This window comes from Dipodomys spectabilis, unplaced genomic scaffold (assembly GCF_019054845.1).
Source record: "Dipodomys spectabilis isolate Male_0828 unplaced genomic scaffold, ASM1905484v1 ptg000145l, whole genome shotgun sequence".
NCBI lineage: Eukaryota > Metazoa > Chordata > Mammalia > Rodentia > Heteromyidae > Dipodomys > Dipodomys spectabilis.
Genome location: NW_024870822.1, coordinates 5245953 through 5389486, shown reverse-complemented (window position 1 = coordinate 5389486; position 143534 = coordinate 5245953). Strand labels below are relative to the sequence as shown.

Sequence of the window (143534 nt, the reverse complement as noted above, 5' to 3'; positions counted from 1 at the left end):
AGTGAGATCTCATCCAATTTGCACCTCGAAGCCATTTCAGGATCAACTTCTTGACCTATATACATGAGTTTTCTAAGTGGTCTAAGAATTAGAGACAGGTACTCAAAGCAAGAAGGCATGGAAAAGGGGCTGGGAAGGTGGCTCAGTGGTAGAGCACTTGCCTTGCATGCATGAGGCCCTGGGTTCGATTCCTCAGTACCACATAAGCAAAAAGAAAAAGTCAGAAGTGGTGCTGTGGCTCAAGTGGTAGAGCGCTAGCCTTGAGTTGAAGAGCTGAGGGACAGCGCCCAGGCCCAGAGTTCAGGCACCACGACTGGACCCAAAAAAAAAAAGAAAGAAAAGAAAAGAAGGCATGGAATAGAGAAGACAAGAGAAGATAGTGGAAAGATGGGTAAGTTTTGAAGATAATTTACTATTTAGGGAAAAATGGATTGTATGGGGGTTTACAATTACTGAACTTCTTTATACTTATGTCAGAGCTCAAGATGGTTTTTATTTTAAATTATAGGTGAGCTGTGAGGGCACCAACATCTTTATCCTCTGGGACCTGAAGAGGTTTCATTGTGGCTCTGAATCAATGTCATGACTACTGTGATCACGCTTGAAAAGGAAACCCCACTGTGTAATTCAGCCTTCCATTACTGTAACAAAATATCTCAAATCGTCAGCCTAAAAAGAAGAAAGGTTTATTTTTGGCTTGTGGTTTCAGAGGGCTGTTCATAATCAACTGGCTGCCTTTGCTTTGGGCCTCTGTGGAGGCAGTGTAGCCCAGTGGGGTCCAAAGCTGCTCACTTCATCATGAAAGGCGTGGGGAGCCAAAACCCAAGATCCCACAATGCTCTTCAAGGACATGCTCCCAATGACTTCACATTTCCCCTTAAAACTTTCTACCTCCCCATGGCACCAAGCTGGAGACTAAATCTCTGATACTCAGGTTTTGCTGGGGACATTACAGATTCAAACTAAGATGGATTCCATCTTGCCAGAGCTAATACACCACCCACAGATCATTTAGAAGTGACACCAGGGCCCAGCTTCATCAACCCTTGAAGACAGCCACCCTCTTCAACTGCCAAGGACACACAGTAGCCACCAGTGCAGCTCAGGAACCCTAGAAAGAAGTAAACAAAAGCCCTCTGCCATTTGGCCAAGATAAGGTAAGAGGGAGGTGGCTAGAGGTGTCCCACAGGTCCCCCATGCTCAATTCAGTCCTGATGACTCCCCTCCAGCCTGAGCTGAGACCATTCCTCTGAGCAATCAGCTCCCCTGGTGACCCTGTAAAATATATGAGTAGGATGCATTTAAAGATGTGACCCCATGGCATGGCCTGTGCTGTTAGCATGGGACCCATTCCCAGTACCGCATGTGAGCCGGTAGAAAAGCAGATATGAGTTGAGAAGACTGTATGAGACTGTCCATCCATCTAAGGACTTAGGGAAGAGTGTGGCAGTGAACTGTGTCTGTGCTGAGATTGAGAGAAAACCTGCCTTTCCACTTCAGAGACCAAAATTGCTCAATGTGCCATTTGCCCACACAAATGTTCTCTGGGGTAGGAAGAGCAAGATGGGAACAATGTAATAGCTTGAAGCCACTGAACAAAAACATGAGCCTGGCATGCAGACCTCCAGCTGTGGAGTGGGTCAGCCAATGTCCTAGCTACATGCTTCAGTAGGATGAGTCCATCTTCCTCATGAAAATAGGAATACGCTGCTGTGTGCAGAGTGCTGCTCAGGGAGCTCCTCACAGACATTCATCACTCCTGAACTGTGGTTGAGCGTGTTGGCCGCCATGATCATGGTGTATGGCCAAGGCCTGGGAGAACCTCCAGCAATGTTTCCACACATACACACACACACACCCCACATACACACACCATACATACATTGGCCCTTCCTGGTGCTCAGACTTCAAGATACCTTTTCAGTGTTTAACTAGCCCTGTTGGAATGGTTGCATTAAGCATCTTTATCCTATTCCTAAAGACTCTACAATGACAGTCGTTTAAGTGTTCCTAATTGTTACTGGAGCTGGATGGGGTGGGTACAGTGGATAATTCACATCTGCACAGTACTCTTGTTCCCATGCAGTGGGTCAAACCACGTGACAATTGAATATGAAATTTGAATAATTAAAATGAAATGCACTTTGAAATTCAATTCTACAGTTGTACAGATCAAGCTTCAATAGACGGAGGTAACAAATGGTTACTATAATTAAACATCATCTACACAGTACGTTTCTGCCACTGAGGAAAGTTTTATTGGACAGTGTTCATAGGCCATCCCATCATTAGCAGACAATAAAAATAGCAGACAATAAGTAGCTAGCTAATAGTCCATACAGACAAATAAATGCATCATGAAAAATAGGGACTAGGTAGGTGAATGTAATAATGCTATATCCTCTTCCAATTCATATATTGAAACTTAGCTCTTATGTTTATGGAACTTGGAAATGGAGCCTAGAGATGTAGGGTAAAGCTCCTGAGATCTGATTATAAGAAGAGAAAGATCCATTACTACTCTCTCTTGGTAAGGACATAGTGAAAAAGTAGCCATTTGCTCAAAACAGGAAGAGAGTCCTGACCAGGAATCAAATTTACTGACGCCTTGATCTTAGATTTTCATCCTCCAAAAGTAAACACCTGTTGTTCAGACCTCTAGTCTATGGTTTGCTTGTTTGTTTGTTTTTGTCTGAGACCTGGACATAAACTCAGTATTTGATGCTTTGGCTCATTGGCTGACACTCTACTTCCTGAGCCAAACATCCAATCCCAATGGCAGTTTTTAATAGTAGCCTGAACAAATACCAATAAGAGTCAAGGAGTTCAGTCCAGAGATTTTGATTCATGTGAACTAGATTGTTTACCTTGAAATCGTTTCTGAAAAGAGTACATTTTCCTGCAGGGGAAAAGAATGTGCCTATCAGCAGGCAACTACCTGCAACTACTTGCCGTCTCTGGGAAGAGGCCAGGTGCTGCACATGTGTTCAGTTTTACAAGGTATGCCTTTGGTGGCTGCAGTAATTCTCCCTCCCCACAGGGTTTCCCATTGGATTTTCTATTGGTAAGAATTAAGTGAAGTAAGCCAGACCCAAAGAAACATAGGTCCCATGGTTTTCCTTATCTGCAATAACTAGTATATGTCTAGGACAAGCAGAAGAGGTCAAAAGCTCTGTACATATGACCATATAACCTGATGCTAAGTGAAATGAACCCCAAGATAGGGACACAAGAGATTTTATATTTCTTGTTGTTCTTTTTAATATATTTATAATGTACTATGGGATTTTTTTGTTGCTTTTTTCTTTTGTTTGTTTTGGTGGGGTTTTTTTTTTGTTTCTTTGTTCTTCCCCTATGGTACACCCCCTGTTGTCACTGTATTTGATTCTAGTACCCTGCATCTTGTATATACATTTTTCTTTTTCTTGGGGGGGGGGGCTCCGGTCGTGGGGCCTGAACTCTGGGCCTGGGCGCTGTCCCTCAGCAATTCAGCTCAAGGCTAGCACTCTACCATTGAGCCACAGCGCCACTTCCGACTTTTTTCTTTTTGCTTATGTGGTGCTGAGGAATCAAACCCAGGGCCTCAGGCATGCAAGGCAAGTGCTCTACCACTGAGCCACCTTCCCAGCCCCGTATATATACATTTTTCTAATTTGGGGAGGGGAAGAGAAATAACAAAATGCTGAAATAAGTACACAGGCTGACCCATTGTAACAATGAGATGTACAAGACACTATGTTGAAAACAAACTTGACAACTTTGCAGGGCAGGGAGTGGGGGAGAAATTAGAGAGGTGGGAAGGAAAGGGATGCTAGGGGGAAAACAAAGGGAGGGTTATAATGCTCAATAGGAAATGGACTCATTACCTTGCTCATGTAACTTTAACCCCTCTGTACAGTATCTTTACAATAAAACAAGATATATTTTATCTAAAAAAGAATGACTAATGGCAGCCATGAAGAGGACCAGATAGGGGAGGAGCAATTTCATTGCACTTCTGAATCTATGCTGCCACCTAGCGGATCCCACCATGAGAAAAATATGTGTTGGTATTAGAGACTAGAAAACCCAGAGGCAAAGATAATAGAGAACATAAACAGCACCTGAGCATCAGGTCACAAGCTGAGAGGTTGACACACATTATCTCAGTTAATTGGCAACAAGCCCTGGCAGGGACTCAAAGAAGCTAAGAACCTGCTTTGCTAAAAGAACAAAGAAATAAAGAACATGGGCTTTATTCATATGCACTCTTCAAAGTTACTGAATGTACTGGATTTAGATAAACTCGGATGAAAGTAATAGTCTTGGGTACATTTGGGGATTGATGAATGCAAGTGCTAACATCTATTGAGAACTTGCTTTGAGTTAGGTATTATTCTAGCTGCTTCTTACACAATATATAACTTGCCTAAATCTCATAGCAAGAGGAATAAAGAGGAGTACTATTTTCTTTTCTTTTTTTGAGACTGGATTTTTGAACTCAAAGGTTTGCATTTGTTAAGCAGGTGCTCTGCCACCTGAACCATGTCCCCAGTTTTTGCTTTTTTTGAAAGTAATGGCTTATATTTTTGCCCAGGCAAAACTGGATTTACATGTAAGTCCTCTTTTTTTTTTGGTCGGTCCTGGGGCCTGAACTCTGGGCCTGGGTGCTGTCCCTCAGCTCTTCAGCTGTCGACTAGCGCTCTACCTCTTGAGCCTCAGCCCCACTTCCGGCTTTTTTTTTTCTGCTTATGTGGTGCTGAGGAATCGAACCTAGGGCCTCATGCATGCAAGGCAAGCGCTCTACCACTGAGCCACCTTCCCAGGCTACCAGACAGCTTGGTATGGTCCTCTGATTAAACATGCTCAGGGTCAGTGCCCAGACTCTCTGAGTTCAAACCCCACAACTGGCACAGAAAAAACAAAGTTTTAAAGCTGTGATCTGATCCCTCTTCTTCCTGTTCCCAGAAGCCAGACCCCTTGGGTGCCACGCCCCGCCTGGTTTCATTAGCAGATGGGGTGATACAGATGATGTGGTTAAATTAGTAGGAGGTCTCCCCATCTCAGAGGAAACTTACTTTACGCTCAGGACTAACAGCTACACAAACATTTGGCTGTGTGTTCATCAGTGGTTGGTCTTGCTCAAAATATTTACCACTGGAGGGCAAAGGACTCTGGCCTCCATGGCCAGACTTGTTCCTACTCACCTTCTGCTCAACTTCCCCACGGAAGTTGATTGAATGGAGTCCAGGACATTCCTTGACTCTGCTTTTTTGTTTGTTTGTTGGTACCAGGTTTGCCTCATTGTAAAAGTCAGTAACTATGTGGTTTCTTTTTTCTTCCTTAGTCCATGTAATAAGAGGAGCATGAATGCCCGGCACCAGTGGCTCATGCCTGTAATCCTAGCTACTCCAGAGGCTGAGATCTGCAGATCACAGTTCAAAGCCAGCCTGGGCAGGAAAGGTCATGAGACATATCCAATTAACCACCAGAAAACAGGAAGTGGCGCCGCTGTAACTCAAGTGGTAGAGCACGTGCCTTGAGCCGAAGAGCTGAGGGATAACGCCCAGGTGGAGTTCAAGTCCCGTGACCAACAAATTTTAAAAAAAGAGGATCATGCTCCCTTGGGTAAGCTGCCCAGCTTCTCTCCTTCCTAACCCTTCACATGTGTTACCACGCTAGAGAAGCAACCTGCTTGGCTTATATCTTCAACACAACTTGGAATGCTTGTAAGCAACTATCCATTCAGCCAGTACTATTTAGCTGGTGGAATTCCAGCAAATATTTAACAACCAATTATGGTTGGGAGGGAATAACCACCCAGACCTGTACTTACACAAATTTCCATGGTGTAAATATTCTCATTGTAGTCAATGTCAAAATAACATTATGACATCACTTGAAAGAAACGCATATTAGTATATATATATATATATATTTTTTTTTTTTTGGTCAGTCGTGGGGCTTGAACTCTGGACCTGGGCGCTGTCCCTCAGCTCTTCAGCTCAAGGCGAGCCCTCTACCACTTGAGCTTCAGCGCCACTTCCAGTTTTCTGGTGGTTTATTGGAGATAGGAGTCTCACGGTCTCTCCTGCCCAGGCTGGCTTTGAACCGCGATCCTCAGATCTCAGCCTCCTGAGTAGCTAGGATTACAGGCGTGAGCCACCAGCACCCAGCTTTAGTATATCTTTATATAATATTTCCAACCTCAAAAGCATAAATAACAGTAAAATTATATGACAAAATAATTGAAGAGTGAATTGTAACTATTGCCTGTTTTAAATATAGGTTAATTATAAGTTGATATGGCTTAATTTTTAATAATGGCTCGATTTTAAAAGGGCTTATCAAGTTTCTGAAAACTGGACAAATGGCTCTCATGGGCCATACAAGCTGGCCGCCATGCTATCTGCTATTCCTGGCACCTGACATCGCTTCCTCCAAAATCGTTAGTGCTATCATCCTTTCTTTTTGGGGACAAAAATCTCTCCTCCATTTTATTCTAGAGAATTGAACACTCAGAAGACTGTGGTGCAGCTCCAGGAAAGTGCTATACATAAGGCCCAGGGTTCCATTCTCAGCACTGTCCAAAGGAATAAAAAAGAAACTGACAATCCTGTCAGCTCCAACCCAATCCACACTGACCACACTGTCGGTCAAAGCTGGGCCAAGCCACAGGCAGGTGGCAGGGCTGACTGTGGGCATTCCTGGAGCATAAGAACAAAATAAAATAAATAATAATAATAATAATACTTACCAGGCACTGGTGGTTCACAGCTGCTGTAATACCAGCTGTTCCAGTGGCTGAGATCTGAGACTCGTAGTTTGAAACCAGCCTGGGCAGGAAAAGTCTGTGACATTCCTATCGCCAATTAGCTACCCCAAAATAGCCAGCAGTGGAGCTGCTGGTAAGACATTAGCCTTGTGCAAAAAAGCTCATGTAGGGCTGGGAAGGTAGCTCCGTGGTAGAGTGCATGAGGCCCTGGGTTCGATTCCTCAGCACCACATAAGCAGAAAAAGAAAAAAGCCGGAAGTGGCGCTGTGGCTCAAGTGGTAGAGCGCTAGCCTTGAGCTGAAGAGCCAAGGGACATTGCCCAGGCCCAGAGTTCAGGCCCCATGACTGGATCCAAAAAAAAAAAAAAGCTCAGAGAGCACCCAGGCACTGAGTTCAAGTCCCAGAACTAGACAGACATGCACACACTTGTGTGTGCACTCACACACAAACATCATCATCATCATATCATCATCATCATCATCATCATCATCATCATCATACTTTCAACCTAATTCTCAATATCATTTCAATCTCATTGAGAAAGCTATGGAAAACAAAATAGCAAACCCAAATTCTCACCCTATCACTGTTCACATTTACTCCTGGCCTCCCTCTCCTCCTCTTCTGGTCTCTGGGCAGATGCTCCCTCTCTGCAGGATCACTGCTCCTGGCATGGTCCTTGTCTAGGGCCCTGTCCACAGAGCCCTCTGTATTCCTGCTCCCTCCCTCCCACCTGTAGGTATTGGTTTACAGCGGTTCTTCTGCTGGTTTCATACACCATGCCCCCACCTCTTTGTTCATTTGGTTGGTATAAGACACCATATCTGGGTGACTTCTAAACCTTTGCAGCCACAGTTCTGAAGTCTGAGAAGTCTAAGATCAAGGTGCTGGCAGATTCCATGTCTTCCTGGTTGATGGTAGCACTCTCCACCTGTGTCCTCCATGGTAGGTGGAACCAAGGGTGTCGTGAGGCCTCCTTTATAAGGACACTAATCCTAATTCACTAGCATCCAATCCTCAAGACCTAACCACCTCCCAAAGTCCTCACCTCTTAATATCAACAAGAGGATTAAGTTTCAATTTAGGAATTTGGAGACACACAACCATCCAGTGGATTGGGTAGTCTCTGTATTAAAATGTTCAAACTAAGCTGAGCACTAGTGGCTCATGCCTGTAATCCTAACAACTCAGGAGGCTGAGATCTGAGGATCACAGTTCAAAGCCAGCCTGGTCAGGAAAGTCCGATAAACCACCAGAAAACTGGAAGTGGCGCTGTGGCTCAAGTGGTAGAGTGCTTGCCTTGAGCTGAAAAGCTGAGGGGCAGTTCCCAGGCCCAGAGTTCAAGCCCCATAACTGACTAAATAAATAAAATAATGTTCAAGCTACCCAGTTTGGTTGTGGTGATGCCTCCTGCAGGAACCCCACTGACCTCCCACCATATTCCATACACGGCTCTGTCCAGGTGGCTCACAGAGGCTCAGCAATCCTAGAAGCCAGGCTCTGGAGTCAGCCCTGAGTCTAAATTATGCCTCTCCTCTCCACCCCAGAGGCTACTATACTTCAGTAGCATTGCTTTTACCTCTTAATGCCTCACTTTTGTTCATCTGTAAAATAAAGATAGCAGTCTCTAGTTTACAAAATGATTATGAGGATTAAAAATGACCTTGTCCATGTAAGAAAGTTTAGTACATGTGATACCTAGAAATTGCCGGCAAGTTTAGGTGGTTGTCATTCCATGTCTAAAGTATATTATATACAATTATTAATGATTGTCGCATGCGGAACAATAGCTCTCTAAAACATACATCTTATTCCAAGTTTCATATTGATTGAATGTTCCTTATTGTGACAGTGTGGTGTGGTTTTTTTTTTCCTTTTCTAGATTTTTCTCTGTAGTAGTTAACCCAGACAACAGCTCCAGGTCACAGGGGAGTTGGTAACTGAGACATGCATCTACTTATCCTCTCTAGTCTGCAGAAAGTGGGGCCAAGGCCAGCAAATGGGAGCAAAAGTCTCACAGTAGCTGCCAAGTGTGGCTGTCTAAGGAGGACTGACTCCATGCTGTCATGGCGGATCGGAAGTGGGAAGCTCTGCTCACTGCAAGTGTTCTTGCCACTGTGTGTGGGGGGGGGCCTGGGAGAAGGGCCAGGTTTCCCATGCTTGTGGCCTTCTCTGTCATTTATCACTCCAAGAAGATGATTGGGAGAGATGAATGCATCCTAATTCTTAGAAGAAATGTCAGATGTCTTTTTTCCTTTCCTGGAGCTTCTGTATCTGTGTGCAGCATGCCAAGAGTAAGATCTACCTAGCTCACAAGGAGGAACTGACGCATCAACTGCCTCTTCATGCCCAGCACTTGTGGGCATGAGTGTGTCTGGGTGAGGCTCCTAGTCCTTCTGTGAGAGAAACCGGAAACTAAGTCCCCATGAGTAGAAATCTCTGTCTCTGTCTGAGCTCTGGGTTGAGTTTTCCTAGCATTTGTCCTCATTAAGATTCTCCAGCGCCTGCCCAGCCTGAAGTTCTCTGGGAAAACGAAGCTTTCTAGTAGAAGTTATCCTATGGCCCAAATCTGGCAGCTTTTAGGGTAGGGGGTGGGAAAGGCTGCTAGAACAGAACAGAGTGGGCCAGCTTTGGGAGACACCATGGTCTTTGCTTGCCCAGCTTAGTGTTCTGGAAACATCTGAATGTGTTGCTATGCTTAAGACACTAGGAACTTTCACCTGATCCTCTGCCCACACTCCTGCCTCAGCAGTGACTGGCTTCAACTGGGTTTCCACTGTTCCCGTAGTCAGCCAGAGCTCTGCAGTCTCCATGGGACTCCCTGACCTCAGCTCTATGCTTTCCAGACAAGCTTTGTAGGCATGTGCCTTTGCGTTTCCAAGCTAGAGGTTGCTGTGCAAATTATCCTGCAGGTATACATGTCATTTCCAGCATCCCCACTTCCCAGCATCTGCAACCCCATACCACAAATGTAACTTCCTGTTACTACAGACTGGTCTGGGAACGTCAAAGGTGCTCTGGGAAGTGGTCCTTTCTCTTTTCCTGAGGTTTTGACACATGAGGACCCAATGCTCCTCCCTCCAGACAAAGCAGAGTTCTCTGGGCCTGGGCACTGTCCCTCAGCTCTTCAGCTCAAGGCTTGTGCTCTACCACTTGAGCCACAGCGCCACTTCTGGCTTTTTTCTTTTTGCTTATGTGGTGCTGAGGAATCGAACCCAGGGCCTCATGCATGCAAGGCAAGCACTCTACCACTGAGCCACCTTCCCAGCCCTGGAAGAAATAAATTTCTGTTCTTTATAAAATCTCTCAGTCTGGACTATTCTAATAGAAGAGCACAAAAAGGACAAAGACCCACCTCTCTCACAGACCTGAGGATGCCATTCTGGCAGTTTCTACTCTCTCCCACATCATCACTTTATCTGGATACTGCTAACTTGCAATTATTTCTCCCATCTTAAAACCAGTTACCACTGGGCACCTGGTTGCTCATGCCTGTAATCCTAGCTACTCAGAAGGCTGAGATCTGAGGATTGCAGTTCAAAGCCAGCCCCAGCAGGAAGGTCCACAAGACTCTTATCTCCAATTAACCACCAGAAAACCAAAAGTGGTGCTGTGCCTCAAGTGGTAGAGCACTAGCCTTGAACTAAAGCGCTGAGGGACAGTGCTCAGGCCCAGAGTTCAAGCCCATGACTGATCAAAAACAAAAACAAAGCACAACACACACACACAAAAATGTTACCTCCCACTTCCTTTCTACTACGTCCGTCATCTCTAATTTATCCCCTCCCCTCCCAAGACTTCTCCACCCAGGCCTTTGCCCTACCACTCATCCCAAACTGCTCTTGAAAAGATCATTAGTGCTGACTGCATTTTGCTAAGTCTAAGAGTGCACTGTCCTTCCTAGCCTTCTCAGCACTGTTTTTCAGAGTATACTGCTCCCTCCTCTGGATACTTTTTCTCCACTTGGCAGGTGATCACCTATTTGTTCCTGGTCACTCTCCTTTTTTGGTAACTATTCAACCTCTTCAGTTTGAGTGCCTCAAAGCTTAATACAGAATAATTATCCCTGGATAATCCCTGGATTATGCCTGGAACCTAAAGTATTTCAGATTTTGGAGATTTCTTTTAGATTTTGGAAACTTGTATATATGTAATGAGATATCTTAGGAATGGGACCCAGCTTTAAACATGACATTCGTGTTTTTTGTTGGTCGTGGGGTTTGAACTTTGGTTCTGGGCATACTGTCCCTGAGCTCTTCAGCTCAAGGCAAGCACTCTACCACTTGAGTCACAGCACCCCTTCTGGTTTTCTGGTGGTTAACTGGAGATGAGTCTCATGGGCTTTCCTGTCCGGGCTGGCTTTGAACTGTGATCCTCAGGTCTCAGCCTCCTGAGTAGCTAGGATTACAGGCGTGAGCCACCAGCGTCTGGCTCATCTATGTTTTGTTTTCACACAATGGCCTGAAGGTGATTTTATCCATTAAATTTTTTTGCACGAAACTAAATTTCATGGTGTAGAATAATTTTCTGCATGTGGTGTCAGTGCTAAAATAGTTTTGCATGTGGTTTTGCATGTGGCCCTTTGGATCTGCCTGTCCTTGTTCTTTCTCCCAATGCTCACTCCATCTTGATCTTTTTTATTTTTTCTTTTGAGCTGGTATTGGGATTTGAACTCAAGGCCTGTGCCTCACTTTTTGTTTTTTAGTTTGGGTGTTGTTTTGTTTTTTTCTCCTTGGGACTAGTTCTTTTACTACTTTAGCCACACTTCTACTTCTGAGTTTTTGCTGGTTAATTAGAGGTAAGTGTCTTGGGTTTGTTTGCCCAAGCTGGCTTTGAACCTCAATCCTTAGGTCTTATTTTATTTATTTATTTTTTTGGGGTCCGGTTGTGGGGCCTGAACTCTGGGCCTGGGCGCTGTCCCTCAGCTCTTCAGCTCAAGGCTAGCGCTCTACCACTTGAGCCACAGCACCATTTCCGGCTTTTTTCTTTTTGCTTATGTGGTGCTGAGGAATCGAACCCAGGGCCTCAAGCATGCAAGGCAAGCGCTCTACCACTGAGCCACCTTCCCAGCCCCAGGTCTTATTTTACTACATAGCTGAATTACAAGTGTGAGCCACCAGCACTTGGCTTTGATCTCGTTTTTAAAATACATTGGCATGTTAGTCACTCCCTAACATATACTTCCAGTCCAAGCCTTGTCCTGAAATACAGGCTAGCATAGCCTGTACCTACATAGTCTTTTCACCAGGATGTCAACAGACAACAACACTTTGCCCAGACTACACTGATCTTCTAAAACCTGTCCCCCTGTGGTCTCATCTCAGGCCCAATCCTGTGTTTCTGTTTCCCGACTGCTTCTCACTGCCGCTAGCACAGTCTTCTCAGCTGGGTTGTTAATGACAACCCCCCCTGCACGCCTACAGTCTGCTCACACCACCACAGCAAGGCGGCAGCAGTACTCTAAGTCACGTTGTATCATGCTTTAGCTGAATGTACTCTCAGGACTCCCCATCCCACTTGGAGCAAAATCTACCAATGTCCTTCCCAGTGTAGGATCCTACATGGAAGAGGGTCCCTCTACATTCACCTCTAGCACTCTCCACGCCTTCAAAAAATGCTGGCATGCTCCCTCCTTAAAGACTCGCACCCATCCTTTGCCTAGAACATTCTCCTATGGCTATGACCTTCCATCATGTCTAAACATTTTAAAACACTACCTTCAGCTGGGTGTGGTGACTCACACTTGTAATATCAGCTACTCGGGAGGTGGAAAGCAGGAGGATCCTGGTTAGAAGCCAGCAGGGGTTGGTGAATTCACAAGACTCTATCTCAGTCAATGAACCTGGTGTGGTGGTATACACATACCAGGTAGGAGAAGGAGGCTGGCTTTGGGTGAGAAGTGAGATCCTATGTTAAAAAAATACCCTAAGGAAGTGGCACTGTGGCTCAAGTGGTAGAGTGCTCGCCTTGAGCTGAATAGTGCAGGAACAGCGCCCAAACCCAGAGTTCAAGCCCCATGACCTACAAAAAAAAATTCTGCAAATGTTTAAGCCGGGCGCTGGTGGCTCACGCCTGTAATCCTAGCTACTCAGGAGGCTGAGATCTGAGGATCGCGGTTCAAAGCCAGCCAGGGCAGGAGAGACCGTGAGACTCCTATCTCCAATAAACCACCAGAAAACCGGAAGTGGCGCTGTAGCTCAAGTGGTAGAGCGCTCGCCTTGAGCTGAAGAGCTGAGGGACAGCGCCCAGGCCCAGAGTTCAAGCCCCACGACCGACAATAAAAAAAAAAAAAACCCTAAAACCGTAGAAGAGGTATGCCTCATGTGGTAGAGCAACTGCCTAGCAAGCATAAGGTCCTAGGCTAAACCCCAACAATGAAAAAAGTAAAATAAAATGCTATCTCTTCAAACAACTCTACTTGAAATTCTACTCAGCCTTCTTCTGACCCGCCTGGCTCTCTGTAGCTACTCTTTCCCCACCACTGAGCATGATGCCATAATACCCCTTACAATATGATACTGTCGTATGACTTACTTATTTATCTATTCTCCATTTCAAGAAGCTGGAATGGAGCTCAGAAACATAATAAGCACTCAATGAATACTTCTTGAATACTGTATAAATCTTAGAGAAGGATCACAGCTTTATATGAGAATATTAGACAGTTTAGGGAGTCCAAAAGTACTTTTTAAAAACATTAAAACATCAAGGACTTCCAAAGACTACACATATTTTGGGGAGAAAAACCTCAAACTCTAGTTTTAGTTCTAGTTCTCAAAGAACCTATCTAGCAGAGACATGGCAACAAACCAAATATACATTGTCCTTGATTTTTCCTAACTCCTCCTACACATCACTCATTCCCGATAGTGTGATCTGATCGTAGCAGTGTTGGGAGCCCCTTCTGTTGTCTCAGGAGAGACTGATTGCTAGCCAGGCCACAGCTTCTACAACCTGTGATGGGGCTTCCCCAGGTCTTCTCCCAGAGGAGAAACTATGAGATTTACCATGCAAGTGAACACTGTACGTGGGATACGAGCTGGGAGTAACAAATAGAGCAGAAATACAGAACAGAAAATAATCATCTTTGAAATGACAACAAATGGGACACAATATCTAAGCACTAACACCTAAGGGGGTGGCTGCCCAGCTCTGCAGAGCAGCTCCTCAGGAGAGAGAGGCTGACTTCTTTGCAGGTTGCCTGGTCTTCAGTCCTTGTAACTTTTCATCTTTGAGCGCCTTCAGGAATTTATCTGCAGTAGAGAAAAACCAACTTAGCTATAGCACAGAGAAGGACTTTTTCTCAACCTTCTGGTAATTGCGCTTCCTACATAAGCCTAAAATCCCCTAATAGCTGAAACATATCTAGGTGGAACAGTCTAGAAACTGTTTCTCTTCCAGGGCTATAAAATAGGTATGTTACAGGGTATCTGATGGATTGCAGTGCATTCCTACTGCACATAGGTTACTTCAAACATCTCCTCCCTGTGTGTTTGGGGGGGGGAGTCTGAGGGGGGTGTAGAGTGAAGAGCTTAACCTGCTGTATACAAGAGTTGAAATGATCTTTCTAGAACAATCTCCCTCCTTCAGTGGTTAAACTGAAAGGCTTAGCAGGGAAAGGTTATGGGAACACATAGCCTACTGACTAATATGTAATAAACACGCTCTTCTTGGAATGTGGCTGTATTGAACCCCCTTACACTCCAGTAGGGAGGTACTAGTTCACACACGAGAGGTCCCTGCCACATCAGAATACTTGGTCTTCCCCATGTTAGACCTCAGATCAGAGATGGCAGAGGAGTCCAGAACTCTGACCACAGGGTAAGACTACCCTCCATCACCAGGAAATGGAGTGTCCCAAGACCAGACAATAAAGAGCCTTGGGCCTTCCAGGTTGGGCAATTCCCAACTTCTCCCTCTCCTAAATGGGTGGAGTTAGTTCCAGGTGTGGAGGCTCAGAGCCTACCCAAAGGGTTCAGGATTATAGAGTTTGGGGCCACATGGTTCATGGCGGTCAGCTGTGTGGTGAAGGGGATGGGGGGGTCAGTTGAGATGCATGACTGGGCAGGTCTGGGCTCTGGGGGGGAGGGATAGATTTTGGACCTGCGGTTCCCAGGACTAGAGTCGGATCATTAGGCCACAATCTGGTTCCCCGGCCTGAAGCCAAGGAGGGAGCTAAGGTTGGGTTCAGGTTGGTCCCGACGAGGGTCACGCACAGCGCTGGGAGTCGAAGCCATCCCCAGTGATGGTGAGCAGCTCCAGCTCCTTGATCCGGATCTCCAGCTCACACAGCTCCTCGGGGTGGGAGGCAGAGGCGAGCCGGGGCGTGGTGGGGCCGGGGGCCAAGGTCGAGGCAGCCCCCTCGGGCCCTGGCGAGTAGAAGAAGCGCAGAGGCTCGTAGGGGATGGAGGCCAGGCCGGAGGGCCAGGGCGGACAGGGACGCTCGCTGGGGGGCCCCAGGCCGGGCGGCAGCGAGGGCGTCGAGGCTGGGGGCCCGAGGGGGAGGGATCGCCCCCCGGCCGCCCCGCCCGCCGGCGCCCCGCCCGCCTTCAGAGGCACGAAGAGCTTCTTCCAGATGTTAAAGTCGCTCAGCGGCGACGAGGAGATGCCCCGATCGTAGAGGGACGGGAAATAGAGGGGTGGAGCCGGCCGCTGGCTCATCGTGGGGCTCTGGCTGCCGCGCCGCCCCTTCGGCATCTTTTGAATGGGAGGCTGCGTGGGAGGAACCCCGCGCCGACAGAGCGCGCCTCGGCCCCGCGTCGTCGCCGGGGTCGCGAAGTTCCACGGGCCACGCCCCGACGGAGCGCGGCCCCACCCTCCGCTCCAGCCCCACCCTAGACAGGCGGGACTCTCAAGTCCGAGGCCACGCCCCAGAACGTGCCCCGCCCCGCCGCAGGGAAAGCCACGCCCTCAGGCCTCCAGCCCTTGGTTTCCGCGAATGCCCAACACAAACTCGCTTCGCGGTAGCCCCGCCCCCACGCCGGCCCCACCCCCCACGCCGGCCCCGCCCCGCCCCCGGCTCCTCCCACTATCTTCCAATTCCTTTGTCTAACGTTTTGGTGTGCGTGAGTGTTGGTGCTAGTACTTGAACTCAGGGCTTGAGCGCAGACCCTGAGCTTTTCCTTTTCTTTCTTTCTTTTTTTTTTTTTTGCTCAAGGCTAGCCACACAGCTCCACTTTTGGCGTTTTGGTGGTTAACTGGAGATAAGAGTCTCATGGGTTTTCCTGCCAAGGCTGGCTTTGAACCCCTCACCTCAGGGCTCAGGCTTTTTGAGTAGCTAGAATTACAGCCCTGAGCCACCGACTCGTGGCTCCTATATGTTTATCCCAAAGAAGGAAGCAGGGAGCTGGCCAAGACTGCAAAACAAAACTTTTTTTCAGCCCTCCTGTCCTTTATTGAGGAAAGAAAAACATTCCCAACCACCTGCCTCAGAACCCTTTTCCTTCCTAATCATCTGGCCACTCCTCATCAGAGGAAAACATGCTCTACAGTGGGAGGCAAAAGCAAAGAAGGTTGGTTGGGAATGGCTATTAGAGCCCACCTGTGCTCTTCCAAACATAGCTGTGTTTATGCTAGATTCTGGAATAGAGGAACCTGGTCTGCATTTGTAATGGCCCTGAAACTAAGAATGTTTTCAGTGAAATCTGAAACTGTTTGTCTTCCAAACACATAAATTGTTAGGGCAACAAACTAACCACCAAAAGGAAATCCTCCAGGACCCACCTCAAACAGCACACTCTGAGTCACCTGGAGGTACCACCAAGGTATTTATTTAAGTGTAGCTTGTGGTTATTAGTCAGAGAAGGAAGGGAAGGACAAGGAAATATTCTCTGAGAGTCTCACTGGGATGAGTAAACACAGATGAATGGGGGCCAGTCAAGATCAGTCAGTACCAGCATCACAAATGAATGTTATGTCTGTACCCCCGTGCAGGTGAGGATTAGTGAAGTTTCCTTTTAAATATTTCCTTTTAAATGTAGGAACTCTTCACTTAGTGTCCTTGTGTTTGATTCATCACAGAATAAGTATTTCTGGATGTCACTAAAGCACCCATCCCAGAACACTACACAGACACAGTTACCTACAGGAAAAGGGGGTTATTTGCCAGCCGAAGCTGACAAGGCCATCTCCCTACAGGACGGGGAGAAATGGCACCTCTTGCTATTCAGGGGCATCCTTATAACACCAGTGCTAAAGGCAGGAGGTACTCTGCATGCCCAGTTAAGTCTGGGTGGAGAGTATGCACACCTATTCTGGGAGAAACCTGTGACCTGTGGAAACCCCTTGGGAGAGTTCTCTTTTCTGTGTGGAAGGCAGGGTGGAGTTCAGGTCTGGGTAGAGGATGTTCCGATAATGCAGCTGAGGGCTACAGATGGTAAGAAAACTTGGTGTAGCTTTATTATGTAAACAAAGCAGAGAGACAAAAAGCAGATAAATGGACAAGCAGGAGGGCAGGCAGGGGCACACTCTGTTAGAGTGTGGGTGCTCTCACAAGGAGATAGAGACACATATAAAGCTACTTGGGCTGTTGGGGTACTGATAGGGCAAAGGCAGGGGGCCTGGCTTCAAACTTATGTAAATATAGGTGCACCCTCCCCCCTCCTCTCCCATGTCCTAGTGCTCAGCCAGCCCGCTGTCATGGCCTCTGCTCTTCCAGGCCTCTTCCTGGCAGGGTGCTGGCACTCAGCGAAAGTTATTTGTGCCACAATAAGGACAAAGCTATTTTAAGAAACCCAAAACAGTCTTTTCTTTATTACTCATCTGAATGAGCTGTTGTGCTGATCTTGGTGTAGGGCCTCTGGTATTCCAACTTCTGTATACTTCTGTTTACGATAGATACCCACTATTCCAAGAAAGCTTCCAAAGCATGCAGTCCAGCCCATATTCTGATTTACCTGGATGGATGGATCTTTGTGTCATTACAGAGTAGTAATTTAAAAGTAAAAATAAATCAATTTAAATTAAGCAATAGCCTGAGAGGTAGTTTATAGGGTGTACAGAGCCTAGAAGAGAGTGGGGTGGGTGGAAGCTCTGTCAACCAGCACCAACTAGTTGACCTTGAACTGATCTTATAGCTGAACTTACTATTACAGTTATTATCCTGGTTACATCACTTACAGGATAGGTCTGTTTGATATTCCGTTCACAAGCAACGGAATTAGCACAGGGATATTCCCAAGGCTGAGATGACTCATGGATTTGAATACTTGAGAACAAGGTTCAGATGACAGAGGCCAGGGCAACTCCATGGATTCAGCAATAGGAAGAATCAACTTCTTGTTTTATATGGCTTCAAAGTGGTAGACTGTTGGCTGTCTCAATGATTATTCACCACCTTCACCCAGAGCTGAGGGAAAGATTGACCCTTTCCTCTTTTAACTAGAGTGGCCCCGAGATACAGTTCCATAGGGAAAGAACAGAAGATAATTGGAAGTTTTCTAGTAGGAGAGACAAAAGCAAGTGATGTTTTTCTCCTATTGTCTTTCTTTTCTCCTTCTTCTTCCCTACCTCCTTCCTCTTTTTCCCTTCCTTCTTTTCTCCCCCACCCCACTCTCATTTCTTTCAGTATTGAGGACAGCAAGAGCTCGTGTTTCAGCCACACCCCTACTCCACCTTGCCTTTTCCAGCCTCAAACTTAAAAAGCAATTTGGGAACTTCTGTGGTCACTTCGAAGTGTTCGTTAGGTAAAAACCAAGTATTTCAGTGTTTCAACCCAGACATTGCTGGATTGTGGAACCAATGCTAGCAGTTGCTTATCTCTGGCTTTATGCAAGAAAATCAGACTTTCTGGTAAGTTGTCAGTTATTTGCAGCTGAATACCTTCTGGAGAGACTCATAGTTTCACTCAACATTTTTTTACATTCTTGCATAAATTGACTCCCAGGAGAGACTGTATGTCCATCCTTTTTTTTTTTTCCTTTGGCTGGGGTAAAGGGTGGGCTATACTTACTAGTTTTCCAAGACTAAACTTAAAAGGGTGGATATAATTCCCAAAAGAATGGTTCTGTTTAGCAGGTACAGGCCTAGTGGCTAAAATCCAAATGTCCATTTTAGTAGGTGCTGTCACTACAACTGATAAAGGAGAGGCTCTTTAGCATCCTAAATGCCTCCTACCGCTGGAGGAGGAGAGTATAGTTTGCAGTCCTTCTCATTTAGTGGTTGTCAGGGTCAGGGAATTTCTTAAGAAACAGAAACTCTGCTGAGCACTAGTGGCTCATATCTATGATCCCAACTACTCAGGAGGCTGGGACGTGAGTTTGGAGATTTGAAGCTAGCCAAGGCAGAAAAGTCCCAAGAGATGCTATCTCCAACTAACCAGCAAAATTCAGGACTAGAAATGTGGCTTAATGGTAGAGCTTTGAATGAAAAAGCAGGGCAGATGGGGTTATAAAGGTAGAATTGACCAAATCCAGGGGCATTGCTGTCTAGATCCCATAGTCTCATATTCAAGTAAACGGGGTCTCATCTGTAATCTGGAAATGGTAGGCTTATGTATAGACAGTCTGTTCACATTTGCAAATTGAGAAAATTAAGTGATCTGGTTTATGTAACTATAATGTTTAGAGTTGTGCCAGGCATATAAGCTCCCAAGTTGTGACCACTCACACTACTCATGAGGCCAAAAGTCCAAAATATGGAGGAAAACAGGGTTGGGAAAGCCCTTATCAGGGCTCACACAACTGTTCAATCATGGCTGGCTGTGAGAATATACATGAATATACTTTAGAGCTCAGTAAGACCAAGAAGAAGGTAGAAAACAGCATCCTACCCTGGGTTTCACATACTTATCCATCATGACCACCCCTGGGGACCACACAGAGGCAGGCACACACAGAAGAAAGATTATTATAAGGTTTATTAGAGGGGCTATATCTCCCCCTGGAGAGAGAACATAATGACATCTGCCCCTATCCAGGTGGGTAGCTCTGGGGCTAGTCTCGTGCTCAGGTAGGTCGGGGAGGGGGGACGGAGAGAAAAAGTGGCCAGCTATATAGTGGGAACTCTAGGGCAGGGAGGAGCTGGGGTCCGGGTGGAACTGAGAACCAGAGGTGGGGATAATGCCCACCCTCAGAGGAAATTCAATGGGGTTGCACTCCTCAGAACCACTATGAAGTTTCTGTGAAACTGAAATATTACCAGCTCTCCACTTACCTGGCCTTTGCAGATTGACTCTGGATCCACGTACCCAACTCACAGTCTATGGCATATATCACGACCACTTTTTTCAGAAACAAACGTTCAGGTCATCAAACTAGCCCTGGCGGATCTGGTCAGCAGCTCTCTCCTCACTTGGTGCCAACCAGATTCTGTTTAAAGAACTTCCTTTCAGCTGGTGGCTCACATCTCTAATCCTACTTATTCAGGAGGCTGAGATCTGAGGATTATGACTCAAAGTCTACCCGGGTAGTCTTTATCTCCAATTAACCACCAAAAAGCCAGAAATGGAGCTATGGCTCAAGTGGTAGAGCACTAGCCTTGAGTATTGAAAGAAGCTCAGGGTCAGCACCCAGGCCCCCAGTTCAAGCACCAGAAAACAAACAAATAAAAAACATCAACAAGCACCCAACTCTCAACTCAGGAAAAATCTGTGAGATTCTTACCTCCAACCACCTAAAAGCCAGAAGTGGACCTGGGGTTCAAGTGGTAGAGTATGGAGTGAAAAAGCTAAGGGACAGTGTCCCAACCCCTTGCGTTCAAGCTCCAATACTGACACCCAAAAACTACATAAAACACCACTCTCCTCAGTGAACTCTGGCCAAGTAGAGCCATGGCCCAAGATGGCAGCCAGCCAGTCTCACACTGAACTGCATCTCTAATTCATTTTTTTTGGTCCACTGAGTCAACATCAGCTCCTTTGCTTAGCCAACAGCTGTGGGGATGGTCAGGATTTCCCTAGGCAGAAACAAGATCCTTTTGATGAGAGTTACTCCTAGTAACATGTCTTAGAAGAAAGAGGAAAGAGAACATAGGCCATCAAGGCAACCCTGGTGGTGACCAGGGTATCTCTATTGTCTATGCCTTTAGTAAAGGCATTATACAGGAAAGTCACTTCTGAAGATTTCTTCTTTCAGTTACTACCATTAAATGTGTGTGTGGCTGGGCACTGGTGGCTCACACCTATAATCTTAGCTACTCAGGAGGCTGAGATCTGAGGATCAAGGTTCAAAGCCAGCCCAGTCAGGAAAGTCCCTGAGACTCTCATCTCCACTAGAAAAACAGAAGTAGCACTGTGGCTCAAGTGGTAGAGCACTAGCCTTGAACTGAAGAACTGAGGGACAGTGCCTAGGCCCAGAGTTCAAGCCCCACAACCGACCAAAAAAAAAAAAAAAGTATGTATGTGTGTGTGCTGTTATCCTTCCAGAACAATGACCACACTCATCCATTTCATTACATTTTATTTTCAGAAAAGCAAATTACTGCATTGTCATCTAAGAGATTACATATGCATTTGGTTTGTACAGCAGATTATATCAGAGATCTTTAGGGTATTTGTTTAGCTTGGTACTGTGGTATATGCCTGTAATCCTAAGACTCGGGGGCTTGAGGCAGGATGGTGAGCTACAGGAAAGCCTGGGCTACATAGTCAGATCCTGTCTCAAAAAATCAAAATTCCCTCCCTCATATGCAAAAACCATTATCATTATACTGTTAAATACTGATATGATCATAAGAATACAAATGTTTAAGTCTTGAAGATTATTTACCAGGAGACACAGGGAAAAGGAAAAACTTCCTTTTTGAGGAAACAGAGCTGTCAAAAACTTCAACATTTGTGACTGATAGTAACCCCTATACGTCTATTTTATATAATCTATGCTGAATCAGCCAGAAGTCAGTAAACTAAATACCATCAGGCAAAATATGTTCACATATCTGTTGCTAGTAATGATAACATTTGGAAGTCTTGAATAGCAGCCCATATGATTTGTTGCGTTTTGTGCTGGTACCAGGAGTCTTGAACTTGGGCTTCTTGCGCTTGCTTTTTTTTTTTGCTTGTGGCTGGCACTCTACCATTTGAGCCATGCTTTCAGTCCAGCATTTTGTTCATTAATTGAAGACTTCCCCCAGGCTGGCTTCAAACTGGGATCCTCCTGAGTAGCTGGGATTATAAGCATGAGCCATCAGTGCCTGGGCTTCTATAAACACTTATTCTAGAACCACACAAGGGAATTCCTCCTAATACATTTGAAGTAAGTGCACTTAATACTCCCTGTCCCTTTGCGTAGAATGTTTATTCTTTATGTGTGGTAATCTCTTTTTCAAGAAAATCAAAAAGAGGGAGTATAACTTTAATACACCATTAGTTTAGGCAATTAATTTTTTTTAAGTGAAAGACAGCAAAGCCCATACAAAATTTGGAGACATGGGAACATTCAAATTTCAGCCATGGGTAACTCTCTAGAGACAGATCTTGTATTTCTATGCACTGCCATTTAGATAGGATATCATCATTCCCTACCCATACTCTGGCGGAGACAAAGCAAGGGATTCCAATTGCTCTGTATTAAACATCTTATTGCGTAGGCTAGGGGTGTGGTTTAGCACATTCATGTTCCTGGGTCTAGTCCTCAGTCTACAGCTTTTGGACATCCCATACCTAGAAATTTTGGCATGCTTGCATGCCAAAAAGTTTGCTTCATTTTTGTTTGTGCTGATATGTGGGCTTGAACTCAAAGCCTAGGCACTCTTAGGTTTTTCACTCAAGGCTGACACTCTACTACTTGAGCCACAACTCTACTTCTGGCTTTTTGATGGTTATTTAGGGATAAGAAGCTCACAGACTTTCCTGCCCAGGCTGGCTCTGAACTGCAATCTTCAGAATTTTAGCTTCCTGAGTAGCTAGGATTACAGGCATAAGCTGCTGGCACATGGCTGATGAAAGAATTTTATGTGACAGAGGATGTTGGAAAGAATATCCATTGCCTCCCCATTCTCCCTAATACTGATTATACTATTTAACTACATTCAGGAATCAGGGAACAAGTAGAGGATGAAGAGAAGTAATCTCTTCAGGTTACTCCTCTATCTTCACTCCTATCCTGAATGCAGGACAGGGTCTTTCAAGTCTCTCAGATCCTTTTCTCTTATCAAAGGTGTTCAAGATAGTTCTATTCTTTCTCAACAACATCCACTGGAAAAACAATAAAGGCTTTGGTGTGCAGCAGCAGCAGTAAGAAAATGGGAAGATAGAAAGGGGAGGAGCTTAGGAAATTCCCGCTCTGCTGTTTCATTAGAGACAAAGGTTCCACATTGCTGCCAGAAATGGGATTGCCAGCAATACCAGCTTCCCTGATAAGGTGGCTGCTACTCCAGCAGATTTGAGTTTGAGGTTACAAAGGTCTTCCTGGCAGCAGCTGTACTGGATCTCAGACTCTCCTATTCGGTTGGAAATGAAGTCAAAAGTACAATCCCTCAATGCCCAACAGTGGCGATAGATGCGGGGCCCTGTGGAGAGACACACAAGGGGTAAGAAATCACATGGGGAAAGTTCTGTGCCTCCATGGCCTTTTCATTCTACCTCTTAGAACTTATCCTGTGGAAGGAGAAAGGTCTAGGCAAGAAGAGTCATCCAGGTGATCATGAAAAGATGTGATGACATACCTCTAAATGAAACTTTCCCATAAGACCAAAGTTTCATTAGAGCCAGGAGAGTGTGTGTGTGTGTGTGTGTGTGTGTGTGTGTGTGCGTGCGTGTGTGCACGTGCGTGTGTGTGTGAGAGACAGATCTTCTTTACTCACTTAGTATCCTTTCCAGCTATCTTCCCAGACACCCCTTTCTCGTTTATCACCCATCACCCATCACCCATCATCATCATCATCATCATCATCATCATCATCATCATCATCTTAGATACAGATTGCATAAATGAGAAAAAACATGCAATAGTTTGGCTTTTTGAGCTTAGTATATCTTGTTCAATATGATCTCCAATTTGGCTAATTAATTAATTAATTAATAGGCACTGTCTCTTAGCTTTTTTACTAAAGGCTAACATTCTAGTACTTGAGCTACAGTTTCCTTTCCCATTTTTCAGTAGTTAGTTGCAGATAAAAAAAATCTCAATGGACTTTCATGCCTGGGCTAGACTTTGAACCAGGATCCTCAGATCTCAGCCTCCTGAGTAGCTAGGATTAGAAGTGTGAGCCACTGGTGCCCAGCTCCACATGGTTTTGAAAGACGTGGTTCAAGTCTACCTACATCAACAGTCTGTGACTGCCTTCATGCTTTCCCTAAATGTGGCCCTCATTCACAATACCATCACAGAATGGCTACTTTGTCACTGCCATCAAAGGCTCCTTTCAAGATTCTTAAGTATATTTAGCATAGTTTATACTACGGGAAGGACAGTAAATGATCACTGAGTTAGCAATGAACACCTCCCTTTCTTCTAGACTTCATGTAACACTGTCATACTCATTCTCTCTTCTAACTGACCCTAAGGGATCACAGAGGTTAAGCATTCCCATTCTACATAAAGCGGAGGGAAAATGTGTCTCAAGTGATTTCCCCTTGTGCATCTGAATCAAGTGCTCTGCACTCTGCCTCTTCCAGGCTAACCTGATTCAGAGCTAGAGGAGGATTTAGATGTTCTGTTAATATCAGCTGTAAGGCCAGAATACCCGAAGTCACCCCTTGATATCCACAGAGGACTGTCTTCAGGACCTGTGGACACCCAAATCTAAGGAAGCCTATATCCCTTAGGTCCCTTAAATGCTATGGCATTTGTTTGCAACCTATATACATTCTCCTGTATCAACAGTTGTTAGGCTGAAGCCCACAGATAAGGAGGCCTAATAACTGTCATCAAAGTGGCTGTGCCATCTTACATAACTAGGAGTAATAAGTGACAGTTCCTGTTGTGTCACATCTTCACCAGCAGCTAATGTCAGTGTTCTGGATTTTAGTCATCTTGAAAGGGCTGCTTTATGGTTGTTTACCTTAACTTTTTTTAAAAGCTTAACAATTCAGATATGTAACCACAAAATGTGAGAGCTAGAAAGACGATCTAGACTTAGGTCTAGTACCCAGCATACACATTTCAGGGGTAATGCATGGGTGAGAAGACCTGACTGATGGTAGAACTGATGTCAGAACGTCTCACTGCTACTCTGATCCTCACTCATTCAACAGCTCCATCTCCACGATTGGAAATTATACTCTGCACTGAGTCGTCTCAGAGAGACAGATGAGCAAGAACAACAACAAAAGCCAGGTACCAGTGGCTCACATCTGTAATCCTAGCTACTCAGGAGGCTGAGAGCTGAGGATCGTGGTTTGAAGTGTGCTTGGGCAGAAAAGTCCCCATGAGACTCATCTCCAATGAACTACCAGAAAACTGGAAGTACAGCTGTGGCTTAAAGTGGTAGAGTGCTAGCCTTGAGTAAAAGAACTCAAGGACAGTAGCCAGGCAGGTCCTGACTTTAAGCCCCCAACTCTCTCACACACACAAAAACAAAACAAAACTATCTGTGTCTACCAACTCATACACACAATCAGTGATCAAATATTTGTGGAGAAAATTAGTATGTCCTGCTGAGCAGCATTAATGTACTTTCTTCATTTGCAGTGAGTTAACAAATGGTTCTTGGTGGAGGGAAGGGACTGTCCCCTGCAGAATCAAGAACTTTACATGTAGAGCTTGGAATTTTAGCTGCATTCCAGAAGTTCATAGCAAAATTACCAGATATTCCTGGTTTTTAAACATATTCTAATGGGGCCTTATACATATGAAAGGATTTCTCTGTTCCAGGGAAATGAATCCTCTTTCTTTCAGGTTTTTTCTGAACCTGTGGGTTTCCCCCAAGTCTTGATGAGTTTATCTGACATTTTCACAATTCCTTGATACTGGTACTGGGAAGAATCTGTGGTAGGGAGGATAAGAATGAAAACAACCTTAAGAGGCTTTTCATTTTTATCTCTTAGAAATGTAAGCCAAGGGCTGGGAAGGTGGCTTAGTGGTAGTGTGCTTACCTAGCATGCATGAAGCCCCTGGGTTTGATTCCTCAGTACCACATAAACAGAAAAGGCCAGAAATGGCTCTGGGGCTCAAGTGATAAGAGTACTAGTCTTGAGCAAAAGAAGCTCAATAACAGTACCCAGGCCTTGAGTTCAAGCCTCAGGCCCCTCGACTGGCAAAAAAAGAAAAAAGTAATGACCAAAAATGTAGGCCTGGGAGTTGTTTTTTTTTTTGGGGGGGGGGGGGGGGTCTGGTAGTGGGGCCTGAACTCTGGGCCTGGGCGCTGTCCCTCAGCTCTTCAGCTCAAGGCTAGCGCTCTACCACTTGAGCCACAGCTCCACTTCTGGCTTTTTTCTTTTTTGCTTATGTGGTGCTGAGGAATCGAACCCAGGGCCTCGAGCATGCAAGGCAAGCGCTCTACCACTGAGCCACCTTCCCAGCCCCAGGCCTGGGAGTTTTATCTTTATACACAAGACCACCCTTAAGAAACTGGCTTGTCTTACTGGTATTACACATCTATTCAAACTAGTAAAACTGTTGCTGGTTTTTCCTTCCTCTACTATGTGCTAACCTCTATTTTAATAGCAATTATGGAAATGGAGATTGTATTGTATTTTAGGGAATTTGAAAAATGTAGTGTATACCAGCACACCCCAATGCCCACTTCTGAACATTCTGCTCTCTGAGGCCACCTTAACTGGGCACCTGTGGTTGCCCAGGATTCCCCTTCCCCTTTAGCCTTGTCTTCTGAGCTTGAGGCCCTTCAGGACTTTAGAAGTACTAGATGCCTCATGGAATGAGACCAAGATAAAAGTCATTTGAGATAGCCACACAGGTCACTGTCAGAATTTTTTTTATACATGTCCTTTATCTTTACATCCCTAGCCCTCCAGTTCAGGCCCTGGCACACAGAAGGCGCTAAGAAATTTGGGAGACAGAACAGTGTCACTGTTAAAAACACAAGTTATGCAATCAGATAGCTTTCCATGTTCAAATCCTGAATGAATGACCTGACTAGGATCTATTGTTTAATCAGAGCCTCTAACTTCTTTTTGTTTTTTTGTTTGTTTGTTTGGGGTCATATAGGAATAAAAGACCACTGGGAGGTAGGTGAGAAGGACTACATGGTTTTTTTTTTTTTGGTCCAGTCCTGGGGCCTGAACTCTGGGCCTGGGCGCTGTCCCTCAGCTCTTCAGCTCAAGGCTAGCGCTCTACCACTTGAGCCACAGCGCCACCTTCAGCTTTTTTCTTTTTGCTTATGTGGTGCTGAGGAATCAAACCCAGGGCCTCAGGCATGCAAGACAAACACTCTACCACTGAGGTACCTTCCCAGCCCCAGGACTAGATTTTTTTTTAATGTACAGAAATGGGCTGAAGGGCTGGCTCAAGTGGTGAAGCATCTGCCTTGCTACCACAAGGCTCTGAGACCAAACTTGAGTATCACACACATACACATACCCTAAAAAAATATGGAATGTGTCCAATATGCAGCTGGAACTTACAAATGGTAGCTATTACTTGCATACAAGTTGAACAAGAATTAGAAAGGCCCACATTTCTGAGGTTCTCATCCCTGGTAGCATGTAGGAGGACAGGGGTCAGGGATGCTCTTACCAGATTGTGCAAAGAGACATGCGTCAAGGTTAGATGGACAGGTCATGTTTATGTTGCAGTCTGAAACTGGGCTTGGACAGTTGTAGCAGCGGAGGCTAAAACCTAGAATCAGGAAGAAAGCTTATCAGAATGTGTTAAGCATCAACAAAATGAAAAAAAGAACCTATTGTACCATAAACTGACTTAATCCTAGGTGGGGAGAACAGAGCTCACTACCTCTAGAAGCACGGTCAGCTCTCTTCTTTCCTGGCTGCCTGATGGTCAGTCACCCTTACCATGACATAGTAACCATCCCCACTAGGAAGTTCATAGCCAACCAATTACTTCTGAGGAAAGAAGTGAACACCCATGGCATCCAGCCTGGGCAAAGAGAAACTTGGGGTGGGGGTGGGGGTAGAGGAAACAAAACTAGCCACATGTTCAAGATCTCACAGAATGCCATCTTTGTCTTTGAAATCAGAACACACAAGATTATCTGGCTTTGGGATGATTTATGATCCTTGGATTTTGCAAAGAAAAATGAACTCACACCCAGGAGAAGAAAAAACCCCCACAAAAACAGCAAAAGAAATGCTGAAGAAAAGACTGCAGAAAAGAATGGAGGGGGTTTAGGGCCAAGCAGTGGCTCATGTTGGTGATGGCAGAGACAAGGAATAAAGACTTTACCCATAATGACTGCAATGACTTTATCTACAGTGATTGTGTGAGGTTTTCATTCACATTTCTAAAGGATCTGAGTGTTAATGTTATTATTATTATTTTGGCTTGGTGCCAGTATGGGGACTTGAACTAGGGGCCTTGAACTCTTGCTTGCTTGTTCTTTTCACTCAACGTTGGTGCTTTGCTACGAGCCACACTTCTGCTTCTGGTGCTTTGCTAGCTAATTGTGGAGATAAGAATCTTTTGGATTTATCTTCCCAGGCTGGCTCAATTCTCAGATCTCAGCCTCCTGAGCATCTAGGATTACAAGTGTGAACCACCAAGTGGTTCCAAGTGTAGGTTTTGGAGCCTGAAGTCTGGTAGAAAGAAAGGCCTCAGGTCTGAACATAGGTGCCAGGCTCCTTGTTGTACCTTCATCCTGTCTTTCTAGGTACAAAATTCAAACCAGCAGAAGACCTATTGATTTGGGAAGGTTGTAGATTAGCCCCTTGAAACATCAATATAACTCCCTGCCCACATTGTTTTCAGTTGGCAAGGGAGATGCCTGGAGAGATGAAGTGACCTGGAGAGTGAAGTAGATCCAGCTTTATATAAAGGGATAGAGCCAGGGCCAGCCCCAGCCTGTGGGCAGGGATTCTGTCAGGCAGATCTGCTTGTTCACCCATGGGTCAGCATTAGCCATCCCTGAGCAGGAGGGGAGCACAAGAAAAGGAGCAAGTACCCCTTTTCTCTCCAGTCCCTTCCATGTGCCAGGTCTGTGTACATACTTATGAAGAAAAAGAAAGAATGGGGGAAGTGGAGGTTGTCCTAGGCTACTTGAGGGTCAGTTTTTGAAAAAAAAAGCACTCATTAAGAGTGATTGGAATCAAGGCCCATGTTTAGAACTTCTGTAGAGCAGAAATAATCCATAGCTAACACATTTATTTAGTGTTCCAGTGTACTAACTGAGTACCCAGGTACTAACTAAGCTATTCATAGAATTTTTTTTAACTTGGATTTGAACTTACTTCTATACCAACTGAGCCATGCTCCAGCCCTTTAAGCCTTACTTTTCAAATAGGATTCTGTGGGGTTTTTTGCCTCCATTTATTGAAGTGGGCTCTTGTTAACTTTTTGCCCAGCTGGCCTCAAGTCATGATCTTGTCAATTTCTGCCTCCTGAGTAGCCAGGATTACAAATGTGAATCACTACATACTGGCCTCTTTGTAGAATTGTGTGGTGGGGTCAAGGAACTCAATCCCCATTTTGCAGGAGAAAATGAGAATGTTAACTAGCATGTCCATGGACATATTGCTACTATATGATGGAGGTGAAACTCACACCCAGACTGTTAGTTCTAAAACTCAGGTTTGGTTTAACCAAGATAGCTTTTTAACTGCCTTGAATGGGGAAGAGAAGGAAACAGTACAGATTGTGGGTGTAAACTGAAGTCAAAGACAAGGAATGCGTTCGTGGATGATGATATTCTGGCTCCTAAGTGGGGTGGAGTACCTGAACCACCAGTTCCTGGGTGTCCTTTCTCAGGTTCAAGGAAGAAACTGTAAGTGTTAAATGTCATTTTCTGCCTATGAGATGTTTCTGCCTAGGGCACACTGGCCTGTCATGGAAATCCCCCCAGAGGCCCCTCAGAGTTCTAGGTAGCAGCAAAGGAGGTCTCTTACGTGCACACACAGGTCCATGCTTCACATCTCAATTCTCTGGGACCCAAGTGCCCCTCCCCAGGCCTTTCACAGAGTAGCAGACTTCCAGAAACAAGAAGTGATGAGTTTTGCAATTACAGGAATATGCAGTGGAGAATGGAGAAAACACAGGCGGACAACACTACAGCCTACTCTGACTAGAATGCACAGAAGGTAGGCAAGGAGTCATGATTTAGTATTATTTTTTCTTTTCAAAAAGACAAAGAGGCCAGGTGCCAATGGCTCATGCCTATAATCCTAGCTACTTGGGGGCTGAGATCTGAGAGCTAAGAATGGTAACTGGAAGTCAATTTAGGCATACAAATCCAGGAGACTCTTATCTCTAATTAAACATCAAAAAGATGGAGATGTGATTCAAACGGTAGAGCACTAGTGGTGATTAAAAAAAAAAAAGTCAGAGAGAGAGAGAGAGAGAAAGAATGGGGGGAGGGAGGAGAGTTCAAGTGTGCTCTTGTGGGGCTTGAACTCTGGGCCTGAGCACTGTTCCTGAGCTCTTCAGCTCAAGGCTAGCATTCCACCACTTGAGCCACAGTGCTATTTCCTGTTTTTGCTGTTTATGTGGTGCTGAGGAATTGAACTCAGGGCCTCATGCATGCAAGGCAAGCACTCTACCACTGAGCCACCTTCCCAATCCTGCTCATTGTATTTCTAATTCTTTCCTGCTTGCTTCTCTACCATCCCCCATTCAAACAAATAAAATTAAATAAGTCAGTAGCAACCAGGATGCTGTAACCACATCACAAAAGCAGAATAAATCTGGAAGCAAAGCAAGTGACCAAGACTTAGACAACTTCCTGTAGAAACCTGAGGAACGGTGCCCAGAAAAATGTGGGCATGGGAGGGGTGGCCCACGGGAAGGGTGGCCTGAAGCAGAGATGAAACACAGGAAGACTGGCGCCAAGCTGGGCTCACATTTTGGCATTCCATTTCTGGACACTCTTTTAGAAGTTATTTAATTTTTTTGTGACCTTAGTCTTGTGATCTGTACTGATTCCATTAGATTGGCACAGTGATTCATAAGCAAGCGCACGTAAAATGTTTACTTTCAGTGTTATAAGCCTTAGTGTCTTTAGCTGCTACTGCCTCTTCTATGAGCATCACCGCACAGGAGAAGCTACTGGGCAGAAGGACAGAGCTCAGAAGACTGAGTGCAGCGCACCTGTCTAAGGGTAGTATCCACTGGATTCCCCAAGCTATAATGGGTATGATTGGGCCATACCCAAGCTCCTGCCCTGTGCATAGAGCAGCCCTGTAATTCAAGATGACCTCAAGGTGTCCCACTGAGGACACAGAAATGTTACACAACCCTGGGCCTAGAACACACTGGAAGCAAAAGAACCAAAGCAAGGACTAAAAAAGGGACTGGGGCAGAAACTGAAGCCAGTGGCAACAGCTTAGTCTCCCAGGTCCCTAAAAGAAAGGAAGCGAATGGCCAAGGCAACTTAGGTAATCACACCCCTGTCTAGACACTCTGGACCACATACCTGAGTGTGAAAGGACTGCCAGGATGAGCAGGAAGCTGAGCAGGCCAAATCCTCCTGTACTTCTCATTGTGTCTGGCCACAAAGCCTGGAAGGAAGGGACAAGAAGAGCTGTCATGGAACAATAATGTGCTTGCTAGTTATGTACAAAATTGAGAGCAGGAGATCAAGAGGGCCTTTGGGAAACTTGGACAGGGGGCTAACACACACAAAACAAACAGGAAATTTCCAGAAGAGAGTACACTCAGTATGTCTGTGCTAGTCTCTTCCTCCTGCCTGAAGGCCTACTTACTGAAGAAACACACATCTTTGTAAGGTAGACAAATGAAGCTCACTAGATTTAGCCAGCTTCAGCCAGGGTAGCCACGTACCATTGAATAAACCCAGTTCCTACTTTCTTCCCCATGTGGGCTGTGTAGCCCAATGCAGATGAGCTTTGGCACCATTCCCAGCACAACATAGGCAGTCGATAAAATATATTCCACCCCACCAAAATCTTCAGTACTTTAATTTTTTTTCTTTTGGGTCCGGTCGTGGGGCCTGAACTCTGGGTCTGGGCGCTGTCCCTCAGCTCTTCAGCTCAAGGCTAGCACTCTACCACTTGAGCCACAGCGCCACTTCCGGCTTTTTTTTTCTGCTTATGTGGGGCTGAGGAATCGAACCCAGGGCCTCAGGCATGCAAGGCAAGTGCTCTACCACTGAGCCACCTTCCCAGCCCACAATCTTCAGTATTTTAAACTGCTGGTTGTATTTCTAATTCTTTCCTGCTTCCTGCTCTACCCATGCCCTATCCAAAAAATAAAATAAACCAGTAGCAGAGAAAATTAAGAGGAAATTTTCAATTAAAATTAATCAATTAAAATTAATTCAAGAGCACCTCCTGCTCTTCTGTTCTCTCTTCTGGGGCTCCCGCCCCAGGCCAGGCCACTAAGTGAAGGGGACCACAGGGGACCTCAGGAAAGCACCAACACAGGCACTCATAACAAGTGCCACAGGGACATGCCTTACTCACTTTAGGGAAGGAAAGGGAGATTTGTGGGTAATTTCAATGATTAGTCTCATTATACAAATGACTAATGTGGGCTGGGAAGGTGGCTCAGTGGTAGAGTGCTTGCCTTGCATGCATGAGGCCCTGGGTTCGATTCCTTAGCACCACGTAAGCAAAAAGAAAAAAGCCGGAAGTAGCACTGTGGCTCAAGTGGTAGAGCGCTAGCCTTGAGCTGAAGAGCTGAGGGACAGCGCCCAGGCCCAGAGTTCAGGCCCCACGACCAGACCCTCCCCCCCCCCCCAAAAAAAAGACTAATGTGCAGTAATAGGTAGCAGGCAAGAAGAAAGCTATAGGCCGAAACCCTCCTTTCAGCCAATAGCATGGGAGGTTTTGGTTCAAACCTATAAAGTCTCCCATCCCCGCCCTCCACTCCTGTGCCTATCTTGAAATATGGAAGTGAGAGCTTTGGGGAGCCCACAGGCCAGCACTCAGGACTGACAGACAGTACTGGGGCTGGAGATCAAGTGAGCTAAGTGTCCTCCTCTAGGCTGGGCGTCCAGAGTTCCCTGAGACTACAGGGCCATCTCCCAAATCCGAGAAGTCAAGAGAAATATTGAGGCCTGGGAGAAGTGTGGCCATCCCTTATAAGCAGAGCACATCCAGTTTTCTCCTAGCTTCCTGCTTGATCTCCATGCTAGGATTCTGGGTAGAGAAGATGATCTGTAAAGCCGGGCGCTGGTGGCTCACGCCTGTAATCCTAACTACTCAGGAGGCTGAGATCTGAGGATCGCGGTTCAAAGCCAGCCCGGGCAGGAAAGACCGTGAGACTCCTATCTCCAATAAACCACCAGAAAACCGGAAGTGGCGCTATAGCTCAAGTGGTAGAGCGCTCGCCTTGAGTTGAAGAGCTGAGGGACAGCGCCCAGGCCCAGAGTTCAAGCCCCACGACTGACAAAAAAAAAAAAAAAAGAAAAGAGAAGATGATCTGTAGACTCAGGTTAGGGCTCAAGACCACGATGAAAAGGAGCAAGAACAGGAGGGTGATGACCTGCAGTCTCCCCAAATAACCAGATAGGGTGCTCAGAAACTTTCTGAAAGTTAACAAAAACTTCTGTGCTGGACATAGTAGTTCATGTTTGTAATTCCAGACACTTGGAAGAAAGAGATAGAGACAATCACAGTTTGAGATCAGCCTGGAAAAAAGTTAGTAAGAACTTATTGTAACAACAACAAGAAAAAAAGCTGGATGTGCTGGCTAATGCGTTTTCCCAAATACACAGAAGAATAAATAGGAGGTTTGCCATCCATCTGGCTCAGGGGAGAAAGACATGAAACATGAGACTCTACATGAAAAATAACTGAAGCCAAAAAGGCTGTGGGTATGGCTCAGGGGTAGCTCCTGAATAACAAATATGTGACCCCGAATTCAAGCTCCAATACTGCCCCCTCCAACACAAAACTATTCTGTCTGGCATTGCCATCAAAGTAGAAGGAAATCAGCTTCCTGACTCTTGCTGGGCATTCAAAAGGAGACTTCCCATAGGATAGTCCTGGATGTAAACAACACTGTGATAACACAGTATCTCTTACCCAGAAGGAATCTGTGATGAAGTGTTGAAGTGAACGAGAAAGAACTGGCAAAACAAATCTATGAGCTACACAGACTGCCATGCAAGGAAGGGCACCGGCATCCGAGTCTAGTGTGAAGGCCTCTGAACAAGGTCTTGAATCTTTGTGGCTCTGCTGTTTCTTTGCTAGGTGTTCCTTTGTGTTGGTATCACTGAGAAATTCTAATGCGCAAAGAAGAAACTGGGGTGGGGATGAGGGGAAGCCAGTGGGTAGCAGGAGAGAAAGTAAAATAAATCTAAGGAAGTACTCAGCTTTCTGGGTGGGAGAAGAAGCATCAAGTCTTAGCTTCAGCTAAGATTGCCTGGCAGTCGTGGAAGCTGATTCTCCATGGTAAGACTGAGATCTGAGGATGGTGATTCTGAGACAGCCTGGGCAGACAAATAGGAGATACATCTCTTACCAATCAGCAAAAAGCTGCAAGTGGAGGAATAGTTTAAATGGTACTAGCAACTGTGAGTAGATAAAGCCCAGCAAGAGTGTGAGGCCCTGAATTCAAGTCCTAGTCCCAGAAAAGAAAACAAAAAACCAACTGGGCGCTGGTGGCTCACACTTGTAATCCTAGCTACTTAGGAGGCTGAGATCTGAGGATGGTGGTTCAAAGCCAGCCTGGGCAGGAAAGTCAGTGAGACTCATCTCCAAAGAACCAACAGAAAACTGAAGTGGAGCTGTGGCTCAAAGTGGCAGAATGCTAGCCTTGAGTGAAAAGAGCTCAAGGACAGTACCCAGCCAGATTTCAAGATCCACAACTGGCCAAAAAATAAAATAAAAATACTACAGAAAGTCTAAGATAGCAGAGGAAGTTAGTAACCAGTAATGACAATGCCAAGTTTTGGATCAAAAGACTTTGTTCACCACAACTAACATGAGTTTCTCATATGGTTGATCGGTTTTTTGTTGTTGGTGTTGGTGTTTTGCAGTCATGGGGCTTGAACCCTGGGGCCTGGGCACTGTCCCTGAGCTCTTCAGCTCAAGGCTACCACTAGAGCCACAGCTCCACTTCCAGTTTTCTAGTGGTTAATTGGAGATAAGAAGTCTCTTGGACTTTCCTGCTTGGGCTAGTTTTGAACCACAATCCTCAAATCTCAGCCTCCTGAGGATTAATTACAGTCATGAGCCACTGGCGCCCAGCTTGGTTGATCAATTTTAAGAAATGAGAGGCAAGTGAGAGCGACTGATACAAGCTCCAGGCTTTATTGAGGGGTAGACCTGCTGGGCTGCTCCAAGCAGGAATGTAGACAGCAGCCAGGGAAAGATGTAGGCTGAAGTTAAACAGAATTTTAGGGGGCAGTCACATGGGTTACATTACATAGACAATGGGAATTCATAGGTAGGGTCTGTTCTGAGAAGAGAAGATGTTACATGGACTACAGGAATTGGTGGGGGGGAGGGGGATCACATTCCAAGACGAAGTATAGTGAGACTGTTGCAACTGGGCCTGGAATTTGTAGTCACACTGGGAAAACAATATAGAAACTTAACAGATTTTTGTACAGCAGGGCCTTAATTGACAAGCTGACTCAGACCTTAGATAAGGTATTTTGTAAATGCCCTCAAGAACTGTTAGCGAAATGAGCTCCCTTCCCATAGCTTACTACACTTCTTCCCCTCTCTACAGCTTAGCACGCTCCCTTCCTAGGCAACTCTAGGCCCATTTAGTAAAGGCAGTAAATAATCAGTCTCCAACCCCCTTTACCTTGGAATGGCACTTCTTTGGGGCAGCCACCAACATATAAAGCAACAAGAGCCCCTTGGAGTGACCTTCAGCAGCTGCAAGACCCCTGGATCCCTTTATCTACTATTTAAACAGCAGCCATAAATCCTAGTCTGCTGTGATGAAGCCCCTGGCCCTCACGTCCACACCAGGGTCTCCACCTCCTAGCCCCTTCTAGCCCCTCCTAAACCTCCTAGGTTGTATAGGTCACCTCAGACAATAGCTGGCGCTCCTTCTCATTTCTCCCTTGTGAGAAGGGCTCTTGTCGGCCCCCTTCCCAGCAATAAACCTTTCTTTGTTCTCTGTACTTGGATGTCTGCGTGGTTTTCTGGCAAAGTCCAAATAATCTAACAAGAATGAACAGCTATTAACCCTCCACTGTAAGGGTCTCTTAGAATAAAAAAAGCCCCTTGAAAGGGAACAAGTGGGAAAGAGGGAACAGCTGATGTTATGCAAAACAAAAGAAATGTACATATCACCCAATGTGGAAGAAATAACTGTATTGCAAAGCTCATAGAACTCATGTTATAGACCATGATAGACAATTTGCTCCATGAAAGTTAGAATGTGTTTGTGACTTTAACTAAGCATCACTATCCCACAATACTGTGAAATTTGGAAAATTATGTAATCACTTAATCACAATAAAGAATTTGAAAAAAAAAAAAAGTCCCTAGATCAAGCAAGGAAACTGAGTCAGGAAGTTAACCTCTTACTAGGAACTGAGTAATGCAATAACCTCTTACTGGAACTGAGGAATGCAATTGTAAAAGTCCCTTTTCGAAATGTTGATGTTATCATATTACTCGAACTTTGCAGCTTGCACCTGCTCACGGTTTTTGCCTTCGTAAGCGTAGCTTGTGTCCATGCTCGGGGTCACAGTGTTAGCTCCTGAGTCTACACTGCGTCCCTAGCTGGTCAGCTTCTGCAACACCTCAATAAAAAGCTGCATTGGTGGACTCATTCTCAGACCCCTCAACACAGCAAGATTTATGACTTTTTCTTCCTGATCCATTATGTTTTGCTATCCTTCCCTTAAAAAGTCTATCACAGGGCTGGGAAGGTGGCTCAGTGGTAGAGTGCTTGCCTTGCATGCATGAGGCCCTGGGTTCAATTCCTCAGCACCACATAAGCAAAAAAGAAAAAAGCTGGAAGTGGTGCTGTGGCTCAGGTGGTAGAGCACTAGCCTTGAGCTGAAGAGCTGAGGGACAGCGCCCAGGCCCAGAGTTCAGGCCCCACGCCCGGACCCCAAAAAAAAAAAAAAAAAGTCTATCACAAACCCGCGATTACTTTTCTAATCAAAATATCAGGAAAATCTGCACATTATAAATGTTTCCTTTGCAACAGTCCTGTATCATTTATCTTTTGGTTAAGTCTGTTTCAGAATTTGAAAAAAAAATTTTTTAAAAACCACCCTTGTCTAAAAACACCTTCCATGTTTTGAAAAAAATGACAAGATGGTATGTGAAATTGGAGCCACCTTTTGTACAACTACTTAATAATAACAACTTTTTTTCTGAAGATGGAAGATGTTCCACAAATGCTGACAATTCTCCACTGAAATCAGACACACCTAGAGAGTGCCAGCAACTCCTTTATCTAAACATACTAGGCCTTGTTGGTGACAACGTACATAATATTGCTGTGGTTCTCACAGATGTTAAGTTCTCACAAAGAATGTACTACTTACTAGTAATCCTCAGGATAAACAGCATCAAGTCTTTCTCCTTTGAGGATGAGCAGACTGAATAATAGGAAACAGCCCTAAGTCATTGTGCATAAGACCCATAGACTAACACCAATTAGCTTACCCGAACATACCATGGGGATGACTGAGCATATGAAGTTAGCCTTAGTCTTAGGGCAGATTCCGTTCTGGGTGACTCATTAGCTTGACTCTAAATTCCTTATTAGGAAAAAGCACTTATTCATCACAGGAGTAAAAAAATTAGCCAAGGCTATACAAGTATTACTTAAGAGCAAAAGTTAGTGACAGACAGTTCAACGACAGGAAGATAAGTTGTTGATTGTACAGTTCCATGCTAAAGAGCTAAGCAGCCATGAAGAGAAATAGGTAAGAAGGCTGTTTGCCAGCTACCAAGATAAAAGCCACTGTAAAAACAGCTATAATTCTCAGAGAGACCAACAGTTTATGTTTTCTCCTATGTGTAGAAGCTAAATCTAAAATACACCAGGACATGATAAACTGTACAAGACTCAAGCATTCATACATAGTGAGACTAGAGGAGGATGCTCAGGGGAGGAACACAAAGGCACAACCGCTATGTGGCTCTGATCATATAAAGTAATATTTATCAAATGAGCTTCAAAAAATAACCCTAGTTATTATAATCTCACACAATTATCAGCTCACACTGATAATCCTAGCTACCTAGGAGGCTGAGATCTGAGCATCCATGATTTGAAGCAAACCAGCAAAAAGCTGTGTTGGAGCCAGGCACCAGGCTCATGCTTATGTAATCCTAGCTACTCAGGAGGCTGAGATCTGAGGATCACAGTTCAAAGCCAGCCCGGGCAGGAAAAGTCCGTGAGACTCTTATCTCCAGACTCTTATCTCCAATTAACCACCAGAAAACCAGAAGTGGCGCTGTGGCAGTAGAGTGCTAGCCTTGAGCTGAAGAGTTGAGGGACAGCACTCAGGCTCAGAATTCAAGCCCCACAATTGACAAAAAAAAAAAAAAAAAGCTGTGTTGGGAAGTGGTAGAACGCCAGCCTTGAGCAAAAATGCCAAGTGAGAGTGTGAGGTACTGAGTTCGAGCCCCAGTAGTGCACATATGCACACGCACACACACACATAGAGATATATGTCCTGGGCTCAGACATGGAAATGTTTTTAATTAAGATACCACATTTCTGATTGTTTTTCTCTTACATAAGGACAGAAAAAGAATAGCTGTGGAAGCGAGGATACATGGTGAAGGAACCAGAGCTATCTGAAAAAGTGTACCTGAGACATTTAATGTTTTCAAATAGTAGGAAGGTTATATACAGAGGGAGGAGAGTTTGTTTTGTTTTTTTAATTCCTATGCAATTTCCAGAGACAGAAGAGGATCTGTGGAGCATCCTAGACTTCCTAGTCAATGCTACTAGCCATCTCCTAACTGCTCCATTACAGGCCATTTGGTGACAGCACATCTGGAAAGCTATTTCCTTGTCAAGATGACAATGCTCCCTAACAGGTGGAAATGCCCAGACAGCGGAAATGCTACAAAAAAGATTCCTGCAGATGACAAAAGAAAACTCCAAGATCACTCTCAATCACGAACCAACCTGACAAGCTTTTTATTTTTTGGAGAGCCAGTGTGATCTTACTGAGATAAATTAACAACAGCAAAAGCAAGATTTTACGAGTCAACTTTCTGAATTTTATAAACTCAGTAAACACTTTGATTTATCTACAGACAATATAATACAGCTCACAAAACAGACCTTGTGGGAACATTTTTGACAATTTTCCCTTTCCTCAAGATGTGATTAAAAAAAATGTTGACTTCCCACTTTTCCCTTCTGTGAACTGGTCCCTTGTGGTTAGGAATATTAGAACTGTCTCTCAGCCAAGTGCTTTTTCCCCAGATGGTTTTGCTTCAAAGAAGTAAAGTAACTGTCTTCTTCACCCTTCCACTCTAGCTACTAACAACTTCTTTCCCACAGCGTCAAATGTGACAACTCCACCCTACCCCGCCCTGCCTAGCCTGCCAAGCCCTATCAAGCCATGCCCCACCCTGCCCTGCCCTGCCCTGCCCTGCCCAGCTTTTCTAAATGGGCCATCTAAATACTTCCATGAAATTTGTCTTCGGAGGTAAAGAAGAGTCCTTGGGGTCAGGCTAGCTTCCCCTTACATTCACCTCTCCAATCCTTCACCCCCAAATTACTGACTCTTTACTCCAAAGGTAGGTTCTGAAAGGAAAAAAAAAAAAAAAGGAAGAGGCCAACTGTGGGAGAGAGGGGTAAAAAAAACAACTATCTTTCTGAATGTCCATACCACCACCACGCCACCAACAGAACTGGGAAAGAATCTGAAGCAATTTCCCAAACCAGCACTGTTTCTTACTATGAGATTCAGTCAGGTTGTTAGAGTCTTTTATTTTGCATGTCTGTTTTTGTGCTGGTACTGGGGCTTGATCTCAGAGCCTGGGTGCTGTTCCTGAGTGTTTTCACTGAAGGCTAAATACTACTACTTGATCCACAGTTCCACTTTCCACATTTTGGTGAATTGGCAATAATAATGTCATGGACTTCCCTGCCATGGCTGGCTGGATACCTCAATCCTCAGATCTCAGCTTCCTGAGTTGCTTGGATTACAGGCTTTGAGATACTGGCACTTGGTCCTGACTGAGTCGTTAAAGCATCTTTCTAATTTAAAAATTCCTATTTAAGTCAAGCACCAAAGCTGGATAGCTGTTTCTAAAAGACAGTACCATCCACCTAAGTAAGATGCAAGGGGAAGCTAAAAAGCTAATATTGATTTTTTTTTTTAATCAAGTTGCTGAAAACATCTTAGGTAGCAAGTATTTTGGATATTTGGGGAGAAATTGGAGTGTGAGCCTATAATCCATTGTCCTAAATAGGAAAACAAAAATATGGTTCTGTCTATCCATAACTCAATCCTCCCAAACATCAATTAAAATAGATGAATATAATCATATATAATGTTATAGTGTATATTACATAGAATGTATATATTATTGTGCTATATATAATATGTTGTAACATTTTACACATATTCTATGTAAATATAATTAATGTTCCACACACATATATAGAATGCATAAATAACTCAGGAAAACTTGATCAGAAAGCACTTAGCACATGAAATATTATTTAATAGTGGCGTTCTTGAGGAACTTCCTGGTGGGTATATTCAGCCTTGACCCCTACACCTCCCTACCATCCCAAAAGTAGTAATTTATGAGCCCACTGGAAGCAGGTACGCAGCAGGCACCAGGCTATGTAAAGGAGAAGCTGAACAATGCCTCTCAATTTCACTGGGCATCTGAGTCATCTGAAAGGCCCGAGATTCACTGGGTTACACTGGCACTGTACTTTTATTTTTTGAGACAACGTCTGGCTTTGCATCATAGGCTAGCCTGGGGAACTCATTATGTAACCCAGGCTGGCTTTGAACTCGTGATCCTCTTACCTTTGCCTCCTAAGGGTTGGGATTACATGTCAACAAGACTACTTTAGACGGGTGGAGGGGTGAAAGCATCTTTCCCAGCAGGTCTGTAAAAGAGCTGTTAGTGCTAATGAAATAATTAGGAGTATCTTCTATTTTTCAGAGTTCCGATGATTACACCACTGCAACATGTCACCAAAGGCAAGCCATTAGGCAAGTCCTTGTTTCTGTGCTAACATCTATGTAGTGAGGGTCAGATTCTATGCTAGGTGCTCCTGACATAGGAAAGAAGTTAAGCCTTAAAACAATACTATAAAGTCAATGTCTCTGTTTTCCATTAGCAGAAGAAACAGGTTGGAGAATCAGTTTACAAAGCAACTAACTGCCTTGGGCAGAACAATGCCTCTGTCTCCCACAAAGAGGGTCATACTTTATTTCAGGATCCTGTTGATACAAGCAGCCTTTCATGACAAGTGAAACAGTCTAAAATTACAGAGATTATTCTGGATTATCCATTTGGCCTTCCATATTACACTGGGTCCTTAAAAGGAAGACGGGAGAGGCAGGGACCTGAAAGGTGAGACAAACCCATATCACTATTTTTGAAGACGGGAGATTGAGCCAAGAAATAAATACAAGTGGCTTCTAGAACCTAAGAATGGTCCTTAACTGATATCTCACAAGGAAACTAGAGCGTTGTAGTGAATATTATGAAATATTGATATAGTGTGTCATTAAATATTAATATGGTAGGCTATTGAATAGAAATATAGTGAATGTATGTGTGCTATGAAATAATATTAAATGTTAAGCTGCAAAATTAGGAGTTAGAAGTATGGAATGGGTAGATAAAGACACACCCAGGAAGCTGGGTGCCGGTGGCTCACACTTGTAATCCTAGCTACTCAGGAGGCTGATATCTGAGGATTGCAGTTCAAAGGCAGCCCGGGCAGGAAAGTCCATGAAAATCTTTTTTTTTTTTTTTTTTGGGTCCAGTCGTGAGGCCTGAACTCTGGGCCTGGGCGCTGTCCCTCAGCTCTTCAGCTCGAGGCTAGCGCTCTACCACTTGAGCTACAGCACCACTTCCGGCTTTTTTTCTTTTTGCTGGTGCTGAGGAATCAAACCCAGGACCTCATGCATGCAAGGCAAGCACTCTACCACTGAGCCACCTTCCCAGCCCCCCATGAAAATCTTATCTCCAATAAACCACTAGAAAACCGAAAGTGACACTGTAGCTCAAGTGTAGAGCACTAGCCTTGAGCTGAAGAGCTGAGGGACAGTGCCCAGGCCGAGTTCAGGCCCCATGACCGACCAAAAAAAAAAAAAAAAGACACACCCAGGGAGCCTGCAGAGTAATCACCAAAGCCCTCATCGATCACCACTCAGCCAGAGGCAAGCCAACTCAGACCTTATCGATCACCAGACTGGATTCGAAACGAAGCCCTCACCAAGGCAACCCTGGTAATCAGACATAGCCAGAAATGAAGGGCCAGCCTAAAACAGCAGAGACCTGGTGAGGCGGCCTCCCAGAAGGAGACTACTCCACATCAGAACGACCCTCCGCTGCAGCCTGCCCTGGCAAGGCGGCTGCATCTCCCTCCATCGACTCCTCTCTATCTCTGGACCTCCGGACCAAGTGACAGCCACGTGAGCTTAGTCGAATCAAACATTAAGTTGGTTATTCCTATGGATGGTATTTGAAGTGCTTAAATTAAGTGAGCCTAGTAAGTCTAAGGATGTGACTATAAATGTGTGAGCTCGGTATGGGCGTGGTCCTTCAGTCACAAGGACTGTGTGCTGCCAGTGCCTGAATGAGCCTGGACTCAGAGCTTCAAAGAGAATTTTTCCAGTAGTGTTTCCATGGGATTCAAACATACCTGTGAATATAAAGTTACTGTTTGAAGCCAACGAACTTCAAGGTTAGACATATCCTTAAAAACAAAACCTTAATATCTTCATTTTATGGGAGATCAATGGAGGCACGAGAGGATGAAATTACCTGTCCAAAGGCAACAGGATGGTGGAAAAGCCACCCGGGATGTTTGGTGACATATAAATAACTTAACATAATCCAGTGTAAGCAGTGTGTGAGGGCCTGGTGTCCTAAACCCCTTTGCACCTGCTGTAGCAAGTATGCAACACAATTTAGAGCAACAGCTGCATCAGCAAGTAGAAAACCCCACCATCACAATGAAGAGCCCCTCCCAGCCACCTAAGGCCTTGGGGTCAGTGACAACCAACCCAGAACTCTCAAGAGCACACAGATCTGCCAGTTTTCCCTGCCAAAGCCTCTCTGAAACTTGTTCTAGGGATCCGAGTCCCTGGCTGTCTGAAGAAACCCTGTCCTCTAGACACTTCCACCCTAAAATCCCTCTGACCAAAGCTTTTTCTCTTTTTTCTGTATTTAAAAGTTTCTCTTTTCCAGACCACTGGGTAAAATGGGATGTTTTCCCTTGGAGCAACGTTTGCCAAAACTTCTATCCCTGGATATGTTTGGTTTTTCATATGGGATCTCATTCTTAGGCTGCCAGGCCTAAATGAGAAATGATCATCCCATTGTCTCCACATTTGTCAGTAACCTCCCGCCCTCCTTCCCCACCTCCCCCACCCCGACTCACTACCCCCGCGGCTGAGGTTTGTGTGTCTTCTCAGATCTTCTGAGCTGGAACAAACGTGGTCCCCAGTGCACATCCGGAACGCCTGAATAATTAACGGTTCTCCTCATTACCAGGTTCTCTTTACTGGAACCATGTCATCTCGCCCTGACAGCTGCTGCTGTATGAAGCAAGGCCCCTTATTTTGCTCATGAGAAAATGAGATTAAACGTTGTTACCGCTATTTAACAGTGGCGCGCCTGAACATCATGAGACAATAAAAGGCATATGTAAAAACGACATATTTAAAACGTATTTAAAAGCTGACCTTCAGACTCTAAGGAGACTAAGGCCCAAGCTGACCCAAAGAAATAAAGCTGCTCCTAATTTAGGCCCAGATCTATGCGATGATCACATGGCTCTTAACCCTTGGGGTTCTGGCGCGACGTCTTCGCCTACACCCGAGGCGTTCCCCTGGAGATCCCGGTGCGGGCAGGAGCGCGGGGCGCGAGGAGCAGGTGCCCCAGCATGGAGAACGGAAAGGCCGCAGCACACAAGCGAACGGAGCGCGCTGGCTCCGGGCCCCCGCGCAGCTGCCAGCCTGCGGCCCCGCTAGGTCCCACCCGGCCGCCCTGCTAGGCCTGTCAGGCCCGCGATGACAATAGGTTGGGGCGCCCCGGCTAGGGAAGCCTGGGGTACCCTGGAACCCCCGCGCGCGCGTCCGAAGCCGCCTCCCGCACTCGGCTCTTACCTGCGCCTACCACCGTCCGGGCCGCTGGCACTGCGTCACGGCTGCGCTGAGTCCCGCGGACTGGTTCCGCTCCCGAGGCCGCCGAGGCTCCGCCCACCGGAGGAGGGGCTCCGGCCCGGCCCGGCCCCGCCGCGCCCGAGGTCTCCCAGGGACTCGGTCCAGACCCGGTTCGGGTTCCCTCCGACTGCGCGGGAGCCAGGATCAGATTACCACCCCTCATCATCCCCAGAAGCCTCCTCTAGATTCCTTCCTTTCCAAAAGCAAAAACAGCAGGAGGTAGCAAGACTGCGGATTCCCTCCACTTTAAAGAAAAAAAAATTGTTAAAATGTTTCCTAAAGCCTATGGTACGTTCCCATGTCCGTCTGTCCAGTCCTGCGGCCCCGCGGCGGCCAGACACTTCCTTCCCATCCTCAGGTCCAGATACCCTTCGGCCATAGCTGAACCCGAGACGAACTGCTTCCGCATTTAAAGCTTTGTGGTTGGCTGGGACAGGAACTACCACCTAGAACGCTGTACTAGCAGGGCCCGATGGCTACCCAGGAGATCTGGGGATCGCGGTTCAAAGCCAGGCCAGGCAGGAAAGTCTGTGAGATTTTTTTTCTCCAGTTAACCGTCAAAAGGCCAGAAATGGGGCTGTGTAGTTCAAGTAGGGCCACACTTGAACGAAAAAGCTAAGGGGATAGTGCCCCAGTTCAAGTCCCAGTACCAGAACAGCAGCGACAACAAAAGTGGAGATGAGAATCTTGCTGAAGAAGACAACAGGGGTCTCCCCTCCCTTTTTTTTGTCGGTCGTGGGGCCTGAACTCTGGGCCTGGGCGCTGTCCCTCAGCTCTTCAGCACAAGGCTAGCGCTCTACCACTTGAGCCACAGCGCCACTCCCAGCTTTTTCTGTTTATGTGGTGCTGAGAAATTGAATCCGGGGCCGCATGCATGCGAAGCCACCTTCCCAGCCCAGGGGTCCCTTTTTTAATGCATCTTTAACCAAATGCAAGATAATATAAACCTCTCCATTCATTCCCCTCAGTCTTGCCCTAAGAACATGTGGCCACCACCTGTAGGCCTAGTAAGTACCATGTGAACCTCTCAGTGCTGATTTTCACAAGTTCACTAACAGCCCATGGCTGGGTTGGAGTTCTTCAGTTTTTCAATGGTGTCATTGTTAAAACAGCACAATTAATCCTGTGTGTTATACACTGAGTGTTTAAAAAATGTGAAGCTCCTTTCATCTGTGAGGCCTATAAATTCTTCTAGCCCTCAAATTTGCAATAAAAGCAAATGAAGGAGCTACTTTAGACTTTTCCTCCTACTTAAGTAACTTCATGTGTGCCCAGCTAAGAAGCAACCAACAAAGGCCATTCCATGGGAATCCTTTTTTTTTTTTTTAAAGTGGCACAAATACATATGTGTTGTATTTCAAAAACTTCAAATGGAAGTTATTCACTGTGTTATTAATGATCTATTGGTTTTATTAAGTATATTTCTGGAAAATATAAATAGAAAATAGTAATTTCTATTGCATGTTAAAAACCAACCAAATAACAAAAAAGCCACCAAAAGTACCAGTTGTGGAGGCTTACACTTGTAATTCCAGTACTTGGAAAGCAGATATAACAAGAATAGTGGATCAAGGCCAGCCCAGTCAACCAATAAGTGGGGCACAGCAGCATGTATACCTGATATTCCAGCTATGCAGGAGGCCATAGCTAGGAGGATAGGGGCGTGAGGCCAGCCTAGGGCAAAACCAAAACAGAACAAAAAAGCAAATATGAGACTATTTAGACCAAAACACAAACCTGAAAAACAACTAAAGTACAAAAAGAAGACGTCTGGGGACATGATTCAGGTGGCAGAGCAGCTGCTAGGCAGAGGCTCTGAGTTTGAACTTCAATTCTGCCAAAAACAAAGCAACAAAAATCATATAAACATACTGAGACAGGTTAGAACAAGCTGACAGAAACCAGAAAACATCTAAATATATAAACCAGAGTAAGCAGCTAAAAGAAATCAGATAAAAATTTTAGAAAGGAATTATTACTACTGTTTGAATTCAGGCTTTCATTCTTGTTAGGCAGACACCATCACTTAAGCCACCCCAGCATGATCTACGTATTTTATACATAAGTAAAATGCGTACCATAGTGGATACTTGTTTGGAAATTGTTCTTGTCAGAGTGACTTTTGCTTCCCCTTTTGCTTATTCATACCTAAATGATTAAGATGTTAAGACATTGAAGACCAGATGCATGGCTTACATGATAGACCACTTGCCTGGCAGGTGCAAAATTTTGGGTTTATTTCCCAGCACTAGGGAAACTACACACACACACACACACACACACACACACCACTATACATTTTTGTACTATATAATTCTAAAAATTGTATTAAAGCAGTAAAAGTTAAATGAATCCTTTTAAGAAAATATATTCATCTACCACATCCCCACCCCCACCACTGTTTTTTTGTTTTTGGCCAGTCCTCTGGCTTAAACTCTGGACTTGGGTGCTTCTACTGGGCTCCTTTTGCTCAAGGCTAGCATGCTACTACTTGAGCCACAGCTCACTTTTTGGTTTTCTGGTGGTTAATTGGAGATGAGTCACACGGACTTTGCTGCCTGGCCTGGCTTTGAACAGAAATCCTCAGATCTCAGCTTCCTGAGTAGCTAGGATTACAGGCGTGAACTACCACTGCCTGGATACTATCCCCATGTTTTATTGCTTAACACTGGCACTCTGTCATTTGAGCTATACCTCCACATTTGAGCTATACCTCCATTTCCAGTTTTTTGCTGGGTAATTGAAAGCATGAGTCTCACACTTTCCTGCCTGGGCTGGTGTTGAACAATCCTCAGTTCTCAGCCTGCTGAGTAGCTAGAATTATAGGCTTGAGCCCAACAAGAAACACTTCTTGAATGGTTTAAACCACCCAGAATGGATAGCAGATTCAGTATCCTTGTCAGGTGCAGCCTCTTAACATTATAAGCAAACTCTGCTTTGGTCATGATTATCATGTTGCTGAGGAAGATACATTTCTGAGTCATCAACTGGGGTCATAAGTAGCTTCTCTGATAGGTACCTCTCATAAATCTTTGCATCTCATTGCCTCTGATGAAGCAGAGCCTTTAAGAGCTTCCAACACTTTGTTCTAGTTCTTAAGGTCATAGATATAGTGGAATAGCTGTTTGGCAAAACCATCAGAGATTTTCCTTCCACCTTCCGAGTCCTTTTGGTTCCCAGGACATTCAATATATTGCGCCTCTCAGTGGCATATCAGTGAGTTTTGTATGTTTAGTAATTAATAGGAAAATATGAGTTTAAATCCAGCACAAGAGAAAACGATTCATTCAGGAGATACTATAAATATGAGATGTATGAGGCTGTGGCCAGCATCTATTGTGTATGTGGAAACACTGTTATGCAATGAGTAACTGACAGAAAACAGAAAAAAAGTAGGAAACCCATTTCAGAACATTCTGATGTGTCACTATATAAGAAAGGGTGTGCCTTCATGCTCTACAACAGCAGCTGCTCAGATCTGAATACTGCTCCCTTCTCCTACCGCTTTTCCTACTTGGGGAAATGGATGGTGGGACACAAGGTTAGGATGACTCTGACTGATCTACCTACTCTAGTGGTGGGCCAAAAAGTATCAACCACACTTTCTATCTGAAGAGCAAAGGCTTATTAATTTATGGGAAATAGGCAATAATACAAAATACAGGATTGAAACCCTAATTTGTTTTAAAAATGTGAGTTCTTGACGTTTGAAGGATTTCATTCCAAACCCAATTATATATTCACAAAAAATAGTGTTTCAGGAAAATATCCTTAATCCTAAAATAGACAAAGTGGACAAAAGAGAAACAAAACAAAGAATATTTACAAATTTAGAATCCATGAGACAATGTGAAGAATCTTTTGCTAATGAAAAAACACACTATATACTTTTACACACTTAAAAATGTAAATAATCTGAAAAGGTCATAGTGTGAGGATTGTTAACTTAAATTCAAGGTCATCATGTTGAAGACTTTAAATTCAAGTTGTAATGAAGAAACTTTTAGTTTAAAATGTGGTAGTTTCAGTTCACACATAAGATTGTCTAAGAAAAGACAAGCCATAGATTTTGAATTAGTCAATTATATCAAATATTAGGAATTGCTTAATAGATTACCTAATTACAAATTTTATTTCTAAGTAACTCACAACTGTAAGAAGTTTTTCCACAAAATCATCTATCCTTGTGTAGCTATATCCTTGTGTAGCTACATCTCTCCTGTGTGCCACATTTGAAATCCTTATTCAAAACAATTCCTTTGCCATTTCTATTCTTTTTTAAGTAGAAAATATTTTTTAAACAAATGTCTGTTCCTTAGCTATACTTTTTCTGACTCCTGGAAGAGAAAAAATATACTCCCATTTCTCCCATCTACCTCAAAACCATAAAGCAAACGAAAACAAATGCTATTTGCCTGCTATATACTGAGCAAATTTTCACTATTTACATTATTGAGAAATCTATTTAAGTGACTAGGGACATCCTAGGGCTTTGGTCAACAGAAGGCAGTCTAAAACAGGCGGGAGCAACGGCGCCTGCGAATGGGAACATCAAAGACCCTCCTTTGCCTCTCTTCCTCTTCCTCTTCATCTGTTTCTTCCATTTCTGGGGAATCATCCTCCTCCTCTTCCTCCTCCTCCTCCTCTTCTTCTTCTTCCATCTCTTCATATTCATCAGGACCCATTTCCTAAAGAGAAAAACAATCTTTTGATAAGAAGAATGGGGTAACATTGACCAAGATGCAGTGTACTTAAAAACCGATTTGTTGATTTGAAACCCCTTTTTGTACAACTACTAAGGGTAATTTTTTAAAAAAAATAGAAAAAAAGAATGTCCAGGAGCTTTCTTTCTTTTTTTATTAGTAATTTATCTATAACCTAGAATGCATACAACCAGACATGCCAGGTGAGTTTTCACAGCCATGAACATTGCAATTCCAAAACACACCTGCAGACACAGGTCCTAGAATGTAGTGTCCCATATGTTCAATAATGCTCAGTATGGTTGTATTGGCGAATATACTTCATTAAGACAATCTGTTATGCACACAAGGTAGCAAATAAATCACTCGAAATAAGCCAAGATAAAGGCTTACTGAATTTATCACAGTAATGTGTTAAAGAACCATTTTTTATTAATCCATACACATATGGAAAAGAGGATGTGAAAATACTAATCTGGTATGACCTCTGCTGGTAGCTTTTATGTACTATCAGAGGTCTGGATGATTTTTACTGAGCTCCTGCTATACTACTCATGGTTTTAATTCAAACATCAATAGCCTCTTCTTTTGAATAAATTATTTTATTTTTTTCAGTGGCTTAAAACAACAACAGTCATTTATTCTTTCTTGGTTCCTATGGTTGGTATTTGGGAAGCACCAATGGGGTGCCTCTAGCTTGGGGTACGGTCGGATGATCGCTGGACCTGGCCTCAGTCTCCTCGGGGGCTTCTTCACTCACACGTCTGGTACCTGGACTGGGATGATCCACACATCTGCAGACAAACATCTGGGGCTCCTGGGTGCTTCTTCCTGTCTGTGTGAGGAGTGATTTAGCATGGCAGCTTCTGGTAGTTGGATTTCTTACACAACGGATCAGAGCACCAAATGCATGTGGTCCAGAGAACTAGATTGAGGTTATTCCTAGCGCAGCCTCAGAAGCATCACTTAGCCAATTTACTAGAAGTGCATCACTAAAACTAGTCCACATGGGGAAAAGGGTAGCCTTACATTCCCTTGTTGGAGGCACCAGAAGGCAGCAGTGAGGAACACACAGTATCTGAACATCTAGAAACTGCAATTCTGCTTCACGAGTGCCTCTCTCTAACCAAACCTTGATTACTTGACTGCCAATTTTCTCTCTCGCACATTTGAAGACTTGTAGCTGCAATATCAGCCAGAATTCTGAGCGGCCAAAATCTAACTGGTTTCAGAGGAAAACTTGGTGCATGAGGCTAGCAAAAGTCTCCCCCACCAAGACTTTCTTTTTCTTTGAGTCAGGGCTATGAAGACTAGACTGTCTTAAACTTGAGTTTCTCCTGCCTTCAGCTCCCTAGTTCTGTTATTATAGGCATGTGCTACCAAGCTGAGCCTACATCAAGACTTTTACCAGTATTACATGATTCAGCACCCACTGTCCTCTGATCTCACCTCCAACTCCCTTGTTCCCCAGGGAACTGAACCAGATTCCTTAGTTTAAATGCACCAAGCACCAAGAATGTCTGGACCTCAAACTTGTTGCTCCTTTGGCTGAATAATCTTCCTGCACATTTGGCTTCCTCCAATTATTTTATGCCTCAGTTTACATGTCACCAGGGCTTTCCTCCGTCATCTGTATATTAGATGTTAGTAATATACTCCTTCTATTCCCTATTCTGTGGTTTTTCTCCATAGCACGTTACTACTTGACACATGCAGATAGTGTTTACTTATTACAGTTTGTCTCTTCCAATTAGAATGTAAATTCCAAGGCAGAAGTTTGATCTCACTAGTTGCTATAGTACTCAAATGCTGAATGAACAAATGAATGTAGGAGAAAGGAAATATGTCACAGGATTTATTATGACACAAGAATAGTAACAAAAAGGTAAACAGATATGATTTATATTTCATTATTTCTATATTTGGATTTTTTTTAACTGAGTTGATGAAGTCTTTGGATCTCAGAGAGAGATCCAAAATGCATAATGGGGAAGGCTGTAGAAATTACAATACATGATATCCACATAGTGTGATTATCAACTATGCTAATGAAGAAGACATTCCTGTTAAAGGCTACTGAGTGGCAAAAGAGTAGGTGAAAAGGGAACCAAAACAAAGATGGATGTTAAATGATTGACAGGAAGCCCTGCAGTGCTCTCACATAAGCAAAACAAAAACAAAAAAAAACCCTACACCAAGGAAAAGCACAAGACTAGCCAAAAGTGTACAGTATTTAAAACTTGCAAAGTATGAAGAATTCCTAAGCCTACTAATTCATCAGGCTGGAAGAGGACAAAAGAGAAACTAAATGATTCAACTTCCATTTCAAGAAAACAAATAGAAACAAAAAGTCAACAAATATAACCCCCATGGCCTTTTAAATGATGGTAGTAAGACTGGTAAGTCTTATTAAGTCTTAATAAGTCCTGACTTATTCTTTATTTCTATTGATTTCTCACCCTTTAGAGAAACTATTCTCTAATGATTTTATTATACATTTATAAGTGGTTAGGCAGAAACTAAAACTAAATAAGTAAACACATGGTTGAAGGAGGTATTAAGCATGTAATGGATTTATTGTAGTTTTAAAAGAAACTGATAGGTAAATATATAAAACTTCTCAGTTTTAATTTCTAGTATACTAAATACTAATGTAATCCATCTAAGCAAGAGTTTGGTTGAAGTCATCAGGGGGTTTTAGACATCCTAACGGGTCTGAGATTGAAATGCATGGGAACCATCATACTTCAGTAAAGAGAACTTTACACACATCCAACAAATATTAAAAACAAGCATCAATACAATTGAGTTGATCCAACAGTATCCAAACTGTCTGCCAAAACAAACCTCAATGTTCTTTAAACTTGGGGACAAGGAATGCTATTGGAGATAAGGAGATTTCAGTAACTGTCAATTAAAATTATGTCATTAAAAAGACATAACAATCCTAAGCACATTGGCACACAATTATAAAGCTTCAAAATACATGAGGCAAATCTGACAAAGAGATAGACACAATCATAATTTTAGTTGGAGATTTCAACAATCTTCTTTGCAGTAGTTGACAGAACAAAACAACAACAAAAGAGCAATGAATATACAGATGACATTAAAAAAAAACAACCTGTCAACCAATACACCAGTTTGACCTGTCACTTTCAGAATAGTATTTCCCCACATCACAGAATATACACTCTTTTCAAATGCACAAAGAGATTATTTAGCAAGATATATGAAGTCTTTACATAACATTGGACCATAAAACATTTAAAAGTAGTAAAGGTACAGAGTTTAAGTTCTCTAACCACAATAAAATTAGAAATCAATAACCAAAAGATAATTCAAAATTTTCAAATGTGTGGAAGTTAACACTTTTCTATAAAAGCCACAAATCAAAATTAAGTTACAAGGCAAATCTGAGTTCAAAAACAATTTTGAACTGCATATTAACTAAAACACAGCACATCAAAATTTGTGAAGTTCAACTAAAACAGTGCTTAGAGACAAAGACCTAAAATTGAGCATTAAAACTTCTACCTTAAAAAACTAGGGCAAAACCAAATAATACCCAAAGAAAGTAGAAGAGAAATAATAGACAATGGCAGAAATCAATGTGATAGAAAATATGTAGAAAAAAAAGTCAGTAAAACCAAGTTTTTCCTTTAAATGACCAACAAGAGTGATAGTAATCATGTGATGGGGAAAAAGAGAAGATACAAGTTACCAGTATTAAGAACCAAGGGTTTACAACTACAGCTCTTGTAGCCATTAAAAGGATATCAAGGGACTATTAGGAATAACTTTACGTCAATAAATTCAACATTTAGATGATATGGATAAATTCCTTGAAAGGCACAAATTACCAAAACTGAAAGAAATAGAAAATATGAATGTTAAAGAAGTAAATTCATATTTTAAATTTTTTTCCCATAAAGAAAACTCCAGTCCCAGATAGCTTCACTGCTGATTATCAACCATTTAAAGACAAAATGAAATGGAGCTCACAGAGACAACTGAGCTAGTCAAAAGTGGAAGTCTGTTACAAGGAGAAGCAAATTCCCAGTAACTGACAACAGTTTATATCATTCCTCCATGGGGAAGAAGACTAAAGCTTTGCTTCCAAATTTAGATTACAGGTCCTTTTCATCACACTGTAAGTGTAATGGCCTAAAGTTTCATCATCACCCTTTTCTTTCCAAACTGGAGGTGTGAATGTGTCATGCTAACATCAAGTGCATCTTCCCAGAATGAGCTCTAACCCACCCATGGGCCATCCCAGGAGCTGGAGAGCATTTTTTTAATGCTCAAGGCAGACAACTCTGCTGTGTTCTAGATAGACTATTTTATTCCTATTGTATACTGGAGCTTCCTAACCTAATCATTTTGTAGTCCATAATATTGAGACTAATGTTATAGGTGCTCCACAAGGTAATCCTAAAAGTGAGGTTGTAAACATATACCTGGCTTGACTTGAGGAAGGAGCCCAGAAAGAGACTTAAAAGTGTACATCCACCCATTCTGCTTCCTTCGGAGTCATCTCTAGAGGAAATTTTAGTTTGCTAAAGCTAAAAACACTGTAAAGAAATTCTTTCCTTGTAGTTTTTTTTTTTCAAGCTAGTAAGGATTTATTTTAGCAAAACAGAGTTAAAGTAAGGAAAATTTGAGGGAGAAACATTTACTGCTCCCCATGCAGAAAAAGTGGGAGTTAAAGACTCTTCTTCCTCCAGGCTTAATGAAATCAAATAAGGTAAAGGAAGGAAGGAAAGAAGGAGGGAGGGAAGGAGGGAGGGAGGGAGGGAGGGAGGGGGAAAAAAGAAAAGAAAGGAGGGAGGGAGGAAAGAAGGGAGGGAAGGAGGCAAGGAAAGGAAAGAAGAGAAGGAAGGAAAAGGAAGAGGGAAGGAGAGAAGAAAGGAAAAGGAAGGCAAAAAGAAAAGAGAAAATTGGGATGTGGCTCAAGTGGTAGAGTACGTGTCTAACGAGTTTGAGACTGAGTTAAAAAGCCCAATGTTGCTTCCCCACCCCTCCAAATTCCTGCTCTACAGTTTCTGGAAGTAAGTATCCTGTAGAAGTGGATAAAGAGGAGTACCTTCTTTCATAGAAAAAAGAATTCAGTCAGTCACCTTTAGGTTTCCTATTTTCAGATCCTGTCATGGCACTAAGGTAAGAGGCCTCCGCTTACTATGATTTCAAGACATGGTCAGTCAGGTTTACAAAGAGGCAAAACCCCCAAGAAACACCACCCCCACCCCAGTCAGCCCCCCAGTTTCAACAATGGCCTTAAGTATCATTTCATGCTGTTAGTGTCTAACAGAAAGTACATTCCTTATGGACTTCAAGGTCGCTCTGGTAACAGTACAGTTGGCACAGCTTCCCTTACTACACAGCTAGAAATTTCCACTTTTCCTGCCCTACTTATGATTCCTAAGACTATTCCAAAGAAGGTATTACAAGATAAGGCAGTTTGGGCCTCTGCCACTGCCTGGCAATTTATTTCCTGTGGCTCATGACCCTAACAATGGGAATGGAAATGAATAAAGGTGCTACTTTGCTCCTGAAGACATGCAATCTTAATCTGTTAGCAGAAAAATTTAATTTTGGCCACTCTTCTACATAGTATCTAGACAATTCAGTCCCTACTCACTGATCTAGTCTGGGAGGCAATAGATCATAGGCCAAAATATAGGCTGTGAAGCATGCTGGATAGCTTCAGAAGTCAGGGAGTAAACTGTCATCAAACACGCAGTGGTTCTGAATAAAGCCAATTCTAAGTGGTCTAGTATGGCACTTCTCATATTCTAATACATGTAATCCATGAAGCTAAAAACAGGTAACACAAGAGTTTCTCTGGTTGAAGTATGAGGAGCTTAGCTTACTTGTTAAATGTAAACTATGTCTCCCCAACATATTCATATGCCCCCAAGATACTGCCTCAGAATCACCAGGATTTTCTAGAGCAGCATTTATAAGCCCTTTGTCTGAATAAACAAAGATCTTCTGTAGAGTTTAATTCTACAGTCAGGAAAATCAGCACTAGAGGAAACTTTAACTTACCAATCGAGCTATAGACACCCTGAATGTTGGACATGCCATGTGGAATCGGGGAATGGCAACATTAAAGATCTTGTCTTTAAAGTACAGGAAATGGAAGATATAATATCCTTCCATATAGCCTGATGTTGTAGAGAATGTAGTACAACTAGTATATTCATATACCCGACCTGGGCTGATGATGGGAAATTCACCTGTAGAGAAAAAAGCAACAAGAAACTAAAGTGTAACATTCACTAGCAAGAGACTAAAACAAAAAATTGTAAAGAGATATCTGAAGTGTTCAGACCAGACAAAATGTCAGTTTCAAGGGAAAGTCCTTATACCAATGGATCAAAAGACAAGAAAGAATTACATTTTAATAAAATTCTTAAACACTGGGTCTGTAAATAAGTCCAAGAAAAGTTTATTAAGTAAACATGTAGCCCATGAATATATTCTGGAGTAGGGATTTAGCTCAGTGGTAGAGTAATTGCCTCGCATATGAACAGCCCTGGACACAATCCCCAGCACCACAAAACAAATTCTACATAGAACACGCATATAACTTTACTATGACAGAAGTTCATAGCTTATGTATATTTTCCTGAAACACATGTTTAAACTGGAAGAATCTGATGGCTCAGAAATGTAGGATAAACATAACTTACTATTAAAAAAAAAAAGCTCAATGTAATGGTAACCAAAACTGAAGTAAATAAATTCTACAGAGTAAAAAATCTGTACTATAAAATTGTAAAAACAGGGATACAGGAGGACCCATTGCAACAATGAGATGTACAAGTCGTTATGTGGAAAAACGAACTTTACAACTTTGGTGGGGGAGGATGGGGGGGGAGGGGGGTGGATACGAAGGGACGGGAAGGGGAAACAAAGCAGGAGGCTACAATGCTTGATAGGAAATGTGCTCATTATGTTGCCCACGTAATTGTAACCCCTCTGTACGGTATTTTCACAATAAAAATATATTTTAAAAAATCTGTACTATAAATTTTAACAACATCCTCCAAACTTTAAGATTACCAATATGAAATTTATTTTCTTTCTGTCCTATGTCATCTAACAGAATATACTGAGTATAACTAGTCATAAATAATAAACCAGATGCAGTGGCATCTGGTTTATAATTATAATCTCAGCTACTTGGGAGGCTGAGATTGGGAGAATGTAGTTTGAGGCAATTGCCGACAAACGGTTCAAGAGACTCTATCTTAACTAAAAAAATGCTGGGCAGGGAAGTGTTTGCCTATTATCCTAGTTATGCGGGAGGTATAAAGTGGGAGGAAGATCACAGTTCAGGCAGGCTAAGACAAGAAAAGTAAGACTCTACATGAAAAATAATTAAAACAAAAAGTGTTGGAGATATAGTTCAAATGGTAGACAGTATGCCTAATGAATAAAGTCTAAGGCCCAGAGTTTAACCCATAGTATCACTAATGAACAGAAACAGAAACAAACATATAAACAAACAAAATACTACAAGGATAGGCAAGGGATCTCAAGTGATCCACAGAAAGGAAAATCAATCTCTAAATAATTGAGTTTGCCTTAGTTTCAGAAAAGTTAATGTTATAGAGCTAAAATGATAAAACAGTAACTTCTATGCAGTACATTTATGGATGTGAAGTCTACGAAGGAAGTAAGGTATACACTTAAATCCTGGGTTACATACCAACTACTCCAGGCCCTTGAACTTCTTCTACATCTCCTTCAGCATTTGTTATTCTCCAATAGCGACTAGCCAACTGACAAGCCTTCTCAGGAAGAGCATCCTTTGACATTTCAATCCTGGAAAAAGGAGTGGAGTGGTGAAGACATAAATCTGGCCTATATCTGGTTTTGTTTTCTTGGCTTTTAGAGATACTCTATTAAGGTTAGTAATATAAAAGGATATTTCCAAAAGAAACCAAACCAAGGTTTATGTTAAGTGGTTATTTTTTCTAAGTTCTCCAAGATACTGCCTTCATTAGCTTAATTCCCCACAGAAATGCTTTCAGTCAATTTATGACCTTAACTTCCAGTGAGCATCAGCATTGGGAAGGGCAACTGGAATATCCAAAACATGGTGTTAACCATCCTTTGCTCCACAAGAAAGATCTATTTGGAAATGCTTTCTAGAATAGTACCACAAATGACTTCTAAAGAACTGAAATTCCTTCACTTGTCACAAAACTACAGAGCCTTGTCCTTTTCTCCATTAACTTCTAAAAAAGCTCAAACCCATTATTCATCCTTTTTCTAGGAATCCACTCTCTTACTTTCACTCTGAGCAAAACAGAAGCACATTGTGGATGTTTTTATTTTAAACATGCCTCCATCCTAGGCAGGATCTAAATTAAACATCAGTACAACATCTTTATCTACACTTGGGACATGTAACAGGCAACCAAATATACCAAAAAATACCAAAATCCCAAAACGCTTTCTGGTAAGTATATATTACTAAAATATTTCCATTAGATATACATGAATCATATGTATATATGAATAAATACATTTCAAACAAAATAGCCTTAATCTCTTGAAGTAATGGGCTGTCTTTATGTCACAGCACAGAATACTAAGTCTAAAATACTCATTTTTAACTCCAATGATAATGGCAATATATGACATATATGAAGTACTCAGTAAGTATTTATTAGACTTTTAAATTAAATATAGCCAGATGAAATTTAAAATGCATACTTTCATGTTTGGCAATTAGATAGCTTCAAGAACACATTATAACTAAAATAGAGCTTTGATTATTATGACTTAGTGACCCCCACTTTCCAAAATACCTTGTACATGTGCAAAAAATAAGTAGCTGGGCACTGGTGGCTCAGATTTGTAATCCCAGCTACTCAGGAGGCTGAGATCTGAAGGAAGATTCGAAGCCAGCCCAGGAAGAAAAGTCTGTAAGACTCTTATCTCAAATTAACCCCTAAAAAGCTGGAAGTACAACTGAGGCTCAAGTGGAGAGAGAGCCAGCCTTGAGCAAAAAAGCTCAGGGGCAGTGTTCAGGCCCTGAGTTCAAGACCCCGGACTAACACATACAACAAATTGGAAGTGGAGCTGTGGCGCAAGTGGTAGAAAGCTAGCCTTGAGTGAAAAAGCTAAGGGACAGTGCCCAGGCCAGGTCATGATTTCAAGCTCCAGTACTAGCATAAAATTTAATAAAGAAGAAAGAACTTGGAGCTTCATATGAAGTCAAAATTTTTGCAAATACTATGTTGCAGAAAAGTTATTCACCTTCTTCCAAACTTTACCAGAAACGATTCTTTAAAATGCCTGTTAGGGCTGGGGATGTAGCTCAGCTATATAGTACTTGCCTAACATGTGCAAGGCCCTGGATTCCACCCCCAAGATCCCATAAAAAATGCATTTTATACAGTGTATTCAATTGCATTTAATATAGTGTGTTCAATGTACAACAGCAACACACGCACAGAATATATCACACACTACTTACTAAAAGGTGACTGCTGTGATTCTAATAGAAAATGGTTCCTGCCAGGTGCTGGTAACTCACGCTTCTAATCCTAGCAACTCTGGAGGCTGAGATCTGAGGATGGTGGCTCAAAAGTCAGCCCAGGCAGGACAGTCCATGAGACTCCTATCTCCAAATATTCACTAGAAAACTGGAAGTGGCACTGTGGCTCAAAGTGGCAGAGTGCTACCTTTGAGCAAAAGAGCTCAAGGACAGTGCTTAGACCCTGAGTTTAAGCCTCACGACCAACAAAAGAAAGGAAGAAAGGAAAGAAGGAAGGAAGGAAGGAAGGAAGGAAGAAAGAAAGAAAGAAAGAAAGAAGGAAAGAAAGAGGAAGGAAGGAAGGAAGGAAGGAAGGAAGGAAGGAAGGAAGAAAGAAAGAAAATGGTTCCTGTCTTGAAGACTAGGCACCCATATGAGGGTGCTACTGAGAACTGATTGGATCATGAGGATGCTAATCTCACTAGGGAATAAATTGAAAATTCATAGCTGAATGGACAGTCAGCAGATTCAGAGGGGAGGGGCATGCCTTTGAAGATTGTATCTTGTCTCTAGCCCGTTATTGTGTGTCTCCTTGGCTACTAGGAAGTGAACACTTATGCTCTGCCACACATTCTCACTGCAATACTCTGCCTCACAATGCACAGGCCCTGAAGCAACAAAACCACATAACTATGGATGGAAAATTCTGAAATCACGAACCAAAATATATCCTTCCACCACGGGGCTGATTTTTCTCAAGTATTTTGTCAGTGACAGAAACCAACTCACCTAGCAAACTTATTTAAAATTCTCACCTAACTAAGTAAGGTGCCTCATACCTATAATCCTAGTTACTTAGGGGGTTGAGACTTGGAGAATCTCAGCTTGAGGTCAGATAAGAATTTCAGGAAACCCAACCCCCCCTCTCACTCATCCGGCACCCCAGCTGAAATCAGAAGGATCATAGACAAAAGAAGTCTGAGACTCTATTTAAATGAAGAGGCTTGGTGTGGCGGTACATACTTGTCATTTCAGCTACTTCAACAAGCATAAAATAGGAGGATATTGGTCCAGGCTCTAGCAAAAATAAATAAAGAAATAAAGACTATCTAAAAGAAAAAAGAGCATGAAGCATGGCTGAATGGTAGAGCACCTGCCATGGCAGCACAAGGCCCTGAGATAAAACTACTATATCACTTAAAACAAAATCAAAGGGGGGGGGGGGGGGGAGGAAGATGGGAAGGGAAAACAAAGGAGGAGGCAACAATGCTTGATACGAAATGCACTCATTATCTTGCTGATGTAATTGTAACCCCTCTCTACGGTATTTTCACAACTAAAAAACACAAATCATATAATAATAAAAACAAAAACAAAATCCTCACCTGATTCGGTATGTGAAGAAATAGTGAGGTGGGTGTATAGAGCTGAGTTCTGGCAGAAATGACGTGGAAACTGACACTGTAATATCCCCTGTTGTTGCTACACACTCTGGATCATGAATATATCTAGTTATTAAAAGAATTAAATATTTTAAAATCAACCAACTCCAAAAAGATAAAAGGTTTAAAGATGCAATGCACAATTATTTACTTATACTACAACTTTAAATTCTGTTTGCAGGTAAATGTAGACACTTACAACCATACTAGAAAACATTGATGAGTCTGATGCAATGATGACAGCCATCAAGGGTCTATCATTAATGGTTCAAATAATGGAGGGAAAATAAAAAGAGTTTATCTCACTTTCAGCTAGGAAAGCTTGACAAACATCTGTCTATCTTTTAAATGGTGCCTCTGGCTATGCCCAGAAATATATAAAATATATGAAAGTATAATTCGCCTGAAATATATAATTATTATTTATTCCTGAATTTAAAAACCTTTAATGTATAATTAATCTGTTATTTCAGCCACAAAGGCTACTGAGAACTAATATCACCTCTAGGATTAACTATAACTCCTGAATGTTCTATTTAGGAGATAATAAACAATATTGGCCAGGAGTTATTAGCTGATGACTTACTGCTTAAGTCAAATAACTGACAAACAACCTTTGTTTCTTTTTTTTCCAAGGAAGAATAATATAGCTACTACCAACCCACAGATTTTAAATCAAAGTCAGTTTTTCCTCTTGATGTCTCAAGATAAGAAAACAAAAGCTAGTTAATTAAGTGCTGTGGTATTTTTACTTTAAAGTGAGAGTAAGAGAGTTTTAAAATAAGAGGTTCTGTACTAGTCTTTTGGGGACACTTCATCTCAATCACTGTGATGGACAGCTTTTCATGAATTATACTCAATTATACCCCAAAAATCCTAAATGAAATAAATACCTGAAAATTTGGTCTCTGATGATGGGGAAGCTGCCAGATACAACGTTATTGACATAGGAGGTAAACCAGTCAGTGAAAGTAGCACCTATAATACAAAAAGGGGAAAATGAGCAAATCGTTTGTGTAAAATATGCACACAGGACAATGAATTGTAACTCTTCCTTGGCATTTTCTCAGCTCACATCAGAGACCCCAATAACTACTTTCAAAGCATCTTTATACTTATAATTATTTCTAGTACAACAATGACTATCTTCTGTTTATAGTTTCTAATTCATTTGTTTTCCGTTCAAGATTCTAGTAGGAAGATTTACACAAAGACATCTTAGCTAGGAAGAACACTATTTCTCCTCCCTTCTGAAGACTTTTTTCCCCTCCAGTTGTGGGGCTTGAACTCCGGGCCTGGGTGCTGTCCCTCAGCAGTGGAGCTCAAGCGAGTACTCTACCACTTGAGCCATAGCACCACTTTTGGTTTTCTGGTGGTTTACTAGAGATAAGAGTCTCATGGACTTTTCTGCCTTGGCTTTGAATCGTGATGCTGAGAAGCTAGGATATAGGCGTGAGCCACCGGCACCCAGCTCGACCTGTCTTTAAAAAAAAATTTAAATAGTGCTGGGGATTGAACGTGGGGTCCTGCACTTGCTAAACACATGCTCTACTACTGAGTTATACCAAGTGCCCTCTCTACTATAGATTACGATGTGGGGATTTTTTTTTTTTTTTTTTTGTTGTGGGGCTTGAACTCTGGGCTTGGGCCCTGTCCTTGCGCTCTTCAGCTCAAGGCGAGCACTCTACCGCTTGAGCCACAGCGCCACTTCCAGTTTTCTAGTGGTTTATTGGAGATAAGAGTCTCACTAACTTTCCTGCCCGGGCTGGCTTTGAACTGCGATCCTCAGATCTCAGCCTCCTGAGTAGCTAGGATTACAGGTGTGAGGCCACCAGCGCCCAGCTATGTGGGGATATTTCATGTGTCAGAAATGCTTTTAAAAAGTTGGATAGTCAGAAGCTTTTAAGTGGGTAAAATCTAAGTAAAAGGAGATAGGATGGCTAGCAAAAGAGTGAGTCATGCCTGCATAGTAACCTAAAATTCATAAAAACTTAAGAAATATTCTTCCATGGCCAGGGAAAACTAGGTGTGTGAAGAAGTTATGAAGCGAGTATTTTATACTGGTGATAAAGACTGCTGCTTCTGAGGCATATATCTTATTATGGATAATTAGACACAAAAAAGAAAAATATGTCTTAGTATTCACATGCTCAATAAATAATACACACATGTTAAAAGAACTATATACGTACTGCAATTCAAGAAGAGGACTAAGAACATAAGGTTGTACAACATATGCTTTTTTCAAATAGAAACAATACTTAAAACAGAAGTGCTTTTCCAATGAGAACTTAGAGGCTACTTTACAAGCCAGAAAACTTTACCAAATCCAGGCATGTCAGCTGCTCAACTAACTGAAGTTTTACCAATCTTTTTAAAAATTTTAACCAGAAGGAAAAAGGGAAAAAAATGGCTTTTTTCCCTACCTATGATAAACATGTCAATAGCAGCTGGATTCCGAGCCATTTGGTCCTAGAAGAGAAAAAAAGGTAATTCATAAATACATTTCTCATTGTTTGTTACTTGCATTGTCTTCTGAAACAAAGTAAAACAAAATGTAAAGATTCCAACCAACACTCAGCCCTCACACTCTTCAGATCCTGCTCCTATGAATCTGTCTCTATTTTTAGGGCCTTCCTTTAAGATTGTTAGAAGATGACTAGGCACTTGTCCATAAGATAAAATTACAACAAGCTATCACTGCTATAGTGAATTAATAAATTATCCCACAAGAACACAATCATAAAGTTGAAGGAATAAGATATGTGGCTTGTTATGCTACAAGAAAGGGCTTTGGATTCAGAATGAAGAAACTCAAATAATTCTAGGGTATTCAAAAGCTAAACCGTAAATATAATTATTTTGATAAGTTCCTCATTAGTTTTCTTTAAACTTAAAAGGTCTTAACAGAAATGCCAGCTTTCCCATTATCTATACAGCAGTGCCCACTGTTTGTCCAAAGGTGATTATTTTCTTTCAGCATTCCATACTTTAAAAACAAGAACATAAACTATCTAGTAATTAAAATGCATAATGCTCTAAATTTATTCTATATAACTTGAAAGAAAATGCACACTATTATATGATCCATCAGGAAGTATCCTGAAGCCACAAGTAAACACATTCCTACTTACTGGACATTGGTAGAAAACTTCATTTTTGTTTCGACCTTCTGCAGCTTCCACAGCTATATACTGACTCAAACCAGTATGTATGCAAAACGTTAAAGGGAGACAGTACTTTAGCCCCTGTCTCTGCTGAAATCCCCCAGCAGCTGTATCAACATCTAACAAATCTTCAGAACGATAGTGATTTGACAGTGCCATACTTCCCAACAATCTGAGGAGAAAATACATATAAAACATACCAATAAACAACTATACCTCACCTTTTCCACACACAATTTCACAGTGACAATGTCCTAAGCAATAATTAGCAGAACACCTTGCACATGTAGCATTTTTCACTGAGATACAGTCTCACGAATTTTTCGCCAGAAGTGGCCTCAAGCCACTGATCTCCTCCTGAGTATCTAGGACTGCGTGAGCCACTGAACCCAGTCAAACCTAAGAGATGTGTAGGTTGAAATGACACGGAGACATTTATTTTGGCAAAACATAAATCAAGCCATAGAGATTGTCTTCTGGATCACTATAAAGAAGAAGGGGAAAGTCTGTATTCTTGTAATTTATGAAGGATAATTATAGATTATGTACTTTCTAGAAGAAAATAACTTGCATCATTTAAAATTTAAAAAAAAATCAAGCATCTTACCCAGGAACGACTAACTTCTGCCCATTGTGGATACGGTATGAACACCGATAATCATCAGGAAGCTTACAACCAATCTGAGCTTCGACTGCATCAAGGTCTTCCTCACGAGCACCCTCTGCAGATGCAAACCAGACAGAGAATGAGACACACTGAGCCTAAATCTAACCATCTACTAGCTAAGCAGTGCAAGAATCACAGCCAAGTGAGTTCTGTCCAAAACAGAATGCTAAGGTAAAGAAAAAATAATTGAAAGTCATTTGAAGCCCAGAGAAAAGCAAAGTTCTTGGTTTTCTCTCAACAGGGAAACATTGTACACTCCATGGAGGATGATTAGAAATCATATCTAGACAGAGCACTGGAAAAGGGATGAAATCAAAGACACAAATCTTAAAAGGAGTCAGAAAGGAGAAAAACATATAATTAACTTACAAGTATGGCTGAGATCTTAATTCTCAACAAAAACAATAGAACTTACAAGAATGATGTCTTCAAGTGGTGGGGGGACAAATCACTGCTGATCAGGGAATACATCCTTCAACAGTGTAAATAAAATAAATCTGACAGGGCTAGCAGTGTATCTCAAGTGGTAAAGTGCGTGCCTAGCAAGTATAAGAGCCTGGCTTCAGTTGCCAGTGAAGAAAAGGAAAAAGGCAGGGGAAAGAGCGGGAAAGAAAGGAAGAAGAGAGGGAGAGAAGAAGAGAGAGGAAGGGAAAAAAAACCCAAACAAACCAGGCAACATTCAACAGCAGCAATTCTTCATGAAAGGAAATACTAAAAGGAATTCTTCAGATAGGAACATGAGGCTGTAGGAAGGAATAAAAAGATACCAGAAAAAAATCTCAAATAGAAATCTAAATAATGTTAAATATATAGAAAATAATAACATTTACAGGAATATGTTGAACATCAAAACCATAAAATATAAAGGGATTTGAGATTTGAGATATCACTCACTTGCCTAACATGTGAGGCCGTGGGTTCAACCACCAGTACCCTTCTCTAAAATAATGTAAGAGGCAGGAGGAAGACCATTAGAATTAAGGTATTTTAACATTCTTTCACTTACAAGAGTGAAAACTGTCCAGCTATTGGGCCATCTAAGATCTGTGAAATTGTTTGGTACATAACAATACAAATACAATGCTATCTGCAATAGTTTATGGGTAATTTTGTATGATCCAAAAGTGATGTTATAAATATTCAAATGTTACCCATCCCTGGTAGGGAATGATGACCATACTAATTTACATTAGAGTTTATAAGTCAAGTTTCATGTCTTAATTTCAACTATAATCACTAGGAAAAAAAATAGGGGTGTGTGTGGAATATAAAATGAAAACATAAAATGAATGTTAAAAAAAAAAGAACAGTGGACACGATATACTTCATAGCAAATACATTAAGTATGAATGGGCTAAATAGTCTGACAGACCACATAAAAGGGCCTAGGGGTGTAGCTCAAAGCTAGAGCTCATGCTTATGCAAACATGAGGCCCTAGGTTTAGTCCCCAGACAAAGAACAAGACAAAAACAAAAACAAAACAAAACAAAAAAAAAAAACAAAAGAAGGCAAAAACTTCCTAAGAGTTAATACTGGACATTTATAATGACAAAAAGGCTGAACTTACTAAATAGATATAATCTTTCTCATGTCATACATCTAAATAACACAGCACATACATACATACATACATACATACACCACATATACAAATAATGTGACAGAACTAAAATGCCAAAAAGATATATCTACAAGAATAGTGGGTATGTGAGTTTTATTGCTACAATATTAACTGCTTAAAATAACCCTCAGTATTTTTTTTCTCTTTTTTTTTTTTTTGTGCCAGTCCTGGGGGACTTAAAATCAGGGCCTGGGCATTATCCCTGGGCTTCTGTGCTCAAGGCAAATGAACCACAGCTCCACTTCTGGCTTTTTGGTGGATAATTGGGGTTAAGAATCTCATGGACTTTGCTGTCCAAGCTGGCTTGGAGGCACGATTCTAAGATCTCAGCCTTCTGAGTAGCTAAGATTACAGGTGTGAGCCACTAGTGCCTGGCTAACTTATTTTTTAAGTAAGTGTGAGGCCAGCTTGAATGGGGTAGGTTTTTCTTATGCACCTCTCCCACATAGACAGACACCTGGCTCCTTTACTGTAGGCTCAGCTGAGGGGAGGTGAGTAGGCTGGGCTAACCTCCCAAGGAAATTGAGCCAGGATGCAGATGTATTGTTTCTGTGCGTCAGAAGTCCAGGTATGACTCAACCAGATCCTCTGTACATGTATCACAAGACTGAAATCTTGTCTAAGCTGAGGCTGCTAACTCCTCTTACACAACTTTTGCTTGGGATTCTTCCAGTTTAATCTATCGGTAGAATCTGATTCGTTCTAATTGTGCAATTGAGGTAATCAATGCCTAGAGGCCACCCACCATTCCCTCCACAACATACCAGCTTGTTTATCCAAAGTCAGCAGGGAGCACACTTAAACTGTGAATCTCTGGTTTCTGGAAAACCAAGCCCCTTTTAAAGGTTGACCTAAGTCAAGCCTACTAAAGATAATTTTCTTTTTGATTAGGGATGAACTGATAGTCAAATTATTTAGAACTTAACTTCACCTTGTCCATATCATAATAGAGCCTAATCACAGGAGTAGAATCTGCCTATACTTAAGAGAAGATTGAACTTGGTTTATACACAAGAAACAAAAGCCCTGTGTACTACCTGAGAAGGCTGCCTAACAGGTTGAGAGATTCTAACCTACCTCTCTCCTTAAGGAAGAAAAACAATAAACAAAAACAGTATCAATAAGGGTGTCAAAAACCAGATTCAGATAAATAACTTTTACTTAATTATATAGTACTGAGCTAAATAGCTATTGAATATACATTGTTATTGATGTTATTGAGTAAACATGCAACAATTACTAAAGGAGTCATGCTAAAAAACGTAACAACTTTTCTTTTTTTGTGTGCTGGTACAGGGCTTTAACTCAGGGCTTTGGTGCAGTCCCTCTGCTTTTTCTGCTCAAGGCTAGCACTTGACAGCTCCATTTCAGGCTTTTTAGTAGTTAATTAGAGATAAAAATCTCATGGACTTTTCTATCCAGGCTAGTTTGGAACTGTGATCCTCAGTTCTAGGCCTCCTATTTTTTTTTTTTTTTGTCAGTCATAGGGCCTGAACTCTGGGCCTGGGTGCTGTCCCTAAGCTCTTCAGCTCAAGGCTACCACTCTACCGCTTGAGCCACAGCACCACTTCTGGCTTTCTCTGTTTCTGTGGTACTGAGGAGTTGAACAGAGGGCCTCATGCATGCATGGCGAGCACTCTACCACTGAGCCACTTTCCCTGCCCCTTTAGCCACCTAATTAGCTAGGATTACAGAAACGAGTGACCAGCTCCTAACCAAAATAACTTATAAATGATAGATGAATACAAGGTATGTTCTCTGATCACAGAGAAACTAAAATAGAAACTACTTTAAAAGGGCTGGGAAGGTGGCTCAGTGGTAGAGCGCTTGCCTTGCATGTATGAGGCCCTGGGTTTGATTCCTCAGCACCACATAAGCAGAAAAAGCCGGAAGTGGCACTGTGGCTCAAGTGGTAGAGTGCTAGCCTTGAGCTGAAGAGCTGAGGGACAGTGCCCAGGCCCAGAGTTCAGGCCCCACGACTGGACCCTCCCCTCTCCCCCCCCCAAAAAAAAAGAATCTAAAAGATTACCAAAAAATAAAAACTTCAAATGTTAGGAAATCAAACAATACATCTCTATATAATGGGTTAAAAAAGAAATCAGTGCCTGTAATCCTAGCTAGAAAGGAGGCTGAGATCTGAGGATCATGGTTCAAAGCCAGCCTGGGCCAGAAGTCTCCACGACTCTTAGCTCCAGTTAACCGCCAGAAAGCCAGAAGTAGCAATGTGGCTCCAAGTGGTAAAGCGCTAGCCTTGAGCAAAAAGAGCTTGGGGACAGAACCAGGGCCTTAGTCCTTAGTCCTACAACCAACAAAAAACAAAAACAAAACTACACACACTAAGCATACCTGTAATTCCAATACTCAATAGTTTATAAATACAGGATTATGAGTTTGAGGTTAGCCAGGGCTACACACTGAGTGTTAGGCTATCTTGGTCTACTTAGAAGACCTTACCTAAAAGCAAGACAAAAACCTCAAAACACTATGTTGCAGGGTAATAATTAAAAAAAAACAAAAAACATTTCAAAACTTGCAAGATAAGTACTAAATATATTAGGATAGAAAAAAAATCTATGATCTAAGTAATAATCTTAAGTCAGAGGAAAAACTAAAAGTGAAGGCATGAAAAAATTAAATAAAAAACATAAATAGAATGGATGAATCAAAAACCCAGATTTTTTTAAAGATCTGATTAGCCCCTACCTGAGAAGATAAAGAAAAATAGAAAGAAAATACAAATAACTATTACCAGAAGTAGTAAAAGTGCTATCACTACAAATGTAATAAACATTAAAAAGATAAAGGATTTAAGATATTTCATGCCAATACATTTGAAAATGTAGATGAAATAGGCAATTCAGTAGGTAAGCATTATATATTAAAACTGACACAGATCGGTGCTTGTAACTCATACCTGTAACTATAGCTCAGAAGGCTGAGATCTAAGAATCATAGTTATAAGCCAGCCCAAGCAGGTAAAGTCCATGAGACTCTTATTTCCAATTAACCACCAAAAAGCTAAAAGCAGAATTGTGGTTCAAGGAGTAGTGGTAGCTTTGAGCAAAAATAGCTCAAAAATAGCACCCAGGCCCTCCCAGCACACATGTGTGCACGCACACACATAGGAAGAGAGAGAGAGAGAGAGAGAGAGGAAGAGAGAGAGAGAAGGAAGGAAGGGAGGAAGGGAGGGAGGGGGAGAGAGAGAGACAGGGAGGAAGAGAGAAGAAAAGAGGGAGGGAGGGAAGGAGGCAGAAAGGGAAGAAGGATTGACATAAGAATAAACAGAAGTCTTGAATAGTCCTATAGCTAAAAAATTGGACCCCTAATTAAAATCCTTCCCATAATGAAAACTGCAGGGTTCAATGGCTTGGTAGCATGTTCTACAAATCATTTAAGCAAGAAATAAGACTGAGCTTACATAAACTCTTCCAGGAAACAGAAAAAGAGGCAACACTTCCTCACTTGTTTTACAAGGCAGCATCATCTTGATACCAAAACCTGATAGGAACATTGCAAGAAAGGAAAATTACAGACCAAACTCTCTCAGAAAGTATTAATTAAAAGACCCCCAAAAGTACTAGCAAGTTAATACTTTAAAGATGATGTATTATAATCAAAATAAATTAAGTCTAGGAATCCTAAGTTTGTTAGCCTTCAGAAAATCAATTTATCACATAACAGAATAATAAAGAAAAATCATATGGTAATCCTAAGGCAGACGAGTTTATTTGATAAAATTCCATCACTAGCCAGGTGCTAGTGGCTTACACTTATCATCCTAGCTATGCAGGTGGCTGAGCTTTGAGGATATCTCAGTTCAAAGCAAGGCCAGGCAGACAAATCTTCATGACTCTTAGGTCTAATTAACTAACAAAAAGCCAGAACTGGAAGTATGGCTCAAAAGGCAGGGCACCAGCTCAAGCAAAAAAGCTAAGCAAGAATTCCAGGCAGAGTCCAAGACCCAGTTTAAAAAAAAAAATCTATGTGGGTATGGTGTCACATGCCTTTAATCTCAGGACTTGAGAGGCTGAGAAGTTCAAGGCTAGCCTGTGCTATATCGGACCTGTCTCAAAAAAACGAAAACAAATAAAAGAATAGCTAACAAAAATTCTAGAGCAAGCTTCATATTTAAAGGTAGGAAGCTATACGCCAACGCTGAGCAAAGATTTATACTATCGTTACTGCTACCCAATACAGTATAGCTTTTATAAAGCAAGGAAAAGAAAGAAATGATATGGAAGGATGGCAAAGTTGGAAATACAACTATCACTATTCTACCACCTCAGAGAAGTGAAAATTAAACCAATACTTTAGCTCTACTAAGACTAAAATCAAATTTTAAAGTACTGGTAGAATAATTTACCAGTATCTTTTGAAGTTTAACTCAGAAAACCCAACCCTAGATATTTGCCTGATAAGAATATGCCTATGTGTCAAAAATCTTTACATCAAATTTACAGCACTACTATTATTAACCAGAACTAGGAAAAAAAAAAACATTGCACATGTACACACCGTAGTCTACTCTTATAATGGAACTATATTGCAACAAAAAGAGGAAAATGATTACATATAATACAGTTGACTCTCACAACCAAAACACACAAAAAATACAATCATACAATGTATATAAATTTGAAAAATAGAAATCTTCTGGAGGCACTGTGTTCAACTCAAGTATTAAAAATAATAATAACTAGAAAATCTTTAAGGCTATGGTGTAACTCAGTGGTAGTATGCATTTGACCTGGGTTTGAGCTCCAGCATCACATAAAACAAAACCTTTCAAAATGAGATCATGATAAGTATTCTCAAGCAATCTTGTAGAATCAGTTGTTTCTGTAATAAAAAATAAAGGGCTGGGAATATGGCTTAGTGGTAGCGTGCTTGCATGAACCTTGGGCTTGATTCCTCAGCACCACACAAACAGAAAAAGATGGAAGTGCCACTGTGGCTCAAATGGTAAAGTGCTATCCTTGAGCAAAAGAAGCTCAGGTCAGTGCCCAATCCCTGAGTTCAAGCACCAGGAATGGCAAAAAGATAAAATTTCCACTTCCTCTAGAGATCAAAGGTCCTTTAAACAAATTGGTGTTCTGCTTCCTTGGCCAAAGAAGAATGGTGAATTAAATAAAGACAAAGTTGAAAATAATCACATTTTACACCATAAAGCATGTACAAGTTGTTTCTTGTATCTTATCAGATTACAATAGAACAAAATTAGACATCAATAGCAAAAAAACTATAGAAACTACACAAACACATGAAGATTGAATGATACACATCTGAATGGTCAGTGGATCCTTGAAGAAATCAAGAAGGAAAATTTCAATTTTCTAGAATCAAAAAGAAAATAAAAAAATATACCAGAGTGTGGCAGACAGTTAGGAAAGGCAAGTTTATAGCTACAAGTCCTTACTTAAAAAATCAGAGAGATTCCAAATAACTTTATGATGAACCTCAAAAGTGAAACCCAAAATTAGTAGAAGAAAATAAAAATGATCAGAGTGGAAATAAGTGGATACTAAACAAGATTTAATTAGCATACGTGCACAAATGATAGTGATTCAAAGTTACTTAAACTAATCTATATATTGTACTATATGCTAGCAGTAACTAAAAGGGAGAAGGATGACACTTTATTCCCAGTACCTTTCAGAGACATGACCATCCGAGGACAGCGGGGCTCCAAGTACTTTTTGAGGTCATCCCAGGCCTTTTTAATAGCAGCATAATGATCAATGTATCTTCCTACATCACAGTAAGTGTCTATGAAGAGAGATTTCCAGCACTGACGCTTCCGTGCTTTCTCTTCCCTACAAAGATTTCAAAAGACATTTGAAATAGCATATTATTTTTAACATTTAACAATATACTTTATTGGGTATTTGTGGTTCCTTTACTTTCTCTTTGTTTATTTCAGCCACAAAGGGAGGTTAGATACAGAAGTGATACATCGGCAACTTTAACAGCAGTTATGACCTAGTAGAATTATGTGTTATTTCTTACTTTCTACTTATTTTTTCTAAGTTTCTACTCCTTAATAAAATATAATGTGAACAATATGGGGATTCAAACTTTAACTTATTGCTAAAAATATACCAATTACAACTTTTTTTGGTCAGTCATGGGGCTTGAACTCAGGGCCTGGGTGCTGTCCCTGAGCTTTTGTGCTCAAGACTAGCACCTAACCACTTTGAAGCCACCATGCTGCTTCCAGTTTTCTGATGGCTAACTGGAAATAAGAGTCTCATGGGCTTTCCTACCAGGGCTAGCTTCGAACCATGATTCTCAAATCTCAGTCTCCTGAGCCGCTAGGATTATAGGTGTGAGCCAGAGGTGTCCGCTCAACTATAAAAATTTTAAAGCTATATATAGTACTATTTTAGAGAATAGCCTAATGATATAATATTAATTTAACATATCTACATTGAATTAGCCAGATAATCATAAAGTATCAAGATAATTATATGTCATTTTTATTTGGTAGAACTTCACATTTACTGAGTGTACACTTAGCCATTAAAAACCTAAAAATAAGCTGGGCGCTGGTGGCTCACGCCTGTAATCCTAGCTACTCAGGAGGCTGAGATCTGAGGATCACAGTTCAAAGCCAGCCCGGGCAGGAGAGACCGTGAGACTCCTATCTCCAATAAACCACCAGAAAACCGGAAGTGGCGCTGTAGCTCAAGTGGTAGAGCGCTCGCCTTGAGCTGAAGAGCTGAGGGACAGCGCCCAGGCCCAGAGTTCAAGCCCCATGGCCGACAAAAAAATAAAATAAAATAAAAAAAAATAAAAACCTAAAAATAAAGACACTTATTTTGTGAAGTATTAGGTTTTGCTATTGCTGGGCAAGGTACTCTACTTCTTGAGCCACCCTCCCCCCCCCCCCCCCAGGGTACTTTTTTTGCCCTCAAAAGGATATAATAGGAGAAAAAAATAAAGCATAAATTTAAGGGTATTTATTTATTTATTTATTTATTGCCAGTCCTGGGGCTTGAACTCAGGACCTAGGAGCTGTCCCTAGCGCTCTACCACTTGAGCCACAGCGTCACTTCTGGCTTTTTCTGCTTATGTGGTACTGAGGAATCGAACCCAGGGCTTTCATGCATGCTAGGCAAGCACTCTACCACTAGGCCATGTTCCCAGCCCCTATGAAGGGTTTTGTGGGAAAGTTAAAAGAGCTGAGGTATGGTATAGTATGGAAGGATAGATTAAAGTGAGTAAATGAGGCATTAAAGAGGTTTGGAAGGTTTTGTAGTATTCCTGATGAGCAGTAATCAATGGAACTAAAGCTGTGGTAGTTAGTAAAAATAGGAAGATGAGGGGGCTGGGAAGGTGGCTCAGTGGTAGAGTGCTTGCCTTGCATGCATGAGGCCCTGGGTTCGATTCCTCAGGACCACATAAGCAAAAAGAAAAAAAGCCTGAAGTGGAGCTGTGGCTCAAGTGGTAGAGTGCTAGCCTTGAGCTGAAGAGCTGAGGGACAGTGCCCAGGCCCAGAGTTCAAGCCCCATGACTGGACGTAAGTCAGGAAGGCTCGGTAATAATATAGAGAAAGAGAGAGAATGAGTGACTCCTAATTCTAGCTGTAATACCTAGATGGATGGATGGTGCTGCCATGAAGACTAGGAAGCAGAAGAACAGGTTTAGATATTGGGAAAACAAAAAACAAATTTGTTTTTGTTATCTTGGGATAGAGTTTCAGTCTGACCTTCTTCCTCTGCCTCCCAAATGCTGGGAATACAAGCATATACTACCTACCACACTGGTTCAAAGAGAGGAGTTGGGGCAGGGAATGAGGAGGGAAGAGAACTTTTTAACTTTTTTTTTTGGTCGGTCATGGGGCCTGAACTCTGAGCCTGGGCGGTATCCCTCCAGCTCTTCAGCTCAAGGCTAGCACTCTACCACTTGAGCCACAGTGCCACTTCCAGTTTTCTGGTGGTTTACTGGAGATGAGAGGCTTATAGACTTTCTTGCCTGAGCTGGCTTTGAACCACAACCCTCAGATCTCAGCTTCCTGAATAGCTAGGATTACAGGTGAGAGCCACCAGCGCCAGGCCCAAGAATATTTTTTTAATTACTCTAAATAATATATATTATTTATATATTATACATTGTTACATTATCTTAATAGTATATATTATTATATTATATATTATTATTAGTATATTGGCATTATATTATTATATATATTGCTATATATTCTTATATATTATATATATACATATATATATATATTATCCAAACTAAATAGTACCAAAGAACTTGGTTGACAATGTAGATCATTGGCAGAGACTTGTTTAGTGAGGCCTTATGTTCAATCTCCAGTAGCATAGAAACTAAAATCTATATTAAAAAGGTACAGCAAAACAGACTCTAGTTCTCAGCCCAAACTAATAAACATGCGCTATTTATCGAAGTTTTTCTCTAATTCTAAATGCTTACATATCTGATACATACATTCATCTGATACATTTAGTATGTAGCTGCTGACCCTACAAAATTAAAGGCAAGGACACAACAATACTCAGAACTCCTCCATTCTTCCTTTTCCTAGTGTTTGATAGAACTAAAGCTAGCAGCTTTAAACAATAGTACTTAAATTTTCACTTCTCACTTTACCAACTTCAGTCTCAAGCTGACATCCCACAAGCTAAGAAAAGTCAGTATTCCTAACATTCACACCCCAACTGTTTGTCATTTTCACTTTATTCTGGCAAATCTGTTAACATTCGCTGAACCCAGCTCAAGCATATGGCCAAAAGAAATATCCTACAGTAGATAGTTGTGCCAAGAAGCCTGGAGCCCATTGGGGATATGAAAGGGAAGGATTTGGGTAGTTGCTCTAAACGTGGCAAGCAGCACTCATGAAGGTAAACAGGAATGGGCTAAGAACAGAGAGCACTAACATTTACTGGCAGACACAAAGAGCTAAAAAAGGAGAGAGAAACCAGGGTTAGAAAGGAACATCAGGATGGGTGGACTAGCAGTTTCCAAGTGTAAGCTAGGAAAGAGAGGGAGGAGGGTCAGATGGAGAGTGGCTAACAGCTACTAACGTAGTGTTAAATAGAAGGAAAGAATTCTAATTTTCTATAGCACACAGAACTATAGTTTATAAAAATTTATTTTATATTTTATACTACATAGTTTTATGAGAACTAAGAGGAATTGGAAGGTTCCCAACATAAAGTTTAAGAAGACAGAAATGTTCACCTTAGTTAATTCACAGAAATGAAAATCTGATAAACATCATTATATACTGTATACCTGTATTGAAGTATGACACTTACCTCATAGTATGTACAAATTACTGTATATATTAAAGAAAACCACAAAGTTAAAATTTAGTCTAAAGAAATCTCATCCACCCTCTTCCACATATACAAAATACATAGTGTGAATACTTACTCTGATATCAGCCAGTACTTTTTGCAATGTCTTCTCCATAACGGATCATGAGTTGATAGCTGGCTAAGTCTTCGACTAACATAGCAACAGCTGGCAGTAACCAGAATCACAATTAGTATAAGAGAAAATTGTAAAGTTACAAGTAAAAATATGGTTGAATTTGGTTTCTCTTTACTTATCTCCAATTCACTACCACAATAAAATATTTTCTAGAATGTATTCAGTGTGTTAGCTAATGCATCTACCTTGTGAGTAGTACATTTTAAACTATTTCAGCTCACAAATAAGTCCTGAAGTCTCTACAGTTATAAATTTCACAAGAAAATCTACAACAGAGAAGATATACAGTGAACTGCAAATCAGGGAGTTTTCCTATATTCATCATGACAGTGAACAACTCCACGTAAAGGAAGATATGTTACTCAGGTAAAACAAAGTGGTTTTCAAAGTCTTTTTCTTTCCAATATTTTCAAGGTATGTTTCTTAATATGTTAGCATTTTGTTCTAACTGTTTTGTTCTAATTTTCTTTTAAAGGATTAAACTACTGCAGCCCAAAATACATTTTCATTAAAATCAACTATTAGAGTCCACTTAAAAATCATATCTACCTGGACACTGATGGCTCATGCCTGTAATCCTAGCTACTCAAGAGACTGAGATTTGAGGATCAGGACCAGGGTTCAAAGTCAGCCTAGACAGAAAAAGTCTGTGAGACTCTTATCTCCAATTCACCAACAAAAAGCTGTGAGTAGAGCTGTACTCTACACTTTTGGGCTCAAGTGGAAGAGCACTAGCCTGTAGCACAAAAGCTTAGGGAGGATTGGGAAAGTGGCTCAGTGGTAGAGCGCTTGCCTTGCATGCATGAGGCCCTGGGCTCCATTCCTCAGCACCACATAAGCAGAAAAAAAACAAAACTGGAAGTGGCGCTGTTGGCTCAAGTGGTAGAGCGCTAGCTTTGAGCTGAAGAGCTGAGGGATAGCACCCAGGCTCAGAGTTCAGGCCCTATGATCAGACGCCCCTCCCCACCCCCCAAAAAAAAGCTTAGGGATAGCATCCAGGCCCTGAGTTCAATTCCCAAGACTAGTTAAAAAAAAATGCAAATCTGTATCATTATACTTCGAATTTTGTGGCTATACAAATTACTGACTGTCCCAAATTATGAAATGTTAGATATAAATAATATTCTCTCTATATATTTTGTACTACATTGAATTTTCAAACATACTTGTGTTCAATACTATTACACTGCATAAAAATTTGTGGAGAATGAACCCAAATTAGGAAAATAGATTCTTCTGTGTGTGTGTGTGTGTGTGTTTGTGTGTGTGTGTGTGTGTCCATACTAGGGTTAAACTCAGGGCCTCATGCTCTTAACTTTTTCTTTTCTTTCTTTTTTTTTGGTCGGACGTGGGGCTTGAACTCTGGGCTTGGGCGCTATCCCTCAGCTCCTCAGCTCAAGCAAGGCAAGCGCTCTACCGATAGAGCCACAACATCACTTCCAGTTTTCTAGTGGTTTATTGGGATAAGAGTCTCAGGGACTTTCCTGCCCGGGCTCGCTTTGAACCGAGATCCTCAGATCTCAGCCTCCTGAGTAGCTAGGATTACAGGCATAAGCCACCGGCTCCCGGCTTCTTGTTTAACTTTTTCCACTCAAGGCTGGCACTCTGCTACCCGAGTTATTTTCCTACTTCTGCCTTTTTGCTAGCTGGCTGGGGTTGGAGCCTCTCAAATTCATCTGCCCAAGCTGGCTGCAAACCAGGTTCCAAAGAACCCAGCATCCTGAGATTACAGGCATGAGCCACCAGTGTCTGGCTAGGAAAGAACATTTCTAATCATTCAGAAAAGGAATCACTCACAAGTCACAGAAAGTAAACAGTCAATGATCTCACTGGGGCAACAGAATCTTCAATCACAGAGGGTTTGTCAAGGCCATGGGCAGGATATGTTAACAAGTTAGGCTTTGGTTTTCAGATTTTATAGAAGCAGCATCCTCATATTTGTATAAACTCAAGAGAAACTCAAAGTAAATTTTGTAAACCTAAGAATCTCTCTAGTTTTAGAAATTCAGGTTTATTTCCTCTCTTCTTGATTCTTCTTTCTCCACTGCCCCTGCAGTTAAACAGAAAAGAATCTGGAACAAACACCAAATGTAATTTTGATGCATATGGAGGCTAAAAACTACTATTCTAAAGATAAGACTTCAATTCACTTGAGTAAGATCTGTACCTCAGGTATTTCTATGCTTAATGAGTGTCACAGATGATACTGAGACACAGTGCAAATAGAAATGGTATGCAATAAATCACTCTGGGAGAGAAAAGTCATCATGCTATCTCAGATTCAAACTTTGCCACTAATATTACAACAAAATCCCAATGGATTATTCCAGTCCAACACAGTTGAGTAATATGCTCAACACAATTGAGTAAATAAGTACCCAAACTATGAGGACTTGGTAATGGCTGGGCACAAGTGAAGACTGCATTGTATTGTGTAGAAAGAAGCTTCAGTATACTAGACATGACTGCAAATGAAATTAATTTGTATTCAATTCTATTGATTTTCACAGATACTTATGAAGAAGTCATGTCAATTCAGCTTGAAACTGTAATTACTACCTAAAGCATTTAAAATACAATCTGTCATCCTCACCTTAGCTTACAAGGCCCAACATGACTTTACCTGCCTGACCTCAAGCAAGTCTGCCTGTGTATCCCTTGTATTTAGTCACTCCTTATTTCCAGCCATACCAGCCTTCTCCGTTCTCCAGTGGGCCATGCTGTTGAGTAGTCCCAGCACACTCTAAATGCACTGTTCACTGTGTGAGGAGGGTACTATGCTGTGCTTCCTATATGGCAGCTCCCTCCATTGTGATTGGTGGTTCCTCTGTCCCCACTCCTTAACAGAGCATCTATTTTGTTCATAACATTTAGCACCCCGTCAATAAGCACTGTCTTTCCATCTTCTTGTATGAGTCTATAAACTCCATGAGAGGGACTTTATCTGCCTTCTTCACTTATCCCTAACATCAGGTACACAACAGGCACTCAAAAAGCAGAAAAACAATTAGGGGGAAAAAAGCCCTAAGAACTAGAGCTATGGCTCAAGTGGTAGAGTGAATTTAATTTTTTTTTTTTTTTGCCAGTCCTGGGGCTTGAACTCAGGGCCTGGGTGGGCATTGTCCCTGAGCCTCTTTGTGCTCAAGGCTAGCACTCTACCACTTGTACCACAGCACCACTTTTGGATTTTTCTGAGTAGTTTACTGGAGATAAGGGACTCATGGACTTTCCTGCCTTGGCAGGCTTTGAACTACAATCCTCAGATCTCAGCCTCCTGAGTAGCTAGAATTAGAGGGGTGAGTCACCAGCACTGGGTCAAACTCCCCCCCCCCAAAAAAAAAAACCCACCACACTTCAAACTCCAGTTTCATCAAAAACCAATCTATTGAATACTTGATGAATACAAAACCAAACAGGACAGTCTTCATCTTCCAGAAACATAAATCTGTCCAGTATGCCAAGTAAATTCCACAAAAGGAGGAAGAAAGTACAGAGTGGCATCTTAAAGGAATTCACCAAGCCAGGTAGGGAAGAGGGGAGGCAAGGTTTACAAGCAAGGTCGAGCTTAATTATGCCACACACACACAAAAAAGTGCAAGTGTGTGTGGTATGTTGGGTAAAGTCAGATTTGGCTAGGCTAGACTGTGCACAAATGATAGTGGAGGAGAAATAAGGCTTGAAAGGCCTTAGATAATAAGCCAGATGATAAGAGCTGCAAACATCACACAAGCTTAATGTCCAGTCTGTAAATAAGGAGTATCATAGGTTTTTAAGAATGACAGGTCTATGTTGGGGAAATCACTCTGGCGGTAACGCATCAGAGGTGGAGAGGGGGGATGGGAGGGTGGTCCATGGCTCTGCAAAGCCATGTAGAGCCATGTTGTCAAGGAGGTAAACAATCCTGACACACAAGGCGGGGCCAGGAAGGTAGACAGCACCCCATCCCGGGCAGCCCCAATCTCTGAAAAGACCTGGTCCATGTTTAACTGTCTTCTTGTTTTTTTGTCTGTGTGGTTTTTGTTTTGTTTAAACCAGAGACCCAGCGCTTTATGGCAATCCATTACCTGTACCACCGCCTCTCCCCACCGGAAGTCAGTACCCAAGCACCCAAATCCACCCCCCACCCCGCCGTGAGCAGGCAGGGTGGAGAGCCACACGACTCTCCAACGTGGAAGTGACGCGGTGAGGGCCCCGCGGGCGGTCCCGAAGCGGGGTGACACCCAGCCGGGCTCAGGGGTGCCCCCCCCTCCGCCTCCAGTGGGCGCGCGTCGACCTGCCCACGCCGCCGGCGCCGGATCCCAGGCCTGGGGCCCAGCAGACACCAGCGCCCGCCGGGAGAGGGGGTTGACTCCCAGCGTCCCGGGCGGGGACGGGCGGGGACGGGCGGGCGGGCGGGCGGGGGCCGCGGGCGCAGCCGGGTGGGGGTGGGGGGCAGCACTAACTCCCTTCGGGGGCAACCGGGCCTCGCCGAGGCCTGGATGGGACAGGAGACCCCCGAGCCAGGTCCTCCGGGTCCCCGTCTCCCCCCCCCGGGGGAGGGGTGGCGCTAGCAGGACGAGGACGGACCCGGTGTCACCTTCTAAGCTGCCGCAGGGTGCCAAGATCCACTCTGAGGGCCCGGCTTCCTCCCGTCCCGCCTGGCCATCTCCTCCTCTTGTTCCCACCCCTGCCAAGCGCACTGCCCCATTACTTGATTAGGTCCCGGTAGTCCAAGAAGGATAAGATAAGAAGCAGCGGATCTGTAGGCAGCGACTCCAGGGTCATCGTCATTGCCGTCTCAGCCTCCATAGCCGCCATCTTGCCTAGCCCGGTGCAGCCTAGCCTGGCCCCGCCCCGGCCCCGCCCCGGCCCCGCCCCCGCCGCGCGGGACGCCCGCACAGGTTTGTTATGTAACCGCCTGTAGGACACGCCCACCCGGCGGCCCCGCCCACCATCCCCGCCCCGCGCTGGGCACTGCTGGGTGTCCTGCTCCGGTTCCCCGCCCTGTCGGGGCTGCCTCCTGTGGTCCTGTTCTGCGGATCGCACACGTCCCCTGATCTCACCTGACGTTCCAGCTCCAAAACCTGCCCGTCCCACCTATTTTCACGCCTCCATGCCTCCTGCCAAATCTCACCCTAAAAATGCCTCGGCACCCTGGCCTCCTCCGCGTTTTCCCTTGCAGGAACCCTGACTCTGGGAGGTCTCTCCTTAGCTGAGCAAGGATCTTCGGGGGGCGTTTCCTTACCCTCCCTCCACCACTCGAGACAGTCTGTACTGGAGGCTGCGGCTCAATTGCTCTGGCCAATTTTCAGCCTATAAAGCCTACAAAACGAACTGTGAAAAGTTGAATAGGTTTTTATTTATTAATAGGTTTTTATTTATATTTTATTTATTTATTATTATTTATTCCAGAGGGTTGTGAAACGCTGAGGGAGGGAAATTTGAGTCAAAAGATGGCTGTTGTGTAGCATTGCCAGGATGATACATAATCCTTGGTGTAAAGCTCCTGGCTGGATAGATACCCAATAAATGTTCACTCCCCAGCAATTTACGACTATTAGAAGTGTCCCTCAACTGTTTGGAAAAGCGAAATTACCTCTCCCTCAGTCTCCCCAAGTTTTCTCCATTCACAATACCACTGATGAGTTCTTTGTGATTTAAATAATGACCCCTATTTTTTTCTTTTTATTATTTTAAAGGTGATGTACAGAGGGTAACCCCTACATCTGTCCAGTAAAACATCTAACCACAACTCCATATATCCATAGTATTTATACATGTATTTATTAAATTGGATTAAGGTTAGTCAGTTCCTGTTTATAAACAGTCTTGTTCAAACGTTTAAGCTCAGGTCATCAAAAAGAAAGTTTAAATTCAGATTGCTTAAAAGTAGTCATTTCTACAAAAAAAAATATGCCTTTTTAGGTAGGAAACTTTGTGAAGTCATTTAATCCTAATTTATACTTATCTATATTTTTCAGGTGGGGGGGCTACCTGTTTTAAATCCAATAGCAAATAGGGGTTTTAGTTACACTGAATTGACTTATATTGCAGTATTATACTTAGGTTTGGTCTTAGCTGCGATTGGTAAGGCAAAAGACCACAAGCAGAGAATTTCCTCCACTGTCCCAATCAGGACTAAGGTGAGACAGGCACTTGCCCAGGGCACAGATTAAAGAGTGAAACAAAACAAAACAAAATCCCTGCAAGAATAAAAATAACATTTAAACATTTTGGAGTTAATCCAGAGGCTTGAACTCAGGGCCTGGGCCCTATCCTAAGCTTTTTGCTCTACCACTTGAGCCACAGTTCCACTTCCATCTTTATTTTGGTAGCTAACTGGACATAAGGCTTGCATGGCCTTTACTGATCAGTCTGGCATTCATTGATCCTTAATCCTAGTATCTAAGAAACCTGGTTAGCTAGGGTTGTAAGTGTCCAGCAAGAAACATTTTCATAGGATATTTTTAAACTTTAAAGCAAAAAATTCCATGCTGAAATCCTCAAGAAAAACAGAATTTTACAGTGATGGCAAAGCCACATGGAATCTGAAAGCAAAAAACAGGAAATGTATTTTAAAGTAAATGAAAAATATTGATTGTACATGGCTAATTTTGCTCCAAAGGCCAAAGGGTTGCTGACTTGCTTCTGCCTTGTATCTGGACTCAGATTCCTATCAGGTGTCTTCAGCTCCACTTTTCAAGCTACCAGCCTCTGCCATTTCCCCCTGTGGAAAGTGCTAATGAGATGCCAGCCTTCTCCGCCATGAGGAGGCTCTATTTTTTCTCTATCGGGGTATGGTGGTAGAGGAGGCTGGGGAAAAAAATTTTAGGTGGCCAGTAGCCAGGAGACCCCCTTTCCTTTCCTGGGCTGTTACTTCATTCTCCTCTCTCCAACAATATTGTCTCCAACAATAGCTGGACCAGGGTAAGAAGAGAGACCCCGGTTTAGTTATTCAGCTCTACCAGGGGAAGAGATAGGGGTTCCAAACACCATTGGCCTTGTGGGGAAGAGGTGGGGGAACCCACTGTCTCTCCAAGTCAGCTAATTGTTTAGGAATCTTGTCTCTAAAAGGGCACCAAAATAAAATCATTAAGACAGTATCTGTTCACCATAATAATGTCTTTGGAAGATCAGAAAATAGGCAAAGACATGGCTTGACAAAACTACAAGTTTACTCAGGGGAAAAGACTATAGAGGGGTCTCCAGAGAAGAGCGAGAACCCACAGTCACAGACTGAAGAATATTTATAGAGGAAATCAAGTATGTTACTGGAAGGGCTTAAGGGAGGGAGTAGAGATGACTTCCAGGGATGACAAGGAGGAAGGGGTATGTTGAGCAGTGATAGCTCTTCTTTCTACTTCCTGCAAAGAAAGGGTGTCATCCAGGATGGAGAAAGGAGGTCAAGGGACTGGTCCAGTCCCCAAGGTCAGCCTCAGGAGCTGAGGGACCTGGTGATAGTCATGTCTTTTCAGGAAAATTTGTCCATGTTTTTCAGTGCTACTCTGTAAGAAACAATCAAAATTGGCGGGAAAATTTTTGTGACAAGGTTACTAAGGCATGGACCAAACAACATCATTAAAAATGCTAAAGATCTGGGTGCCAGTGGCTCACACCTGTCATTCTAGCTACTCAGGAGGCTGAGATCTGAGGATTATGGTTCAAAGCTACCCCAGGCAGAAAAGTCCGTGAGACTCTTATCTCCAGTAAACCCCAGAAAACCAGAAGTGGCACTGTGGCTCAAGGTAGAGCACTCACCTTGAGCTGAAATGCTGAGGGACAGCACCCAGGCCCAGAGTTCAAGCCCCACAACCAACCAAAAAAAAAAAAGAAGAAATAAAAAAAGATGGAAGACTTTCAGTTCAGGAACTGGCTAATTGTTTTCTGAGATGTGTCTCTGAACTTTTGCTGCCTCAAGGAAAGAGAGTTTTGTTGCTGGAAGACTGGGGTCAGTATAAAATGCTGAATGCCCTCTTAATACCAAGTGTCTGGCAATGTGGCAGACGAACAGCAGAGACAAAGTCAGAGCCATTATCTCATTGCAAAGATGAGGGCAGCCCAAACCAGGGAATGATATATACAAAGGATTTTGCTGCAGTATCTATCCACTCATTACTAATATAGTCGGTGACCTTTTGACGTCCTTGACAATGGACAACAGCATCCTGTTTGGGAAGGTTAAGCACATCCAACAGTTGATGGATTAGAGCACCATTTGCAATTGGGGTTCCTTTAGTAGCTAAAAATCCTCATCCCTGGGGCTGGGAATGGGGCTCAGCAGTAGAGTGCTTGCCTCACATGCATGAAGCCCTGGGTTTGAATCCTCAGCACCTCATAAACAGAAAAAGCCAGAAGTGGCACTGTGGCTCAAGTGGTAGAGCGCTAGCCTTGAGATGAAGAGCTCAGGGACAATTCCCAGGCCTAGAGTTCAAGCCCCATGACTGACAAAAAAAAAAAATTCATTCCTTGCTGGGAATGTGGCTTAGTGGTAGAGTGCTTGCCTAACATGCATGAGGCCTTGAATTTGATTCCTCCGTACCACATAAATAAATTTTTTTAAAAAATCCTCATTCCTGGCAGGTAAAAGCATGAGAATGTACTATCTGAAATGCATATTTAGAGTCTAGATATATGTATCTGTCTATCTAAACAGATCTATCTATCTAAGCAGATAGATAGATATGTATAGATATATATAGATATATGCACACACACGAGTGTGTGTATGTGTGTGTAACTTTTTTTTGTCTTTTGCCAAAACCAATGCCCTAGTGAGAGTAATCAATTCTTCCTGTTTGGGATGTTGTATTTGGAGGCAGGGCACTGAGTCTTCTAATGGAGAATGCAAGGAGTGGTCAATGTAGCACTACTTATGGCTGGCTTTGGGACTTTGAAGGCACACCTACCTATGAAGCACAAGAGGATATAGAGAAGGAGGTCCAAGAAGAGATGTGCAAAGATATGGGTAGAGTATTCTATGGTCCTCAAATAAGAGTGTGGATAGATTTGGGACTCTATGTGTGTATATGGAACAAGGAGAAGTGTTGCAGCAAGGTTGAGAGCTCTGCAGCATTGAAAGGGATGAGAGGATTAGACACAGTATATGAAAATGAGAGAGAGTGACGGAAGAGATGACATTAACCAAGATGCATTATATTAACTGTTTTCTTGAGTGGAAACTCCCTTGTACAACTACTTAAAAACACACTATAAAAAAAGAATGTGTAGGAAAAAAGTGTGTGCAACGTTATTGAATTCATGTAGGAAGAAGGCCAAGAGTGTTAAATGACTTGTTTTTACTAGATTGTGGGCTGAAAAGAGAAGATTATATACTGGTTCTGGGTGAATTTTTCTGTCTCGGATGCTAAGAAAGCTGCCACTCCCAAGACCTGTTTAGATAAGTATGCTATGGAGCATATAGGGGTCCCTTAGAAAGGAGAGTGAATAGGAGTTTGTGGTTAAGATTCATAGGAGAACAAACGGAATCTGGGATATAGAGCCAAAAATGTATCAATAGGAGTGTTAAACTGTATGGAGTTGTTTAGTTTTGAGAGAGTGTCCCTTCCTGGCAAGAGTATGGAACACAGAAATGACTAAAAATATGTGGACTGAATATTGAAATGAATGCAGAGGAGAGGATCTGTGCGTGGGAGGAGGGGAAAGGTTGCTGTGAACATCCATGACAGGACAGGAAGAGGGAGGTAAGGGTCTGAGAAGTGCTGGCAATTCTGAATAAGCATCCTGCAGTCAAGTGAGCATGACATCCATCTACCTGATATTGGCAGAATGGCCCTGGGTTCTGTAGTAGTGGTGATGGTCCTGATATGGACGAAGATCTGCAGGTTTAAGTTAGTCTTTAGTCTCCAGCCCTGGAAAAGCTACCGGCTGTGCATCAGGTTTATAGCACCAATGAGATTGAGATGTCTTTCTTTCTTTTTTTTGGTGGTGGTGGTGGGGGGGGGGGGTGGTCATGGGCCTGAACTCTGAGCTGGGTGCTGTCCCTCAGCTCTTCAGCTCAAGGCTAGCGCTCTACCACTTGAGCCACAGCACCACTTCCTGCTTTTTTTTTTCTGCTTATGTGGTGCTGAGTAATTGAACCCAGGGCCTCATGCGTGCAAGGCAAGCACTCTACCACTGAGCCACCTTCCCAGCAAGATTGGGATGTCTTTCTTTAAGTGGAATAGTCTCATGTTGAACAATCTCATCTCTAGGGTCCTTTCCTCCCTTCATACTAAGGGTACTTTTATTTTCTGTACTCATTAAAGAATTAAAAGGCCAAAAAGGTAAATGGAAAAGTTTAGTTGGCACTGAAAGAAAGCCCTCATCTGGAGTGGGGTTTAAAAAGGGCTTCAATGAAGTCTTCTGAGAGAGTGGCTTTCATACCATGGGGCCCGGTCCATACCTCTGCCCTTGAGCTTTGCTCTGATTGCTTGATGGCTCCTGGATGTGCCAATCTGGTTCTTTTTGGTGGTTGAGCAGGCACCCAGAGAATTGCAGGTTCAAGCAGGAAGAAGGGTTTCAGCAGAAGCCCAAGGCACTATGGGAATAAGAAGGGCCATGATCAGAAACATGTAACCAGTCACGTTATGCCCACCAATTTCTTTGTGCTGATCTGTCAAAGAGTTCCCTGTTGTTTTTTTTAATCTTTTATCCCACATTTTGGTATAAAAAGAGGTATAATGACTAGTCCAGGTTATTCCCTCCTGAGATGGGACAAAGTAGGATACAGCAATCTGGGATCTTCCAAGAAGGGTCTTTTAGGCACACAGCGACACTCGGCAGCATATATAAAGCTTAATATCAATGGCTATTTGCAGCTTCATGGACTTCAATCTGGAAGAAACAAACTTCAAGTTGAAAATACAAGGGCCAAATATTAGGAAAACTATGATACCAGGAAGGGCAGAAGTAAGATAACCAGGACAAAGTATCTCACCTTAGGAGCCATCCTGAGTAGACTGTCTTTCAAGCTGACAGGCTTTGTGGATTAATAGGCATGGGTATTAGTCTTGGGGCTTGAACACAGGGGCCTGGACACTATCCCTGAGCTTCTTTGCTCAAGGCTAGCGCTCTATCACTAAGCCACATTCCCAGCCCCCACAAGTATTATTTTTATTATGCCCTGAGCAAAGATTTCATTTGCTCCTGGAATTCCAGCAAACAATTGTTATGGCCAATTTTCATTTTTGAGCTCAATTTTTATGCATACTCTACATACTTAATCTAAAACTTATTGTATACAGATGTGTGGTCAAAATTTTTCAAAGTGGTCTGTTATTTTTAATAAATAAAAGCTGTAATCACTTTAAAATTTTAGTTATCTCAGTCAGGTCTAACCAAAATGCAGGCATTCAAGATCTAACTGGTTTGGGAGGCCAAAAGGTTAAAAAAAAGCTAATTTTAGACTCAAGCTGAAATTAGTTTTTGAGATTTAGTTGTTTACAATGTATGGATTCTAACAAATGTACTTAATGTCTGTTACATTAAAAATCCATTTAAGATTGTTTTCTTTCTGGATACAGAGGATTTTATTTAAAAATCTATGCTATTTGAATTCAAAGGTTTTATAAGAATTACTTCAAAATACAGATTTAAGCAAAACAGTAAGATGATATAATAAGTATGGACAAAGAGTTAAAAATAGTATTTGAAAAGAAATTGAGGGATGTAAAAATGCTTTTGGATAAGACCAGATCAACTGGTATTGGGGGAAGGGTTGAGGACCTGAGATGGAGGAAGTCTAGTCAGAGAGGAGGAGGACATGCTAATATTCCCCCCTTGGTTGTTTAATAGGTACGGGTACTAGATCAGGGACATGGGTGATAGTTGTTCCTTCTGAAGCTACTTCTTGCTGAAGAGGCGACACAGTCAGTATGCAGTTTCCCAGAGTTGTTGGTACCCTCAAGAAGCATTTCTTTGACAGACTGGTTGGTAAAAGTGCTCATCCTCCCCATGAGAATGTTCATCAGGTACCTGAATAGGCAAGGCACAATTAGAAAAAGGCAAAAAAATTGCTGCTAGCAGGCCCAAGAGAAGCATGAACCAGGGAGTGATCCATCCTACTAGGTCCCAGCCTCCTTTGTCCTGAAGGATGTTCTCTGCAAGTTTTCTGAGATGTTTTTATTTCTGGTCGGATGGCATAACTGTTATTGGTCAGATTTAAATGGCACATGTCTTTTACCTCCTGGCACCCCTGATGGTGTAGTAAGAATAAATAATTGATAGCAGTGCAGTTGTCCAGAATGACTTCCTGATGCTCCTGTTGTTCTTGGTTTAGCAGCATGATGGTGGAGGAGGTGTACTTAATATATTTTGCCACCACACAGGCCAAGTGTGTGACACTTTTGTAGGCTCCAACTGCCAGTCCAGGTATCCTCGACCAGAGAAAAAGCAAGGGCATTATATTCTGCCTCAGATAACAAGTGTTCCTCATCAGTGCAGGATTTCTCCATCACTAAACCTCTAGTCTCTTGGGTATGATGAGGCTCAAAAGTTTCCCCGTGGGGAAGTACAATGGCCAAACAACTTAAACAGCAATGGGTACTATGGGACAAATTGGCAAGAATGTAATTAAAGGTATACTTTTCACAAGTGAAGAACCAGCCAGTCAGAAAGGGTGTGTGTCTTGTTTCATATGAAATGGGTTCATAATGAGTACAAGTAAAATTATCCTTTCTCGATCACTTACATTTGTGAGTACAATTCTGAATTTCAGCACAGGTGCTATTTTCCAGGATTATGAGCCAAGGGGTATATAACATGAATGCATCCAGGGCTTTTCTTTATGAGAGTGCTCCCCAATTATAAGGACTGGCGTAAGCAACAGGTTTATTAATCTGACTGGAGGAGAAAATAGGTTTTGTATGTTTAATGTGGGTTTGCACACCGGTAGTAAGCAAGATCCAAGCACATGTCCTAATTCTAGTTCCTGGTTTAAACAAAATTCAGAGCTGTTAGCTATTTGGGCTAAGTGCAACCAAATATCATAAGGCATGTGGTCCGGAAAAGATTCTGGGGAGGATCCCTTGTGTTGTATTATCCAAGTGCCAAGGGGAAACAAGCAAAGAATCATAACCTGGTACAGTAAAGAATTCTGGGTAGGTTTGATAATTATGGCAAGGAGAAGGAAGGGCAGGTTTACAGCCATAATAAGAAACTCCCTTGCAGGAAGCATGAGAAGAAAAAAAAAAAAACAGAAAAAGATGCAGTATTTTAGGCTGGTGAAGCAGAGGCCAGTCTGGTGGTACTGTTGCTCCCAGGCCTACACCTAGGAGAAGACAGGTTGCCACAACAATGAAGCCAACCACCACAGCGGTGGCTGACATTAAGATGTGACTTATCCAAGGCTAGCTAGGTCCTCTGGTTCCTCAGGGCCTTGTGGAATGCTGGATCCAAGCTTTTTTATCCTTAGAGTTAGGAGTCCAGTTGGCTCGGAGGTATATGAAGGTTGATCAGGCAGATGATGTTTGACATGGCAGAGATGAATCCAGAGAGGACACCCTTGAACCTGTATAGCTGTGGGAGTAGAGAGCGTTACTGGATAAGGTCCTTCCCACTTGGCAGAAAACTTGGTGGAACCCAGTTCCTGTGGCAAATAAGTTTTGGAAATGTATACCAAGAGGTATACATTATGGAGGGCACAGGGGCCCATGAGGAGGGAATAGGGCTATGTTGGTCAACATATTTCCAAAGAAAGACACACAAGTGTTCAAGGAGGGAAGACAGCCTCGAGAATCCGAGGCCTGAAACAGGGAGCAAAGGTAGGCAGTCCTAAATAACTTCAAAAGGGGTAAGCATCAAAGGCTTTTAAGGGAAAACCTGCAAGTGAATAAGAGCCACAGGTAAAAGATTTAACCAGTCTAAGTGTAGCTCAAGGGATAGTTTGGTTAAAATCTTTTTAAGGGAGCAATTGGCATGTTCCACCTTCCCAGAAGACTGAGGGTGATAAGGAATATGAAGTGTCAAGGTATGTTTAGGGACTTGGCCCAGAGCTAGGTTACAGAGGAAACAAATTCCGGACTCGTATCTGTCTGGATTGAAGGTGGCAGGCCAAAGCGGGGAACTACTTCCTATAATAGAAACTGGGACACAGAAGAGGCTCTCTTATTGGTGGTGGGAAATGCCTCTAACCATCCTGTAAAAGTGCCTACAAAGACCAGCAGGCATTTGTACTACAGACTGTTGGCATATGGGTAAAATCAATTTGCCAGTCCAAACCTGAGGGGTTATCTCAAGCCTGATGGGTGGGCAAGGGAAGTGGCTATACATTGGTGTTGGGATTGGCCTTTTGGCATACCTCACAGGTCTGTGAAATCTGTGGAAGGAACTGTGTATTGGCTGAGGTTAAAGGAAGGCTTTCCTTAAGGAACTCCCTTAAAGCACCCACATGGAATGGAAAAGATGGTACAGGTATTTAAGAATCCTGCCTGGAGGGAGGGGCTGGACTGTCGGTCAGGGGCAGTGTTAATGTCTGTCCCCTTGAAGACATTGCAGCCTGTTTGGCTGTCTCATCTGCCAGGTTATTTCCCTTAGTTATATCTGTTGTCTGACCAGTGGGCCTTACAGAGAACTATGCCAATAGCCGAGGGGAGAAAAGAAGCTTCCAGAAGTTTGGTAATATAGGGACTGTTTATAACTGAAGTCTTCTTAGTTGTTAAAAGGCCTTATTTTTTCCAAATAGGTGCATGGGAGAGGACTGTATGGAAGGCATATTCAGAGTCCATGTATACCACTTGGGAATGGCCTGCAGATTGGTGGAATGCCTGTGTTAGGATCACTAACTCAGCCTGTTGATTGGTGGTCTGGACGGGCAGGGGCCAGACTCCACAACAGCATATCCTGCCACCCGCCAACCTTCCCAGAGGAAGACTTGCCATCAGCAAAACAAGTAAAATGAGACTCCTTTAATGGTCCCTTGCTAATGTGGGCCGGGTGAGGTAGTAAATCCTCCAGAGTCTCCACACGTGAGTGTGTAGGTGAGGTTTCCACATCTGGAATAGGTAATAGGGTGGAGCCTCACTACTGGTGCATGCACAAGCATGCATATGCACACATGCCAAAGAAGAGCAAAAGTACCTCATCACGAAATAACAAAAAAGGCCAACTTAGAGTGAGAGACCCTAGTTCAAGCCCATCTACTGGAGTACAAGCGCACATACTCTTGCATACAAACACACACATACACATGCACACACACGCATGCCAGAGTCCCCAACATCATTCCAATATCTCACCACACACACAAAAATGCCAAACAAGAGTGATAGACCCTAAGTTCAAGCCCTATTACCACACCACAATGACAAGAAACAAAGCAAGAATGACAGATCTGAGTTCACGTCCTATTATTGGCACATAGGTGAACGCCCATACACACACATACACACACACACACACACACACACACACACACACGAGGAGTAAAAGGCTGTTTTCCCTAGTATCTCACAAGAAAAAGCCATACAAGATTGAGAGGCCTGAGTTCAAGCCCTGGTACTTCACCACATCAAAAAATGACAAACAGGAGCAAGAGGTTCTAAGTTTACCACAGTACCTCACCACACACACAGACACAGACACAGACACACAGACACAGACGCAGACACACAAAGCCAAGAAAGAGTAAGTCCCTGAGTTCAAGCCACACTACTGGTACACAAGTGAGAGGCCCTGACACCCCAGTAACTTCACACACACACACACACACACACACACACACACACACACACACACACACACACACACACACACACACACACCCCTAAGAGGGAAAAGCTGGTACCTCTTCGCAAAAAAAAAAAAAAAAGCCAAACAAGACCAAGAAGCTTGTGTTCAATCCCTAGTACCTCACACCAACAAGGCAAGCAAATGTGAGTGAATAAATGCAAGTCCCAGTACAATATCACATCACACATACATACACAAAACCCAAACAAGAGCAAGAGGCCTGAGTTCACCCCAGTACCACACACACACACACACACACACACAGAGGCCTAAGGTCAAGCCCCAATAGCTCACCATCAAAACAACAACAACAAACACCCCGTGCTACTTTACTTGGCTGTAAATACTTGGAGAAAAAGCTCTAGAAAAGACAAAAGGAGAAAAAGACCATGCTTTCACTCATCTTCCAGCAGATTTTTGTGGGTTTTGGTTTTTTTTGCCGGTCATGGGGCCTGAACTCTGGGCCTGGGCGCTGTCCCTCAGCTCTTCAGCTCAAGGCTGGTGCTCTACCACCTGAGCCACAGCACCACTTCTGGCCTTTTCTGCTTATGTGGTGCTGAGAAATCAAACCTAGGGCCTCATGCATGCAAGGCAAGCGCTCTACCACTGAGCCACCTTCCCAGCCCCTTCCAGCAGATGTTGTATGAACCACCATATATAGACTTTCCCCACTGTTGCTCTGGGACCCGGAGCTCACACAGACACCTGGTTCTGTGGCCCCGGAGGCAGGTGTTCTTCCAGTGGCTCTGTCTCCACATTTCTTATGTCTCCACCCTAAAGGCACCCATTCTAAGGGGTTCTTAGAACCTAGCAGTGCTCAGATTAGTTTGCCCCATCCGAATGAGTCAGTTTGGAAGGTAACAACATTGTAATTGGCTCTTAATTCCTTACCAAGTTTTTTTTTATTCCTGCAAAGCTCCCCTGTCCCCCCAAGGTCATGGAGAGGTTAGGAGCCTGAGGAACAGCGTTCAGGCCCAGAGTTTAAGCCCCATGACCGACCAAAAAGAAAAAGAAAAAAAAAGGTGAATAAAGTGTTAACTAATTAAGAACAAAACCCTTAATTATCTGTACTTGATGTTAAAATTAGAAGTATGTTGTCCTTAGGGTTCTATTGTTTTTTCAGTAAATAGGTTTTTCTACATAAGTTTACATTGCCAATTATCTTGTTCAATGAAAATGAAGCAAATACTAACATTTTGCTATCTATGGCAAAGTTTCAACACCAATAATTTATAAAGCATGGTAAAAATAAACAAGAAAAGCCTGAAAAGTACAAGAAAGACCTGAAAAGTAATGCTTTAAAAAAACAAAAAATAGGGCTAGGAAGTTGGCTCAGTGGTAGTGGTATCCAGGTAGCCCAGGTTGCTCTTCTGACCACAAGACATAGGGTGGGCAGGAGGAGAACTACAATGTGATCTTAGCCTAGATCCCTCCACAGACCTTATAACAATCTACCCTGATGAGGTTAGGACAGAACAGTAAGAAGGACAGTATAATTTAGTCACTGTGAACTACCTATAGATGAACTGGAGCCAAGATGTAGCTCAGTGGTAAGAGTGCTAGCAGAGAACAAGGCCAGGTTTTGATCCTCAGCCCTACAATGAAATGGGGTGATCAGGTCTGGCCAGCCCTATCTTGGCCACATGGTGGATGAGAGATGTAGTAGCCTGATTTCCCAACAAGACACCCCAACACTCGGTCAATCAGGCTACGAGTCTTTATTGCTATGGTAGCTGCCCCTCACTATACCAAAACAGTGAAGAACAAACAGCAACCAAGCTTAAAATGGGGTAGGCTTATTGTTAAGAGTAAATTCTGCTCAGCCAGAAACCACGTGGACATCCAGGTAGGAAGAACAAAGGAAAGGTTTATTGCCAGTAAGGAACTGGCAAGTGCCCGTCTCTCAAAGTGAGAGGAAGTCAAAAGAAGGGTTCTTGTCTCAGGTGACCTTTTATAATCTCCGTGATTGGTGGGGAGGGGGAGGAAAGGGACAGTAAAGGGGGGTGGGGGGAGCAGGGGGAATCTGGCTGCCTTACAAGCTCATAGCTATCCCAACAGGGTGCTCTCTCAGGGAAAGGGGGGTGGGGTAGGGGCTGATCATTTGCTGCCTTTACTACATGGGCCTAGTGTTGCCTAGGGAAGAGCATGTTAAGCCACGAGGAAGGAGGCTTCTGCGCTAACACTAACATAGGAAAAAAAACAGCAAGGGGGCCACCCACAGGTGGCTAGTGGTAGTTTCATAATTGGCAAAGAAGCAAGTTAACAGAAGCAGAGCTAGCAGTTAGTGATTACAAAATGGTGATTATAATTCCAGATATTCCAATAACCAAGGCCATAAATTACAAGATAAAGTCCTTACCCCAAAGCTTCCCATCAAAGAAGTTAGTGAAATAGCAATTACAGTCTCCATAAGCAAAGTAATAAGTTCTTGAAGCAAAACCACATTCTTATTCATTCAAATTTCTTATTCATCACACCCAAAATCGAGCCACTTTTCTGGCTCTTTCTGAGTTTCACTGTTATTTACCAAATTCCAGTAACCTGGTGTTTAACTCCCTAATTTACCCAGGCCTTTATCTTGGGACTTTTCCTTTTAATGACTAGCCTGGAGTTTTTCTCTACAGGGAGATCCTGCCTTTCAGCGTTGGCCTCTTACTCACTTTGCAAATTTCAGTAAATGCCAGGCCTCAGTTTGTTCCATTTGTAGGAGGGTCTGTACTTATGTTTCTCAGGCTATCTGGGACTTGTTTGTCCCAGTTAAATTTCATTTTTCCTTGACCTAATTAATACTCAATTTGTTTAATTTAACCTGATTCTTTTTTTTTTTTTTTGGTCGTGGGGCCTGGGTGCTGTCCCTGAGCTCTTCAGCTCATTCCAGGAAGAATTTTGGAACAATGCTAAGTTTAAACAGAGGGTTAATCCAGAGGTACACGCGAACCATATCCTTTTGGGGGGCTATTGCAGTTGGAATAACTAGCAGGAACAATAATTTGAATACACACATCCTTATACCTGGGGGATTGCCTTCCTCGGCTTACTGTAGCTATGCACAGCCCCTGTCCTTCTATGTCCTAGGGTAAGGCGCGGAACCTGTCCCCAGGTACACTGGTCAGGACTACTGGCATTATTGACATTTCTTGGGCCCATCCCAATACTAACATTAGCTCCTATTCCAACATAAAAAAGGGTTTAAGCAAAGACAGCAATTCCATGTGATGGTGTCAGGATTGAAGGTATTTAGGAAGCTAAATACAAAAGTAACTAATGGCCAAAGTGAATTATTATATCCTTTTCCTTCTTCTGGCATATCAGGCACTTTGTTGGGATTAGTTGTTATTAGGGTAGCAGGGGTTAGTTGTTTAAGCTTAGGCTGGGGGTTAAGGGTGGGGTTTGGCCAATTACCCGAGGTGGCTTTTTAACTTTAATTCTTTGTATAGTTATAAATGTGCCATGGTGGGGCTGGGAAGTTGGCTCAGTGGTAGAGCGCTTGCCTTGCATGCTTGAGGCCCTGGGTTCGATTCCTCAGCACCACATAAGCAAAAAGAAAAAAAAGCCGGAAGTGGCGCTGTGGCTCAAGTGGTAGAGTGCTAGCCTTAAGCTGAAGAGCTGAGGGACAGCGCCCAGGCCCAGAGTTCAGGCCCCACGACCAGACCCCAAAAAAAAAAAAAAAATGTGCCATGGTCTCTTGCACCACTTCTATAAAATCTCATTCTCCAGGTTTGACTTCGGTCTTGGGGATTTATTATAGAAAAAATAATTTGGAGGCAAGGGCTATTCACTGAGACCCTTGCCTTCCAATCAAAACAATAGCACCCCTTTTTTTGACCTGGATGTCAGGATCAGGTCAGGGGGGCACCCAATATCCCTGGTGTCTGCCACCACGATTGTCTCACAACCCCAATGGGCACAATAATATGCTCCCGGGGTGTTACAGCCTGAGGTCCCTGGACTTGGGCACATATAGAATTGATTAGACACACTGTCAGCCTTATTCTTACTTCCACAGTTCGGGACTTGTGGAGCCAGCTGACACACGTTTACATCAAATTGTACTTGTTGGTGAGTTAGTTTTTCCCTGCTCTGTACAATCTCCCACCCTTCTCTCCCAATTTCCCACGTATCTCTCCATCTGGTGGGGTGAGTCTCTGCCCCTCCACCACTCTGCATCCAAGCCATTACTAGTCTAAATTTTTTTACAAATGTCCATTTCAGTGGATCTTGGCCAGATTGCACTGCCTTCCATTTGTCCTCCTTGATCAGGTTAGCTGCTTTGATGTGGGAGGTGTGGATCCAAGTTTTCAGGCCATCCACCTTCACAGAAGTAGGGGTAGTCAGGATTATGGTGTAGGAGCCTTTCCAGCGAGGCTCCAAGGACTCGGTCTTATCCACACCACCTGTCCTGGAACAAAAGGGTGTAAAGCTGAGGTATCCTCAGGCAACTCCTCGAGAGTGGACCTGATCTGCGAATAAAGTTCCTTTTGGACTTTCTGCAGGGCCCGCAAGGACTGTAACGAATGGTGGTTAGATAGTTCAGCTACTGCTACAGAACCAAGCTTAGGGCATAAGGGAGGGGGACTCCAGAACGGTATCTCATAAGGTGTGATACCTGAAGTATGGTATACCGTATACTCGCAGGAGGACAAATGGTAGAAGGGCTGTCCAGTTTTCGCCAGTCTCAAGGGTTAATTTGGTTAAGGTCTCTTTTAGAGTCCCATTCATGCTCTCTACCTGACCTGAGTTTTGGGAGTAATAGGCATAATGTAATTTCTGATTGATCCCCAATGACTTACCTAGTAACTGAGTTACCTGGGAGATGAAAGAGGGACCATTGTCTGAACCTATGGCCACTGGGAGCCCAGCTCTGGGAATTATCTCTTCCAGCAGCTTCTTTGCTACTGTCTGTGCTGTTTCCCACTTGGTTGGGTAAAGCTTCCATTCATCCAGAAAAAGGTGCCTACGAAAACTAGCAGAAACTTATATCTGTACTTGCCTGTTTTTACCTCAGTGCAATCTACCTCCCAATAGGCTCCTGGCACTGTTCCCCTTTCTCTTTTTCCCTTGATGGCTATACTGGCAGCTGCATTTGTCCTTTGGCATGGCACATGCCTGCTGGTAATGTCTTCTAACATTTTGTCCATTTCAGGTATATAGTAGAACCGGTGGATCAATTCCGCTAACTTGCTTTTTCCTAAATGAGTTCCTTGGTGTATTTGTTTAATAAGAGTCCTTCCCAATGCTTGGGGAAGGATACCTCTCCCATTACGAGTCAGTTTCCAGTTTCCCTTTTTACTTGCATCTTGAAGTGAGTGGAGAATCTTCTGATTTTCAGGATACAGGGGCTCTTCTGGAAGGGCTGGCGCCCAAAGGAGGGCTAATGCTATCAGGCCCCTATCTCTTGCTGCTACTTCCCGTGTGGCCTCCTCGGCCCTCCGATTCCCTTTTGCTTCCTCTGAGTTCCCCTTCTGATGTCCCAGGCAGTGCATTACTATGACTGCCTTTGGCAACCATATGGCCTGAAGTAAGTCTAATATCTGTTTCTTGTTTTTGATGGTTTTTCCCTCTGCTGTCAACAGCCCATGTTCCTGGTAAATGGCTCCATGCACATATACAGTGGCAAATGCATACCTGCTGTCCATATAGGTGTTGACCTTGTCCTTTCCCAGCATCCAAGCTTGGATTAGGAAAATGAGTTCAGCCTTTAGTGCTGAAGTGGTCACTGGTAAGGGCTTGGCCCAAATGACTTGGTCCCCTTCCACAAATGCCACTCCCGCTAACCTTACCCTATCCATCACATAGCTGCTTCCGTCAGTAAACATGATCTTCTCCACATAGGGCAATGTCCGTGAGGCCTGGTTTGATGCTAGGAACATGAGTCACAACCTCGGCACAATCATGCAGCACTGTCTGATCAGTATCTGGTAGCAGGGTAGCAGGGTTGAGGGCTGTAGAAGCTCAGAAGGTCACTTTAGGCTGGTTGAGCAACAGAGCCTGGTACTGTGTTAGTCTGGCATTGGACATCCACCAGTCTGGGGATGTCCCATGAGGAGTAGTCACTAGTAGGTCTTGCCCAGTGTTAGCTTATTAGAGTCTTTGACTAGCTGAGCTGTTGCTGTAATCACTCTGAGGCAGGCAGGCCATCCTGATGCGGCTGGGTCCAGTTTTTTAGATATATAGCTGATACCAGGACCCTAGTTTCTGAGTTAGCACACCTTTCCCTATCCCTTTTCATCCACGAATAAGTGAAAAGGCTTATGGATACGTGGATATGTGGAATGGTCAGGGCAGGGGCTGAGACTAGCTGCTCTTTAAGGGTCTGGAACACCTGTTCCTCCTTTTCAGTCCATGTAATATTTCCCCCCCGGCCCTTTGGTGACTTCATATAAGGGCCGTGCTGCTTCAGCAAACCCCTATATCCAGAGTTCCCATGAATTCCCTCGCTTGCCTCTTAGTCTTGGGAGTAGGGATTTGCATGATTGCCTGTTTCTGGGAGCTTGACAAGGACCGGAATCGTCTTCGAGGTGGTACCTAAGGCATGTGGCTCTCTTGATGCACAGCTGGGCCTTTTTTGCCAAGACCTGGTCGCCGAGTTCCTGAAGCACTTTGAGGACAGCCCTTCAGTCGCTTACGGGCAGGTCTCCTCTGTTTCCGCAGCTATTAGCAAGTCATCCACATACTGTAGCAAGGAAACCTCCGGGAAGGAGAGCTGGTACTTATGGAGGTCGGCATGTAGTGCCTCATCAAAGATGATGGGGGGATTCTTGAACCCTTGAGGCAACCGAGTCCAGGTCAGTTGCCCTTGATATCCATCTTCCGGGTCTGCCCACTTGAAAGCAAATATGGCTGGCCGGCCTTCACCAGCAGGATGCTGAAGAAGGCATCCTTCAGGTTGAGGACTGTATAAACCTGTTTCCTGAGGTCAAGCATGCTGAGCAGAGTATATGGGTTAGGTATGGTTGGGTGAATGTCTTCAACCCTCTTATTTGCTTCCTTTAAATCTTGCACTGGCCTGTAGTCACATGTTTCTGTCTTTTTTATGGAGAGTAGTGGCGTATTCCAAGGCGACTGGCACAGGACCAGTATCCCTGCTTGCTGGAAGCGGTTGATATGGACCCTGATGCTTCTGGGGCCATAGGATATTGTCTTACTCTCACAGGTTCAGCAGAAACCCTTAGCTGGACCAGCACTGGGCTCTGGTGGATAGCTAGGCTTGTGTGTGTGTGTGTGGGGGGGGGGGGGGGGTTAGCTTCTGCCCACACTTGGGGAAATTTTTCTTGGAGCTCCTGAAGGAGTTTGAGAGGGTGACTGTTTTCATTGGTCTGGTGCAGAACATATTCCTGGGCTATTAGCAGCCATAACTTTAGGGTTTGGTCCTCTGGCAGGGGACTCAAGTCAACCTTAATCTGGGCTGCCTCAAACTTGACTTGTGCTCCTAATTTGTGTAATGAGTCTCTCCTCATCAGAGGGTACGGACATTCTGTCCGTTACTGTCCCTTTGCCCAGGTCCACTGTCCGGTCTGTAGTCCACTGACAAGTTTTGGGTCTGGTGACTCTCTGGACTTCCATCCTCGCTTTAGTCATTGGCCCTAGGGCCTGCTTTAAAACTGACATTTGTGCCCCAGTGTCCACTAGGAATTTGACTGGTTTTCCCTCCACTCTCAGAGTTACCCTGGGCTCTGGTAGGGGAGAGCCCCGACCCTATCAATCATCCAAGGCCAGCACTTTGGTCTCCTTCCTCTTCAGTCATTTCTTAGCCCAATGCCCTCTCTCCTTGCAATAGGCACACTGATCCTTCTCTAGCTTTAACTTCCATGTTCCTTCTCTGCTACTCTTTCTCTCTCTGGTCTGCTCTTGTGAGGCCCGTAAGCCTCCCTTCTTTCTCTCCTGTACCTCTTGAGTGAGGATGAAAATCCTGACCAACTTTTTAACCTGTCTCTCCTCCACGGAGTCTCTATTATCAAAAACTCATGATGCAATCTCCACTAGTTCCAACAAATTCTTTCCCTCAAACCCTTCAATTTTCTGAATCTTTTTCTAATGTCAGGGGCTGCCTGTCCCACAAATGCCATATTAATTGCCTTTTTATTTTCTTCAGCCTCCGGGTGGATGGGAGTATAGGTGCAGTAAGCCTTTCTGGAAAAGCTGCTGGGGATTCATCTACTGTCTGTTTAACTTCTCTCACCTTAGACAAATTGATTAGGTGCTTTCCAGCTGCCCAGAGGACCCCCCCCTCCCCCCGCCAAGAGTCTGGGAATCGACCTTCAGCCACTCTCTACCTGCCGTCAAGTTTGGGTCCCAGTCTAGATTCCACGTCGGGAGGGCTTCTTCTATCTCAAGGGGCCTTCTGATGGCCTGCTGTATTGTCCTGGGACTAGCTTCTTAGCTTCCCGGAGAATCCGGCCTTTCTCTTCAGTGGTGAAGACATCTAGGAGTTGCTGGACATCAGCCCAATTGGATTGATGGGTTAAAAAAAAGAGTTTCTAACAAAGAGGTTAGTGCCTGGGTTCTCTCCGAAAAGGGAGGATTCTGCTGTTTCCAATTGAACAGATCACTAGCAGAGAAGGGGACATGAATCTCATAGGGGTGAAGCTCCTCTTCTCTAGGGGGTCCCACCTGCCGAAATGGGAATACAGCAGGGGGAATCTTCGCTATGGGGAGCCAAGGGGTGGATCTCTCTCTTGTCCCTGCCCCCAGCCTCTCCATATGAAGAGCCAGAGAAAGTATGTGATGGGTTCAGGGAGCCTTGATCTGGCTCCTCTCGGAGAGGGTCAGTAGGTACCTGAGGTAAATACATGAGGGGATTGGGTAAAATGGTGGAAGGGTATCCTGCTCCTCTGGCTGCTGTTTTGGAAGCAGTGGTCGTGATCTCAAGGCCAGGGCTGTGGCTGAAGTATTTGCAGGAGGCAAATGGGGCTTCAGCCACGCTGGGGATTCCTTTGCTAGGTAGCGCCAGGCCCATATGTCCTCGGTCACTGAAAATGAACGCCTGAGAATTGTAAATGGTTAGGAGGTCAAACATGCCTTCCGAGGGCTACCTGGTGCTGAAGGTCAGCCATTTGAGTCAGCAGAAAGTAGTCAGATTTCCTGGAAAGACATGATCACCAGATAACTTAGCTTTCTTTTAAAAATCCTTAAAATGTTGCAAGACTAGGTCTCGGGGAAGCTCCTCACTCCCAAGTTCCGCTTGTTCCATGTCTTCCTGTGAAGCAAATTCAGGTACAACAATAGCAAGCAAGAGCAGAAGTATGAACAGACACAGAGAGACATGACCATACACAGAACGAGGAACAATGTAAAAGTTTCTCCTTGTAGACAATTTTCATTATAGGCCAATCCTCTCCCTGTGATAACTGCTATTAGGGGAACAAAATTTCTGTTCTGCTGATAAAACACAATAATCACCTTGGTCCTGGGGGGATTCCATGTCCCTTCTATCAAAGACCTCTAGAAGGGGGTCAAGGTATCCCTTGACCACCCTGGCCTTAGAGAACTACGCTGCGTCCAACCTAGTTCTGTCTTAGGCCCACAGACAGTGCACTTGCTCAACACAATAGAGTGGTCAACTGACTTGTACTCATCTCTGGAGTTCTCTTTTCTTCACCTGGGTGTCTCCCCCCAAAAGAAAAAGGCTTCTCCTAGGCCTAACACCCCCTGGTAATCGATGGAACTCCACATCCACCCGTGGGACTTGAACCCACGCATTGCCCTGGGCCTGATGCCCCCTGGTTATCGATGAGACTCCATGTCCACCGGTGGGACTTGAATCCATGCATTGCCCTATGGTTAAGGACTCTTTCCTGGTCAGGGAACCAGAAATGTTACAGAGAAGAGAGTTTACCACTCAGAGACAGCCTCATACAAAAAGATGAATTTGGGGGGAAGTGGATAGTTGACCGGCCAGGAACACAGCACAGACTTGGGAACTGAAACTGTGACCCCAAACAGTCCTCAAGCTGGGGTTTTTAAGGGCAAAACCCATGTGGTCGAGCCTGGCCACACACAGGTGGCCAATGGGATTGTAACACACACATAAAGATTGTACATTCATGTCAGTGGCCAATGGAGTTACAGTCTGCCTTATAGTAACTGTTTAAACTAACTTATCATTTTGCTTTGAATTGGCGTGTGAATTTGGCGGGCAAAAGGCAGGGTTTTTCCCCTAAGTTTGCCTATCTGCAAACCACCCCCACCCCAAACAAACAGGGTTGCAGGGCTTTTACTTTAGATAGCCTCCAACATTTCAGAACATAGGTGATCAAACAAATTACAGATTTTACATTTCCCAGAGTCTCAACAGGCCAAGCGTATTTCCCTGACCATGAGGGAGTCATTAAAGATGGGGTCTGTTTGGGTCCCCCCCCCTTAACAGTCTTTTCTAGTCACCTCCTAGTCAGCTCCTTTAGAGCTGAATTGGTTTGTTGGTATTGTTTTTGTTCTTTCTTTCCTCTCTGGCCTTTATGGCTCAGTTTTCTAACAGTGTTAAGTATGTTTGCTGGCTGCTGGTCTTTGAGACAGGAGTCCACTATGCAGTTGCCAGCCCTTAAATATAAAGACTCTAAGATCTGACCCTTCTGTTTTCCCACCTTACAACTGTAAGGTCTGCCCTGGGCCAGGCAGGCCCTGTGCAGACACCTCCATACTTCTTGGCTAAGTTCTACCTCTTATCTGTGTTACCTAGGTAACTGGTACACCTGGAAGCAGTCACCTCCCCCTCCGGCAAGGCTGCCTCAGGTCCCACCTTCCAACTGACCAAAGAAGGGTCCCAAGCCCTGAGGTCACATCTAGATCCAATGTGGCCATACCTTTCTTCCACCAGGCCACACTTCTTCCTGTCCCTGGCCTAGATAAGCCTTGGCCTGGGGGTGGGTCTCCCTTTTTGGCCAGCCTCTCCACCCGCACAGAGAAAACCAAAACCAAAACAAACAAAATAACACAAGCAGGCTAAGTAGAGGGTCTAGGATCACGGTCCACATAAGCTAAATGTCCCACAAACAACTGTCTACACTTAGGACCTCCAGAAAGCGAGACAATCCATCGAGGCACAGAGACTGAATGAACAAAAGCAGTTCACGTACACTATTTACACCAGAAAGGGGTCTTGAGACTACCTTGTCGTGGGCTCTATACCCAGAACCAAGAGAAGCCTCAACCACCAAACCTCCAATAGGCAGTCCTGACCCCTGACCTTTATGAGTTGGTCTGTAAACCTCCAAACCTCTGACCTCCAAAGCTCCAAAGGGAAGGCTTTTCCTTTCCTTCCCTTCCTCCTTCTCTGCATGCAGGCCTCTCCCCCCTCCACAGGCCTGCCTGCTCTGCTCTGGGAGGCTTCTCCACAGGCCTCTCTACAGGAAGGCCCCGAATGGCGGCCCGAGGCCTGCCCTGTCCTCCACCGGCCTGCCCTGCTCCGACCAACAAGCTCCTCCACTCTACTACTGCTGCTCCCTCCTCCCCAACAGTCTTCCCCTTACTCTCCTCTCCTCAGGAGTCCAGGTGTCCTCCGGGCTCCTCTCTCCTCCCTCAGGATCATTTTCCCCTGCCCTCCTAACCTCTGCTCAAGCCTCTGGGTTTTCTCCTACTCTCCCGGGGGGTGGGGGGGGGGAGTGGGGGAGCTTCCAAACACACCGCCTATATATACCCAGATAGGCTGCGCCCTCCCCCACTAATGGCTTCAAACCGCCATTCATGCCCGCCCCCCAAAGCTGCCCCCTGTCCAATCCCAACAGGCCATGTGTAGCATGCCCCGCCCCCTTTTGGCGGCGTGTCCCACCCCTTTCGGTAGCATGGCACGCCCCTCCAGCGGTGCCCTTGGGTGGTGACGTCAGCCTCTCAAAGCCCTGCTCAGTCTGGTGGCCTGGACTGTGGAGTGGAGAGGCTGGGCTCTTGATGCCCCGGCCCCTCCAGCAGGCCTGGCCCGCTGATCATGGGGGCCCCACGGGTTATTACACTACAACTCAAGGAAGAGCGCAGTCTGCATTCTACCTGTTAATAATGCCAAGCACAGAGGTGGAAAATCAAGCACTGGTATCATTATGGGAAAGAAGTCTATACTAATGAGCTCTTACTCCTTTCTTCTTTTCATTCAGAGAGATTGGGTCTCTGAGCTCCAGTGGCATTCCCTTCCCTATCTGTTTTGGAAAGGAGAATTCTGTTGCCTGGAAAAGAGCAACAGTGAACTCAGAATTTTTGAATTTCTCAAAAAAAAAAAAAATTGCCTGGCCTGTGACTTCCTTCCTACCCCAGATGTCTATGTCCAGTACGTTTTGTGGGTACATCTAGAGTATACTAAAACCACGCTGAAGGGACTGGAACACCTATAATATACGACACCTATAATATACGATTTCTTAGGTTTTGTATTCAGACAATATTAAGCCCCCACCCCCCCACCCCCATGCTGGTCTGAGGACCCTGGGGCTGTCCCAGAGCTACTTTTACTGGAAGCCAGCACTCTACCACTTGAGCCATAGCTCCACTTCTGGCTTTTTGGGTAAGCTTAGTGGAGCTAAGAATCTCACAACCTTCTCTGCCTGGGCTGGCTTTGACTTGAAATTTGAGGATCTCAGCCTCCTGAGTAGCTAAGTCAATCTTGTTTTTTGTTTGTTTGTTGGTTGGTTGGTTGTGGGGCTTGAACTCTGGGCCTAAATGCTGTCCCTCAGCTCTTGAGCCTCAAGGCTAGCACTCTACTACTTAAGCCACAACACCACTTCTGGTTTTCTGGTGGTTTATTGGAGATAAGAGTCTCAAGGACTGTGCTGCCCAGACTGGCTTTGAACCATGATCCTCAGATCTCATCCTCCTGAGTAGATGGATTACAGGCGTGAGCCATTATTGGCTGGCAAGGTCAATCTTTTAATTAATTAATTTTTGTTGTTTTTTTGGGCTAGTACTGGTTTGAATTTGGGCATTTTTTTTTTTGGTCTGGTCGCCTGAACTCTGGACCTGGGCGCTGTCCCTCAGCTCTTCAGCTCAAGGCTAGCACTCTACCACTTGAGCCACAGCACCACTTCCGGCTTTTTTCTTTTTGCTTATGTGGTGCTGAGGAATCGAACCCAGGGCCTCAGGCATGCAAGGCAAGTGCTCTACCACTGAGCCACCTTCCCAGACCTGAATTTGGGCATTTTTCTATAAGGCAGCACTCTCACAAATAAAATGATAGGGTTTTAAAAAGTCTATGTCATCGGACAGATGGAAGTGAGTTTAGTGAAGCTCCCCTTTAAATATAGGAACTCTTCACTTAGGTCCTTGACTATGATTGCAGAATAAGAATTTCGGGACAAGTCACAATGGCAGGAAAACTTGGCAGAGCTTTACTGAGTTGGTAAACAAGCTCGCTAGCAGACAAAACAGGCAAAAAAGGGTCAGGGCACACTTTAACAGAGTGTGGGTGCTCTCAAAGGAAGAGACACACCCGCTCCTTGCTCCTTGGGCTGTTGGAGTACTGTTGGAGTACTTCTATGGTGAAGTGATAGAAATCTGGGTTCTGTCTTTGCTCCACCCACTCCTGGTGTTATTCTCTGGGTTTCTGGGTAAAATGCATTCTGCCATAAAACAGATCCTTGGGCTGAGAAGGTGGCTCAGTGGTAGAATGCTTGCCTTGCATGCATGAGGCCCTGGGTTCAATTCCTCAGTACCACATAAGCAGAAAAAGCCAGAAGTAGTGCTGTGGCTCAAGTGGTAGAGCGCTAGCCTTGAGCTGAAGAGCTGAGGGACAGAGCCCAGGCCCAGGGGTCAGGCACCATGACCAACAAAATAAATAAATAAATAAATAAATAATAAAAAACAGATCCTTATTCTGAGACAAGGAGGCACCCTTTAGTCTGCTATCTGCGTTTTGGGGCATCCTGTCAGACAGTTATTAATCCTTGGGTGAGAAATGCATCCCTCAGGAAAGAATGCATTCAGTTTTCTCTTTGACGCAAAGATAGCATTTCTAAGTTTCTAAATACCATATTTTTTAGTTGTCTTCACCAGGCCTCAGTTTCCTTAAGTTATCCTGCTTCATTTCCCCTAAAATGACTTTGGTTCCCTCAATCTTAATGGAAGTACATGAAGGAATATCTCCTGTATTTGCTCCCTGCTGACCATACCTCATTTTTTCTAGTCTATCCGGCTTCATTTCTCCCCAAATGACTTTTATTCCCTTAATCTTAAAGGAAGTAGATGGACAAGCTTTAAGCTTGAATCTTTGAATCCCTGGCATCTATTTACCAGCTTCATTTTCCCTAGGCTACCCTGCCTCATTAACATAATAATTTCCAAGGACAAAGTACTGGATCAATAACTATATGGAGTCTTTAAAAAATGCACCATCCTTGCCAAGTGCCAGTTTCTCATGCTTCTAATCCTAGCTACTCAGGAAGCTGATTTGATGATTGCAGTTCAAAGCCAGCCCCAGGAGGAAAGACCTTAAGACTCTTACCTCAAATTAACCAGCAAAAAGCTGGAGTGGAGCTGTGGCTCAAGTCAGAGGGAAGGCTTGAGTAAAAAAATAAGGGACAGCTTCCAGGCCCTGAGTACAAAGCCCTAGCACTGGCACCAAAAACCAAAACAAAACCAAACAAACAAACAAAAAAACAAACCCACAGGTCCAAATATTGCTATGACTTGATATTGATCTCCCAACTCAGGAAAATAAATTTAGTGATTGAAGTTTCACCCAAATCATCTCCCTCTTCTAGCTTCTTTCTAAAAAGTAGTTTAGATTTTATTCACTGAGGTGAGATAAGCTATTTAAAATTGACTCATAGTTTTTTTTCCTGAAAGGCAAAAGAAATAGAAAAACCCCAACTTAAGTCCAATTGAAAGGACTTCAAATAAAAAAAAAATTGAATCAGATGAAGTAAATTTTGTGCAAGGGCTGAGAAGATCTGAAGGGCTGTCCTTTAGGCTATTATCCATTTTATACAATCCAAGTCAAATATTATATTCCATCCTTACTTCCTGTTAGGTTTTTAAAAAGAGGCAGCCGAGTAAGAACTGCACCAGTCACGGAACCATTTATGTTAGGTTTTTAAAAAGAGGTAGCCGAGTAAGAACAGCACCAGCACGCACGTGGTATTCAGGTAAGGGGGTAGGTTTGCTGGGACCAGGCAAGGTTGGCACTCCACGTGGCTGGGAAAGGCCTGGGAATGAGAGAGAGCTGGGAAAGAGAGGAAAGAGAGAGGAAAGAGCTAGAAAAGAGCAGAGAGAGGGGTAAGAACAGTAGCACTCACGTGGTATTCAGGTAAGGGGTAGGTTTATTCAGTAGACCTGCTGGGACCAGGCAAAGTTGGCACTCCACGTGGCTGGGAAAGAGAAGAAAGAGAGAGGAAAGAGCTAGAGCAGAGAGAGAGAGCAGAGAGAGCTAGAAAAGAAGAGCAAGAGAGCAGAAAAGAACTGAGAGAGCGAGAGAGAGAGCTAGAAAAAGGCAGAGAGAGCTAGAAAAGAACAGAGAGAGCTAGGTAGCAGAGAGCTAGAATTGAGCAGTGAGAGCAGAGAGAGCTAGAAAAGAGCAGAGAGAGAGAGAGCTAGAAAAGAACAGCAAGAGGGATAGAGAGTTAGAAACGAACAGAGAGAGAGCCTGGGCCTGTGCTAGCCCTTATCTAGGGTATGGGCGGGGAAAGGTGTGGCCACATCAAATTCAGATGTGACCTCAGCGAATGCAGATGTGATCTCTTCCAGGTGTCCCAGTTGCCTAGGTAACGCAGGTACTGGGTGGAGTCTGCGAGGAGGGTGGAGTCTGCTGGCCATCCAGGAGCGGACCTTACACTTCCTCCACCGTATCAACTATGCTGTAATCATTTACCCCAGGAATATATAAACCACGATTTTGACTGTGGGCCTTAAATTATCTTGAAGTTGATACTAAATTAAGATGAACAAAAGAAGAGTAAAATAAGGCTGGAGGTATGACTCAAGTTGTACAGTGCCTACATAGGAAGCCCCAAGTCCTTGAGTTCAAAACCCATGCCACCAAAAATGGAAAAAAAAGTTTTTAAACTGTCTTAAAAAATATGTATTTGTTTAGATTTCTATTGCTGAACGGTAGAAACAAACTTCATGTTAAAATTTTGGTGGACAAATTTTTAATATCATTGCTTTTGTGGTGTGTGTGGGGGGGGGGGGGGGGGGGACGTTGTTTGCAGGTCCTGCAGCTTAAACTCAGAGCCTGGGCCCTGTCCCTAAGTGTTTTTTTTTTTTTTGGTAACTCAAGGCTAGTGATCTACCACTTGAGCCACAGCTCCACTTCCAGTGTTTTGCTGGTTAACTGGAGATAAAAATGTCATAGACTTTCCTGCCTGGACTGGCTTTGAACTGAAGATTCTCACATTTCAGTCTCCTGTGTAGCTAGGAATACAGGTATGAGCCACTGCTCATACCAGCAATATTATTGATTTTCAAAGAATGTAGATCATGAGGAAAAGTAGAGGGTTGGAGGTGTAGCTCAGAGGTAAGTGCTCCCATCAAGTATGCACTGTATTCTGAACCCCGTCCCAGCACCGCAAAACAAAACAGCACAAAGAAACATGCCTAAGAAAGAAAATTAGCTCAGTAGATGTACATTCATTGCTTCACAAATAAACAGTATGTCTTTTTTTTTGGGGGGGGGGAGTCCAGTCGTGGGGCCTGAACTCTGGGCCTGGGCGCTGTCCCTCAGCTCTTCAGCTCAAGGCTAGCGCTCTACCACTTGAGCCACCACGCCACTTCCGGCTTTTTTCTTTTTTGCATATGTGGTGCTGAGGAATCGAACCCAGGGCCTCAGGCATGCAAGGCAAGTGTTCTACCACTGAGCCACCTTCCCAGCCCCTAAACAGTACGTCTTAAAGATAAATATTCATTTATGCTGGGCATTGGTGGCTCATGCCTGTAATCCCAGCTACTCAGGAGCTGAGATCTGAGGATAATGGTACAAATCCAACCCAGGCAGACAAATTACTTGGAGACTCTTCTCTCCAATTAACCAGCAAACATCCCACAAAGTGAGGTGGGGCTTAAGTGGTAGACCACTAACCTTGAGTGCAAAATCTAAGCAAGACCTCAAGTTCAAGCTCCAGTGCTGGCATGCACATATAGTAACATACACACACACACACACACACACACACACACACACACACACACACATCCTTGCACTGATATTTCCCCACAAGAAGAAAAGGACATTAACATTCAAGTCCTGGCAAGAAAAATCTGAAAGCCTAGAGTCTGAAGGACATTAATAAGAAAAATAAGAAAGAACTGGGCTTGGAAGGTGGCTCAGTGGTAGAGTGCTTGCCTTGCATGCATGAGGCCCTGGGTTCAATTCCTCAGCACCACATAAACAGAAAAAGCCGGAAGTGGCGCTGTGACTCAAATGGTAAAGTGCTAGTCTTGAGCTGAAGAGCTGAGGAAAAACGCCCAGGCCCAGAGTTCAGGCCCCATGACCAACAAAAAAAGAAAGAAAAAGAGAAGAAAGAAAGAAAGGAAGGAAAGAACGAAAGAAAGAGAAAGAACTCACAGTTTCAGCTGAAATCCATTTCAGTTCTGCCAAATAAACCTAGGAATGGGCGAAGGAACTTACCTCACAGTTGCTACTAGGGCAGAAGGACATCAGACACCACCAGAGACGTGCAAGCAGTCAGGACAGAAGTGAAGATAGCTCTGCCGACTTCCTTTCTGGGTTGCTAGGGTCAGAATTTTAATCACCTCAGGAGTCCCCTTTCAAAGTAGCCCCAGAAATCCATACCCTCAGGAGAAAAGTCTAGAGCCCAGGGAGGGAACTAGTAAGGGCTAGAGGAAAGATGTATATACAACTCCCCTGGCCTGGTGGAAGGGGACCTGGTTGGAGGGGTAGGGGAGGAGGAGATGCTGCTGACTCCATTCAATTTTTTTTAAGGGAAATAGAGCTGCTGATAGCACGCCCTCTCCCCCCCCCCCCAACCATTATCTAAGGACAGAGCTGGGGGCCTATTGGCAATAATCAGGTAAGATTTGGGGCTGAGGGTGTAGTCCAGTGGTGAAGGCTTGCCTAGCATAATACCACATCTGAGATTCCACACTCACCATCCTGGGCAGGGGAGTGGGGAGGGTGGGGGTTGGGGGGGATGGGGGGTTGGGAACCACAGTATCTAAGGCAAATAGTATGTGGTAGGGAAAGACCCTGAGGTATACACACCCAGTTTCACTCCCCTATAAAGGAGGGAGTAAGCTTGTTACCTTCATTTCATAGACCCATGAACTGAGGCTCCGAGAAACATTTGTCTAAAGTCTTGGTGCAAGTGCCAGAGTTGACATTTAAATTAGAGTCTCCTGCTCCATTCCAAATGTCCTGCCCCACCTGCCTCCCTGGCCAAAGTGAAGTAGATTTGTCCTAACATGAGCATGGTTCTCCTAGGAAAACTGTGCACTGGCCCTGGAGCTGTGGAAGCCAAATAGCAGAGCACCAGCCTCAGTACACAACACACACACACACACACACACACATACACACACACACACACACCACTCACCACTCACCACATTTATTCCAAACACTTTTTTTATTAGTTGTGTTATTAAAAGACTGAGAAACACAAAAATAATTTGGTTGTAGTCAGTGAATTTGCATGACTTTTATGTTCTGTATATTCTCTCTTCATTCTACAGAAAAATCAAAACTAGATACTATGAGTATGGTTTAGTTAAAAACAAAAAAAAAACCTCCACAAAATTTTTCCTGCCCTCCAAGAAAATGCTTTCCATTCTGCAGCCCAAAGATTAGAGTGTATACATGTTTGAATGTAAAATAAAATGCTTAGATATACACCACTTTTTATTTTCCACATTGCTACTCAATAACTGACTATCTAGTATTCTGCTACATTAAGTAAACAGGTGCTAAAAACATGATACTGAAAATGAATGACATAGGAAAAACTGATGATCCATGGAAGGGAAAAGGAAGATTCAAAATGGGATATTTAGGAGGCAGGGAAGTATAGTTCAGTAGTATAGCACCTACTTGGCATGCACCAGGTCCTTGGCTCAATCCCCAATGTGTTGAGAAAGAAAAGAGAAGAGGGTGGGAGGGAGAGAGGGAGGGAGGGAGAGAGAGAATTGTACAACTCTCCAGTGTCAGCAATGAAGAGATACAAGAGATTTTGTCAAGGCAATTTACTTTTGTACAAAAGGGTGCTATGCTATTACTCTACCCAGAGCTAGGCAGGCATACCAGAGCAGGGCAGTTTGCTAGGTTTTTATCCCAATCTATACTATCCCTCCTCCTTGTCAAGGAGTTAGGCTCATTTTCTAAGTACAATTGATTACCAAGGTTAGAAAGGGGCCATTCTTTAATTCCTGTCAAAGGTTTACTTTTTTTTTTTTTCTTTCTCATGGTGGCTGGCTGGAAGTGGGATGGCTGGAGGAAATCTCCAGTGGAAATCTCCCACTAACATTCCTTTTTAACTCCATTGATAGAGATTTCTCTTTGTAGCAAGCAGCAAGCACATCTGGTAGTTGCACCTTTATTCTTTTAACTCTTTTGATAAAGATTTATCTGCCCAACATGGCTAGCTGGTCATGAGCAACACATTTGGTAAGGAAAGGTTATTAATTTTAACTCCTTCAACACAAGATTCACATTCCTAACATGGCTAGCTGGTCATAAGCAGTATAGATAATTGAAGTAAATCAAGCAAATAATTTCAGGAAATATCAGTACACTATACCAAATACACTTTGGTTTAACAGAAAAGACTACTTTTTCTCAGAAAGGGGGAGAGGGAAGAAGAGGAAGAAGAAGAAGAAGGGGCTGGGAAGGTGGCTCAGTGGTAGAGCACTTGACTTGCATGCTCAAGGCCCTGGGTTCGATTCCTCAGCACCACATAAGAAAAAAGCCGGAAGTGGCGCTGTGTGGCTCAAGTGGTAGAGTGCTAGCCTTGAGCTAAAGAACTGAGGGACAGCGCCCAGGCCCAGAGTTCAGGCCCCACGACCGGACCCAAAAAAAAAAAAAGAAGAAGAAGAAGAGGAAGAGGAGGAGGAGGGGGAGGAAGAAGGAGAAAAGAGGAGGAGAAAGAAGGAGGAGGAAGAAGAGGTGGAGGAAGAGAAGAAGGGGAGGAGGAAAAGAGAGAAAGGAAGGATGGCTCATGCCTGAAATCCTAGCTACTCAGGAGGCTGACATCTGAGGATCGTCGTTCAAAGCCAGCCCGGGCAGGAAAGGCTATGAAACTCTTATCTCCAATAAATCACAAGAAAACCAGAAGTGGTACGGTGGCTCAAGTGGTAGAGCACTAGCCTTGCGCTCAAGAGCTGAAGGACAATGCTCAGGCCCAGAGTTCAAGCCCTATGACTGGAAAAAGAAAGAAAGAAAGAAAGGAAGGAAGGAAGGAAGGAAGGAAAGAAAGAAAGAAAGAGAGAGAGAGAGAAAGAAAGAAAGAAAGGAAGGAAGGAAGGAAGAAAGGAAGGAAGGAAGGAAGGAAGAAAGGAAGGAAGGAAGGAAGGAAGAAAAGAAGGAAGGAAGGAAGAAAGGAAAGAAAGAAGGAAAGAAAGAAAGAAAGAAAGTTACTCTTTACCTGATTTACAAAATGGTAACTCCTCTGTACATCTCCTTTATGACAATAATTTGTTTGTTTGTTTGTTTGTTTTTTGTCGTGGGGCTTGAACTCTGGGCTTGGGCACTGTCCCTCAGCTCTTCAGCTCAAGGCCAGCGCTCTACTGCTTGAGTCACAGCGCCACTTCTGGTTTTCTAGTGGTTTATTGGAGAGAAGAGTCTCATGAAGTGAATGCTCTACCACTTGAGCCACAGTGCCAGTTCTGGTTTTCTGAGTGGTTTATTGGAAATAAGAGTCTCACAAAGTTTTCTGCTGCTGCCAGCTTTGAACCACCATCCTCAGATCTCAGCCTCCTGAGTAGCTAGGATTACAGGTGTGAGCCACTCGCACCTGACTTAATTTAAGATTTTTTAACTAAAAAAAGTTCATATCCTCAGGGGAGAGGTCTAACATTCTATTAGTGAGGAGCAGTTGGTAAGTCAGGAGAAAAAGTAACAATGCAAATCCATAGGCAGAAAATAAGACAAACAAGTATGTGGCCAAATAGAGGGTGGGGGTGAAATTCTATGTGGTCCTAGCACAAGTGGGAGGCCAATAGGGGGTCTGGGTTAAGGACAGCACATGGGGAAAACATTAGCAAAAACAAGTAAAAAAAAAGGAATGCAGCACACACACACACACACACACACACACACACACACACATTTTAGTTATCACCTTTCTCAACTACAACATTACAATTCAATGTTTTTGTTTTTGTGGGGTTTTTTTCCCTTTAAGATAGGGTCTCACTAAATTGTCTAGTGTATCTGACGTTATAGTTATATACCACAGAACATGATTGGAAGAACATAGTTATTTTCAGCATATGTCTCTTGGGGGAAAACTTCCAGTCATTAAGCAATGCCTTGGCTTCAATACCCTTCTTAATTAATCTACATGGCCTTCTCTCAGTGGCACGCCTGTGTGTTGCATTAGCCGCACTTACTTTCTCTGGCCTGTCTTACAGGACAGCCTAAGGTCTGACACCTTGCATTGTCCATCCCGGGACCTCATCCTCATCTCCCAGTTAGACGTCTACCAAATCCATCTTCATTACCAGCTGTGGCCCAATTCTCCTGCAGCTGCTGCTTTGGGATCCCCTCTCTTTGCTTGCGTCTCTCCTTGTATTTCACCTCGGTGACGTCTCCATTCCAGCTTTGCTTCTTCCATTTATAACCTATGCCTGCCTCTCAGGAATGGATTCCTACTCTGGGCCAACAGATGAAACAGTCAGGGGCTCAGTGTATCAATAGCAATCAGTGTGTTTTGTTATATTTTTAATTCGACTTATTATACAAAGAATGATAATTTTCCATCTGCTTTTTGTGTGTCTCCAAAACAGTTCTTTACTCTGACTGGCCCATTAGAATTACCTGGGCAGCTTTCGAAACATGACTAGGCCCCATCCAAAACTCCTCATTTAATAGGTGGGAATAAGGTGAAGCCACACATTTATTTTATTTTACTATTTTTATTTAATTTATTGTGCTGGTTCCGGGGTTGAATTCAGTGTCTGAGCACTGTCCCTGAGCTTCTTTTGCTTAAGGCTAGTGCTCTACTACTTAAGCAGTTCCACTTGCAGCTTTTTTGATGGTTAATTGGAGATAAGAGTCTCATAGCATTCCTACTGGAGCTGGCTTTGAACCATGATCCTCAGCTCTCAGCCTCCTGAGTAGGTAGGATTATGGGTGTGAGCCACTTGTACTTGGCCACTCATTTATTTTCATTCACTCATTCATTGTTACATTTGTTGCAATCCTGTGACTCAAATCCAGGGACTCCTGCATGATAGGCAAGTGCTCTACCACTGAACTATACCACCAAGCCCCATCCATTGGTAACTGTCAAATCTTTTCAGGTGAATCCCATAACCATCCCAGCTTTATTTCCTTGGCTGGGTATACAGTGATACAAAACTTCTTCATCAAGTCAAGAATTTTTGAGGGAGATCCAAGTAGAAATATGAGCTCAGGCAGAGACTCATCTCCAATTAAGCAGCAAGAAGTCAGAACTGGGAGGTGTGGCTCAAGTGGTAGAGCATCAACCTTGAGTGAAAAAAAGAATTCAGGGGCTGGGAATGTGGCTTAGAGTGCTTGTTTAGCATGTGTGAGGCCCTGGGGTCGATTCCTCAGTACCACATAAACAGAAAAAGCTGGACATGGCGCTGTGTCTCAAGTGGTAGAGCACCAGCCTTGAGCAAAAGAAGCTCAGGGACAGTGTCTAGATCCTGAGTTCAAGCCCCAGAACTGGCAAAAAAAAAGAATTCAAAGTTGAAATGTGATTTGAAATATGGATTGAGAGACAAAAAATGAAAATGAGAAACGATATCATATGTGCATAATACACATGTGTCAGCTTTGACAAGGCATCATCTAGGGAGAAGATGAGTCAAAAAAACAAACACAAGATGAATAGTCTTCCTGTGGCAGAAACTTTCCAACATTACAGAATATAATGGTATATTGATATCAAGTAATATTGCACATGAAAATATAAAAAACAAATAGTCAAACTTAGAGCAGAGAGAATAGATGGATTTTTTTTTTTGTTTTTTTTGGGTCCGGTCGTGGGGCCTGAACTCGGGGCCTGGGCGCTGTCCCTCAGCTCTTCAGCTCAAGGCTAGCGCACTACCACTTGAGCCACAGTGCCACTTCTGGCTTTTTTTTTTTTTTTTGCTTATGTGGTGCTGAGGAATCGAACCCAGGGCCTCGAGCATGCAAGGCAAGCGCTCTACCACTGAGCCACCTTCCCAGCCCTAGATGGATTTTTTTAAAGGTAAGAAATGCTACATATTACTCTTATTTGTTTATTGTGGTATTAGAGCTTGAACTCAGGGCCTCATGACAGGAGATCTCTGGTAAATGGTATAAGAAGAGAAAATATAGAGGTATTTTCAGAAGACTACTTACAAAAATTGAGTCTTGTTAGGAAATGGAGTCATTTTCTGTGCAACTTGTTAGGAAACTGAGTCATGAGTGTGAGAAAAGATCAAACAGATCAAAGAAGAGAAAGAGGGCAGAAACTTCAACAGACCAGAGCAGGTTTTAATCATTCCAAGTTACACAGAGCAGGGTCAGAGAAACAAGGAGTGGGAAGGAGCAGGAGTGTTCGGTTTTTATACATTTGAGGGTGAGAGTTTCTTTTGAGTGTCTTTGTAGCTGTAGCCGACTGTATAATGTCTTTGCAGCTGTGGCAGATGGTGCATTTTTCACATAAGGTCAGGAGTGAAGTTTTGCTGAGAATAACTCAAGGACAGGGATAAGATTCTGGGGAGGAGATTTTTCAGGAGGGCTTCCCGGGGGAGGGTGGTCAGTGGGCCATGAAGCAGCATTGAGTCATGAGAACAAAGCAGATTCCTGTCAAACCTAAAGGTAGTTATATTCAGTCATGCCATGTGCAGAGACTATAATATGTGTAGAGAATATAATAAATACATTGCAACTGAAAAGCCAAAAGAAAAGAAACAATTCCAGGGCATTCTATACTCTTTGTTTTGTATCCTTAAATTTTTTGTTGAATGATGCAGCAAAAATCTATTTTGACAGCACTAAATTTTCTATATCCATCCAAGAAATTATACAAATGCTCTATTTGCCTCCACCAAATGTTGAAGTATATTGAAAAGGCATTTATGGAACATAAAATTTGAAATTATTGTTGACTATACGATGAGAAAATTGAGTAGATGCCATCTTGCTGCTAAAACTTAATTAGTAGGAGCATGCCATGCATTTTGATGATAATAAGAATATAGCTTCTAAAATGCGGCAGACATATACTCTGAAAATACCCTCTTTAAAGTGTTTTACTCAGTACTAATTCTGAGTGATTATAAAATTAATGCTAGAAGCAAAATTAGATAGGAATGTAAAGTGAGTAAAATGAAAGCATAGAATAGGTTTAGAACATCTTTTGACCAAAAATGAATTTAGAAGCAGGGACCCGGTGGCTCATGCCTGTAATCCCAGCTGCTTAGAAGGCTGAGATCTGAGGATCACTGTTCAAACCAGCCCAAGTAGAAGAGTTTATGAAATTCTTACTTCCAAAAAGCCTGAAGTGGAACTGTGGTTCAGGTGGTAGAGTGCTAGCTTTAAGCAAAACACTCAGTGACAGTGCTTAAGCCTCAGGACTGGCATATATATACATATATATATATATATATACACATATATATGTATATATATGAAATCTAAAAGTAATATAAAATAATCTGTTCATTTAGAGATATGTTTTCATCTAGTTAAATACATGTGTTTATTAAAGCATACATAAAATTTGAGATTATACTCTTTATTTTCACTTAAGTTCTGTATTTTTCCCTTATTTTCACTTAAGTTCTGAAATTTTTCTTAAGTCAGAAAAATAGGTCTGCAAATACACGGCTAATCAGTTCCCTCATCTTCCAATGAGATATGGGCTATTGTCAGGTACTTTCTCACCACAGCATGGAAGTCAATTTTAACCAGACCTCATCCTATGAAAATACAGGGCCACTGAGTGGGGACCACTCAGTCTGTCTGTAGTGTTTTGGGGTTTCCAACCCCAGCCTGATCGAGAGAATAGGACTGGCTTCTGCATTCCAGAGGCTGAAGGAGGGAGAAGGCCTAGCCTGGGCTTTTTACACCTTTGTGGGAAGGAGCTGCTGGCCAAGAGCTCCACAATTAGAGAGCTAAGCTGAATTTTTACTGCAGGGATTTGGGAATCATATAAATGAATAATGCCTCCTGGCTCTCTTTTCCAAATGAGCAGCAAAAACTGACAGGGGCCTTTCAGTGTGCTATGGATGTGTCCCGAATCCAAATAATTTGATGCTGAGATCCAACGACAATGGGGCTTTACCTTGAGAGACTGATGCTTCTAAGACAGTGGCAGCAGCCCACAGTCATGGAAGAGAGCTCCCTCACCACCATCCTCCACTTGCTGTCCCTCCAATCCCCATCATGTCTGACTGCTAGTGCCCTTACTCAAGGGCATTAAATCTTAAAAAAAGAAATGTAGTTGTTCTGATTCCTTCTGCTTTTACTCAGGTCTAGGCAGTGAAGAATGGGGAAAGGAAAATAAAAACCTTGACTAAACACTGACATGTCTCGTTTAAAAAAAATGAGGCTGACATTAGAGGCAGCTCAGCATCATACCATTTGAATATCAGATGGTATTGAGGTGGGAGGCAGCCCTTGCTTTCTCCTCTTTAAAGATTTGTCTTTGATGGCTGCACACGTTCACGGTTTTCGTAGGTGTAATAGCTGGGAGGATTCCATCAGTAATAAGAAGTGAGCTGGTAAGCTGTTCTGTTATCCGTCAAATCACAGGGCATTTTGCTTGTGCCGGCTGTCATTTCCATTAAGGGAAACTGATAAGCAGATGCTGACTTTATTATTTGTCCAAATACGGTGCTCTTGTTTGCAGAGTGTTTAGTTTTTCTAAAGGGCTTTATTGAATTATATTTTAAAGCCTTTCTACCCACAGCATTGCATTTTGGACAAGAAACTTGAACAGGAACTGTAAACTATTCATTAAGGTTTCAGACTGGTAATGTACCTTTCTTTCCCTGAAATGCCTTTTGCTTGACTAGGAAAGGAAAATGCTGGTCGTATCCCCCTAGGTCCTTAGCCCTATGGTTCTGTTAATTCATATGGCAGTTTATCGCTGATGGTGGCTGTGGTAAAACACTCAGATGTCTGAATGCTACTCTTCCTATAAAAATCACCAGCTGTTAAGATGAATTTAGGCTGGGCTCTGGTGGTCACACCTGTAAATCTAGCTATTTAGAAGATGAGATTTGAAGATCTTGGTTCAAAGTCATCACAGGGAAGAAAAGTCTATAAGACTTCTCTCTCCAATTAATTAGCAAAAAGCCAGAAGTAGAGCTGTGTCTCAAGTGATAGAGTGCCAGCCTTGAGTGAAAAAAGCCACGCAAGAGCTTGAGGCTCTGAGTTCAAGTCTCACTCCAGGCACACGCAAAAAATATGAATTTGACCATTTTAGTATTTTGACTTTTTCTTAGCCTAATAATTAGTTCTTAGACTATGAACCTATAAATCATAATTCCAAACAATGGGTCATCCCTCAGTATCCAAGGGAAATTGGTTCCAGGATGGTTTGGATCAAACTCTGCATATACTCAAATATGTACACATCCTTCTGTATATTTTATCTCCAAGTTACTTATAATGCTATGCGAGCATCATGTTGATAATTACTATACTAGTTCACGAGTATGACAAGAAAAATCTGCATGTGTTCAGTACAGGTGCCGAGTTTTAAAAAAATATTTTTGATCTACAATTGGTTGAATCTGACCACGTGTAACCCATGAATTTAGTTTGACCATGCATACATTCATTATGCAACAGGTGTGGTTCTGATGCTTGATTAGTCCCTCAGCCGTGGGAGGCATTTAGGCTCATGGGAATTATCATTCACTTTTATAATCATCATCAATAATTTATACTGTCTTGTTTCTGCTATAGAAGTATAATAGAGGACAGCTGTCAAAATGAGATGATGAACGGATAAATATTCACCAACCACACACCCCTAGATCTAGGCATCTTCCTAGATTCATGAATTTAAGGTAAAACCGAAGCTATCAAACTAATGTCCAAATAACAAAGATATATTCAGCACTGGATTGGATTTGCATTCACGAATACCGCCTAGGAATGTGGTTGTGGATCCTGATCAGCTGTTCTGTTGGGCTAGAGTGTTGGGTCTGCAGCAAGTAGCATGGAGAGTATTATTCCTTCCTGAAAAGTAAGAGCTTTACTTGCAGCTGTGGCCCTGAGCAACTCAACATATGTACTAGAAACCCTGGCATTCCTTAAAAGGGCACATTCTGGCCTAGGCCTGTGTTAACTGCTTGGAAGGGTGGCTGGAGCCCCCTGCTTTACTGAGGAGCTCCATTCTGTAGGTGTGAGGGCACAGAAACAGCTGGGAAGAGCTGTAGGAATTTATTCTTTTTTCCCTCCTGTTTTTACAGGGAATGAGAATTTAACTGAAACATCCATTTCAATCAAGGTCAGGATTCCTCATGGGACATAAAAAAGAGAAAATCATTATAAAACAGAATAGCTGCCCCAAAGAAGCCTGACATGACTACGCCAATGTACAAGAAATAAAACCATATTTTATTTGGATCTTTTTCTCCTTTCTTCCTTTCTCTTTCCCTTCCTTCCTCCTCTCTTTCTTCTTTCTTTACTTCTTCACTCAGTGTTTCTCTCTCTCTCTCTCTCAAGTAAATTGTATGTATTCCCTGCATCTGAAAATACTTAGCACCTGAAGTGATGCATAGGTATTATAAATGGTTCTTTATATTTTCTGCAGTGTTATTCTGTTCAGAGAAAATTTGTGTTCCCTTTTTCCTAGTGAGACAGGGACAATGACTGGCTCCATGTAAATGTTCATTATAATTTCTTGGACTGGGATTGGACATTCCTAGGCTGTATATTTGTTATAGATTCTCTGTTCACACTAAACAAGTAAAACCTTAAACACACACACACACACACACACACACACACACACACACACACACACACACACACGTCAAGCTGGGCACCGGTGGCTCATTCCTGTGATCCTAGCTACTCCAGAAGCTGAGATCTGAGGATTATGGGGGGGGGAGCCAGCCCAGGCAAGAAAAGCCATGAGACTCTTTTCACCAATCAATCACAGAAAAAGCTGGAAGTGGAGCTGTGGCTCAAGTGCGAGCCTTGAGCAAAAGAAGCTCAGGGACAGCGTCCAGGCCCTGAGTTCAAGCCCCGCACCGGCAAACAAACAAACAAAAAGAACACATCAAACTGTGTTCCAACATGTTATATTTCTTCAACAAAGTATTATGTCTAAAAAATGTCAAAAGGTCCCAAACCAGGTGCAGGTGGTTCATGCCTATAATCCTAGCCACTCAGAAAACTAACATCTGAGGATAACGTTTCAAAGCCAGCAGTCTATGAGACTCTTAGTTCCAATTAACCACCAAAAAAGCCAAAAGTAGAACTGTGGCTCGAGTGTGGCTCGAGTGGTAGAGTGCTAGCCTTGCACAACAAAGCCCAAAGACATCACCCAGGCCCTGAGTTCAAGCCCCCAGGACCAGCGCCACACACACATAGAAAAATAAGTAAAATAAAGCAAGAAAGAACATTAAAAAGGAGTGACATGGAGTAAGAGGCATTGGATTTATAAACTGCTTTGTGGAACGACAATTCCCTCATACAATAACTTAAAAGATACGCAAAGGAAAGAAAAGGAAAAAATGTCCCACTATCCAGGTGTTGAGACCTACAGAATCACAGTTTGAGGCCAGTAAGTCCATTCAGGATAATCTATGAGACTCCAACTCCAGAACAGCCAGCTGAAGGCCAGCATGGAGGTGTGCTGCAAGTGGTAGAGTGCCAGCCAGCAAGCAGACTGAGCAAGCATAAGACTCAATACTGAGTTTAAAAACCCAGTACTGGCAAGGAAAATTCCCTTTTAATAGTAATAGTAATATTCATTTTTACTGTTTTGACATCATTTTAGCCATTTCTGAGATGGATCTTGAGCCTGTCTGCTTTTTTCTACCCCTACTGTAAGGCCTCATCCAAACCACCACATCTCACCTGGATTATACAGCTGTCTTCCATCTGGTATCTAAGAGTCCTCCATGCATGCAATGTGTGTGTCACTCTTGCTTTAAAAATTCCAGGACAATAAAGACTCCTTGCCCTGTTTAAAAAACAACAACAACAACAACAACCCAGGACTAAGCCTGGTACTGGTGGCTCACGCCTGTAATCTGAGCTACTCAGGAGGTTGAGATCTGAGGATGGCAGTTCAAAGCCAGCCCAGTCAGAAAAGTCCGTGAGACTCTTATCTCCAATTAACCACCAGAAAATTGGAAGTAGTGCTGTGGCTCAAGTGGTAGAACGCTAGCCAGAAGCTCAGGGATAGTGCCCAGGCCCTGAGATCAAGCCCCAGGATTAGAAAAAGAAGAAAAAAATAAAATTCCAAGACCCTACTTTGGGACGCTCTCCAAAGGGGAGGAGATTGCAAGTCTTGCTGCTTTCTTTTACCATTTGCACTTTCAAAGAAATGTACTCTATTTACTTTTCTTTTTAAAAAAGTTAAATGAAAATAAAAATTTCATTGGTTTGCTGCCTCAAAATAAAATCTCAGCTTATCCTTAGACTTCTAAGAGCCTAAGGTTTCAACCCCAAGAAGTCCCTTTTTTTTCCTGCAGGTACTTTTGGACTTCTTGCTCTTATTGCCATATGGCCTTTTGCATTTTCCCCTCGGTGTCTGAACATGTATACTGGCTGGTCCTTTTGGTCCTTACTCAGAGCCACTTCCTTACAGAAGTCTTCCCTGAGCATCCTTCTCCTTCCAAAATGAAGAAGTCTCTCTGTACTTCCTTCCTTTCCATCGTATTGTCCTATTTTTCTTTCTTAATTTCACTTATCATTATCTGAAATGAACTGGTTCTCTCATTTGTTTCCTCCCACTGCAGTGTTAGTGCCTTAGTGACAGAGATTTTGTCTCGTTTGCCATTGTATCTCTGCCATCAAGGACAATGCCTGACCTCTAGGGGGCGCTCCAAACATACTGATTGAATGCAAATGTGCGAGAATGCCAGTGAGTGTTCTTGTGTTGTGCAGATTACCCATAATTTTCACAACACTATGCTAAAGTATTCTTATTCTCATTTTACAGATGAGAAGACCCAGGAGAACTAGAGCTAAATCCACTTGGTCTCCAAAGGCTACTCTTCCATATTACAGCCCTCCTATTTTGTCCAGGATCATTAAAGGCAATGAAAAAAGAAATTCTTTTACAAATACTTTTTTTTTTTTTGTCCGTCATGGGGCTTGAACTCTGGGTCTGGGCACTGTCCCTCAGCTCTTCAGATCAAGGTTAGTGCTCTGCCACTTGAGCCACAGCACCACTTCTGGTTTTCTGAGTGGTTTATTGGAGATAAGAGTCTCACGGACTTTCCCACTCAGGCTGGCTTTGAACTGTGATCCTCAGATCTTAGCCTCCTGAGTAGCTAGGATTACAGGTGTGAGCCATGGGTGCCCTGCCTCTTTAAAACAAAAATCAAACAAACAAAACAGGTTATATTAGATTTAGAATTATGTCTCTTTCTTCTTAACATAAATAGAAAAGTAATTTCCAACTGAGAAAACATGTATTGTTTTGTTATGTAAAATAAAAATTACTGCATATAAGTGAATGAAGTCAGATGACTTGGATTACTTAAATCCTTGCTGCTATAAAATTGGAATAGTGGGCCAGGTGCCAATGGCTCACCCCTGTAAAACTTGCTACTCAGGAGGCTGAGACTTTAGGACTGTGATTCAAAGCTAGCATGGGCAAGAATGTCCATGAGTCTCTTATCTACAATTAACCACCAAAAGAAAGAAAGAAAGTAGAGCTAGGACTCAAGTGATAAAGTGCTAGCCTTAAATTAAAAGCTAAAGGACAGTGCCTGAGTTAAGCCCTAGCACAGGCACACACACACACACACACACACACACACACACACACACACACACACACACACACACACACACACACACACACACACACACACACACACACACAGAGGATAGAAGTATCTGCAGCCTCAAGTTGTAAAGATCATTAAATACTTAGAATAGTTCATTTGACTGGTGAAAACTCAATATAATGCTGCTATGAATCACAAATTTATTCTGGAAACCTTTGAGATATGGTTTTTCACTGAGAGAGAAGTTATGCTGGGTAATTTCCTCTTTAATTTTCTACTAAAATTGCAGGGTTTTTCAAACTCTCTGTGTTTAAATTGTTTAATCCACCATGTTCTCATACTTCTATATAATATAATACAAATTAGATGACTAAGGACCATATAATTTAGAAAAAGCATACAAAATAAAAGCCCAAAATTGTTACCATTAGATTCCACAGGCTTAAAATTACTCCTTCAAATTGCCATAAAGTTTCTAATGTCTTTTAATGATAGCTTGTTGTATAATAACTTACCCACAAAACTTAATGGCTTCAAACAACAATGATCTATTTTGCATAATCTCTGGGGTTTTAAATTCAAGAGCAGTTTAGTCTGGTTCTGGAAATGTCTTTTAAGGTGAGATTCAAGACAGGCTATGAGACTGAAGTTATCTGAAGGTTTGACTGGGGGTAGAGAGTCTCTGCTTTCATTTGCATAATTAGCAATTAGATAGTGGCTATTGGCCAGCCTTGAAAGTGCTTCACCCATATAGCTATCTGAATGCCTTCACCACATGGCAAGTTTTCTCCAGAATGAAGGATTGAGAGACAGCAAGTAGAATTTACAGGGTCTTTTATGTTCTAGCTTCAGAAATTATACTTAATCAATTCTGCAAATCTCTTGGTTAGATGTTAATCCTATTTGATGTGGGCTTGAAGCCAGGAGTCAAAAATCAATGGAGACATTTTACAGACCTAGTTATCACAAATGCTCACTCATTTGTGTGTGTGTGTGTGTGTGTGTGTGTGTGTATTGGGGCTTGAAATCATGGCCAACCTCTTTCACTCTCTCTCAGCTTTTTGCTCAAAGCTAGCACTCTACAACTTGAGCCATACCTTCAGCTCTGACTCTTTGCTGATTAACTGGAGGTAAGAATCCCGTGGATTTGTCGGCCTAGGCTGACTTCAAATCTTGATTCTTTGATCTCGGCACCCTGAGTAACTAGGATTATAGCCATGAGCCACAAATGCTTACTCTTAATTTCTGTACTTACCGATCTGTAAGCCAAATTCTGCATATCAAATTCCCATAGAGAAACTAAATTGTTCATTTTGCAAACTGAGGTCTGGTGAAAGATATACTCTTAATTTGTTGGAAAATCAGGATTCTTGATTTCAGTATTATATCATAATGCCTTTATTACCTGTCTTAACCACTAACAAAAGGGGCACATTTGCCACATTAGCCTCATTACTTAATGAGTAGAATTAAGTGATTAGAATAAATATGCGGGGTGGGAAACTAAGTCAGATGTGGCAGCTATTGGTTCTCTTAAGATCACCACAAAGCCATCTTCAGGGTAACCATCAAATAAAATAGTTGAGTAAGCCAAGTTCAAAAGCATCACAATGTGACAATGGAAATTGACTTATTTAGCTTCAAAGATTCTATTAACTCAGAGAAATGATGGTTTTCTGGGAAAATTAATACATGGCCACTGATAGAGAGTGAAACTGACTTTAGTGCTTTGAAACTTCTTTTAACTCAGTTCTTAGATGTACATGCAAATGTGATAGCTTAGAGTCCTGCCTCGGCAGTACACGCATTTCAAAGCCAGATCATTAAATCTCGATCTTAATTACAAAGGAAATGTGAAAGTTTTAGTAAATTCATTTTATATAGTTGAGAAATAACCTGCTTCAGAAATTGGTACTAAATGAATCCTAAACACATTATCCATGCTCTGTGTGTGTGTGTGTGTGTGTGTGTGTGTGTGTGTGTACACGCATGCACACATAGGGGAAAGTGCTTGAAATGGATTATCCGTAAGATGAACAGTACTTTCAAGTTGAGACAAATGGCCAATGGAATAACAATGAATTCTAGAATGTGTTTGCCTTTTTTTTTTTTTTAATCACCCATGTTCTTCTAATTGAATCCAAAGTTCAATCAAGAAAATGCCAAGATTCCTGAGTTAAAAAACAAAAGTTTTATTTGGGAGTGTTTCCAAACATCCAGAAAAGCTGCGAGAATAAAAATAGTACTTTATATATCCTTTACCAAAATTTAACTTTTGTCCACATTTTACCCCATCTCCTTTTCTATCTTCTTTCAAACATACATACCGCTGGGAGCTTGCAACTCACACCTGTAATCCTAGCTATTCAGGAAGCTGAGATCTGAGGATCAAGGTCTGAAGCAAACCATGGACAGAAATGTCCATGAAATTCTTATCTCCAATTAACCAGCCAAAAGCTGGTAGTGGAGTTGTAGCTGAAGTGGCACATCACAGCTTTGAGAGAAAAAGCTGAGAGACAGTGCCCAGGCCCTGAGTTCAAGCCCTAGAACCAGTGTACACACACACACACACACACACACACACACACACACACACACACACACACTTTCTCGACCTTTAGAGAATAAGTTAATACATTGTGGTCCTTTATTCCTAAATATTTCCATGTATTTTCTAACAACAGGAACACTGTCTTGTGTACCCATGGTAGAAAAATCAACTTGCCTTAAATTTAACATTTATGTAATTTCCTTGTATAAGTTAAACAGTTCCATAATTTATATACCGACTTAGATTCTAATTTGCTCAGTGATATCTTTTGTAGCATTTTTAAAACCAAAGTGTACTGGATACAGAATAGGAAGCAGTTATCAAATCTCCTGATCCTTCTTTCATCTGCAACATTTATAACATTTATAATCTACCCTTCTTTTTCTTTTGGGTCTGGTCGTGGGGCCTGAACTCTGGGCCTAGGTGCTGTCCCTCAGCTCTTCAGCTCAATCCTAACACTCTACCGCTTGAGCCACAGTGCCACTTCTGGCTTTTTTCTTTTTGCTTATATGGTGCTGAGGAATCGAACTTTGGCCCTCATGCATGCAAGGCAAGCGCTCTACCACTGAGCCCCCTTCCCAGCCTACCCTTCTTGCTTTAAGAAACATAATAAAATGTTCAGCTGGGTGCCAAAGGTTTACACTTAATAAATCCTACCTATACAGAAAGCTGAGATCTAAGAATCTTGGCTTGAGTTAGCTCCAGCAGGAAAATTCATGAGACTCTTATCTTCCACTAACCATCAAAAATTCAGAAGTGGAGCTATGGCTTAAGTGGTAGAGTGACAGCCTTGAGTGAAAAAGCTCAAAAGGGACAGCACCATGGCCCTGGGTTTAAGCCCCCATGCCAGCGCACACACACACACACACACTCACACACACTTGACAGTATGAGACCTGAGTTCAAGCCCCCGAGTATAAGTCATAACCATCCTCAGCTTTATTAAAATGAAGATTGCTTAGCACCCTCCCCAGGGTTTCTGATTCAGGTGTGGGAGGTGGGACTCCTGCACCTGTGTTTTCAGCAACTTTCCAGATGACGCTGTCCCTGCTGGTTCAGGAGCTGCAGTTTGAGAACCGCTGAGTTAGAGCAACATCTGGTCCCCAGCTGCCGCTTGCCACCACCATCTGAGCTTGGGTGCAATATAATTAGATTCATTTTTAAAGAAGCCACCAGAAGCAGTCAAATTTCCCAACTACTTTCAGCATTTTACCAGCCAGGAGAGACATCACTTCATTATTTCTCCTCTTAAAAAACATGTAAAAGAAATCACAGTTAATGAGCAGTATCCTTGATGGATTATCTTTATAATTAAACACATTTAGATTTGGTGTTTTCTAATAGTTTTATGAAATAATTGAAAATATAACCTCTAGGTTGATTCCCTTGGGCGTTCTTGGGCTAACTGGCTGAGAGGTGATCACCAGCAGGTGGCGCTCTGAGCCAGTTCATGCCTGGATAGCATGAAGGCGGACACAAGCCAAGGTGCCTGCTTTAAATCCTCAAAGGAAGGTCTCTTAACCACTTGTCATAAAATACCCTGAGACACACGTCTTGGAAAATCGAAGTGTCAAGCTCAGCAGCTTTGCCACATTTCAAACTAGGTAATTACCTTCTCTCCCAAAGGGAATCTGTTTTATGTATCTGTGTGCTTTCTGGGTTACAAGTTTCCCAAAGGCAATGATCTTGCTGTCTTCCATTCATTCCACACAATGCCAAAGTGAATGCACATTTTACAATAACAATTTAATTATTCTACACCCCTCTGAGCTACATGATGACCTGTTATATAATTGCCAGGTGTATAGAAACCTGAATAAATCTCATAAAAACCTTTGCAACAAATGAAAGTTTTTATTTGACCTACAATTAAATTGTTTAGTAACTTCACCTTACCAACAGAAAAAACAAAACCATTTCCCTGTGGTTCCAAAAGGGAAATCATTATTGAATAAACAATGCCACACGTTTCAGTCAGTCCTTTTTATTAAGTCTTCGGTCTTTTTTTTTTTAACTACACACAACAAATACTTTGATATAATTCTAAGATAATAAAATAGTTGAACAATTTCGAGGGTCTTTATTTTAGATTTACATCTGTATAGAAACAATCTGTGGAACGCCTCACCTCAAAATGAAGGTGTCTAAAAACAGTGATTCATCAGACTTGTTTTAAACATTTGTTTGGTTAAAAGATGTGCTTTCCATTCCCAACTGAAATGGGTCTCCATGCAGTTTCCATTAGATCCAAAGCGCAAGGCCTTGGGAAGGTGACCAGGGACAGGAAGATGGCCATTCTCCCCTGCCCTTCCTTCCCTGTGTGGAGCATAGTGATTGGACAGGGCTGTTTACAGATGCTGGGAAGAAAAGAAATCAATTGTACATCTCTAGCTTGTACACATCAATGACTACCAAGTCTTTGCAAAGAGCTCCCATATGTAGATGGGAAATTCCATCATGGTGGCACGGTGCCAGCTGGCCCTCAAATATTCCTTTCTCCCACTAATCATGTCAGTTCCTACCAATAGACTGTAGCCACAATTTCTCTAAGGGTTGGTTCATTTGCCACACATGAGTGATGGTCCTTACAGGCGTCACTCAATTGCTATGTCTTAGTGCCCAATACAGGTCCACTGTCCCTTAAGAAATACCCCACCCTTGAGTCTCCAAAAGTGCCTAAGCATGAAGACCCCATGGAGACAGTGCCTTCAGGGGACACTCCCTGCAAAGATGCCTAGGGACTCTGGCCTAGATCATCCCATTGATCTTAGTCCACTCGTAGATGTCCTGTTCACACACGATGTCGGAGTTGATGAGGAGGTATCTGTCACCAACACAGAAATGCTTCTGACAGGCGGCGCATTTGAAGCACTCCAGGTGATACACTTTGTCTTTCACCCGCATGGTCATCTCGTAGGCACGGATCCGCTTGTCACAGGAAGCACAGAGACCATCTTGGCCAAACAGCCTGAGGCAAGAAGGAAAGAAAGAAAGATAGAGAGAAAGAAGGAAGGAAAGAAAGGGAGAAAGAAAGAAGGAAGGAAAGAAAAAGAGAAGGAAAGAAAGAAAGGAAAGAAGGAAAGAAAGAAAGAGAGAAAGAAAGAAGGAAGGAAAGAAAAAGAGAAGGAAAGAAAGAAAGGAAGGAAGGAAAGACGGAAGAAAGGAAGGAAGAAAAGAAGGAAGGAAAGAAGGAAGGAAGAAAGGAAGGAAGGAAGGAAGGAAAGAAAAAAAGAAAAAAGCTCAGTTACTGAGGCAGGCACAATATTGAAAGAAAAGACCCAGTGAAGGCTTCTATGGAAGTTAAGCAAAGTAGGAAAAACTGGGCCCGGATGACAGCCAATGACTCTCCCCCCCACTTCTCTCTTGAGCTGATACAGTACTGGAACTTGAACTCTGGGCCTCATACTCTTGCTTGGATTTTTCACTCAATGTTGGCACTCTACCACTTGAGCCATACCTCCAAACTTCCAGCTTTTTGGTGGCTAACTGGAGATAAAAGTCTCATGGAGTTTTCTGCCTGGGTTGGCTTTGAACCACAATTCTCAGATCTCAGTCTCCTGAATAGCTAGGATGACAAATGAGAGACATCAGCACCCAACGTGAATCTTTCCTAGGCGGTAAAGGGCAGGCTGCCTGGCATTGGCCATTTTGTTTGGTGATATTCCTCCCTATCCTGAGCTTCTCCTTGCTTTTAGCAATCACTCTCTAGGTTCCTCTGGGTGAGTGTACACAACACTGAGCTGAGGTGACTTGTGATAAAGGCTAGGCCCACTGCCTCCCAGGGGAACTTCCGTTGTACCTAAGGAGCTGGAGTCGGATTCCTAGGGGACCCAGAGAGGGGAAAGCAGATTAGAAACGCATCTCTTCCAAGTCAACAGCCACTAATTCCTTGAATTCTCCTCCAAGCTGAGAGTCCCATCTCCACGTGATCATTCCCTAGGGCTACAGCTGCTGGGAGACTGGGAGTGCCAGGGGAGATGCACAGTGCAGTTCCTCTTGCCTCTGAGACCCAGTGGGACACACAGCATCTCTCCCCCAGCAACCCTTCATGCTCCTTCGCTAGCCCCCTGCTGAATTGCTGAGGAAACCCCTCTCCTTTGCCTCGGTGACTTATGAACATTTCAAATGGATAATATTCAGTGTCAGGGTGGGACGTGGTTGGGGTGGGTTCAGTGATGGGAAACACTGGGAAGAAGGCCCGGTAGTCTGTGCATGAATAACTCTGACCCAGACTAGACCTGAAGAATGAGCCCCAAAGAGTGGAATCACACAAGTACTGGAACCAGACACTGCAGCTCCCAGGTCCAGACCATGCTGAAGCAGCTGAGTAATGGTGACTTCTCAGAGCAAAAGAGCAGTATTAGTAGCTCTCTTGTTGGGCTGTTAGCAGCATCACACAGGGTGTGTCAGATCACTCCAGGTCAAGGGGGAAGCCAAAGCCAGTTAAGTCTGAACAGAGCCACAACTGTGCTACAGTTTGTGTACATGTATGCAGGTACTGGGGGCTAAACTCAGGGTCTGGGTACCATCCCATAGCTTTAGTACTCCAGGTTGATACTCTACCTCTTGAGCCATGACTCTACTCCTGGCTTTCTGGCAGAGAAGAGTCTCACAGACTTTCCTGCCAGAGCTGGCTTCCAACCATGATCCTCAGATCTCAGCCTCCTGTGTAGCTAGGATTACAGACATTTGCCACTGGAGCCTGGCTCCTACTGGGAGAGCTGCAGGATCATTTTCACCTGGGGTGATCCCATAGCCACGTTAGCAGCGGTTTTCTTGTGAAAACTACCCTAGGACTATTTCAGGCCAACACTGATTGTTTAGGAAATTCTTACTTCAGAAAATCAGAGAATCATTTGTGCTTTCTGAGGGGTGGTAGGGGAGCTAAGAGCAGCTGCCAGCTCTTGCAACACTGGAGCAGATGTATGGTCTCAAGAAAAGATGATCTGGTGTGCCAGGGCTGGCTCATTTCCCTGGGAATCCTGCTTTTCATTGGAAGATCTCCGGGTGTTTTCAGAGCGCTGCTTGGGTACACACTCATTAGTGGAGAACATTTTATCCCACTGTAGCAGATGGTGAAGCGGCAGGTAACCGCAACATTGGAGGTCACTCAGTAGAAAGAGAGTTCCGGTGTCCTGACTATGCAGTAAGTTAAGTTTGGGAGTGAGCAAAGATGCACGGTTCACAAAACATTGGGAAGGAATTAAGTCCAACAGCCTGGTGTGTGAGATTCTTTAGGAAGGAGAGTCAGGGAGCCAATGACAAGCTACTAATGAAAGTGAGGGCAGAGGGCTATTGTTTGGGAGACAAGCTCAAGTTCCAACCTCACCTCTAACTAGCCAGGTGAGCAAATGACAGTCCCTTCTCCAGCCTTCTGTGTCCTGTCCTGTGAAATAAGGGAACTGGAAGAGAAGTCTGCAGAAGTCCCTCCCAAGTCAAATACCCACAGATTCTAGTGATAGTAAAAAAAACAAAACAAACAAACAAACAAAAAACAGAATCTGACACTTGACTTGAGCATTAACCTCTGGCACCAAGAATCAGTGTTTTGGGCTGGGTATCCCAGAAACAGCTCCTGAGGCAATGATTTATGTACATGTGATGTGATGTGATGTGATGTGTGTGTGTGTGTGTGTGTGTGTGTGTGGAGTGCCACTCCTGGAGCTTGAACTCAGGGCCTACGCACTGTCCCTGAGCTCCTTTTGCTCAAGATCAGCACATTACCACAATTCCACTTCCAGCTTTTTAATTGGAGATAAGATTCTCATGGTCTTTCCTGTTGGGCTGACTTTGAACTGTGATCCTCAGATCTCAGCCTCCTGAGTGATGGATTAAGGATGTTCTCCAGGGAAAGTGTGTAGGGGGGGAGAGTACTGGGAGCATGCCTCAGAGAGAGCCTGGGCTTCATGCTCAGGAGTGTTATGTTACATTTCCAAGTCACCCTGCCTCCAAGGAAGACTGCAGAGCTTGAGGAGTCCTGCACTGTGTGTCTCTGACAGCAGGGTCTAGGTTGGGCCTGGCTGTTGAAAGTGGAATCACAGGCAGGAAACTGGTATAAACTGGATCCAGGAGATCTAGACTGAACACTCATAAATAGCTGTTGTGAGACTCCCAACAATATAACAGCAGCAGGTGCAGGTTCTGTGTGTGTGTGTGGGGGGGTGGGGGTCCTTCTGCTAAATTGCACTGGGTGAGTCAGTTTTTAGAAACCGTTAAGGGGAGATTTTATACTAGAAGACAGATTGGACCCCAGCCCCATCAGAGAACCCACAGAGTAACTCCTTTAGCTTGCTTTGTTAAAATATACCACCAGATAGGCCAAGAATGGAAGTAAACAAGTCCACAGCTAAAGGACCATCTCTAGAGCAAACAAGCATGTTTCTCATTTGTCAAGAGGTGTCATGTCATAAGCTTTCTGCTGCCCAATTTAATAACAATAATATAAATATTAAAGGAGGTCTGCGAATGACTGCGGTAACACAGAGTTAATTAACATGTTGCCTGGGAATGTAGCAAGGAGAGAAGAATTATTTCATGTCACCAAGACACAAGTTAATTAACATTGGGTTCTCCCAGACTATTTTTTTTTTCCTCTCCTTTTTGAAAATAGAAAAAAGATTAACAAGCCCAAGCAGCACTGGTTCTATTCTTGAACGTTATATAAAACCATAGAGAGAGAGAGAGAAGCTCAGCTCTTTCGACCTTACTCTATCTGACTTCATTTAATAAGATTCAAATGATTGGAGAGGGATATAGTGAGGGGCCCAGTGGGGATCATTTACCCGTCTGCTTTCTGACTGATTTGGCAGGCTGGGAGCGAGCAAAACCAGGTCTCTATTTATCCCAGTTCTATTTCCTTGTGAGTTAAAAAGAAAGGAGAAAAAGGAAATTCAACAAAATTATGATCACTGAAAAACTCTTCTCTTTTTTAAAACCACGCAATTTGCAAGGACTTTATCAGGAAATTTAGAAGGGAAGCAAAGCTAATTCTTTGGACCCAAAGCTGACATGCTTCTTTCCCTAGAGAATTACCTGCAGCTTTGTTATTATTTCCATGTATAATGCTCTGACAGCAGATTTAGGGGGAAGAGGTGTCGAGTGGCCAAGAAAACCAAAATCTAAACAAGTATCTGTGGGCTGAGTGGCCCTGAGGTATCAGGATTGCACGCTCTGCGGGGCCTCTGCCATGGGAAGATGGCTTAGAGCTGAAAGCTACACCGTTGAGCAGATCTGACAGTTGAGGGCACAAAGTTGCATCTACAGCAGGTTATATGAAACTAGAGATACTAGAACACTCAAGGCAAAGGCACTCATTGAGTGCCAGATCCTTCACATGGCCAAGAGTTTACCCAGGGCAGGAGCACTATCCTCAGCTTCTGTCTCACTGGCATTACTGACTTCCTATTTTATCCTTGAATTTTTCCATCTCCTCATCTGTAACTTTGGAAAATAGCCAGGTGCTAGTGGCTCATGCTTGAAATCCTAGCTACTCTGGAGGCTGAGATCTGTGACTGCAGTTTGAAGCCAGTCTGGGCAGGACTCTTTATCTCTTTATCTCCAATAAACCACCAAAAAGCTGGAAGTGAAGCTGTGGCTCAAGGGGTAAAGTACCAATCTTGAGTGAAACAGCTAAGGGTCAGAGTCCAGGCCTTGAGTTCAAGCCCTAATACACACACACACACACACACACACACACACACACACACAACTAGAATTTTTTTTAAATCAGAATACTGTCATGATAGTAGGTTATAAAGTCAACCAATATCTCTGATACTCATGTGCCAAGCCAAGTACTTTGTGTGTGTATGTGTGTGTGTGTGTGTGTCTGTCTGTCTGTCTGTCTGTGTCTGTGTGTGTATGCTCTCGTGCACATGCACGTGCCAATCCTAGACCTGAGAGCTGTCCTGAGCTTTTGTGCTCAAGGCTAGTGCTCTACCACTTTGAGCCACAGCATCATTTATGGCTTTTGGTAATTAATTGGAGATCACAGACTTTCTTGCCTGGGCTGGCTTTGAATTGTGATCTTCAGATCTCAGCCTCCTGAATAGCTAAGATTACAGGCATGAGCCATGGACAACTGGCCTAATCCAAGAACTTTACATGTGGTAAATCATTGAATCCTTTCCACTTCTTGGAAGAGGTACTGGCATTACCCCCATTTCACAGATGAGAAGAGTGAGGTTAAGTACCTTGGTCCAGGTCACAGAGCTAGGAAGCAATGAGGCTGTGACTGAAAGCTCCTCTGACTTCAGTATTCCTTGGTAGCTAGAGAATATTGCCTTCCTACTGTGAGAGTCAATGCTCCATGCTGAGAACATGCTTGCTTGCTTGCTTTTTTTATTAAATTATAATTTTATTATCTTTAAGTAATTGTACACAGGAGTTACCATTCAACAAATCAGTTCATGAATAACATTTTCTATCTTTAAATTTCTCATCACATAGTATTGCGGTCATATAAAAGAAATGTGTGTGTGTGTGTGTGTGTGTGTGTGTGTGTGTGTGTGTGTGTGCTGACACATTCAAATGAGCTCTGAAGAATCCACCCCCAGCCAGGCGCTGGTGGCTCCTCCCTGTAATCCTAGTTAGTGAAGAGGTTTTTGATCTAAGGATCAGAGTTCAAAGCCCACTTGGTAGACAAATCTGAAAGATTCTTATCTCCAGTTAGTCACCCTAAAGCCCGATGTGGAGCTGTGACTCAAGTGGTTGAGTGCCAGCCTCCAGGGGAAAGACCAAGCAAGAGTACACAGCCCTGAGTTCAAGCCCCAGTTTAGCACAACAAACAAAAAGGAGCCCACCCCACCCCAAGCTTATCAATTAAAAACTCACCAGTTCCCATGATCCTATGATATCCCTTGTGTACCCCTCCCCAATCCTATCCTTGAGTCTGACCCCAGAATTGCATCCCTAGTCTGAATTCCCGTTTCTCCTTCTCTTGCCTTGAAACACATTATCAGTCTGTTCCCACCCATGAGGAGGGAGTCTCTGAAACATGGTCTAAGCAGAGAAAGAGGCACAGCCTCCTCCTTGGGCATGTGCCCCACATACCCCCACCCAGACGTGCCCCAGGAGAGACAAGGAAGGCACCTGAGGTAGTCTCTGCGGCACAGCTTTCGGCCCAGTTTGTAGTAGAGGCGCCGTCCCACCTCGCCCAGGCGACATCCACAGAGGTCGCAGCTGAGGCAGTCCTCATGCCAGTACTGGTCGATGGCCTTCAGGAAGTAGCGGTCCCCGATGTTCTGCTGGCAGCCTCCACATGTCAGCAGAGACGGGGGGATCTGCAGCACCTCATCTACTGGCTCCCTGGGGAGGAGGCCAAGAGTTAGGGATAGGCTCACTACAGAGAGGTGAGCACCCAGGTGCAGGAACCACTTTGGGACAAGCAGGGAGCCTCCAGCCATTGCCCGCTGCCAACATGGAGAGAAGGAATGGGATTGCACAACCCTCAGTCCAGATGGCAAAGATGCAGACAGCCTAGTGTTAAAACTAGAGAGAGCTAGACTTTCCACCTGAATCCTGGAGGTAAACACGGGGTACCAAGAGTTACCCCAGGGGGCTGGGAAGTTGGCTCAGTGGTAGAGCGCTTGCCTTGCATGCAGGAGGCCCTGGGTTCGATTCCTCAGCACCACATAAGCAAAAAGAAAAAAAGCCGGAAGTGGTGCTGTGGCTCAAGTGGTAGAGTGCTAGCCTTGAGCTGAAGAGCTGAGGGACAGTGCCCAGGCCCAAAGTTCAGGCCCCACGACCGGACCCCCCCCCAAAAAAAAAGAGTTACCCCAGCCACCAGCACTGTGGTAGATCTTACTCTCTTCTGTCTTCCCAGTCTTCCTTTTCCACCTCCCAAACCCAAGATCCATGAGATTGCTTTGGGAACAATGCCGAAGGGGACATTTGGGACCAAAGGACTGCCACAGTCTGAGCATCTGCTGACTTAGATTGCTGAAAATCTACAAATTACCCATTGAATTCATGTGCCTGTTTATGTTAAGCCCATTTTAACATATAAAAGCAGAGGTGAAAGTCAGGCCTGGTAGCTTACACTTGTAATTCTAGATATTCAGGAGATGAGATTTGAGGATTGTGGTCAAAGCCAGACTGAGCAGAAAAGGTTTCATAAGACTATAATCTCCAATGAATCAGCAAAAAGCTAGAAATGGTGGCCTGGTCAAAATGATAAAGGACATTAGTTAGACTTTCCTTCACAGGAGAATTTTTACAACAGCAAACTGATTCAAATGAAGTTAATTTAGGAAAGTCAGTGAGGAAGGGTTAAAAAACAATCATCTTAAAGAAAGTGGAAAGCAAGGAAACTGAGGCTGAGGACTCTATCCAGGCAGTCAGTTTGCTGTGAAATTGAAATATGTGTAGTTTCACTAAGAAGTCGTGCACTATCTACTGTCCACCTCCGGTCCACTGAACCTTACTGGACCCTGAGTACTTTTGCTTTCCATTTTAAGGGAAATCACTCTGCCCAAAGAAAAAGGCAGAACAACTCCAGCATTAAATAGGAGACAAGAAAAAATTTAGTTCTTGTTCATTTGTAACGTGTTCTCTAGAATATATGCAAATATAAATCTGGGTTTAAAAAAATCTATTATATTTGTTTAAGATAGACCTTATTTTATATTTGTTTAAGATGGACCTTCCTCATCCAGGCACAGGTGGCTCACACCTATAATCCTAGCTACTCAGGAGGCTGAGATCTGAGGATCACAGTTCAAAGCCAGCCCAGGCAGGAAAGTCCATGAGACTCTTATCTCCAATAAACCACTAGAAAACCAGAAGTGGTGCTGTGGCTCAAGCAGTAGAGCACTTGCCTTGAGCTGAAGAGCTGAGGGAGTTCAAGCCCCAGAGTTCAAGCCCCATGACCCACAAAAACAAAAAAAAAAGATGGACCTTCTTTCAACTATGAAATTCCCAAACAGAGTTTCCTCTTGCGTCCCGTGGAGCTGTAAATCTGTGCTTGCTGATTCTAGCTGGCACTCTTAGCAGGGATCCTTGTGTCCTAATTGGCCAGTGCCCACAAAGCTCCATCCCACTGTAGTTAGGAACAGTGAGACTCTGAGGATCTGTGTTTATAGTACATGCTGACAAATACAGGTAACTCCATCCAGGAAAGTATAAAAGTATGCCCTAGGAATACTAACACAAAATCCTACTGTTTATGGATAGAATATAAGATTATTTTCTTTTAGAACAAGGAAATGTAAAGCCCAAGCCAGTTTCTGTGGGGGAAATAAAGACCTAAGTTTGTTTACTGTGCTGGGATTGAACCGAGGATCTAGAACATGCTACCACTCAGTAACATCCTGATGTTTTAAATTTTTTATTTTATTTTTATTTTGAGACAGGGTCTCAGTTAATTGCCCAGGCTGGCCTAGAAACTTCAATCTTCCTGCCTAGCTTCCCGAGTTGCTGAGATTAAAGGCAAGCACCACTTCACCAAGCTAAGACTAGACAGTGTTAAGAATTCATCGAAGTCTCTGTTTCTACAGGGTATACACCAGGTTTTCCAGCCTCCATTCTGAAAGGTAACTAACATCCTTGGCCTTTTTGAAGTGCATCGACTCAGAATTGCATTTCTTCTCTGTTCACAGCCCATGGTCTTACTTTGGGCTTTTCAACAACATGCATGGAGCCTTCTCCAGATGCTGTGCTGCCAACCAACTGTGAAAGAGGAGAATTTACACTTAGCTGGTGCAAAACTGATTGGAATGAAAATGAACTGTTCTTGGGACTCAAAGGGAGGCAGTAGGGGCCACCAACTGTATGGCAGGCAAAATGGCTATGGACATGAATTCTCTCTTTCTGTCTACACATTTCATTTAGCAAGACTCCATGTGTATTTGGAGGCATAATAGTAGCCATCCAAATTGGCTTTGAGCAGGTACACAAAGAAGTCTCTGGCAGGAGAAGTTACAAAGAAGAGATGGTAATGGCCTCAGAGGTGATAGAGAAGGACAGGATAAGATACTGGGTCTATCTATCATTCTATAATTAATGATAATGTCACATTATTATGATAGACAATCTGACTCAGTGATTGATTGTGACTCACTGTCAAATTAATATTTGATGCTTTCCCAGAGCCTATCCTGAGTATTACATCCGAGTGTCCCTTCAGCGGGGATTTCTGGGATAATTTCTCCACAATTTCTAAGCTGGAGGGTGGGGGAGTGTGTGTTGAAACTATTTCTCAATTAGCTTGTTGGTGCTCAAGGAAAACCTGCTCTCTCGCTGGGGACATAACGAAGGGAACCATGGACTATGACAGGTGCAAGCAGCATTATAAAGTTATTTAGAAATGTGTTTTCTAGCCACAGGGAGAAAAAGAAAAAAAAAAAAACCTTAGAAAGAAGAAACTTATTTTAAGGAGACAAACCCTCCAGATTTATTTTCTGATAAAAGGATTAGAGACTAAATTCTGCCTATGGAAAAGCATTAGGCACTAATTCATGCAATTCATTCCTTTACTGTATGCCTGTATGGTTCACTAACCTCGGGAAAACCAGGGCTCAGCTCTAATTCTAGGTTTTCTTTTTAAAAGTGAACAAACTATACTCGAAGTCCATTGTTTGCATTGACAGCTACTTTTATAGAGGAATGGTGTTTTTTCCCCCGCTTGGGAATCAAAGAAGCCAGGTTTTTGTTACAACACATCAAGCTCCTTATAGCACTGGTTTCTTAACCTCTAAGACTGAAGAGTGATGTTTATATTCTTATTGGATCACGGTAGTTCCTGTGTTTTATGAGAACATGCTGAGTTTCTATGCTGGTGACTGAGGGTGAAACTCAGGTAAATAAACACCAGGCTGAAATTGGAGGGATGGGGGTGGGGGGGGACTTCCAGCAGGAAAGTACAATTCTTTTAAAGCAGGGAAACAAAACAAAACAAAACAAAACAAATGCCTCTTAAAAGCACAAATGGACAAGTCATTAACCAGCTCCTTTGGTCTTGTGTAACAAATCCCTTCAAAGGATTAGATGGGGACATCAAAGGAATAAAAATTCAAAACCAGACAGCTAATGACTCTTAAAAGGGCCTTTACGCTGACAGGGGGAAAATGATACCTTAGACACCCCTTGATCCTCAAATTAACACCAGAGAATGGGTTGGGGTGTGGGCTGGGAATAGGAAAGCTAATTCTAAACCTGTGCCAGGCTCAGCAAACAGATGCACCACATGCTCATTAGCTCTGCTTCTCTGACCCCAAACGAGAGAGAGAGAGAGAGAGAGAGAGAGAGAGAGAGAGAGAGACAGAGACAGAGACAGAGACAGAGACAGAGACAGAGACACAGAGACACAGAGACACAGAGACACAGAGAGACAGAGAGACAGAGAGAGACAGAGACACAGAGACAGAGACACAGAGACAGAGACAGAGACAGAGAGACAGAGACAGAGACAGAGAGACAGAGACAGAGAGACACACAGAGAGACAGAGACAGAGAGAGAGGCTGCTTCCCAGGAAAACACATCTACACACAAAATGGTGCACCAACTTTTGGGGTTCACTGAGCCCCATTGAAGAGTTCCCCATTGGAGGGGGGGGCGGTATGTACCCAGCTTAAATCCGGATTAGCCGTTTTAGAAATCTCTGTAGACTTGAATGAGCTCGGAGGTGGACAAGTGATATCCCTTCCCCTCCCATTACCAGCGCTGCGGGCACCCACTCCACCTGGGACCCCGAAAGGTGGCCATCGGGGTCTCCAGAGGCAATCTCTTGATAGGGCCCCCTTTCAGGACCAAATGGACAAAGAGAAAAGGAGCCCAGAAGAAGCGAGAGGGAAGAAGGAACAGAAGTGAGCCCTGTCCCCGGTCCCCCACCCCCACCCCCCTACACACACATACCCCAGGCTGCACCTGCGCTCCCGGAGCTCCGGAGCATCCCGGTGCAAACTTTCTGCCGGGCAGTGGGTCCGGGGAGCGTCGTGGGTAGCCCAGGGGGACCCGCAAGAGGCGCTGGGCCGACCTGCTGGTGTCGCCAGCCACCCGATCCCTCTCGGTCAGTGCCCAGGAGTCACCCGCGGGGAAGGGACCACCCTGCGGGAGACAGAGGCGGCCGAGGGCACGGGGCGGGCGCGCGCCCGGAGCCCCTGGCGGGGGTGAGGGGTGTGGGGAGGGGGCCCCCGCCGCGTCGCACCGCCGCTCGGGGCGCCGGGCTGGGGGAGCCGGTGGATGGCGGGGGCTGGCCGCACTTACTCGGACGGATCCAGGCTCTTCCTCTCGATGGCCGAGGACATTGGGGAGGGCGGCGGGGTGCCGGGCGGCGGGGGCGCTCCCTTTGTGGCGCGGGGCTGACCGGCTGGCGGGACTCGGACCCCCTCGGGTGCACGGGCGCCGCCGCTCCGGCGCCTCCTCTTGCTCGGGCGCTCCGGTGGCGAGCTCGCCCCTCCGCGCTCAAGGACAGTCAGCGCGCTCCCTTCAAACGCCAAAGAGAGAGAGAGGGGAGAGAGAGCGAGTCACCGGGCTGCGGGCGCGCCGAGGCCGGGCCGGGGAGCCGGGGAGCCGGGGTGGGGGTGGGGGTGCCGGGGCGCACACAGCTTGGCCCCGGGCGGCTGCAGCGAAGCTGCTGCTGCTGCTCAGGACTTAACCTTCCATCCCGGTCCCGCCGCCGCCGTCGCCGCCACCGCCACCCGGTCCCGATCGCGCGCCGCCGCCGGCTCCGCGCCGCCCGCCCGCCCGCGGGGAGGGTACGCGCCCGCACCGAGCCCTTCGCACCTCCGGCGGGGTCGCGGCGCGAGGGGGCGGCGGCCTGGGGGCGGGGAGGGGACCGTGCGTCTCGGCCCGGGCTCCCCGGCTTCCTCCTCTCTCGGGAAGGGCTATTTTCGCTCAGCTTCCCTCGGTCTCTGGTTTCATTTCCTTTTTCCTGATCACGATTCAAATACAATAGAAGGAAATCACATTTAAAGAGACAGCTGCCCAGGCCCCCTCCCCTTTTTTTCTTCCCTTTTTTTTTTTTTTTAAACGGGGCTCCTGGGGATTAGCCATACAAACAGCCGCCGTCGCCGCGGGACCGACTTGGCTTCTTAAAGGGGCCCGCGTTGGAGACCGAGAGTCGCTCGGTGAACACCTTACCTCTCCTTGGAGATCGGGGAGGCCGGGCTGCCACTAGATCCTTCTTGAGAGCTCCCCTCTCGTCTGCGTTTCCCCTTTTGGCTGAACTCAGGCTGAAAGTAACCAGCCCGCCCGCTCAAGCAAGAAAGAAGATAAGCCAGGCCCCCCGATGGCTCACGCCTGGGATCCAACTCGGGAGGCTAAAAATCTGAGGATTGTGGTTCGAAGCCAGCCTAGGCAGGGAGAGTCCAGGAGACTCTTATCTCCAATTAATCACCAAAAAGACAGAAGTGGTAGAATGCCAGCCTAGAGGGAAGAAAGAAAAAAAAAGCTCAGGCACAGCGCCCAAACCTTGAGTTTAAGCTCCAGGACAGCACATGAATAAATTAATTAAATTAAAAAAGAACGTGAAATCATCACCAGCAGAAGAGCAGGCTTCTGCCAGAGCCACTCGGGCGCGCGTGTCCCGGATTCAGACCCCAGGTTCACCGCCTCGGAGCGCAGGGTGCCTGGGGTAGCTCGTCTCTCTCCGCGGCAAACCCCACGGCTGTGTCCGAGCTCTGGAGATGCAATGGAGCCGTGCGCGCAGAACCCGCTGGGGTGGGGTATGCCTGCCAGTGCTGGGGGCAGCTAATCCCCGAGGGCCAGCGGCGGGGAGGGTGTCGGGGAGGGACTACGCTGGTCTGGGTCTCCTCTCCATCTGCTGGCGACAAAATTCCCTCTCTCAGCATCTTTGAAAAAGCGGACTCCTGCTGCTAAGTCTGGCCTTCTGAAAAGTGCCAGTAATGCCCCGACCAGAGAAAGTCTTTTCTGATGATGAAGAACTGTTACTTGGAAGATTATTTTGCCCTAGATCAGGGAGAGAGGGGGAGAGAGAGGGGGAGAGAGAAGGGGGGGGGAAGGATAGGCCTGATTTAGGGGTTTCCCTTCGAGTTATACTCAGAAAAAGGAATGCAAAGGGAAGAGAGGGAGTCTGCCCTTCCAGGGAGAGGAACTTGGGTTTCCCTGGGCCTCAGAGTTCCTTGAAAATGAGTTCAGAAATTAGGAGTCAAGGTCTGTTAGCTCATATGTCACCATAAGGTTTGTAAAAAGGAAACTCTCAAGTAATTTCAGAATCTTTAGAACACATGTATGTATGCGTGCATGCATGCATGCATATATATATATATATATATATATATATATATATGAATATGTATAATTGGGGCTTGATCTCAGGGGCCCTGGACTCTAGCCTGGCTTTTCCCCTCAAGGGTTGTGTGCTCTACCAAACATTTGATCCATAACTTCCACTTCCAGATTTTTGATGGTTAACTGGAGTTAAGATTTCTTTTGCTCTGGCTGGCTTTGAACCTCTGTTCCCACACTTCCAGCCTCATAAGTATCTAGGAATCCAGGTGTGAGCCACCCATGCCCCAGAATCCACAGTATTATAAGAGCAAGTCTGCACCCCAGGCATAGGCATTTCACTCCCATTTTAAAGATGCCACTGAGGTGCCTGGATGAGCTCACCATGAAGGTCGTGGTTGAAAGTCAGAAATGAAAATCTAGGGGCTGGGAAGGTGGCTCAGTGGTAGAGCGCTTGCCTTGCATGCATGAGGTCCTGGGTTCGATTCCTCAGCACCACATAAGCAAAAAGAAAAAAGCTGGAAGTGGCGCTGTGGCTCAAGTGGTAGAGTGCTAGCCTTGAGCTGAAGAGCTGAGGGACAGCGCCCAGGCCCAGAGTTCAGGCCCCATGACCGGACCCAAAAAAATAAAAAAAAAAATAAATAAATAAAAGAAAATCTAGAGGCTTCATTGTCCTTATTCAGAGCCAAATCCTCATGGACTTCGCCATGTGCAAGTGGAACTTATTATTGTCAGTTTCCTTAATGAGTATAATTAGAATCTGTGTACACATATCCTTGAATGTAATTCTGTGTGTCAAAGACAGCAGCAGTTAAGGGGGCTTTGTATACAAATCAGACCGTCTATATGTAAGAAGACAGTTTCAGAATCCAACTCTTATTGTTAATAAAAAATAGAAAAATCCCTAGTATTTTTAGAGAAACCTAAAATATGGGATAAGCATACAACCTACCATTCTACTTTCATTTCTATTAGAAATGAAAATAAGCAATGATAAACAACTTGCTTGCTTTTATAATCAATCAGTGTGATGGTTAAATTCAGGGACTCTGGAACTAGACTGTATGAGTTTGATTTAGGCTCTTATCCGCTAGTATGTTCTAGAAAAATTACTTAATCTGAGAAGACAGCATTGGGCAGAGGCTCAGGAGTCTCAGTGCCAGGAAGACCTTTCCCACCTGTTGGCCTGGACTAATAGCAGGAATTTCACCTCCCAGTATCTTCCATTGTAACATGGCAATGATAGAGCTTATTGCATAGGTTGTTGTAAGAGTCAAATGAATTAGTGCATGCAAAAATGTAGCACACAGACCTGCGACAGAATTCAGGCGACGATTATATATAATTGATCGCATGGGAAGCTCTTGGCATGTATTTAGTGCTCATAAGTGGCAATGGCTAGACTATAGCTGAAGACACTGGGATAACGTAAAGCAAGTTTGAAATTAAATTTAAAGATGAAATGGATTCAAAGGAAAAAGTTTCCATTCTAATCAAAGAACTGCTCCCTCTTTTTAAAAAAGTAAACGGAAACTGGGTACTAATACGTCTCATGGTACATAGGAGGCTGAGGTCTGAGAATGGTGGTTCAAAGTCAGTGCCAGGCAGAAAAGTCCATGAGGATTTAATTTCAAATTAACCAGCAAAAAATCCAAAAGTAGAGTGTGGTTCATGTGGTAGAATGTTGGCCTTCAAGCCAAGTTAAGAGTGCAAGGCCCTGAGTTCAAGCCTCAATACTGCTAAATAATATATATGCCTTTTCTCTTCTGGTGCCTGTATCTTGATAACTAGATGCTACACTTGATTGTTTGCATTTGTGAAATCTGGTAAGGTGCCCTTTCCTGCCTCTAGTGTTCCAGGGGGGAAACTAGTTATTAAATATATCTTTGGGTTCCATGAGGTAACCACAGAATGGCCAAGATTGGAGCATAAAATTTGCTTTTAATTACATGCTTCTGCTTTGACCCAAGTGTGTGAAGGAAAAGACATGACTGTGTATGACTTTGGGTCAGTTTCTTCTCTTTCACAATTCTTTGGGGAGGACTTCTTTCAAGAAGGCGCATATTTGAAATGGTATCTGAAGATTTCAATTTCACACACAGTGGTTGGAAGAAATAACTGCCTACTGGTGGGATTTCATTTCTATTCAACGGGCAATTAAATTGCTCAAATTTAACATTTAGAATCAAGTCTCAAAATGTGTTTTTATTATGAATAATTTTAAAGCAATCATGACCTTATTGTATCCTACCATAGCAACCAGCCAGTACCTACCTTATGCGAAAGAGAGAGTCTGTCGCTATGAGGTGATTTGAACGTGTAAAATGACTCTTGAGAGTTGAGAAAATCTGTTCTTGATCCCATCCACAGTGGGACTGAAATTTAGCTTCCTTTACCCCTCCTTGCAAATCTTAAATACCCTGAAATTTAGAAAATTTCCAAGTTTTCCTTCTGGAATAAGAATGTCAGAACTCTGAATCTGTTTTTGTATTGAATTAACCCTAGATGGGTTGTTTTTTTCCAGCAAGCATTTTCTATTCTTTCTTGCTTATTACTTTTAAAATTATTTTCCAGGGAAGAACTGTTTTAAGTGACTAAAACTACATTTCCTTGCTAAAGTGGACTTTTGATAGAAATGAAAATGCAAATGTTGCTGGCCATATGAGACATCCCTACAATGACAGTTTACTCTATCTCCCCCCCCATATGCCTTGCCAGTTGTGACATTCATAAAAACAGATCTTTTTCTTTTTCTTTGTGGTATTAAGGTTTGAACTCAGGACTTCCCAGTTCCTGGGCTGGTACTCTGCCACTTGAGCCACATTTCCAGTCTTATCTACCACACCTCCACTTTTTTCTGTTTTTTTTTCCAGATTCAATCTCGTGAACTTTTCTGCTGAGGATGACCTTGAAATTCTTCTGCTCTCAACTTTCCAAGTAGCTAGAATGACAGGTGTGAGCCACTGATGCCTACCTAGGATATATATATATATATATATATATATATATATATATATATATATATGCATGTGTGTATGTGTAGATATATATATATATATATATATATATATATATATATATATATATATGGCTTCAGCTTGCATTAAAATTCCTTAAAGTATTCAGTTGTCACAGGCATATAGCTCCCAAACTCATTTCAGAACTTTCAAGGGTCAGTTAATATTGATAGATATGTTTTTACCAAATGTTAGTTCTATTAGAAATCTTAGTGATAAATAAATCTGATTTTCTATACAGTAGAAAAGAACCCCAAATAAATCTTTTTTAAAAATCTGAATCAACTGAGTCTTAGGAGAATTGGAGTCAGACAGACATAGCTCATCTGTTTCCTAACTTCATGTGTCTGAACATCACAGGCTCTGTTTCATGGAAACAGTTTAACAATAAAGTTCAGTAGGAGCAGAACTAGGGGCAAACCACTGAAATGCTTGCTTTCCTCACAGGAATTTTCAATAAGATAATA

General features: G+C 43.4%; 4 protein-coding genes and 1 non-coding gene across 7 annotated transcripts; all 5 read right to left on the bottom strand.

Annotated features, from left to right (window-relative positions):
• Positions 1 to 13502: 13502 nt before the first annotated feature.
• Positions 13503 to 15507, bottom strand: CUNH11orf91 (chromosome unknown C11orf91 homolog). Its single transcript, XM_042691647.1, has 2 exons — positions 14971 to 15507; positions 13503 to 14007 (listed from the first exon to the last, which is right to left on the bottom strand). The coding sequence occupies exons 1-2, from the start codon at positions 15449 to 15451 to the stop codon at positions 13922 to 13924; spliced, it is 567 nt and encodes a 188-aa protein (XP_042547581.1). The 5' UTR covers positions 15452 to 15507; the 3' UTR covers positions 13503 to 13921.
• Positions 15508 to 22845: 7338 nt separating this feature from the next.
• Cd59 (CD59 molecule (CD59 blood group)) lies at positions 22846 to 44064 on the bottom strand. The gene is made up of 4 exons (XM_042691648.1): positions 43979 to 44064; positions 31172 to 31256; positions 27328 to 27429; positions 22846 to 23200 (listed from the first exon to the last, which is right to left on the bottom strand). Exons 2-4 carry the CDS (start codon positions 31236 to 31238, stop codon positions 22986 to 22988), a joined length of 384 nt encoding a protein of 127 aa, XP_042547582.1. The 5' UTR covers positions 31239 to 31256; positions 43979 to 44064; the 3' UTR covers positions 22846 to 22985.
• A 3197-nt stretch (positions 44065 to 47261) lies between these two features.
• Fbxo3 (F-box protein 3) lies at positions 47262 to 79466 on the bottom strand. Of its 3 annotated transcripts, none has more exons than XM_042691351.1 (11): positions 79291 to 79425; positions 74541 to 74630; positions 70785 to 70948; positions 63454 to 63568; positions 62814 to 63018; positions 62106 to 62151; positions 60573 to 60657; positions 59623 to 59745; positions 56459 to 56574; positions 54790 to 54980; positions 47262 to 48723 (listed from the first exon to the last, which is right to left on the bottom strand). In XM_042691351.1, the coding sequence occupies exons 1-11, from the start codon at positions 79395 to 79397 to the stop codon at positions 48547 to 48549; spliced, it is 1419 nt and encodes a 472-aa protein (XP_042547285.1). In that variant the 5' UTR covers positions 79398 to 79425; the 3' UTR covers positions 47262 to 48546. The 3 variants fall into 3 exon arrangements, with proteins under 3 accessions (XP_042547285.1, XP_042547284.1, XP_042547286.1); XM_042691350.1 differs by lacking the exon at positions 47262 to 48723 and adding an exon at positions 49322 to 49573 and having other exon boundaries at positions 79291 to 79466; XM_042691352.1 differs by lacking the exon at positions 47262 to 48723 and adding an exon at positions 50580 to 52606.
• LOC122117957 lies at positions 65529 to 65665 on the bottom strand. Its single transcript, XR_006149272.1, has one exon.
• Positions 79467 to 125877: 46411 nt separating the features above from the next.
• On the bottom strand, positions 125878 to 138533 carry Lmo2 (LIM domain only 2). Its single transcript, XM_042691425.1, has 4 exons — positions 138460 to 138533; positions 138068 to 138287; positions 132955 to 133170; positions 125878 to 126832 (listed from the first exon to the last, which is right to left on the bottom strand). Exons 1-4 carry the CDS (start codon positions 138464 to 138466, stop codon positions 126613 to 126615), a joined length of 663 nt encoding a protein of 220 aa, XP_042547359.1. The 5' UTR covers positions 138467 to 138533; the 3' UTR covers positions 125878 to 126612.
• Positions 138534 to 143534: the final 5001 nt, after the last annotated feature.

Bases quoted from the DNA above. Each gene is read 5' to 3' on its own strand.
- Cd59 (XM_042691648.1), bottom strand. From the start codon at position 31,238: ATGAGAAGTACAGGAGGATTTGGCCTGCTCAGCTTCCTGCTCATCCTG. The intron at 27,430-31,171 runs GTATGTGGTCCA...TCCTGATTCTAG, and splicing joins GGCAGTCCTTTCACACTCAG to GTTTTAGCCTCCGCTGCTAC. The intron at 23,201-27,327 runs GTAAGAGCATCC...GTCTCTCCACAG, and splicing joins ATGTCTCTTTGCACAATCTG to GGCCCCGCATCTATCGCCAC.
- CUNH11orf91 (XM_042691647.1), bottom strand. From the start codon at position 15,451: ATGCCGAAGGGGCGGCGCGGCAGCCAGAGCCCCACGATGAGCCAGCGG. The intron at 14,008-14,970 runs GTGCGTGACCCT...TCTCTACTGCAG, and splicing joins TGGCTTCGACTCCCAGCGCT to ATAAATTCCTGAAGGCGCTC.
- Fbxo3 (XM_042691350.1), bottom strand. From the start codon at position 79,397: ATGGCGGCTATGGAGGCTGAGACGGCAATGACGATGACCCTGGAGTCG. The intron at 70,949-74,540 runs GTAAGTATTCAC...AAATCTTTGTAG, and splicing joins AAGTACTGGCTGATATCAGA to GGAAGAGAAAGCACGGAAGC. The intron at 62,152-62,813 runs GTAAGTAGGAAT...TTTCTCTTCTAG, and splicing joins AAGTTTTCTACCAATGTCCA to GACCAAATGGCTCGGAATCC.
- Lmo2 (XM_042691425.1), bottom strand. The intron at 133,171-138,067 runs GTAAGTGCGGCC...CCTCCTCCCCAG, and splicing joins AAGAGCCTGGATCCGTCCGA to GGAGCCAGTAGATGAGGTGC. The intron at 126,833-132,954 runs GTGCCTTCCTTG...TTCTTGCCTCAG, and splicing joins TGCCGCAGAGACTACCTCAG to GCTGTTTGGCCAAGATGGTC.